The 144,179-nt window shown below is 40.7% G+C and overlaps 2 protein-coding genes, 40 non-coding genes and 2 pseudogenes across 42 annotated transcripts; 3 read left to right on the forward strand and 41 right to left on the reverse strand.

Moving 5' to 3' along the window:
* Window positions 1–2,289, reverse strand: part of LOC139470728 (uncharacterized) — a 3,186-nt pseudogene extending 897 nt beyond the window's left edge.
* Window positions 2,290–32,157: 29,868 nt separating this feature from the next.
* Trnas-aga (transfer RNA serine (anticodon AGA)) lies at window positions 32,158–32,239 on the reverse strand. Its single transcript has one exon. It is a non-coding gene; the product is annotated as a tRNA-Ser (tRNA).
* A 444-nt stretch (window positions 32,240–32,683) lies between these two features.
* On the reverse strand, window positions 32,684–32,765 carry Trnas-aga (transfer RNA serine (anticodon AGA)). Its single transcript has one exon. It is a non-coding gene; the product is annotated as a tRNA-Ser (tRNA).
* Window positions 32,766–33,210: 445 nt separating this feature from the next.
* Trnas-aga (transfer RNA serine (anticodon AGA)) lies at window positions 33,211–33,292 on the reverse strand. Its single transcript has one exon. It is a non-coding gene; the product is annotated as a tRNA-Ser (tRNA).
* Window positions 33,293–48,636: 15,344 nt separating this feature from the next.
* On the reverse strand, window positions 48,637–48,718 carry Trnas-aga (transfer RNA serine (anticodon AGA)). Its single transcript has one exon. It is a non-coding gene; the product is annotated as a tRNA-Ser (tRNA).
* A 662-nt stretch (window positions 48,719–49,380) lies between these two features.
* Window positions 49,381–49,462, reverse strand: Trnas-aga (transfer RNA serine (anticodon AGA)). Its single transcript has one exon. It is a non-coding gene; the product is annotated as a tRNA-Ser (tRNA).
* Window positions 49,463–50,327: 865 nt separating this feature from the next.
* Window positions 50,328–50,409, reverse strand: Trnas-aga (transfer RNA serine (anticodon AGA)). The gene has a single exon. It is a non-coding gene; the product is annotated as a tRNA-Ser (tRNA).
* A 444-nt stretch (window positions 50,410–50,853) lies between these two features.
* Trnas-aga (transfer RNA serine (anticodon AGA)) lies at window positions 50,854–50,935 on the reverse strand. Its single transcript has one exon. It is a non-coding gene; the product is annotated as a tRNA-Ser (tRNA).
* Window positions 50,936–52,043: 1,108 nt separating this feature from the next.
* On the reverse strand, window positions 52,044–52,125 carry Trnas-aga (transfer RNA serine (anticodon AGA)). Its single transcript has one exon. It is a non-coding gene; the product is annotated as a tRNA-Ser (tRNA).
* A 445-nt stretch (window positions 52,126–52,570) lies between these two features.
* Window positions 52,571–52,652, reverse strand: Trnas-aga (transfer RNA serine (anticodon AGA)). Its single transcript has one exon. It is a non-coding gene; the product is annotated as a tRNA-Ser (tRNA).
* Window positions 52,653–53,097: 445 nt separating this feature from the next.
* On the reverse strand, window positions 53,098–53,179 carry Trnas-aga (transfer RNA serine (anticodon AGA)). Its single transcript has one exon. It is a non-coding gene; the product is annotated as a tRNA-Ser (tRNA).
* Window positions 53,180–53,624: 445 nt separating this feature from the next.
* On the reverse strand, window positions 53,625–53,706 carry Trnas-aga (transfer RNA serine (anticodon AGA)). Its single transcript has one exon. It is a non-coding gene; the product is annotated as a tRNA-Ser (tRNA).
* An 883-nt stretch (window positions 53,707–54,589) lies between these two features.
* Window positions 54,590–54,670, reverse strand: Trnas-aga (transfer RNA serine (anticodon AGA)). Its single transcript has one exon. It is a non-coding gene; the product is annotated as a tRNA-Ser (tRNA).
* A 663-nt stretch (window positions 54,671–55,333) lies between these two features.
* Window positions 55,334–55,415, reverse strand: Trnas-aga (transfer RNA serine (anticodon AGA)). The gene has a single exon. It is a non-coding gene; the product is annotated as a tRNA-Ser (tRNA).
* Window positions 55,416–55,857: 442 nt separating this feature from the next.
* Window positions 55,858–55,939, reverse strand: Trnas-aga (transfer RNA serine (anticodon AGA)). Its single transcript has one exon. It is a non-coding gene; the product is annotated as a tRNA-Ser (tRNA).
* A 442-nt stretch (window positions 55,940–56,381) lies between these two features.
* On the reverse strand, window positions 56,382–56,463 carry Trnas-aga (transfer RNA serine (anticodon AGA)). Its single transcript has one exon. It is a non-coding gene; the product is annotated as a tRNA-Ser (tRNA).
* A 663-nt stretch (window positions 56,464–57,126) lies between these two features.
* Window positions 57,127–57,208, reverse strand: Trnas-aga (transfer RNA serine (anticodon AGA)). Its single transcript has one exon. It is a non-coding gene; the product is annotated as a tRNA-Ser (tRNA).
* Window positions 57,209–57,650: 442 nt separating this feature from the next.
* Trnas-aga (transfer RNA serine (anticodon AGA)) lies at window positions 57,651–57,732 on the reverse strand. Its single transcript has one exon. It is a non-coding gene; the product is annotated as a tRNA-Ser (tRNA).
* A 664-nt stretch (window positions 57,733–58,396) lies between these two features.
* On the reverse strand, window positions 58,397–58,478 carry Trnas-aga (transfer RNA serine (anticodon AGA)). Its single transcript has one exon. It is a non-coding gene; the product is annotated as a tRNA-Ser (tRNA).
* Window positions 58,479–59,144: 666 nt separating this feature from the next.
* Window positions 59,145–59,226, reverse strand: Trnas-aga (transfer RNA serine (anticodon AGA)). Its single transcript has one exon. It is a non-coding gene; the product is annotated as a tRNA-Ser (tRNA).
* A 445-nt stretch (window positions 59,227–59,671) lies between these two features.
* Trnas-aga (transfer RNA serine (anticodon AGA)) lies at window positions 59,672–59,753 on the reverse strand. The gene has a single exon. It is a non-coding gene; the product is annotated as a tRNA-Ser (tRNA).
* Window positions 59,754–60,195: 442 nt separating this feature from the next.
* Trnas-aga (transfer RNA serine (anticodon AGA)) lies at window positions 60,196–60,277 on the reverse strand. The gene has a single exon. It is a non-coding gene; the product is annotated as a tRNA-Ser (tRNA).
* A 443-nt stretch (window positions 60,278–60,720) lies between these two features.
* Window positions 60,721–60,802, reverse strand: Trnas-aga (transfer RNA serine (anticodon AGA)). Its single transcript has one exon. It is a non-coding gene; the product is annotated as a tRNA-Ser (tRNA).
* Window positions 60,803–61,226: 424 nt separating this feature from the next.
* On the reverse strand, window positions 61,227–61,308 carry Trnas-aga (transfer RNA serine (anticodon AGA)). Its single transcript has one exon. It is a non-coding gene; the product is annotated as a tRNA-Ser (tRNA).
* A 445-nt stretch (window positions 61,309–61,753) lies between these two features.
* On the reverse strand, window positions 61,754–61,835 carry Trnas-aga (transfer RNA serine (anticodon AGA)). Its single transcript has one exon. It is a non-coding gene; the product is annotated as a tRNA-Ser (tRNA).
* Window positions 61,836–62,362: 527 nt separating this feature from the next.
* Window positions 62,363–62,444, reverse strand: Trnas-aga (transfer RNA serine (anticodon AGA)). Its single transcript has one exon. It is a non-coding gene; the product is annotated as a tRNA-Ser (tRNA).
* Window positions 62,445–62,889: 445 nt separating this feature from the next.
* Window positions 62,890–62,971, reverse strand: Trnas-aga (transfer RNA serine (anticodon AGA)). Its single transcript has one exon. It is a non-coding gene; the product is annotated as a tRNA-Ser (tRNA).
* A 663-nt stretch (window positions 62,972–63,634) lies between these two features.
* On the reverse strand, window positions 63,635–63,716 carry Trnas-aga (transfer RNA serine (anticodon AGA)). The gene has a single exon. It is a non-coding gene; the product is annotated as a tRNA-Ser (tRNA).
* A 445-nt stretch (window positions 63,717–64,161) lies between these two features.
* Window positions 64,162–64,243, reverse strand: Trnas-aga (transfer RNA serine (anticodon AGA)). The gene has a single exon. It is a non-coding gene; the product is annotated as a tRNA-Ser (tRNA).
* Window positions 64,244–65,126: 883 nt separating this feature from the next.
* Trnas-aga (transfer RNA serine (anticodon AGA)) lies at window positions 65,127–65,208 on the reverse strand. The gene has a single exon. It is a non-coding gene; the product is annotated as a tRNA-Ser (tRNA).
* A 666-nt stretch (window positions 65,209–65,874) lies between these two features.
* On the reverse strand, window positions 65,875–65,956 carry Trnas-aga (transfer RNA serine (anticodon AGA)). The gene has a single exon. It is a non-coding gene; the product is annotated as a tRNA-Ser (tRNA).
* A 232-nt stretch (window positions 65,957–66,188) lies between these two features.
* On the reverse strand, window positions 66,189–66,270 carry Trnas-aga (transfer RNA serine (anticodon AGA)). Its single transcript has one exon. It is a non-coding gene; the product is annotated as a tRNA-Ser (tRNA).
* A 445-nt stretch (window positions 66,271–66,715) lies between these two features.
* On the reverse strand, window positions 66,716–66,797 carry Trnas-aga (transfer RNA serine (anticodon AGA)). The gene has a single exon. It is a non-coding gene; the product is annotated as a tRNA-Ser (tRNA).
* A 670-nt stretch (window positions 66,798–67,467) lies between these two features.
* Window positions 67,468–67,549, forward strand: Trnas-aga (transfer RNA serine (anticodon AGA)). Its single transcript has one exon. It is a non-coding gene; the product is annotated as a tRNA-Ser (tRNA).
* Window positions 67,550–68,175: 626 nt separating this feature from the next.
* Trnas-aga (transfer RNA serine (anticodon AGA)) lies at window positions 68,176–68,257 on the reverse strand. The gene has a single exon. It is a non-coding gene; the product is annotated as a tRNA-Ser (tRNA).
* A 663-nt stretch (window positions 68,258–68,920) lies between these two features.
* Trnas-aga (transfer RNA serine (anticodon AGA)) lies at window positions 68,921–69,002 on the reverse strand. Its single transcript has one exon. It is a non-coding gene; the product is annotated as a tRNA-Ser (tRNA).
* A 445-nt stretch (window positions 69,003–69,447) lies between these two features.
* On the reverse strand, window positions 69,448–69,529 carry Trnas-aga (transfer RNA serine (anticodon AGA)). The gene has a single exon. It is a non-coding gene; the product is annotated as a tRNA-Ser (tRNA).
* Window positions 69,530–70,192: 663 nt separating this feature from the next.
* On the reverse strand, window positions 70,193–70,274 carry Trnas-aga (transfer RNA serine (anticodon AGA)). Its single transcript has one exon. It is a non-coding gene; the product is annotated as a tRNA-Ser (tRNA).
* A 663-nt stretch (window positions 70,275–70,937) lies between these two features.
* On the reverse strand, window positions 70,938–71,019 carry Trnas-aga (transfer RNA serine (anticodon AGA)). The gene has a single exon. It is a non-coding gene; the product is annotated as a tRNA-Ser (tRNA).
* Window positions 71,020–76,273: 5,254 nt separating this feature from the next.
* LOC139470823 (PDZ and LIM domain protein 3-like) lies at window positions 76,274–89,941 on the forward strand. Its single transcript, XM_071253123.1, has 4 exons — window positions 76,274–76,485; window positions 79,974–80,125; window positions 85,228–85,466; window positions 86,989–89,941. Exons 1-4 carry the CDS (start codon window positions 76,375–76,377, stop codon window positions 87,081–87,083), a joined length of 597 nt encoding a protein of 198 aa, XP_071109224.1. The 5' UTR covers window positions 76,274–76,374; the 3' UTR covers window positions 87,084–89,941.
* A 20,540-nt stretch (window positions 89,942–110,481) lies between these two features.
* Trnal-uaa (transfer RNA leucine (anticodon UAA)) lies at window positions 110,482–110,563 on the reverse strand. The gene has a single exon. It is a non-coding gene; the product is annotated as a tRNA-Leu (tRNA).
* A 550-nt stretch (window positions 110,564–111,113) lies between these two features.
* Window positions 111,114–113,756, forward strand: LOC139470973 (uncharacterized). Its single transcript, XM_071253292.1, has 3 exons — window positions 111,114–111,171; window positions 111,847–111,975; window positions 112,463–113,756. Exons 1-3 carry the CDS (start codon window positions 111,114–111,116, stop codon window positions 113,734–113,736), a joined length of 1,461 nt encoding a protein of 486 aa, XP_071109393.1. The 3' UTR covers window positions 113,737–113,756.
* Window positions 113,757–114,908: 1,152 nt separating this feature from the next.
* Window positions 114,909–116,972, reverse strand: LOC139470929 (uncharacterized; annotated as a pseudogene).
* Window positions 116,973–134,201: 17,229 nt separating this feature from the next.
* Window positions 134,202–134,283, reverse strand: Trnal-uaa (transfer RNA leucine (anticodon UAA)). Its single transcript has one exon. It is a non-coding gene; the product is annotated as a tRNA-Leu (tRNA).
* Between the last annotated feature and the right edge of the window lie 9,896 nt (window positions 134,284–144,179).

The raw sequence follows: 144,179 nt of genomic DNA on the forward strand, positions 1-144,179 counted from the left end.
TGGCACGACCGCTTTGCAGGCATAGCACAGTTGTCCTATCAGAGACAGTAGTTGTTGTTTGGTACACTTTCTCTTGTGACTGAACTCTTGCACTAACTCCGATATTCTAGCCAACTTGTCCACGGGTAGTCGGGCAGTCACGGTATTCGAATCTAAAATGATACCTAAATATTCCATCTTACAGGCTGGTCCAACGGTTTTATGTGGGAACAAAGGAACTTGCAACTTGTTGAAAGTGGCTGTTAATGTGTTCATAGTAATAGAAGCTTGGTAGTTGGTTCATCAATGGTGAGGAAGTCATCCAGCAAGTGTAAAACGAAATGGACCTTGTAATTGTTTGTGAGGATCCAATCAATGGCTTATGATATGCAATCAAAGATACGAGGGCTAGATCAGCATCCAAACGCTAGGCGCTTGAAGAAGTAATACTGATTGTCCCATCTAAATCCGAACAGTGACCAATAATCTGGGTGAATGGGAATTTGCTTGAAGGCGTCTTTTATATCCACCTTACACATACTCGCGCCAGTTCCCGTATGGCATCATCGATTGTCACGTAGGTTAAAGAGCACATTTCCTTGTCTATCATACCATAAATGCTAATAATGTCATCGTTGTCATGTGGGGCTGAAAGGTCCAGGATCAGTCGTTTTTTATGGCTGTATTTTCCTTCTGCGATGCCCAGGGGGCTGACCCGAAATACATGGTAAGGGGGGACTGAAAAGGGTCCAATAATGTAGCCCCGATCTAATTCTTGACGAACAAGGTGTGTTACGGTATCGGGTTCTTTCCGGGCGCTCAGATTGTTTTAGCACTCCCCGGTAAAATTGGGAACTGTTGCAACGAGAGGGTGAAAACCGTGAGTCAGTCCAACACACATGTATGTGTTACAAAGTTCTGATCAGGACGGCGCCTTAGTCCCTCTTGTATGATGTTGGTATTTAGTGGTGTCAATTCCTCAGCAAATTGTCACTTGTTGATTCCATGTCCCTTATTGGAATTAGTGTTGGATTTTTTGCAAACCAATTTGTTGTGATTCTTCCCGAAACAAGTGGAGCAAACATGCAGAAAGTTGCAGCGAATACGCATGCAGCCACTATCATTGAAATTTTTGCAAACCTCCTGTCCCTGGTACCATATTGTTTGTCGACCATGTGAATCGGTGGAGCTGGTTGCAGTGCTTGTGGAGGTAACTTGTTCGCAGTGTTCGTCAACATGGATGGACATGTCGCGGAGTCATGGCTGATGCTACTGCACAGGTCAAATGACCTACAGCGAAGGCCAGAAGTACAAGTGGTATACATTCTGTTGTCCGGAACGCCCTAGGTGATGTGCGTACCCCTCTCAGCCAGAGCTGCCACACGAGATGCGAATCTCTTGTGGTATTCATAATGTACATATCCTCCATATAAAGTGTGGAGTTGCGCTACTGTACGTTCATGTTGTTCCAACTGTTCTCTCCTATTTGGCCAAGCTTCACAGAAATATCCTTGAATACTTTGAAGGCTCTGCTGAATTCGGCAAAGTTCAATTCCTGGTGGTACGTGGGTCAAGTTTTAACACGTTTGCCTGAACCTGTCTCTTCAGCAAGTCTATATTCACCGGATTCTTGGCATGGTAACAACAGAGAAGCCAAATTTACATATTTACCTTGGTGAATTTTTCGCCTTGTACTTTCGTCAACAAAGGTGACATGGGGCACGGAATCTGACAGAACACATTGCGTTGGACTTGTCTGTGATATAGGCCAGGCAATGTTTTCTCCACTGGGAGCTCCAGGGGAAAGACGTTGGGTGAGGGATGTCATCATATCCCTCATTTCTCGCATGACTCCCATCAATTCCACATTCGCTGACGATAACTGGTTGCTTGCTGTTGTCACTGTTGCCGGAATGCTAGTTCAGCTGTCAGAATTCCCGCTGTTTACATGACTGTACTGGGGAGTAATGTCACAGGAAGGAACAGCATGTACAGACGACAATGAGGAATCGGGGGAGGCATGTTGAACAGCGCTGGCCCCTCCACTGACCGTGTGGTTCTCGTTAAAATTTTCCTTGTACAGTTGTAGGATCCTCTTTCTCCTCACGATGCAGGCACTGTGATACCTAAGGAGCGCAGTCTCTGTCTCAGGTCAGCTGTTGTCTCGTAAGGGACGGCTCTGCCTGTCGCACTCGCTCTGACCTGTGACCCAACATGGCGACTGTTGTCGGAAGTTTCACTTGTTGCGGATGAAACATTTTCGACAGGAACAGCTGTTCTGGTTCTCCTTGACGTGCGTTTCGGTGCCATTGCCGGTGTGTTAGGTACCTTGCTGACATGCAGGAGGTTGTCTGTGCAAGCGGCAGTTGGTCACAATAAAGGTATGGCAATTTTTGTAGCGAGTGTTGTTGTCCTTCTAGCTTTGGGAGAGGAATGGAGAGACACGGGGCTTATGGGTAAATAGGCTCCCGTGCGCATGCGCAGAGGGGGGAATTTGAAACCTTACGAGGGGATAGTTGTAGCGTAACATAAACACGTACATGAGAATGAATTTTATAATACACTGGACATGAATGTAGTAAGTAGAAAACAAAATGCGTTGAATTTGCACAAACCTCAATATTAAATTATCATTTATTTGATAAAAACAATAACTCAAAGTAAGATAACTGGACGATCAACTGGATGTTACATTCCTTATACCACCTGTCGGTCGTGTATGCACCAGAAATAAGATTTAAAAACTATACTAAAATCAATTTTAGACCGCATAGACAATAAAACCAAATAAGATAGGTCTTGGCATCATCTGTTATTAGATGATGGTCGTTAGGAAGGAGAAACATTAAAGTGTTTTATGATACATGAGATTTGAGGACACTGACATGAGCAATATGATTAAGCAACATAAACATGAATAAAAGGGTAAAGAGAAAACGATGGAAACACATTGAAATAGATATAAATAAAACATGTACTAAACATCCTGCCTGTGCATTCATACACACAGAAGCAATATATACACTTGATCATGAAAATAAAGAAACATAAAGCCAGATTTGTGTGAGGTAGAAAAATACAATACAATACGCGGAACCGTACAAGGTATTGAGCCAAAATGTTGTGGAGAGAACACTTGCTGATTGTAGTCATCTCAGTTATCGGTACACGGGAAAAGTCCAAGATGAAGATCAGCTACCTTCAATAACGCGTACGTCCCCCGTTGGAATCGATAGCGGTCTGACATCTCCTGCCCCAAAAAGGGCCAATAGTTTCTCAGATACTCCGCATTAGCTGCGCGGAGTGTTTGCGTAGCTACGCAGAGATTTTTCAAACATTCTGCGTAGTCCCCGCGTAGCTACGCAAAAGTTCTACAAACATTCTGCGTAGTCCCCGTGGACATTTTGCGAAATAAAGTAACATACTTTTGCGCTGTAGTGTACGTGTTGTTACAAGGCCTGATGCTCGGTATTAAGGGGATAAAACAAGAACTGGTCGACTCGGTGCCAGTATACTGTGTCTAAGTTGGGTATAAATGTTTAGAGTGAATAGAGAGTGAGTTCAAATGTCAAGTCACATCAGCAGTATGTTAGCCATATTGCATCAAAAGCATTTGCAAACATTAAATTGATATCCAAATAGATTCCTTTCATCAAAGGACAATAAAGTAACTAGTAAAGTATAACAGAAATACATTTAAAACAGGTTGGAGAAGAATATAATCGTTTTCCATGTACCATCAACAACGACTCAAAACAAAAAAAGGGCTGTGGATAATAGTGGGGCGGTTAAGGCTGGATTTTAGTCACAATTGTGCTCGTTGGATTAAAAGCACCAAACTTAGCACACTTATACATTGAATCATTCTAAACATTTTTGGATATGGATCCACCTCAGCACTGCCACCTGATGGTAGAAAATCCAAGATGGCCGCCAAAATGGTTAAAATCTCTTTTGATGTCAATTTATATTCAATATATCATAATTATTTTTTCAATTTTAGTCATTTATGTAAAATTAATTGCAACAATGTTGTATATAATTCAAATCTAATATGCAGCGCACACTGGTTGCGAAGAAAATCCAAAATGACTTAATCTTCAAAACATGTCAAATGTTGTCCACAATATCAGTATCATTTGTTCATTGCAATCATTTCAATCAAATCTGGCTTTAAATCAATTCCAAGTAATGCTTTACTGAATGTATAAGCTTATGGTACTACAATTCAATCATTTGAAGCAAGATCTGTATTCCGTAAGGCAGATCTGGGGAATATGTTAGACTGCATGAACTTGGTTTAAATTCTGTAACTGAACTTTGAATTTGATATTGGACCAGCACTGAAACATGCCTTTTTGATTCTGAATCATAAAGGCTAACTAACCGAGCAACACTTATCCGCAGACGTGATTTTAGGTTGAAACAAACTTTCAGGGGAACATTTCCTTCTGACTGCCATGAACAGTATGCACCTGCCTCTTTGAAAGCTCTAGTCAGTATGAAATTTGAAGGACCAGGTATAAAAAAGACCAATCCTCAAGCAATCCAAACTATCTTAGAACATCTTGTCTTCAAAACGTGAAATGTCGGTGCATCAGCTCATCAACACAAAGACACCACTGAGACCGAGAAATGCAAATCCCAGTTTACTTGGTATTAAACAAGAAAACGTGATCTTGTTGACACATTTTACAATGTGGGTAATTATGTGCCTCATTTACAAGGACCTTTCACCCAGGATGTAGATAGTGTTCACACAAAGCCTGACCATGAATAAAACGGGTCATATCACATGAAGGAAGTACTGGGAAAACAAGACAAACATATCCTCCAAATCCAATTGCCCGTATGCCAATGTTCTAGAATGTGCCGACTCTGTTGCTTAGATACAGCATTGAATTAATGTGGTAAAAAAGGGTATTGAGCATTTGAATCCTGGTCAGATGCATGTGTTTGCCTTGGATGAACCACTATACACAATTGCTAAAACAATCCAGTGGAACTGTCCTGAACTATATGATGAAGTTCCTTATCATGTTTGGTAGAGTTGCATATTGAAAAAGTTGCTTTCAGGATTCTCAGAAACTGTCTCGAAGGAAGTAGATGGAAAAATGCAATCTGTGCTGCTGGAATTGCCTTTATGTCGACCCGATTATGTTTCTAGGTTTGTCAGCACCACAACCGTGCTCGTGGGTTTCACCGAAGTGGTAAACATCTGAGACCTGCATCACTTCGGGCTTTCCTCCCACATTAAGCTGACACGCCGTGATATAACTGGAATACTGTTAAAAGCGGTGTTAAACCCAACACACTCACTCACTCATTCTAGAGGCCCACGGAATTCAAAGACATTGTCACTATTTCATGCCTTCACCGGTTCATTTGCTTGGGATACGTGTCAAGTATTTCATGAATTCACCAATGCTTTCCCATCATCAGTAGATATCTCTGACAAGACAATGCAGATTCTTGAGCGGTTTGTCGTTCTCACTGGTTTATTTGGAAGGTCAATGAAAGGCAAAATCGCTGTTCATGAAGATCTCAGATACCTGACATTCCACCTTAAAGAAGCAGCTCTAAGATAGCACCAATGCATGTATGGGGACAGGTGCTTGAGTCAGGGGTTGGGAGAGGACGTGCAGTAATATATAGATACCCAAGTGGACAACACTTGGTCAGGCACAAAGAAATGTTAAAAAACTAACACTACACCTGTAAGAAGTCTTGCAAACCTTTGTAAACTTTACACTGTCGGTCTTGAGTACAGTGCTATGTAATACTTTGAAGGAAAGTGTTCACTGTAACTGATTTATAGAACCGTAAACACATATATTGAACCGATATTCCTGGTCCTACTTGAGTAGTAAGTAAGTTGATGTCACAGGTTCATGGCAATAATGTCAATAATATACTGAACAAAAAAAGTTCCTGTGACATTGAATAAGATTTTATGTTTCTTACCAAATCTGAAACAATTTCGGTTTGCAACAGATAAAAGACTCCTGTAAGTGTTCAAGCGGTTTAATTTGCCACACTGACTTCAGATAATGCGTGATTTCATAAAAACCATGAACATGCTAAAACGTCAATTTACAAATCAATAGCGTGTGTGTCCACTCTGGTTGCGATGCAAGCAACACATCTTCGTCTCATGGAATGAACCAGGCGTCGCATAAAGTCCTCTGGGGTATCTGTCCATATCTGCCGGAGCATGTTTCGAAGTTCCTGGAGTGTATGTGGAACACGTGGTTGAAGTCGAAGGCGCCGATCCATCTCATTCCACATGTGCTCGATTGGTGAGAGATCAGGGGAGCGAGCCGGCCAGGGGATGACATTCATGTTGTTTTGCTGAAGAAAATCCGGATCAAGTCGAGCAAGATGAGGCCGGGCGAAAGGTAATGCCTGTGCCATGACGACGCGGAAAAGGGTACAACAACAGGGCCGATGATCTCGTCGCGGTAGCGCTGTCCATTGAGATTTCCCTCTACCACTAATAAAACGGGTCCTCTGTCTTGCTGTAATCCCACCCTTGCTGCCGCCCCCGAACCGATCTTCTTCCATGACACAATGATTGACGTAACGTTCACCTCGACATCGATACACAGGAATCCGTCAATCGCTGTGGCTGAGGTGAAAACGATGGCCAGCGTAGACGCTGTCTGTACCACTCTACGTAGACGTGCTTGACGGTGGTTTCCTGTCAAAATGGGACGTCTGGCGGGTCTTCTGGCGACAATCCCTGCACATCTGAGGCGACGACGTACGGTTTGTGAAGATATTCGTCGAAGGACAGAGATGCTTCTTGCAGTCACTGTTGCTGGCTGGATCGATTTCGTAGGTGTGTTGTTCGAATCCAGTTGTTTTGTCGATTATTGGTTACGCGTGGCCTGCCACTCCGAGGATGGTCTCTGACTGCATTCGTCTGTGGCCAACGTTGCTATAAACACCAAACGGTAATTTTGTGGACGTTAAATTGTCTTGCAGCATCACGTTGACTCCTTCCTGCTTCAAGCATACAAATGGCTCGCAGACGCTCATTTTCGGACAGGCGTGGCATTTCGTAATGTTGAATAATAGCCTAATTTTGTTGTTTTTCTGAGTGGTTGTTGTCAGCACGACGCTAAACAATGCATATGGAATCCCGTTAATGCACATGTTTCTATACCCATTCTTGGGTAGTGATTTGCATAAAAGTCCACTTTTGCATGGAATGCATGCTTTTCTGTAGCAGTTGCGTTTTTTGTGACTTGATTCCAAACATGTACTACAATATTGAAAACCAAACTTAACTTGTTTGAAAAATACACTAAAATATTGGTGTCACGGGAACCTTTGTTGTTGAGTATACTTACACATACATTCCTGTTTTTAAGATATGAATCCATTCCCAGATGAGTGGTTTTGTGGTGATCTAATATAAACTAGGTAGAACATTTCTCAGTAGACCATTTATAAAATAATATGTCAAGAATAGATCATACACAACACATATTAATTGATACAATGTCGTTTAAAAATGTTTCATCATATCAAAATTTATCACCTTGTCCTTAGCCCAAAGATATCAAATGATATCTATATCTGCTGTAGAAATAGACAATTTCTGAAAACTAAAACATATTGGAGGCCATCTTGGATTTTCGTAATCACCAGGGGGCGCTGCATACCAGATTTGAATTATACAAAGAAATGTTGCAATTGATCCTGAAAACGATACTGTGATAAATTGTATGAATTGACCGGATAATCTATATTTAATGAGTATAGATTAAAGTCATTAGAGATTTCAGCCATGCTGGCGGCCATCTTGGATTTTCTACCACCAGGGAGCGCTGCAAACAATATTTGAATTATATTCAGCTCTGCTGCAATTCATACCACATGCATTACTATCGATATATGTATAAAAGGATCAGATAAGTATGATATATTGTGAGTGAGTGAGTGAGTTATTATTTAACGTCACATGGGCAATATTTCAGCCATATCGTGACGAGAAGTTACATTTATGAGACATATATGTAGACTAAATAAAAAACTGTCAACGATGGACTGTAGAATAACTAGAATATCACAGACTTGATTTAAAACTAGTTGAGAATATTAAAAACAGTAAGCATTAATGAACACCACAATATAAAAATGGGCTAGAAATCGTCAGCCACTGAAGGGAGATCACCATACTGGGGACCATGGGGACTTACAGTACTTTTGCTTCCTGCACGGACCCCGGCAGGATTTATATCATCCCTTCAGTCAGTGGCGACAGTGTACCAGTTAAGCCTTAGATTAAAATAACGAATATACTACGTTTAAAAGCCTGGTATGCAGAAAAATACCTCGAATGATATGGGACTTACATACCCTCTTAGGGGGACAATAATTTTACGCTACATCAACCCCCCTCAAGGGTATAGCCACTAACAATCTAAGTTATTAAATTGCACTACCAATTTTTAAAACAATAGAGTTAATACATCAAAATTTATGAACAAGTTCTATTTCTTTTAAAAAACATAATATTTATCGAGAATTAACAGCATTAAAAAGGTCCTTAATTGTTTTAACATTGAAATATTTATCCCTTGTATGGAAAAATCAACACAGTCAAACAGGACATGCTTGACCGTGATTCTTTCATCACAAGGGATACAAAACGGAGGATCCTTACCTTTTAACAAATATTCATGTGTATATCTTGAATGGCCAATACGGCATCGTCGCATAATGACCTCTTCAAATCTGGACTGACAGCAGTAGGTGTAACCGATATGTGGTTTAATTTCATGTAATTTATTGATACCTACTTGGGTGTCCCACTTCTTTTGCATCAGATCACGGATGTAAGATCTAATTACAGGTTTAAAATCAGTGTAGGGGATCAGAAGTGGTGTCACAGATTTGTCGAGTGCTGCCTTTGCAGCAGCATCAGCCATTGTGTTACTAATGATACCAACATGGCTTGGTAACCAACAAAAGACGATGTCATATTGGCCAGTAGCAAGATCATTTATTAATTCGAGAATCTGGATTAAAAGTGGATGTTTGGGTGACATATTTTTAATCGCCCGAAGGCACGAAAGTGAATCAGAAAAAATAATAAATTGTTTATGTTTAGATTGATGACTGATATATTTTAGTGCTGTGAAAATGGCATGTGCTTCTGCTGTAAATATGGAACTGTTATCGGGTAATCGGGAAGATATTGTTCTGGATCCAATGACAGTGGCACTAGCAACTGCGCCACCATCCTTGGATCCATCTGTAAATATAGATTTATAAGTGACGTAACTGTTTTTGGTATTCTTGTTGGTAAATTAATTGGTTAGTATCTGATTTCTTTAGTTTTGTTAAAGTCAGGTCTACCTCTGGCTTTACCATCTGCCAAGGAGGAGATGAGAAAAGTTTAGTAGGAGCTATATCTTGGAGTTTAATATCAGAAGCTGATATTGCAGATTTTATTCTGATTCCGAGTGGTGGAGTGAGTGTTGATTTCTTATTGTAAAGATCTTCGTAGAGAGGATTGAAGATGCATTCAAAAGCTGGATTGGACTGATTAGAATATAATTTAGTGATGTATTGTAAAGATAATTTTAAACGGCGTTGTTTAAGAGAAGGCTCATCTGCTTCAATATAGAGACTGTGAATGGGAGACGTTCTAAAGGCTCCAAGGCAAAGCCTCAGGCCTTAATGATGGATGGTATCGAGTTTTTGTGAATTACTTTTGCAGGCTCCACCATAGATGATGGAGCCATAATCAAGTTATAGTGTGTAGTTACATTCAAACTTTCACCTTCAAAGGACCATTTTTCATTTTTTGCAAGTTTGCAACCATTTTTGAATACAATAATTTACACTATTAACAGTGAGTTTCCATTTATCGCAGTAACTTTCTAAGACATCAATTTGCTTTTGCGAGAAGTCAACAAATAATCCATAAAACTTCCCCCCTGTTTTAGTGATATAGCGCTGTATCAGAGATTGCAATATAAAGACATTATCAACTTTTGAATATCCTTCCCTAAATCCAGCCTGCGATTCAGAAGTTTTATCCATAGTATCGACCGATGACACAAGTCTCTTGTTAAGAATAAAAGTAAATATTTTACTGAACATACACAAGAGAGTTATCCCTCTGTGGTTGTTGACATCATTTGAAGCACTTTCTTTATGAAGCGGAATTAAAATACCAATAGACCATGTTTCCGGGAAGTATCCCTCTTCAAACATCACATTAAATAACAATTCTAGGTATGGGACAAGTAGATCGACCGAATGTATAAATAATTCAGAAATGGTGCCATCTATTCCTGGAGATTTGTTACATTTAAAATGATGGATGATGTTTAAAATTTCGTCTTTTGTTATAGGCATACTGAGAATATCCTCTGTAATATCTTTAGTGACCTCATCATTAGTACAGTCATCTTGTAAAATACTCGGAAAGTCGTCCGACACAGTTGATGTTGATGTCACCAACAAACAAATCTCTAAAATGTGAAAAAAAAGTCAGCAATCTTAATATCATTTTGAACATAATTCTTTAATCACAGACCTGAAATTCTTTGAGATCTTAATGTTATTCTCCATATAATGCCTTTTGTGTTCAAAATATTCATTCCTTTTTTGCCTGCATACAGCATTGTATTTGTTTCTGGTGTAGTTGTAATCCTTCAACGTGTGACTATCCTTGTATTTTCTAAACCTATTCAATGCTCTACATCTTTTACGTTTCAACAGTTCACATTCAGTATCAAACCATTCATTATTGTATATACTTCTTCCAGCTGGCTTCTTCATGTCAATTCCCGCGACACATAATATGTAATACACTCTGTACTTCTATCAATGTCATTTAAAATCATATCAACAGATTTATCAAGTAATTCCTGTTTATGATCGGACAGCATGTTTTCCATAAATAATTCTAACTTTTTAGAGTCCCATTTAAATATAAATGAATTTTGATTGATACCAGTGTTATTTACATTTTCTCATCCTTCACAAGCTTTAAGCTTCAGGGTGAGCGGGAGATGAGATGACATGATTGAATAGAAAAGTCATTGGCAAGCTCAAACACTGCCGCAGATAAAATTATATAATCTATGACGCTTGCCCTATTTTGCCCAATGAATGTATAATCCCCAATTTCACAGTCAGTTCCTGATCTTCCGTTCATGACATGAATGTTGCATAACGGGCACAACTTTAACATAACATTTACCAAAGTTGTTTACATTTTTATGACTTGAGAAACGAAAGGGATTCATATTTGTTAGTTTTTTTGTTTGTTGTTTAACGCCGCACTCAGCAATATTCCAGCTATATGACGGCGGTCTGTAATTAATCGAGTCTGGACCAGACAATCCAGTGATTGATGTCAGGAGCATCGATACACGCAATTGGGATCGTTGACATGTATCAACCAAGTCAGCGAGCCTGACCACCCGATCCCGTTAGTCGCCTTTTACGACAAGCATAGTCACCTTTTACGGCAAGCATGGGTTGCTGAAGACCTATTCTACCTCGGAATCTTCACGGGTCTAAAGGGATTCATAAACACATGCTTATGACATTGTCGTACAATGGACTTTTCTAGACATTTCTATTTTATAAAGTTGACTTGCCGTAATACATGTATTTGAAAATTAACACTCACAATCCTAATTAACTTACATCCTCACAGTAAATATTTAGAATTAACAGTGGCTTTCCAGCGGAGTAAATCGTGTTTTATGGGAACGAACATTGAATGTAATATTTGTTCTTCAACGTCGCACTCAGCTATATGCCAACTACATTTGTATAATGACTGCGGTCTGGACCAGAACATCCATTGATTGATAGCATGAATATGGATATATGCATTTAGGATACGATGACATGTCGCGAGACTGACCACCCGATCCCGTTAGTCGCCTTTCACGGCAAGCATGGGTTGCTGAAGACCTGATCTAACCTGTATCTTCACGGGGCGCATTGAATGTGTACCACCGTAAACACTGGCTGACATTACACGTCGTATCAAAAGGTTACAGGCTCAACTCTATTTATTACCGTTTTGTAACAATATGTTAAGATTCTAAATACAAAGCAATTTGTAAACTATTTTGTCTGAATATCATTATATCTCTTACCTTCTTTTATGTTGAGTTAGTGGCTCCAGCGAACAAAATATTGATTGTTAATTAGTGTTTGCGATTAATGTCACAGGTGTTTCTTGGTCCCCTATGGTGTGTATATCGATATTATCCATTTCCCGTTATGCTTTTCTTAAGACCTTTGCACCTACTCATGGATACAGGTTTGACACATTGATAAATAATGAGAAGAAGAAGAATGGGGCATCCTGTAAAGCCTGTATTTCCACACAACATGCACATTCAACTTGCACATACAAACACAGTCATTTATTATCAATTATTGGACATTTGTGAGGGCATTATATTTGATCGAGGCCAGCTGGTCCAAAAAACATGATCTTGTCCGAACTTTCCTCAATAATTATTATATTAAATAATATGAAAATCAACATTTCAATTTAAGTTTCTAATCTCCAAATTCAACAATAATTGAAGGAAGTGACAGTCTGATGCTGCTTTATAAGCTTTGAGTTTGGCTCTTTGTTTGGCTGAAAATATTTCGTTCATTGGGTCAGTTGGCAATACCGCTTTTGATCGCTGCACGACAGGGCGGGTCCCTGGGCCTAACCGTGTTTTAAAGTAGACCATTTATTATCCATGGATGAAAACACAGATATGATTTGTATAATGTTACAATTATAATTCCGAAGTATGAACATTACTTATTGCCTTTTCTGAAGCATTAGCTATCTCGGTCTGGTACCATTTTGTCATTATCGCAAATTGACTAGATTTCCGCAACGCAATATCATGTAATGACAATTTAAGGTAAGTGAATAATTTGTTTTAAAATTGACGATTAATCGATTACTTCAGTCCATTTTTCAAATCTTGGTACATTATGAAAATGGATATGAAACAGTATCTAGTTTTGAAAAGCCAAATCTAGCAATAGCTCAATTGAAAAGATGTCGCAGCCAAGTGAGATGTTTTTTGAATGCACGTTTACATTTGAATTTGAATTTTACTTTATTGAGTTCACTTCACACGCACGCATGCACGAACACACATATGTTGCTATATAAGTGGTGGTAGTATTGAAGACACGCGAAGTCAATTACATGTATGAGGTGCGAGACACAAATAAATAGCATTTCAGCGCGACAGATGTGAAGTGCACTTTGTTCTCCGGGAACGCACCCGATGACTAACCGGTGATAAAATCTCAATTCAAGTTTGAAAGGACTGGTACGTGTGTTTCATGTTTTTCGAAATTGCTTTATGTCTACAAAGGTCCACAGTACAGCGTACCACTGTACAAAACAACCTTAGGACTACGACTGTCGTAAGTCTAGGTTAGGGTATGGGAGTTTCGGCCACCAAAGCGCTAAGAGCGCTTTGTACAACGGCTACCATTAGCCGTAGGCTACCATTAAGAATAATAATTTGTAAACGAATGACATCTTTCTGGCACAAATTAACATATCAAACTGGTGTGAATAAACTTTCACAGCTGTTATATCAATATCTGTCAATTGATGGGAACAAGACTATTGCATCAACAAATCCCTGGGTTAGATGTGTTATGGATATATTAGACAGTATTGGATTATTCAAATATGATGGCGCTTATCCATGGAAGAGTGCAAGATTTGGATGAAGAAATTTAGGCGAAGCTGCATTATTGATGGTTCGAGAATGGAGCTAACTCCGCTTGTCTAATCGAAAGTTCGAGCTGGACCAACATTCGAAACAAATCCCACCTGTTGCAGAGATTATGTTCTACGTAAATAGTTTGAGGTCATAGGCGTGTATCATGTCCAACACCGACATTTATGATTCGATTGACTGATTGATTCGTAGGTCTGGAATATATAGCCAAAGCTTGCAACCGGAATATTTTTCCAGGACGGGACTATTACATCAAAGACCATAAAGACAATGATCCTCCGACAGCAACACCCGATTGATGATTCGATTGACTGATTGATTCGTAGGTCTGGAATATATAGCCAAAGCTTGCAACCGGAATATTTTTCCAGGACGGGACTATTACATCAAAGACCATAAAGACAATGATCCTCCGACAGTGGAGGTTGGCAGGTAAGTATTAGATGTCCCTGATGTCATTAAACTTCTCGAATGTACAATCTATGGTTGTACAGTTTCCTCAAGGCAATATCAAATATCATATCACTTTTCACTATTGACATGATTTTATTAGAGTTATATTATATGCATGTTCTTTATCTGTATCGTGCAAGGCTAGTATGGTTTTAGCACGTGTTTTATTACAGTTGCAATTCAGAAACACTAACGTAATCATCCTAGCTCTATTGTTACTCTAGCTTGCTGGAGACATTGAGACTAATCCAGGCCCTTCTCAGAACGATTGTCACGAGAAAACTAGTTTTCACCTGAATACAAGAAGCATACGAAATAAACTCGAATATCTCTATGAATAGCTTTCAGATTGTTTGTTTGATCGAGACCCATCTTGATAAATCGTTTGATAACGCTTCCTTAAAGTGGACAAACTTTCATGACCAAATACGTAAGGATAGACATTCTTTAGGCAGGGGTGTAATGTTATATGTTAAGCAAAATTTAGCTTTTAAACGAATGCATGATCTCGAGAATATCTATGACCATAGAATTTGGGTTAATATACACCTTCCTATGAAACCACATATCCAAATAAAAAAAGTGCTCAGAAAACCACTAGCTAAACCTAAAATCCTACACCCCTCTAAAATAATTGACAGATTAATTACAAAACTCCAAACAGGACACACGAACCTAAATAACCACCTAAAACAACTTAAAAGACACACCACAGGCAACTGCCCCCACTGCAAACAACCCGAAACCACAGAACACGCACTCATTCACTGCACCCACTATCAAACACACAGAACCACACTACAAACCACCCTCAATCTAAATAAGGTTCCTACTCTAGATGAAATACTACTCCCTCAAAATAAACTAGAAAACTTCAAGGCCCTAGGCGTATTCCTAATCAAAACAGACCTAATTAAGCGCATCTAAAAATTAATTAATCTACCAATCCAAAATCCAATAAACATACAAACACCCACCTCACCCCGCTCCCTTAGTTCCCTCCTCCACCCACCTCGGCATTTATTCCAAATTTAAAAATTTCAAAAAATCAATATAAGCAACCCCTAAAAGCCCCCTCTTGGGTTGCACACACCACTTTCACCCTTCTCGGAATACACTAAATGCGAAATACGCTGCAGTCGGAAAGCGCACGTTAAATCTTCTATATCAGTCAGTCAGTCAGTCATCAAAGTAAAGACACAGTAAAGACACTGACTTTTCGGTATGGACTCGCGGTACGTAGCTATAATTATCAGTTCATTACATTGCTGAAGATGCATTTTGATTCAAACTCAATTAAATGAGCAAAACTATACGTTTCTGGACAATTGAGATCTGCCTAGATATGCACGTTTCGTTTTATTATTCTGTAATCCATTTTTAGTATTACCCGCTGGCCCGGCCCGGCCCGACTTTTTTTGGCCCGGCTTTTAGGCAATCCCCTATTCATTACTGTCTAGGCAATTTGGACGAAAGCACGAGATCGCGACATTGGTCAAGTGACGCGATCTCGCGTTCTCCAAAATATTTACATATAACTGTATAGGCAACTGACACGAAAACACGAGAACGTGAGAACGCGAGATCCCGACATTGGTCAAGTGTCGCAATCTCGCGTTCTCGCGTTTTTTTCAATGGTTACATATAACGGTTTGAGTGGAACAGCGCTAGCCAATCAGAATTCGCGTAGGGATTGTGATATTTTAATAAACATTTTCCCGCAGTTAATTATGAAAATGTCGAATCGTGTTAAAAATGAGCAAACATGTGTTACTTGCACAACGGATATGAATAATACATAAATAGTAATGATAATAATAATTGCCTACCCAAAAGAAGTTAAAAAAACGAATTGTTCATATGAATATAGTTAATCCCCATGGCCCATCCTCTATATCTCCAGGGCTCGCATTCCGGTAAAACCTATAGTAATCCCTGGATATATTCGCGAGGTTTTCGCGTTATCAAATTACCTAACCATGCCAGGTTAACTATATGTATACTCACATGAAAAAAAGCGGGTATTCTTTAACTTCTTTTGAGTCATATGTCATGTATGGAGACAATTCTCAGAAAGTTTGGAAACATTTGATTTTGCAGGTTCGGATGGGATGGATTTGGAAGACACGTACCCCAATCAACGAAAAATCTTGCAGAATCAAATAACATGAAATGTCCATCACTGGAAACAACAGACATGACAAGAAGTTGCGGAACAATAGGGCAAAAAACGTCAATGGTTACTCAATGATCTGCCCTTTGTGATTGGGCCTATGACCTTGGTTTTTTTCTGGTTTCTGGTGCTCAACTGTCTACATACATATCAAACAATTTGAACAGCATCGCTCTACTCATTATTAAGTTGTTTTTTGTCGCAACAATCGTCGGAACAATAAAAATAACAATAACAACAACAACAATAATAATAAATTTGAAGGCCTTGAAGTTTTCTGGTTTATTTTGTGGGTTTAGTATTGCTTCTAGAGTGAGAGCCTTGTTTAGATTGAGGGTGGTTTGTAATGCGGTTCGATGTGTTAGGTAGTGTGTGCAGTGGATGAGTGCGTGTTCTGGGGTTTCTAGTTGTTTGCAAGTTTATTTGTTGTGTGTTCAATGTTCGACTGCATTTTTATGACAGGTGTTCGTTTATTTATTAAAATTCCACAAATTCATAAATAACATTGAGTTGCTCGCCAGTTGCTCACGTTCTCCACTGATGCTAACTGCCTTGGTTAACTGGAGTCCGGATATAACTCATTACAAACTCTGTTCTTATTATGCTAATCGAGGAAGTGCATTATACCAGATGACAAACTTAGTTTTCCTGTCACACTAATCCTTGTTTACAATGAACGCATGTCAATTGACTAAACAAACATCCTTTTTTATATACTTAAGTAGAAGTATCACGATGGACAGTGCATACAACTGTTTGTCAAACAATATCAAGCAATATTTTAGATTCAGAATCACCATAACATAACAAAAACATATGTGTTAAATTGTATGCATTCATATTTGCCGCTATTCACGATAAATTTATTTTACCGTCATGTTTAAAACTACTCGGAACTACTTGTATGTATAGATCATCTTATTTGTAAACAGTAGGCGAACGTATTATATATCTAACTGTTACACAAGTTTGCTGAAATCTTCTATTTCTTTATTATGTAATATGCTGTCAACATGAATAAATGCCAATTATTTCATAACGCTCCAAATAAACTTATCATAATGAACATAGTTTTAAAGTATATTTTTCACATGCAATAATACTGTCCGGTATTATTAGTAATATTTTCAACATCAACCACGTATTGTGAGAATCCAGTAAGAAGAAATTGAGTGGTAAAAGGGATTGCCTAAAGTCGGGCCGGGCCGGGCCGAGACGGGCCAAAGTGTTACTGGCTAATTACGTCATTATCGGCGATCATACCTACATATAATTGATGAAACATACACACATGACATTAATGAACAATCACCAAACAAAAAAGTGCAACATAAATAAGTAATTCGGAGTAAATCGCTTGAAAACAAGAAAGTGGAGCTGTGTGTAAGCGTCGCTGATCTTGGTAACATGTAAAAGAGCAATCGTTAAACGAAATAAGATTTGAAACGTATCAAATACTTCTAGCTATCGTGATACAAATTTCCATCTGTCGGCATAGCGTTTATATTCATAGGAACGTACTATATATAAGTAAATACTACTTTATAATGTCACTGATCGTCGATTTAAAGCAGACACGTTGGTTAAAGTAGACCTCTTCTCTCTATACTCTCAACAGTCACACAAGTGTTCGGTCCGACTTGGCCCGGGCTGTCAAAATCAACTTAAACCTCACAGATGTATCTTCAAATGTGTTTACATCTATAGATTAGTGTTATATCTACCTATATACCACTTTATAATGTCACAGATGGCTATAATGAAAGAAAACAAGGTACTCAAAGTGAAGCCCTTTTCTCTCTACATTCTCAACATAGTCTCTATCAGAAGTGTTTGGCTTGCGTTGGGTCCCACTTGGCCCGGGCGGTCAAAATCAACTTTAAACATACAGGTGTTTCTTCAAATGTGTTTACATCTATAGATTAATGTTCTATCTACCTATACACCACTTTATAATGTCCAGGTGTATCGCATTTAAAGAAATCTGCGCCGTTAAAGTGAGGCATTTTTACTGTATTTTCTTAAGAAAATCCAAGTCAGAAATGTTCTGTCCGACTTGGCCCGGGCTGTCAAAATCAACATAAACCTAACTGATGTATCATCAAATGGATCCACATATTTCGATTAATATCATATCTACCTAAATACCACTTTATAGTGTCTCAGATCGCTGTACTTAAAGAAAACAAGGTGCTCAAAGTGAAGCCCTTTTCTCTCTACATTCTCAACATAGTCTCTATCAGAAGTGTTTTGCTTGTGTTGGGTCCGACTTGGCCCGGGCCGTCAAAATCAACTTTAAACACACAGATGTATCTTCAAATGTGTTTACATCTATAGATTAGTGTTATATCTACCTATATACCACTTTATAATGTCACGGTACATCGTATTTAAAGAAAACTAGGGGCTCAAAGTGAGGCATTGTTACTGTATTTTCTTAAGAAAATCCAAGTCAGAAGTGTTCGGTCCGACTTGGCCCGGGCTGTCAAAATCAACTTTAAACACACAGATTTATCTTCAAATGTTTTTTACATCTATAGATTAGTGTTATATCAACCTATATACCACTTTATAATGTCACGGTACATCGTATTTAAAGAAAACTAGGGTCTCAAAGTGAAGCATTGTTACAGTATTTTCTTAAGAAAATCCAAGTCAGAAGTGTTCGGTCCGACTTGGCCCGGGCTGTCAAAATCAACTTTAACCTCACAGATGTATCATCAAATGGATCCACATCTTTCGATTAGTATTATATCTACCTAAATACCTCTTTATAGTGTCTCAGATCGCTGTACTTAAAGAAAACAAGGGGCTCAAAGTGAAGCCCTTTTCCCTCTACATTCTCAACATAGTCTCTATCAGAAGTGTTTGGCTTGTGTTTGGTCCCACTTGGCCCGGGCGGTCAAAATCAACTTTAAACATACAGATCTTTCTTCAAATGTGTTTACATCTATTGATTAGTATTATATCTACCTATACACCACTTTATAATGTCCAGGTGTATCGCATTTAAAGAAATCTGCGCCGTTAAAGTGAGGCACTTTTACAGTATTTTCTTAAGAAAATCCAAGTCAGAAATGTTCGGTCATACTTGGCCCGGGCTGTCAAAATCAACTTAAACCTCACAGATGTATCATCAAATGGATTCACATCTTTAGATTAGTATTATATCTACCTAAATACCACTTCATTATGTCACGGTACATCGTATTTAAAGAAAACCAGGGGCTCAAAGTGAGGCATTTTTACTGTATTTTCTTAAGAAAATCCAAGTCAGAAGTGTTCGGTCCGACTTGGCCCGGGCTGTCAAAATCAACTTTAACCTCACAGATGTATCATCAAATGGATCCACATCTTTCGATTAGTATTATATCTACCTAAACACCACTTTATAGTGTCTCAGATCGCTGTACTTAAAAGAAAACAAGGTGCTCAAAGTGAAGCCCTTTTCTCTCTACATTCTCAACATAGTCTCTATCAGAAGTGTTTTGCTTGTGTTGGGTCCGACTTGGTCCGGGCCGTCAAAATCAACTTTAAACACACAGATGTATCTTCAAATGTGTTTACATCTATAGATTAGTGTTATATTTACCTATACACCTCTTTATAATGTCACGGTACATCGTATTTAAAGAAAACAAGGGGCTCAAAGTGAAGCATTTTCACTGTATTTTCTTAAGAGAATCTATGTCAGAAGTGTTCGGTCCGACTTGGCCCGGGCAGTCAAAATCAACATAAACCTAACTGATGTATCATCAAATGGATTCACATCTTTAGATTAGTATTATATCTACCTAAATAACACTTCATTACGTCACGGTACATCGTATTTAAAGAAAACAACGTACTCAAAGTGAAGCATTTTTACTGTATATTCTTAAGAAATTCTATGTCAGAAGTGTTCGCGTAGTTTTGTGCTTAAGTCACTTGGACATTGTTTAGCTTCATAAACTGTTCATAAGAAACATGTCAGACAGCTTTGACATCATTGATGACTTAGTCTTATGAAGTGTGTAAACCTTAGGGGAAATGAGCTCAAGTAAATACAGAAACAGAGGGTCTTAAATTGCCACAGTGTTAGGCCCGAAAGTCTATTTAGGATTTAAATTGTGATTAAGGAAGTAGAGGGTAGAGAGAGAACAAGATAACAAATCTTAAGAAAACCTTCCTGCCAAACAAGTGCTAGTTCGTTCGTATCCGTAATCCGTCACAAACAAGTGCATAGTCTAAACTAGGCTACATATTATTTCTTCAGCCGTTTCAATAATGCAGTGCGCTGTCACAGCATGCTGCGTAGGTCTGTACAGCACAACGTATTTTATTAGTAGTGAGTGAGTGAGTATGGTTTTACGCCGCTTTTAGCAATATTCCAGCAACATCACGGCGGGTATTTTATTAGTAATTGGTCGATCCTTCATAAATCATATTTTTGCCATTCATTTCACATATGCCTCGGTAGAATTGAGGTAGAGGAAGGACTTCTGGTGAGGTAACAAGGTATTCAGATATCCAGAAACTCGTTTATCCGGACAACATTTTAGAAAAAAACAATTGTCCGGATAAGCGAGGTTCGACTGTATAGCGCGTGATACATGACAAAACAGATGTGTTAGGACCTGATTCGCACTTGCTAAAGGGATACCAATGGACCCTGATCATAATACATTGGCTGCTTATTATTATTATTATTATCAGGGCTCCAAGCCGAAAGGCTGTAGAGCCCTATTGAAATCGTTCGATTTATTATTATTATTATTAGGGCTCCAAGCCGAAAGGCTGTAGAGCCCTATTGAAATCGTTCGATTTATTATTATTAGGGCTCCAAGCCGAAAGGCTGTAGAGCCCTATTGAAATCGTTCGATTTATTATTATTATTATTTATTATTATTATTTATTATTCCGCCGATTTTTGTACCACACCTAGCAAAATAACCACTTGCTCGATTATGTTCACATTTTGTGTGTGTATGTGGACCGGTGGGCACTGGTGCCCGCCAAAACCCCAAGGCCGTAGGCCCAAAGGCCAAGGGCAGATAACTAAAAGAACAGAATATTTTGAAGATGTATTTCGCCCTATTGCTCGGCAATCGCTTATCCAATTACGTTGAAACCTAGCATGTATCTGCTGCTTGAGCTGCTTGACATTTTTTGTTCTTTGACTTTGGTCATTGGTCACATGGTTTGGCAGCCATATTGGATTCAAGGTTTTCACATTGTTTTTAGGGTTCCTGTCTTCAAATGGAAACAACTTTGAGTCCACTGCATGAAATGCTTTCAAACTTTCTGATGATTGTCTCCATACATAACACATCAAACCTTCATAGTCGATTTTGGATTATCTTTTTTAGTTACGGTCGTATTGAATTTTGATTTTGATCATATTTTTCAACGAAATTTTACTTTAAAGATCATATCTTGTAAGGTTCTTAACAGAAACTATTGCAAGTTTGCATGAAGTTAGTGTGCCACATGCATCTCATTTATTGTTATTGGTTGTATGCTAAAAGTAACACCGCTTGGTGGTAATATTTGATCAATACTTTGGACACCCCTGGAACACGCCAATTTCGTAGCAGAGATTTCCGGTGACATCTTTAGACAGAGTTGGTACAAGCAAACCCTTTATGGACTCGAACATGTTCGAGGTCGGGAATGGTTTTAGAACACACCTGGACACCCTGGCACACGCCAGTTTCCTTGCGACGATACCCTGCAAGTGGTGCCTACATTTGACGGAGTTGGTTCAAGGAAACCCATTGAGGATTCGAACATGGACGTTTGGGCACAGTGTTACTTGGAGCCCGCCATCGCTGCTTGCAGCTTTAATTATTATTTATTATTCCGCCGATTTTTGTACCACACCTAGCAAAATAACCACTGGGTCGATTATGTTCTAATTTTGTGTGTGTATGTAGACCGTTGGGTACTAGTGCCCGCCAAAAACCCAAGGCCAAGGGCAGAAAACTAAAAGAACAGAATTTTTTAAAGATGTATTTCGCCCTATTGCTCCGCAATGGCTTATCCGATTACTTTGAAACCTAGCATGTATCTGCTGCTTGAGCTGCTTGACATTTTTTGTTCTTTGACTTTGGTCATTGGTCACGTGGTTTGGCAGCCATATTGGATTCAAGGTTTTTACAGTGTCTTTTGGGTACCTGTTTTCAAATGCAAACAGCTTTGAGTCCACTGCATGAAATGCTTTCAAACTTTCTGAGAATGGTCTCCATACAGAACACATCAAACCTTCATAGCCGATTTTGGATATCTTTTTTAGTTACGGTGGTATAGAATTTTGATTTTGATCATATTTTTCAACGAAATTTTGCTTTAAAGATCATATCTTATAAGGTTCTTAACAGAAACTATGGAAAGTTTGCATAAAGTTTTGATACTATATGTACCTAAATTTTTTCTGGGTTGCATACTGAAAGCACCACCGCTTGGTGGTATTATTTGATTTTAGTAAAATGTGAGACTTGAGTACAAATACTAAAGGAAGCGCCTCATAAATCTACCATAAACCCCCATTCACTGGCTTTGCAGATACCCAAACGTTCTCCACAGTCTTCTTCAGTATTATGTGTACTACCCTTGACTATCAGGGTTAGAATTGGCCTTTTTCAACCGATGCTTGTCTCAAGAGGCAACTATGCTTGTCACAGGAGGCGACTAATCGGATCGGGTGGTCAGACTCGCTGACTTGGTTCTTCATTTTTCAATTACCAATTGCTATGGTACCTTATTTTTGACAGCGTTGTCAAAAGCAAACCATTTGCGGATTAGAATATGGAGGTCGGAAATGGGTTAAGTACACTCTGGGAAACTGTGGCACGCGCCAATTTGGTAGCGGTAATGTCCTGAAAACGGTGACTATTTTTTGACGGAGTTGGTACAAGCAAACCATATGCGGATTCGAACATGGTAGTAGTCAAACATGGGTTAAGAACACACTGGGACACATGGGGTGATGTCTCGCAAGCGGTTCCTTACATTTGATGGCGTTGGTACAAACAAACCATTTGAGGATTCGAACAGGGTCGAAGTTGGAAATTGGTTTAAACATCCCGGGACACCCAGGCACATGTCAATTTAGTAGTGGTGATGTCTCACAAGAGTCTTTTACATTTGACGGCGTTGGTACAGGTAAACCCTTTGAGGATTCGAATATATGAACGAGGTGGGAAACAGGTTTTAGCACTTTATCTCAACAATGCGACAGGAACCCGGGGCCCGGAGGAACGCAGAACGATAATCCATTTGATTTGAGCCCAACTGACAAAGAAGTTACAGCCTGTTGAAGAGTCACCAACCCGAAAGGCTGAAGAGTCCCAGTGTTAGCGTTTGATTTAATATTATTATTATTCCGCCGATTTTTGTACCACACCTAGCAAAATAACCACTTGCTCGATTATGTTCACATTTTGTGTGTGTATGTGGACCGGTGGGCACTGGTGCCCGCCAAAATCCCAAGGCCGTAGACCCAAAGGCCAAGGGCAGATAACTAAAAGAACATAATATTTTGAAGATGTATTTCGCCCTATTGCTCGGCAATCGCTTATCCAATTACGTTGAAACCTAGCATGTATCTGCTGCTTGAGCTGCTTGACATTTTTTGTTCTTTGACTTTGGTCATTGGTCACATGGTTTGGCAGCCATATTGGATTCAAGGTTTTCACAGTGTTTTTAGGGTACCTATCTTCAAATGCAAACAACTTTACATCTTTTTCAGTTACGGTCGTATTGAATTTTGATTTTGATCATATTTTTCAACGAAATTTTACTTTAAAGATCATATCTTGTAAGGCTCTTAACAGAAACTATTGCAAGTTTACATGAAGTTAGTGTGCCATATGCATCTCATTTATTGTTATTGGTTGTATGCTAAAAGTAACACCGCTTGGTGGTAATATTTGATCAATACTTGGGACACCCCTGGAACACGGCAATTTCGTAGCGGCGATTTCCGGTGACATCTTTTGACAGAGTTGGTACAAGCAAACCCTTTATGGACTCGAACATGTTCGAGGTCGGGAATGGTTTTAGAACACACCTGGACACCCTGGCACACGCCAATTTCCTTGCGACGATACCCTGCAAGTAGTGCCTACATTTGACGGATTTGGTTCAAGCAAACCCTTTGAGGATTCGAACATGGACGTTTGGGCACAGTGTTACTTGGAGCCCGCCATTACTGCTTGCAGCTTTAATTATTATTCTAATTATTATTATTATTATTATTATTATTATTATTATTATTAAACATATTGTATAGTCCAAAAAGACAAAGGGATTGGGCACAAGTGCAGCACTTATTACCACCTTCTCCCTATATACAGTTATACATAATATTGCATAATGAAAATTAACAATTTACAGTTGAAGCATCACATTGTGGAAACATAGTGCGCAATATAAATTTATATACAGTGCTCATATGAAGGATATGTACAATGTGCTGGAAAGTGAAGACAGTGTGCATCTCATACATATGCTAATATTATACATGTTAGTGTACGTGTTGTTGTATATAGATTTAACAATATTAATGATTAACAGCTTGGAAACAATAATATGCTAGCTACTGAATCTGTTAGTCGTTTCTATTAATTTGTGTACAGACAAGAATATTTTTGTATTCAGGAAAACATCTAAGTTTGGATCACAAAAAAGAATACTATTTAGAGTTTTTTGTTCTCCAAGATTATCGATAGCTGTCAGTAATGTCTCCCTAATATCATCATATAAGGTACATTGGAAGAAGAAATGGAATGAATTTTCACAAGGAGCTCCGCATTTACAGGAAATAGTATCAGATAATTAACACGAAACAGGTTGGAATTTAGTGTGCTACAATTGTGTCTCAATCTAGTGTGCAATATGTTTGTAGATCTCTCACCGCAATTATAGTGGAAGAAGAAGAAGAAGAAGAAAAAATTTTATTTACGTGTCACACACTGTACAACAATGACAATAAAAATACACAAATAGTGTGTACAGCGTGTATTGTGCATAGGTGGTGATGTAGGCTGCTCAGATGCGACAGCTTTAAAATAAGATATTGACGGACTATCCCTGATTCCTGATGATAGATTATTCCATTGGCCTAATGTATCTATAATATAAGACCTTTTAAACGTAGATGTCCGTGCAAATGGAACTACAAAATCATGGCGGTTTCTGAGATTATAACTGACCTTCTGTGACACAGCTGGTGGTATAAGATCAGTTACATATGAAGGACATGGCTTATTTATTATTTTATACATAGTTACAAGTTTGTTGACGTTTCTTCTATACGCTTAGATATATGTATCCACGTCACACACATCTAGAACAAGTACACTTATTTGAATATACTAATATTAATGAATCTTACTGAGCAGTCAGTTAGAGTTTATATCTTTGCGCTTAATCAGCAACATTAAGCCTTTCACGTATATTACAACTTTGTAAGTTAACTTTCCTTTCCAGAAATACCATAGCATGGTGACAGAGATGAACTTCTACCCCAAGAGATGTGTCATTGACTAAAATCTGCTTTGTTAATTTGATTTCAAGTGATAGCCTTCACCTGGAAGGAATTTATATTTGTATTATTTCAATTTTTCTTTTCATATTCTGAATTCACTCTGAATTTTGGGTTTTGAAATAGCATGTCGCAGAAATAACTCCTGTTGGACCCTTAGACTTGCAAGAATACTCTAATCATTTGGCCGAAACATGCCCCATTTGTGCTTCTTGCTTTGTCGGACCAAACCCATACTGTTAAATTTCTCAAAAGCTTTAAAAGGGTTAAAGATATTTTGGGAAGTAAATTTGGTTGATTGGTGACTACCACAGAAGTAGCAAATGGAGTTATGTCCGATGAAATTCTCTGTTTTGACTTGTGCTATTCGTTTCCGTGTTTTTCAGGTTTAACAACTAACTTGCCTTTGCGTGCGTTTGTTCCACCGGTGGTGCAGGATACGCTCACCTCTATGCAAACACCTGTTATCCTCACTGTTTGATAGTAGTTTATACACGTCAGTATGTATAAGTTGTATGTCATCTTAATATATCACTTGTGTTATCCCTGTTTGGGGTGTACTACAAACATAAATTAAAGTTTCTTTTGAGCTATCATGAATATCATAAAATACTTAGCAAGTCTATGCTTATCATTCCCTATACTCCTACCAAAGGCTCTAATTGTGGCTAATTGTTACATATTCTTCACGAATACTGTAAATCATAAAACGTGTAACCAAATTAATGCGAGTTTAGACCGCTGGCTAGACTAACATCTAGTTTCTGAAATGAACATATTTTACAAAAATAAAAACAATTGTTTGATTATATTGATAAAATATATAACTGCAGTAATCTAGTCTTGCCAAATATGATTGACTTGCATCGGCTATTCACGATAAATTTATTTTACCGCCACTGTTTAAAACTACTCTGAACTACTTGTATGTATAGATCATCTTATTTGTAAACAGTAGGCGGACGTATTATATATCTAACAGTTACAAAAGTCTGCTGAAATCTTCTATTTCTTTATTATGTAAAAACTCTGTCAACATGAATAAATGCCAATTATTTCATAACACTCCAAATATAGTTGTCATAATGAACATAGTTTTAAAGTATATTTGTCACATGCAATAATACTGTCCGGTATTATTAGTAAAAATTGTATATTTTTGGATATACCATATATACAAAATTGTATATTTTTGGATATACCATATATACAAATTGTATATTTTGTATATATTGGAATTTTCCCTTGTGATACTTTCACTGGCCACTGACAAAGATTAGCAGTATTAGAATAAGAAACTAAATTAAATCCAGTATGACGTGATGATGTGTAAGCATACAGAAAACTGAGAGAGCCCAACTTACTTCAGTTTCTATACCGTACTTGACTTGCGCTTACCTCCTTTTGCATCCTGCGTATCATTCAACCTGTCGGATCGACTTGTCCCGGGTGGTTAATAATCTTAAACATCACGACTGTAAAACTTACTTACTTACTTACTTACTTACTTACTTACTTACTTACTTACTTACTTTTGAAATTTCACGTGCGCTTTCCGACTGATGCGTATTTCGCACACGGGCCCGGCAAGGCCATTTAATGTGTTTCCGAAAGAGGCGAAAGTGGTCTGTGCAAGCCAAGAGGGGGCTTTAGGGGTTGCTTATATAGAATTTGGGAATTTTGAGATTTCAAATAGATGCCGATGGGGTAGAGGAGGAGAACTAAGGGAGCTGGGTATGGTGGATGTATGTGTGTTTATGTAATTTTGATTTGGTAGATTATAGTGTTTTTAGATGCGTCTTATTAGTTCCGTTTTGATTAAGAATACGCCTAAGGCCTTGAAGTTTTTTAGTTTATTTTGTGGGTTTAGTATTGCTTCTAGAGTGAGAGCCTTGTTTAGATTGAGGGTGGTTTGTAATGCGGTTCGATGTGTTAGGTAGTGTGTGCAGTGGATGAGTGCGTGTTCTGGGGTTTCTAGTTGTTTTCAGTGTGGGCAGTTACCTGTAGTATGTTTTTTAATTTTGTTTCGTTGGTTATTTAGGTTGGTGTGTCCTGTTTGGATTTTAGTGATTACTCTGTCGATTTTTTTTTATGAATGGAGAATTTTTGGTTTGGTTAGTTGTTTGCTGAGTACTTTTTTGATTTGGCTATTTGAGTTTAGATATAGGTTATGCCATTTTTTGGTGATTTTTTCCTTATTTACGCTTTTAATTTCTGATTTTGAGATGGGTAAGTTTAAGCTTATTTCGGGGATTTTGAGGGATAGTTTGGCTGCCTTATCGGTGTTTTCATTACCGTATATTCCTACGTGGGCGGGTATCCACAAGAAGGTTATTTGTTTGCCTGCGTTAGTTAGGTCGTTGGAGCTTTTAAGTATTAGATTTATTAATTTAGGTCGGTTTTGGGTATTTTCGTTTTGGAGGGCTTGCAGTCCACTTATATATATATAAAAGTTGCTAGATATATTGAGAACTTTAATTTATGGCGTCTTTTAACCATCACGACAATAATACTGAGTGGTCCAAGTCAGGTTCAGGAGAAGTGTGTTTTCACAGAACGAGCTGCTCGGAGATGCAGCACGTATTCTCGTGGTATGGCAGATTACAACTGTCTCAGATAATCCTGTTTTCCTAAACACACTCATAGATAATAGAAGCATTAAGCAGGGTTGAGGGAGTGGTTTATCCTGAAATGCAAAGTGTCTCACCTTACCTTCTCCAAGTGTTACCCTGTGAGTATGATCCTTGAAAAAAAACCACGACGGATTAGGTAAAAGCCGCCGGGGGAAAGATGCTATGATACCCCGTGTCTCCATAAAAGGCAAACCTATCAAATTCGAAAAATCTGCAATATTTCTTGGAGTTATCCTTGATCAACACCTCACTTGGCGCAAGCATATAGAATATGTGGAAAACAGATGTCAAAAAGACCTGAACGCATTACGGGCAATTTCAGGCACATCTTGGGGCACATCGAGGGACACTCAGCTGGACCTCTACAAAGCTCTTATCAGATCAAAAATTGACTATGGTTGTGAGGCTTTTCACTCAGCATCAAATACTGTCTTGAGGCGCCTAGACAGAATACAATACAAAGCCCTAATGCTGGCCACAGGTGCAGCGACAGGCACCTCACTAGAAGCACTACAAGTAGAAACGGGAGAACTCCCATTGAAACTAAGAAGAGAGCAGGCAATATTATCGTTCTGGGGACGAACATCAAACCCTTTGGTTAAAAAGATATGGCAAGACAAAAACGCTCGAGATGAAGCCCTAGCTCGAAAAAATCCCTCACTAAAGCCATCTGGGATATTAGTACGTGAACTCATTCGAAGTCACAATTGCGATGACATTCAGCCTCCAGAAAGTCACTACAAAGGGTTACACCCTCCCTGGACTTTACAAACTCCCAAAGTTGACACTCCTAACATCAGAAGTCACTAAAAGAGAAAACCCAACCCTACTACGATCAGTAGCTATCACTAAAATTCAAACTACCTGGGACAGCTGGGCCCATATATATACTGATGGATCCAAGAATCCTATCAACAACAGTGCTGGTTACGGGATCCATATCCATATATAGTTCGCTTGCCTGATGGTCAGTCAGTGTTCACGGCTGAATTGGAGGCAATTCATCATGCACTCAAACTCATACCGGAACTCCCGGAAGCAAAGGCAGTCGTCCTATCAGACTCGCTAAGTGCACTTCAGGCCATCAGTGGGAGAAACTCTAACTCCAGGCCAAACACAGTCAACAATATTTTATACGAATATACAAAACTATCGGACCAAGGGCAACAGGTGGAGCTGTGTTGGATCCCCTCTCACATAGATATTCATGGAAATGAAAAAGCAGACTCACTGGCGAAGCTAGCTCTAGACAAAGCGGATATACAGCCTATTCCCTTTAGTAAACTAGAGATAAAAAGCAAAATCAAAGCCTCCATAGCAAAAAGATGGCAAGCCAAATGGGACGCAAGTAAGATCGGCAGATGGCTATACAAAATTCAACCCAAGGTCCAACAAAAGCCAAACTCATACTCAAATGAAAGGAAAATTGAAACTGCTATCTCACGCCTCAGACTTGGTCACAAAAAGCACTATGACAAGGTTTGTTCATCTTGCAATCAGGCTGAAACCATTGACCACCTGTTACTAGAATGTCAAGACCATGCCCCAGCCCGGGCTAGGTTAAAACAAGAATTGCAGTTAGATCCGCTATCTGTCATAGATCTCCTAAAGCCAAGAGATGCAATAGCGAAGGCCAAACTAACTCTATTTCTCAGAGATGGACAGCTGCTCGAACGTATATAAACAGAGCAGCCAAGAATAAAAATGAAATTATATCAATATAAAAAAATTGAAATTATGTGAACACCGAAATCACAATACAGATATGTAGATATGTGTACCCTTCTCACACACAGGAGTCCCAAAGAGGGACAGGTCAGCCGAAATTGCCTAGGCAGAAGGCGACCTCTTAAACACCTAATGCAACAACAACATAGGTAAAAGCAAGGGATTTTCCGACCAGACACATACCATGAAAAAAGGGCTTCACTTTAAAGAGTATACTTCACTCCAACACATTTGGTGAAATGTTCTTGAGAAGATACAGTGAAAGTGACAGACCAGTTTTCTTTGCGTCATCGTGCGACATTATTAAGTGAGAATGTAGAGGAAAAAGGGCTTAATTTTGAACTCATGGTTTTCTTTAAATGCGATAAAGTGTGACATTATAAAGTGGTACACAGGTAGATATAACACTAATCTATAGATGTAAACACATTTGAAGATAGATCAGTGTGTTTAAAGTTGATTTTGACAGCCCAGGCCAAGTCGGACCCAACACTTCTGACATAGATTTTCTTAAGAAAATACAGTAAAAATGCTTCACTTTGAGCCCCTTGTTTTCTTTAAATACGATGTACCGTTACATTATAAAGTGGTATATAGGTAGATATAACACTAATCCAAAGATGTAAACACATCTGAAGATACATCTGGTGTGTTTAAAGTTGATTTTGACTGCACGGGCCAAGTCGGACCCGACACAAGCAAAACACTTCTGATAGAGACTATGTTGAGAATGTAAAGGGAAAAGGTCTTCACTTTGAGCCCCTTGTTTTCTTTAAATACGATGTACCGTGACATTATAAAGTGGTATATAGGTAGATATAACACTAATCTATAGATGTAAACACATTTGAAGATACATCTGTGTGTTTAAAGTAGATTTTGACAGCCCGGGCCAAGTCGGACCCAACACAAGCAAAACACTTCTGATAGAGACTATGTTGAGAATGTAGAGGGAAAAGGGCTTCACTTTGAGCACCTTGTTTTCTTTAATTACAGCGATCTGAGACACTATAAAGTGGTATATAGGTGGATATGATACTAATCTATAGATGAGAATCCATTTCATGATACATCTGTGAGATTTAAGGTGATTTTGACAGCCCGGGCCAAGTCGGACAGAACACTTCTGACATAGATTTTCTTAAGAAAATACAGTAAAAATGCCTCACTTTAACGGCGCAGATTTCTTTAAATGCGATACACCTGGACATTATAAAGTGGTGTATAGGTAGATAGAACACTAATCTATAGATGTAAACACATTTGAAGATACATCTGTGTGTTTAACGTTGATTTTGACCGCCCGGGCCAAGTCGGACCCAACACAAGCCAAACACTTCTGATGGAGAGAATCAAGACACTGACTTTTCGGTATGACCTCTCGGTATGTAGCTATAATTATCAGTTTATAAGATACATTTTGATTCAAACTCAATTAAATGAGCAAAACTATCCGTTTCTGGACATTTGAGATCTGCCTAGATATGCACGTTTCGTTTTATTATTGTGCAATCCATTTTTAGCATTACCCGCTGGCCCGGCCCGGCCCGACTTTTCTTGGCCCGACTTTTAGGCAATCCCGTGGTAAAATCTATTCATATATACAAAATTGTGTATTTTTGAAAACACCATATATACAAAACTGTATATTTTTTGGATATACCATATATACGAATTGTATATTTTCTATATATTGTAATTTTCCCTTATGCAGGCACTGGAGGGGTTACCCGTGTAAAACGAGGTTGCTGGCATGGCATTCTGGAGGTAGGTGATACGTGCCACACTGTGTATAGCTTGGGTATCTTTCTAGCACCTAAAATGGACAAGGTCTCATATTCCCCACGTACGTGGACCATGATGTCGCAAGTCTGCATGTGGTTAGCGGAAAACAGTTGTAAAATATTGCGTCGTCGGCAGGATTCGAACCTGCGCGGGAAGATCCCAATAGATTTCTAGTCTATCGCCTTAACCACTCGGCCACGACGACTGCTGCTTTGAGTGGGAAACATGCGCCTTGACTAGGCCAACTCAATTCTCCACATGCAAGTAACTTTCAAAAAACACACTGAGTGGATTGTCTTGATCTCAGACTTTGTGGAAACCAAGGGGAACATGTGGTCAAGAGTGTGACTGTACTCGCCCTCCATATTCTTTTGCAATATCTCCTATCCATGCACACCTAATGTTGTAGATTTGTGGTAAATGTTGGGTGTGCTTCCGGCTGAAGACAGCCACAGGCACTGAAGGGGTTACCCGTGTAAAACGAGGTTGCTAGCATGGCATTCTGGAGGTAGGTGATACGTGCCACACTGTGTATAGCTTGGGTATCTTTCTAGCACCTAAAATGGACATGGTCTCATATTCCCCACGTACGTGGACCATGATGTCGCAAGTCTGCATGTGGTTAGCGGAAAACAGTTGTAAACGATTGCGTCGTCGGCAGGATTCGAACCTGCGCGGGAAGATCCCAATAGATTTCTAGTCTATCGCCTTAACCACTCGGCCACAACGACTGCTGTTTTGAGTGGGAAACATGCACCTTGACTAGGCCAACTCAATTCTCCACATGCATTCTCCACTTTCAAAAAAAAACACTGAGTGGATTGTCTTGATCTCAAACTTTGAGGAAACCAAGGGGAACATGTGGTCAAGAGTGTGACTGTACTCGCCCTCCATATTCTTTTGCAAAATCTCCTATCCATGCACACCTAACGTTGTAGATTTGTGGTAAATGTTGGGTGTGCCCCCGGAAAGACAGCCACAAGCACTGAAGGGGTTACCCGTGTAAAACGAGGTTGCTGGCATGGCATTCTGGAGGTAGGTGATACGTGCCACACTGTGTATAGCTTGGATATCTTTCTAGCACCTAAAATGGACAAGGTCTCATATTCCCCACGTACGTGGACCATGATGTCGCAAGTCTGCATGTGGTTAGCGGAAAACAGTTGTAAAAGATTGCGTCGTCGGCAGGATTCGAACCTGCGCGGGAAGATCCCAATAGATTTCTTGTCTATCGCCTTAACCACTCGGCCACGACGACTGCTGCTTTCAGTGGGAAACAGGCGCCTTGACTAGGCCAACTCAATTCTCCACATGCAAGTAACTTTCAAAAAACACACTGAGTAGTATAGGTAATGGGGGTTCTGGACCACTTCCACTGGAGCCGGATTTAAATACCTATACCACCACTACAGGGGGAATATTTTATGCCAAAATGATTATGCGATTCAACGATAGTCATGAGATTAAAATAAATTGACCACCACCTGGAGTCTATGATATAAATTTTAATAGGTAATGGGGGTTCTGGACCACTTCCACTGGAGCAGGATTCATATACTTATACTGCTACTACAGGTAGCATTTTTTATGTGTAAATGACTATGCGATTCAACGATAGTCATGAGATTCAGCTAAATTGACCACCACCTGGAGTCTATGATATAAATTTTTATAGGTAATGATGGTTCTGGACCACTTCCACTCGAGCCAGATTCATATACCTATAGTGCTACTACAGATGGAATTTTTTATGCCAAAATGATTATGCGATTCAATGATAGTCATGAGATGTATTAAACGAAACATCAATATTAATTAATAATGAATAAAATTTACTATAGCCCACGAGGATATTGGAAAGGTGTAGGAGCAATAAAAAAATTAGCCACCGCGGCAAAGGTATCTAAAGATGTGGCCAAGGATTGGTTAAAGAAACAAGCGTTGTGGCAAATATATTTACCGGCACCGCGTTATATACCGAGGAAGAAGTTTGATATTTCTACGACGAATGAAGTTCATCAGGCTGACCTCTTGTTTCTTCCCCACGATAAGGTAAAACGCAAAACGCATAAATACGCTTTAACAGTAGTGGATGTGGCTAGTCAATACAAAGAGGCTGAGCCATTAACCTCGAAAGATTCAACAGAAGTAGCTAATGCACTGAGCCGCATATATAAACGCGGACCGCTAAAATGGCCTAAGCTATTTCAAGTAGATCCCGGTCGCGAGTTTATGGGATCGATAACTAAACTTTTAACAAAGCACAATGTCAAAATCGTCCGTGGTGAAAGAAAGGCCCACCGTAGTCAAGCCATCGTCGAAAGATTTAACCGGACTCTAGCGGAACGTTTGTTTGGCTATCAGTATGGGATCGAAATGAAATCCGAGAGATTGAGATCAACCGAATGGGTGACACGATTATCAGCCGTTGTATCAGCGCTAAATAATGAAGTGACGAGATTAATAGGGAAGAAACCATCCGATGCGATTAAAATGAAATCCTTGACTTCCGAATCTTCAGCACCGAGGAGAGGCAAAGAACAAAAACTTCCGGATAGAGTAAGGGTAAGATATCTATACCAGGCAGGTGAACTCGAAAGAGGCCTACGTCGCGCAACCGATCCCATATGGTCCCTTAAGACGTATAACATTAGTCGATTGGTTATGAAAGAAGGAGAGCCTATTCTTTATTATCTTCAAGATGGACCGGGTAGGGCATTTGTACGAGAAGAGTTGTTCATAGTTCCCGACGGTACGGTATTACCACCATAACCATAAGCATAGGTAGTTACACCATCATTATCAATCCATCTCTTTGTATCTAAGGGGGATAATGATGTCTTGTTCATTCTTAATCCATATATCCTATGATCGTAACTTCTTAAAGAGTTCATCTCGTGTTTGAACGTTCTACCGTTGAATAATGATTCTTTATACTGTTCGTGTTTGATATGCTTTTTTACAACATACTTCTTAACGCCCTTGGCTTTTCTTATCTCTCCATTATCAGACTTTTTTATAGAATACATCTTAGGTCTTAATCCCACATACTCCGCTATAGGGGTCCCAGCACATTCATCCTTCATCTTACCTAACACCTTTTTATTTACTACACTGTGCAGTGGATTATCTTTTGGGTAATCGCTCGTGTCGTACATATCTATTTTTTCTGCCATATCTTTATACACATCCTCGGTTTGTATTTCCATCCACAAAGAATCTGTGTCGGTATATAACACCTCGCATCTATCGCCGTATTGCTTCTTAAGTTCGTTGTAATAAAAGTCATACATTAAGTGTTTTGACAAGTCGAGAATACTCATACCGACGTACACCGGTCTGTTGAATTTTATATTACTCTTCTGCATATGCAACGCGGCTAAGTCGTTATCGAATATCTTGCTTCTGTTAAAAGCCGGACTGGCTATAAGTTTCCTGAGTCTTTCTTCCTCATTAGATCTGACTAATTTAACATCAACATGCTTCCTTAGATTCTCCATAGTTTTACCGAATACCGAGTTATTCATGAGCTTATACAGATTCTTTTCGAAATCGCTGGTGGCTATCTTTCTTAAATCTGTGTTCAACCTTATATAGGGCTCCATCCAAGGGCTTTGATCAAACTTTAGAACTCTGTGTATTTTCTTAAGTTTCATACCTAACGATAGATATAACTGGAGATTTCTGTAGTGAACTATATATTTTGTCTTATCCATCAAATTTGGTACGAGTTTTTCTACGTTAGCTAACCTACTATTACCCATCAAGGACCGTTGATATTCTGACATCCAATCTTTATTTACCATTAATCTTTCGGGAGCTAGCGGATAACTGTTATGATCTTTATGTAAGGAACTTGGATATTCTAGGTCAACTTCTAGTATGTACCCTTTATTCTCATCATTATTATTATTGATATCATTCACATTGACCCATTCAAAACCACCCGTGGGTAAAGGTTGACTCATAGCCCATCCGTACAAATTGTTAGCGTCGAGATATAATTTATGTGTGTCGGGTTTACTCGGATCGTATCCTTCCACTAATTTATTATTAGCCTTGGAATACCTTTTCGCTGCCATCGATATACCCCCTCTTAATCCTTTCACAATAAACAAGTGCATATCGTAATCTGTGAGTAGTTTTAGTTCTACGCCGGTCTTCTTCAACAATGCATCCCATGATAGTCCGGGACTGGAATAGTACCATGCCGGGTCCAAGCCGTATTGTTTTAAACACGTCTTTCTAAATATCTCGAATATATCGGCGAGTAACAGTACATCGGTTTTTAAGTACAGATCGTGATAATCACCTAAATTCTTACAACCTAATTTATCCCAGACCGTCAGAGCGTGTTCATAATCGGCATCTGTTATTCTAGATTCCGTTAAGTTACTATAGAATGATTCGAGGGGTGGTAATTCAGTTTCTTCGAATCTAGACCAATCATCCATATATTCGTAAGGATATACACCTTTTCTCAGCAACAAATGACGAGTTATCTTATCTGTATATTGATTTGTTATAGCGAAGTCATCGGGATTGTTCGCTTTAGCTAAATTGTCCAGGGAAGATAACAGAAACTGTACGGAGTCTATGAATCTAAGCCCATTACTTTGTTATATTCTAGATTTCCCATCCTTGTCCCTATAATGTATAGGTTTAGTCAACGAGAACGATATGTATTTTTCCATATAGTTAGGAATGCACGTTAAGCCGCCGTCAGTCTTTGAGATAGCTTGCATAATGAGATGTGAATCGTATCCTCTAAGGTTGTGAAACACAACGGGGATGGGTATTGTTTGAGCATTCATTTTTAGTTTCAAGTTACACTCGTTATGCGTGGCTCCCCGATAATTACCCGTGACGTGACAATGATCTCTTACGGAATCCCCATCCAGGGGTTTATTACAAACGTGACAACTCGTTGACTTCTTGTGGGCCCTCCAATCATCTATCGTCATACGCATGGGTTTCTTACACGATAATTTTTCCCTGATTATTCTCTCTTCATTTTGTAGATATTCTAGGAACTTTCCCGCTGCATCGGGACCTCTGTAAATCACGGGAGTGTTTGTTTTCCCATCATACCTTACAACTATATATCCAAACCCACAAGGAATATGTTCTTGAGTTTTGTACGTATTATTATCTTGGCTGGTATTTTCTATGGGTTTGATAAGCGCTTCGAAGTCGGCGTAAATTACGTACGGTACTGGCATTTGATTACAATAGTGTTCAAATTTTAATATATTTTTTCCCTCTTTAGGCATATCGATCCTGATAGCATTCTGTCCAACACCTCTACAGTCTTCTTTATGCGCTTCTAATAGATCTTGTCTGCTGTACCCATGCAGGCATCTTTCGCAGAAATATTTCTTTTCCTTATGTTTTGTTTGATCGTATAGCACCCTGTTTAAACTCTTTATCCATGTATAATGATATTTACCATCTTTTTCGATCAGAAATGAATTGATTCTGGGAATATGTTCCGGAGCGGAGCTTATCCTGTGTACAACAATTCCTTTAGAATGTCCGAAAACATTTATAGCTAAATTATTTTGCTTTTCCACCTTATCAATTTGCGATATTGGTGTAGGTTCGTCTATACCATCGAAGTTGAGTCCATCGTTTTGGGGATAGCTAGAAGGTCTATCCGGATGCTTGTCTACGGGGAACAATGCAGATCTTATCATCATTCTTAAACAATCATCGGATTTCTTTTTTACGTTAATTATGGCTTTTTTCTTCTTATAATACGGGGGTAAATCTATATAAGATCCACCTTTGAAGGGCATATAATTTGCTATATCTAAATATAAACTATCGATTTTATCCACACCCCAACCCGAACCTCTATTAGTCCAGCGTTCTAAAGTTTCCTGTATCCTCTGAATTGATGTATCTAATGATGCGTCTATAGTATCGGATTCGGTTATAACTTCTTGATTGCTTCGGAAATATGGTTTGGTATATTCGACACTATCGTCTGCGTTACTTTTACTCAATGACATTTTAATCGTCAGCTGGTATTTTATACTTTGTAAATCATCTAATTCCTCGTTAATTTTACTCGATATGATGGGCTTAATATCGTTAACATCCATGTTGGAATTAATATCCATCTTCCAACCTCTTAGATATTTACCAACGCCGGCAGATGTGGGTACAAATATTAATTCTTGTTGTTGTTGATTATTATCATCCTCGTCTTGTTCTTGTTGATTATTATCTAGTAAAGCGATCAATTTAGCTCTTCTCATTCGAGAATAACCTCTCAGCCCACTGTTTCTCGCTCGAACTTTGAGTTCTCTAACAGTCTGTGGTCTGTTGTATTCCAAACCGAGTAAGGTAATCAATTCAGCTTTTCTCAAACAAGAATATCCACGTAGACCACGTTGCTTTGCCATAGCCTTCAACTCTCTGACAAAAACCATAGTGGTTGAATGGTATATGCAAAATGAAACAAATGTCTAATTGGTTGTTTTCATATATCTAAATACGTATTCTCCCCAACCTATTCCTCTCATTGATGTAATCTCTCTTCCTAGCATAAATAATCCTGATTCCTGACCCTATCAGCACCGTGTTTCTTACATAAACAATAACGACCTTTGACCCCTATCCCGCATTCAGAACACGTATAGTTTATGTGTCCACGCTTGATGTAATAATTGTGTATACCGCAGTAAATTTCAACACAGCGGCGGTTACATAGAGTCGTCTTCCCCATGAGTGTAAACTTGCAGTTATTCATGGTATATACATCTATCATATCATTTGTCTAAATGCAAATCACATCTACACTATTGTATAGCTGAAAATCAATAGAGCAGATAACCCCATAATAACAAATGCGACCTCTCGGTCTTTCTGAGCCTCTGAGGGTGTATAAAACTGACTCATTGTTGGTCTAGGTATTGGGTCGAGTTTTTTCCCATAAACGAGGAAGTATTCGTGCATGGCGGATTCGACATCCTTAAACGTTTGAATTGAATGTCCTTCTTTAATCAGTTTTTCATGAATAAAGTCTAATCTCTTCATTCTCTGCTGCGTATATTGTAACTGGGCTGCTTGGTATTGTTCTAAAGCTTTATTATGTCGTTTACGCTCCTCTTCAACTTCTTTAGCGTTTGATTCCCTCATACTGGAAAATAAATAATTACTCCCCGAAAAAGCTAGAGCATTAACAACAGCTCCACCGACCATCATCGCAATTGATGCCATATGAATATAAATATTCAAATGTTTAATTACTTCATTATGTCTTCCGGGATAAGTCCTTGTTTGATGAGCATATCCTACGTTGCCATAGCTAATCCAATATCCAGAACCATCATACCTATATCAAATCCATTAAAATCTAGCTTGGGAGGTGTGGCTTTAGCCATACGAGCATAGCCAATGGCCAAGCCGGTGATCATCGCTGAATGATACGTCGCGTTTACCAACATTTTACCGTCTGTAACTGGAGTAGTCATGCTTCTTATAGCATTATATGAGGACTTACCTCTAATTGAACTTGTTGTTGCATAGGGGGTGACGTTTTCTCTTCTCCGGTCTTATAAAAGAACCATACAGCCGCTATACCAGCAACTCCTACTAGTGCCCATGTTTTAATCGGATTTGAATTATTTATTAATTTTGCTTTGCGCGCCAGCCCTCCCTTTTTTCCTGCAGCTATTTTTTGGGGGTTCTTAGTAACTCTGGGTTGTTTTTTTGTTTGTGGTGCATCCTCATTCACATGTGGTTCCGTTTCCGCAATCTGTTGTGTCTGTTGTGGTGTCACCTGTTGTGTTTCCGCAATCTGTTGAGTCTCCATTTATATTATTTAGTGGGCACTTATGTTTAAATTGACAATACCTAGCCGTTATTAAAGCTGTGGTGAATGGAGCTAAGAACATTCCGAATCTATGATAAAACTCACAGCTCACTGAGCTTATAGCGTGTTCGATGAATGGGTCTTTCTCTAGAGATTCGCATAAATACATGCGATGTTCTGCCGGGATGGGGAGAAACGTACTAGCTACGACTGTGTATAGTTGTAATATAGACGACCCTATCGTTTTAGTCATGGTAGCTCCCAGTCTAGACTCGTAACGCGCGTACAGTTTTTTAATCTCCTCGTCGGTCATGTTATCAATTTTTTCGATGGTATAATTTTCTCCCAAATATTGGGAACATTTTCCACCGGCTACCAAAGCCGCGAGTCTTTCTCTAAGTTTATCTGCATGTTGATGTGTATGTTGATCAGGCTCAGATTCTTTGAGCATTTGTTCGATGAGTTTGTCGCATTCCATAATGTAATACCTAAGGAGATATTTAAGTCTAACATAATATAATATGACATATCCAATACACCCCGTAATAATGAACTGTTGCGAAAGAATGATGATTTCGAACCACATTTTATGTAATATTAACCGCTAATGTTCAATTTGCTACATTTTGCTACATTTTGCTATATTTTTGCTACATTTTTGCTACATTTTGCTAAGCAATTGCATAAGCAGCTGGTTGATCGGTTTTTAATACGAGTTTACAGTGCTTCGTTGCTGCTAACACTTTTCTGACTTTGTCACGTTCACCCTTGGTATAAATGACATCATTTTCGCGTAAACATTCCTCGAATGAATCTCGATCTTTGCAATGAAACAGCGCTACCCATTTGGTCTGCTCTCTGAGATCTTTCAGGACAGAGTTGTATTTTTGAGTAAGTACCCAAACGCTATGTTGAGTATGACGTCCGGAGAATGCTAAATACGAAAGCATATCTTTCTTTTTTGTTAGTTCTTTACTCGCGCTGCAGTTGTCTATTACGAAAAGGGTTGATTCTCCTTTGTATTTTTCGTGACATACTCGGAGACAGTCTTGTAAACGATCGCCCGGATCGACTCTGTGTACCCCGTCATCATTCATTACCCAATCTCTCGATAAGTATGTTTTATTAACGCTTATAGTCGTGCACAGAATAATAATATGATCGAAAACGTCCCGATAATGACTTTCTAAAATATCTAGAATAAAAGCTGTTTTTCCACAGCCCATTTGCCCGCATATGATAGCGCAGTGAGGATCTTTAGGTAAAAGATTATCAATAGATTGCTTGCACGAATCTCCCATTCTGTATATTAAGTTGCGCATCCATAATCACGTATAAATATATGTTTAATTTACCAGCTGATTCCCCGAGCTTCGTTATCTGTATGGTGACACCCTCGCTAGCATTTTCTATTCTCCTCCCACTGCCGTGTGATTGGTCATCGTCCGTTGTTCGCATGTCGAGCCATAAAGCGTACTTCGAGGTGAGGTATTCACCCATCGATACACTCCCGAGAGACAGATCTTTCACAACTGCGTTAACTTCCGGAGAACGTTTTATAGAAGGAAGTTTTTTAATCTCATCCCACTGGTGATACGCTAGCATTCCTTGGCTGTATAGTTGATTAGGAACGCCCTCGATAGTCAATTCTACTTTTGTAATCTTGGGATTGTAGAACTTCTCGGTATTTCTTTTAAACGCATCGGAGGGGTCCTCGAACAACATTAAAATACCCTTCAACGACCTCGTGGGGACGTTTAGATTGATATTCCACATCGTATCTTTTTTGTCCCTCGTGATCTTTCGATGTCGCAGCACGCGATCGTACAAAATGGCTAAACTTCCCGAATACTGGTTACGAATTTGTCTTGCTAATTCGGGATCCGTTATCATATCGTACTCCAGCGAGATATTGTCAATGGAATAGCTAGCATCTTCAGCGGATCTGATTACTCTACCGTAGTCGTTAAAAGTGAGTTCGTGTTCTAACCTATCGCCTAGGGATGCTTGATAAAAAGGCATGTGGGAATCTAGTAATTCAAAGTCTAGGGGAATATAGAATCGGTTACCTAATGCGTCGGCAACGGCCTGATCTTTTACGACAGTACCATCACCACTAGAAGCATCTACGCGCAGTCTCAATGTGTTCTTATTACAAATACCTTGGTACTGTAAGTTTTCCCGCTCTTTATCCGTTCTCCAGAGATCCATGTAACAATAGTATACATCGCTATCGTCGATACTCAAAACCTCATTACCGCTAATTTTAATAGCGATTTTCTTAACGATAGCACGACCTAAGTTCTGAACCGGCTCCCTGTTAACGTCGGTACAATTCAAAACAATCGTAAATGCTAGTCGGACAGTTCCCGGAACTAACACATCGTGTGCACCGAGATTAGGAAAGCGAACCAGAAGCGTTTGATTCTGATCGATGGTACTAGGGTTATTAGTTATAGTTACAGACTGACGAATTGCTTTGACCCCTAATGGATCTCGAAGTCTACGTTGTGGGTTTAACTTGCGTCCGTATTGTGAAGACATTGTTATATTGAAAACATGTACCCTATGTTTAATATAAAAATGACTAATTTTGAACATAATGACTTTGATCTAAGTACCTTTGGTGACTTTGATAACCCAATCGAAGATACTGACTTTGGTGGCACAAATCTTAACGATGAACTTTTACAATCAACTGTCAATGATTATTACGATGCCTTAAAAGAAGATAAAAATTATGTTAACCCAATAGGCCGTGACTATTCAAAGTTTACGATAGATAGTAAAGGAATATTGCGACTGAGTGGCGCTCCGGATATTGATCTTATGCATTCTCGTACTCGTAAGCCCCTAGCCTTGTCTACGATAGCAGCTAAAAAAGGCATCGGCTTTGTTCGTGATGAGGGGGTTCAAATTATTAAAAGTGACAGAATTTCTCTTACTAAGATATTCTTACCGTATAATATACATTTGATAAGGTTGATGTATACTATCAAAACATTTAAGCAAGACCAATTAAAGACTATTATATATTCGTGATATACACTATGAGTTTATATCCAGCGCTCGATGAAAAGATGGAAACTGTTGATGGATTTCGATTACATCAAATAAGCGACATAAAACATCGAATAGAAAAGGATAGGGAGTTGAGACTTGGATTGTATAAAAAGTATCGCAGAGCCGTGAATGCTCTGGACGGAGTTGACACCGCTCTTGTAGTGGCTGGCATGGGACTCGGTGTAGCCGGTGTCAGTTTACTATCAACTATAATCGCCGCGCCTATCGTGCTCGGCATGGAAATAGGTGCCGGAGTCTCGGGACTGACAGGAATAGCGATAAAATTCATTTCTCGTAGGTTGCAAAAGAAAGCATTAAAACACGATAGTATTCGGATACTCGCCGAAGCAAAGTTGAACAGCATTGAGGATCATATTTCGACAGCAATGGCCGATTGTAAGATATCCGAGGATGAGTTTCGTTTAGTGCTGTCGGAACTCTCAAAATACAATGAAATGAAGCAGGAGATTCGATCAAAATCTCGTAAGACCAGTGGTATTAGCGAAGACGATAAAAAAAAAGTTCATAGAACAGGGGAGGCAACAAGCGCGTCAATTATTCCGTGCCAAAACCAAAGAACTGGAAATCGACAAACATAAAGCTCGAGAGAAAACAAAACACGAACAGGCTGGCGATGAATTCAGTAGACGCCGCGTTGCTGAAAGATTGCGTAACCTAGAAGAGGAAAGATTGGCCCGCCTCGAAGCAGCTTCCAGTAATAGAAAGGCACTTCGTTCACAAATCAGTCGTATTCGAGAAACTATCGATCAAGTCCTCAACGATGACACTACACTGGCCGATAAAATTAAAACATTGTTCAGAGAACAGGGAATAACAATTGCCAGTATTTTAACCGCGTTGGGATTTATTATATCGACTTTGACTCTCTCGTTAACAGGTGGTACAGGTGGAGGCGGATCACCGCCTAACGATAAAAACGGTACAAAAGAGTGGATAAAAAAGCATTTAAAAGCATTAGGTTCAGCACTGGGAAAGCTAGCTGAGAAAGCCGCGGCCGCACTTCCCGGTATAATTGGGAGTGTTGTTTCCTGGCTATTGAATTTATTAGCTAAGACCACCACTTGGCTTAGTCAAAACTTGTGGGGGTTGATCGTAGCAATTGCAGGGTTGTTGTACGTATTCGCTAAAGACTATTTAACCAAATCATGAGTAAGCCAACCGAGACTCCACCCACTACCAGCGCTGTTTTTTCATCGATATGTTGTTGATTTGTAACCGCAATATGCGGTGACACTTGTGCATCAGTAGATGGTTGAGCGATAGTTGGTGTTTGTGGCTTGACTATTCCCTTTTCGCCCGTGATCGTTTGCGTTATTAATTCGACGTTCATATCTGAATTTATACCTGGTTTTTGTTGATCGGTAGCGATAACAATTTTATTATTATAGCCTATCACTTGACCGATCTTAAGTTCCATATTACTCGGAGACATGTATAGTCCCGGTGCATAAACGTAGTCCACTTTGGATTGAGCGTACTGTAATGCATCTTGAAAACGCTTTATAGACGATGGTATGTCAACTGGTGAATTAATGGCGTCCTCCACGTTTGCGACAAACTGTTTTTGCGCATCGAACGCCGTCCCAGTACCGATAATGGACGTTCGTGTTTGCGATTGTGCACCGAGAATTGCCCATACATAAGTTCTTATTGATTCATTAACTCTTTCAAATCCTGGGTTAGTAAAATTATTTTCCGTTTTATCATTAAGAAATTCATTCCAAGCGTCTGTTGTATCGTTTGGATGCACAAACTTTGTTATAATATAAGGAATGCCACTCTCAAAGTTCATACGATCTGCTCTAAACTGTTTATCCGAGAGAGCAAATCTTGAAGGGATCACACCCTCTTTAATTAAATAATCGCTTTTATCTTTAATAGTTCTTTGTCCAGAGTACGGAATACCTAGACCATGGCTAGGTCCTTTAATGCGCCAATCTTTACTCGTAGAAACATTAAATTCATTACAAATACGTTCGAAGGCCCTCTTATCATAAATATTATTGGCGTGATTCCATGCTGGATCCAGCAGTAATGGAGCATTAATTTCTTTAAGTATACGTCTAATCTGATAGTACACGTGAAATAATATAACAGACTTATATAGTTTAAATCCTGGGGCATTAACAGATACGCCACATCCCGTTGTGGCACACCATATGGCAAAGTTTAACTGATTCTGCCAAAATTGCATCGGATTGTGAAACCAATCGTTCACCATTTTATCATTAGTTGCCGTGAAACTGTATTTTTCAAAGATATCGTGGAATTTAACGAAAAATTCAGCACCAGAGGCAGTTACTATAATCGATTGATTAGTAATGTATCTCGATTTCATATTTAAGTTATGATATAGTATCATTGTATATTTAATATGTATGTTACACTCCCGGGAATAACAAATGGCCAGTCTATTGAACTGCTTCAAACTATCGATAACTCGGATGGACAACTCGAAGTAGCTCTATGCGATGTAACGTATTACCCACGGTGGACCAATATAAATGCTACGAGAGGAAATAATGAGATGTTTATATTAGATGAAAACGACTACAATGTTGTTGACAAATACATTATTATACCTGATGGGTATTACAGTGTATGCTCACTCAATGATGAATTTTTTAAGCCTAATGGAGCTAGTCTCGCACAAAATGAAGCGAATGGGAAAATAAAATTAAGCGCTGGAAAAAAGGGTGTAAAGCTTTACAGTAACTTAGCATACACACTTGGATGGAGAGGACAAGTAGCAGTAATCAATACATCAGATCAGGGACTCTATTTACCCGATTTAGCTCCCTATAAAGAGTTGTACATCCATCTTGATCAAATAAGCATGACGGATAATATTCAAATCCAAAGTCCTTCAACTCTGCTGAGATCTATTCCAGTGAAAAATGAAAAATACAATAGTGGCAGAACGGAATCTTTCTCAACATTACAATATAAAAAATTAAAGCGGGGTATTATTTCAGACCTCAAAATTTCTGTATTAGATGTAAAACACCAACCTGTACATATAGGATACTTAAGTGTAACACTCCATATTATAAATAATGGTTGATGCATCAGGCCCTGGAACGATAAGACAATGTAATACAATTGCGCTTTCCGATCTCGGAGACACAGAAGGATTCGGTAAACCCGGTACCAATGGTAAGTTATACGCTTTACACTTACACGATAATGTATACAAGCGGAAAGAAGTTACATTCACGGGTAATCTAGAAGATTTAAGCGATGCCGACGTTAGTAGACTCCTTAAAACCACTCCGTACAATATTATTTACAACAGTGAGAATAAATGGACTATGGTCGAAGCAAACATCAAGTGGCTGCTGAATATCGCCATTACCCCACCTTATCCGATGATGGGTAAGGGACATAATTTAACTAAGATAATAAATAGTGGCATCGTACTCGCGGCCTATATCCCGTCAAAACGAAAAAGTGTTTTAGTCACTCCCCTGCCAGAAAAACCAGGTCATATGTTATATAGTCGTCCGGCAATCCAAAATGTTAGTTTAAATTTGGTTACAGAATTCGATGATATTAAAGTTAACTTGAGTGCAATACCTAATATTTCTACGCTTATTATTGAAGTCTTGTTCGGAGATGCACCGGTAGATGACTTCGAAATATTACCAGGTCTATCGATTAAATGGCTCAAGAAACACGAGCGTCAACGTTGCAGTATTATTCATGTCGGTGCATCACCCGTTACAACCCTCGAGGGGGTTCAAATTATTAAAAGTGACAGAATTTCTCTTACTAAGATATTCTTACCGTATAATATACATTTGATAAGGTTGATGTATACTATCAAAACATTTAAGCAAGACCAATTAAAGACTATTATATATTCGTGATATACACTATGAGTTTATATCCAGCGCTCGATGAAAAGATGGAAACTGTTGATGGATTTCGATTACATCAAATAAGCGACATAAAACATCGAATAGAAAAGGATAGGGAGTTGAGACTTGGATTGTATAAAAAGTATCGCAGAGACGTGAATGCTCTGGACGGAGTTGACACCGCTCTTGTAGTGGCTGGCATGGGACTCGGTGTAGCCGGTGTCAGTTTACTATCAACTATAATCGCCGCGCCTATCGTGCTCGGCATGGAAATAGGTGCCGGAGTCTCGGGACTGACAGGAATAGCGATAAAATTCATTTCTCGTAGGTTGCAAAAGAAAGCATTAAAACACGATAGTATTCGGATACTCGCCGAAGCAAAGTTGAACAGCATTGAGGATCATATTTCGACAGCAATGGCCGATTGTAAGATATCCGAGGATGAGTTTCGTTTAGTGCTGTCGGAACTCTCAAAATACAATGAAATGAAGCAGGAGATTCGATCAAAATCTCGTAAGACCAGTGGTATTAGCGAAGACGATAAAAAAAAGTTCATAGAACAGGGGAGGCAACAAGCGCGTCAATTATTCCGTGCCAAAACCAAAGAACTGGTTGGAGATTAAAAATAAATTGCTTACTATCGTGTGATTACATTTAGACAAATGCTTACATAAATATATAATAATGGAAAAAACTATTAAATGGAGAGAATTACCACAAGGTTTTTATTATATCAGTGATGTCAAACCAACCAAATACGGTAATCAATTGTTTCTTATCAATTTACAAAAAGAGTGTAGTTATATAGTCTGGTCTCCTAGTAAAATGAACGAAGAACTTAATAAAAATGTTGAATATCGCTTTATCGATAAAAATAATGAAGAATATTTTTATTACCAGTTAGACTCATCTAAAGCAATGATTGGCCCCAGGTATTGGTGAGCTAGAGTCAATTTAGCTGAATCTCATGACTATCGTTGAATCGCATAGTCATTTACACATAAAAAATGCTACCTGTAGTCGCAGTATAGGTATATAAATCCGGTTCCAGTGGAAGTGAGCCAAAACCCCCATTACCTATTAAAATTTATATCATAGACTCCAGGTGGTGGTCAATTTAGTTTAATCTCATGACTATCGTTGAATCGCATAATCATTTTGGCATAAAATATTCCCCCTGTAGTGGTGGTATAGGTATATAAATCCGGCTCCAGTGGAACTGGTCCAGAACCCCCATTGTCTATACTACTCACTGAGTGGATTGTCTTGATCTCACACTTTGAGGAAACCAAGGGGAACATGTGGTCAAGAGTGTGACTGTACTCGCCCTCAATATTCTTTTGCAAAATCTCCTATCCATGCACACCTAACATTGTAGATTTGTGGTAAATGTTGGGTGTGCCCCCGGAAAGACAGCCACAAGCACTGAAGGGGTTACCCGTGTAAAACGAGGTTGCTGGCATGGCATTCTGGAGGTAGGTGATACGTGCCACACTGTGTATAGCTTGGGTATCTTTCTAGCACCTAAAATGGACATGGTCTCATATTCCCCACGTACGTGGACCATGATGTCGCAAGTCTGCATGTGGTTAGCGGAAAACAGTTGCAAAAGATTGCGTCGTCGGCAGGATTCCAACCACAGGCACTGAAGGGGTTACCCGTATAAAACGAGGTTGCTGGCATGGCATTCTCGACGTAGGTGATACGTGCCACACTGTGTATAGCTTGGATACCTTTCTAGCACCTAAAATGGACAAGGTCTCATATTCCCCACGTACGTGGACCATGATGTCGCAAGTCTGCATGTGGTTAGCGGAAAACAGTTGTAAAAGATTGCGTCGTCGGCAGGATTCGAACCTGCGCGGGAAGATCCCAATAGATTTCTAGTCTATCGCCTTAACCACTCGGCCACGACGACTGCTGCTTTGAGAGGGAAACAGGCGCCTTGACTAGGCCAACTCAATTCTCCACATGCAAGTAACTTTCAAAAAACACACTGAGTGGATTGTCTTGATCTCACACTTTGAGGAAACCAAGGGGAACATGTGGTCAAGAGTGTGACTGTACTCGCCCTCCATATTCTTTTGCAAAATCTCCTATCCATGCACACCTAACGTTGTAGATTTGTGGTAAATGTTGGGTGTGCCCCCGGAAAGACAGCCACAAGCACTGAAGGGGTTACCCGTGTAAAACGAGGTTGCTGGCATGGCATTCTGGAGGTAGGTGATACGTGCCACACTGTGTATAGCTTGGATATCTTTCTAGCACCTAAAATGGACATGGTCTCATATTCCCCACGTACGTGGACCATGATGTCGCAAGTCTGCATGTGGTTAGCGGAAAACAGTTGTAAAAGATTGCGTCGTCGGCAGGATTCCAACCACAGGCACTGAAGGGGTTACCCGTGTAAAACGAGGTTGCTGGCATGGCATTCTGGAGGTAGGTGATACGTGCCACACTGTGTATAGCTTGGGTATCTTTCTAGCACCTAAAATGGACAAGGTCTCATATTCCCCACGTACGTTGACCATGATGTCGCAAGTCTGCATGTGGTTAGCGGAAAACAGTTGTAAAAGATTGCGTCGTCGGCAGGATTCGAACCTGCGCGGGAAGATCCCAATAGATTTCTAGTCTATCGCCTTAACCACTCGGCCACGACGACTGCTGCTTTGAGTGGGAAACATGCACCTTGACTAGGCCAACTCAATTCTCCACATGCTTTCTCCACTTTCAAAAAAACACACTGAGTGGATTGTCTTGATCTCACACTTTGAGGAAACCAAGGGGAACATGTGGTCAAGAGTGTGACTGTACTCGCCCTCCATATTCTTTTGCAAAATCTCCTATCCATGCACACCTAACGTTGTAGATTTGTGGTAAATGTTGGGTGTGCCCCCGGAAAGACAGCCACAAGCACTGAAGGGGTTACCCGTGTAAAACGAGGTTGCTGGCATGGCATTCTGGAGGTAGGTGATACGTGCCACACTGTGTATAGCTTGGGTATCTTTCTAGCACCTAAAATGGACAAGGTCTCATATTCCCCACGTACGTGGACCATGATGTCGCAAGTCTGCATGTGGTTAGCGGAAAACAGTTGTAAAAGATTGCGTCGTCGGCAGGATTCCAACCACAGGCACTGAAGGGGTTTCCCGTGTAAAACACACTGAGTGGATTGTCTTGATCTCACACTTTGAGGAAACCAAGGGGAACATGTGGTCAAGAGTGTGACTGTACTCGCCCTCCATATTCTTTTGCAAAATTTCCTATCCATGCACACCTAACGTTGTAGATTTGTGGTACATTTTGGGTGTGCCCCCGGAAAGACAGCCACAAGCACTGAAGGGGTTACCCGTGTAAAACGAGGTTGCTGGCATGGCATTCTGGAGGTAGGTGATACGTGCCACACTGTGTATAGCTTGGGTATCTTTCTAGCACCTAAAATGGACAAAGTCTCATATTCCCCACGTACGTGGACCATGATGTCGCAAGTCTGCATGTGGTTAGCGGAAAACAGTTGTAAAAGATTGCGTCGTCGGCAGGATTCGAACCTGCGCGGGAAGATCCCAATAGATTTCTAGTCTATCGCCTTAACCACTCGGCCACGACGACTGCTGCTTTGAGTGGGAAACATGCACCTTGACTAGGCCAACTCAATTCTCCACATGCTTTCTCCACTTTCAAAAAAACACACTGAGTGGATTGTCTTGATCTCACACTTTGAGGAAACCAAGGGAACATGTGGTCAAGAGTGTGACTGTACTCGCCCTCCATATTCTTTTGCAAAATCTCCTATCCATGCACACCTAACGTTGTAGATTTGTGGTAAATGTTGGGTGTGCCCCCGGAAAGACAGCCACAAGCACTGAAGGGGTTACCCGTGTAAAACGAGGTTGCTGGCATGGCATTCTGGAGGTAGGTGATACGTGCCACACTGTGTATAGCTTGGGTATCTTTCTAGCACCTAAAATGGACAAGGTCTCATATTCCCCACGTACGTTGACCATGATGTCGCAAGTCTGCATGTGGTTAGCGGAAAACAGTTGTTAAAGATTGCGTCGTCGGCAGGATTCGAACCTGCGCGGGAAGATCCCAATAGATTTCTAGTCTATCGCCTTAACCACTCGGCCACGACGACTGCTGCTTTGAGAGGGAAACAGGCGCCTTGACTAGGCCAACTCAATTCTCCACATGCAAGTAACTTTCAAAAAACACACTGGGTGGATTGTCTTGATCTCACACTTTGAGGAAACCAAGGGTAACATGTGGTCAAGTGTGTGACTGTACTCGCCCTCCATATTCTTTTACAAAATTTCCTATCCATGCACACCTAACGTTGTAGATTTGTGGTACATTTTGGGTGTGCCCCCGGAAAGACAGCCACAAGCACTGAAGGGGTTACCCGTGTAAAACGAGGTTGCTGGCATGGCATTCTGGAGGTAGGTGATACGTGCCACACTGTGTATAGCTTGGGTATCTTTCTAGCACCTAAAATGGACAAGGTCTCATATTCCCCACGTACGTGGACCATGATGTCGCAAGGCTGCATGTGGTTAGAGGAAAACAATTGTAAAAGATTGCGTCGTCGGCAGGATTCCAACAACAGGCACTGAAGGGGTTACCCGTGTAAAACGAGGTTGCTGGCATGGCATTCTGGAGGTAGGTGATACGTGGCACACTGTGTATAGCTTGGGTATCTTTCTAGCACCTAAAATGGACAAGGTCTCATATTCCCCACGTACGTGGACCATGATGTCGCAAGTCTGCATGTCTATCGCCTTAACCACTCGGCCACGACGACTGCTGCTTTGAGTGGGAAACATGCACCTTGACTAGGCCAACTCAATTCTCCACATGCTTTCTCCACTTTCAAAAAAACACACTGAGTGGATTGTCTTGATCTCACACTTTGAGGAAACCAAGGGGAACATGTGGTCAAGAGTGTGACTGTACTCGCCCTCCATATTCTTTTGCAAAATCTCCTATCCATGCACACCTAACGTTGTAGATTTGTGGTAAATGTTGGGTGTGCCCCCGGAAAGACAGCCACAAGCACTGAAGGGGTTGCCCGTGTAAAACGAGGTTGCTGGCATGGAATTCTGGAGGTAGGTGATACGTGCCACACTGTGTATAGCTTGGGTATCTTTCTAGCACCTAAAATGGACAAGGTCTCATATTCCCCACGTACGTGGACCATGATGTCGCAAGTCTGCATGTGGTTAGCGGAAAACAGTTGTAAAAGATTGCGTCGTCGGCAGGATTCGAACCTGCGCGGGAAGATCCCAATAGATTTCTAGTCTATCGCCTTAACCACTCGGCCACGACGACTGCTGCTTTGAGTGGGAAACATGCACCTTGACTAGGCCAACTCAATTCTCCACATGCTTTCTCCACTTTCAAAAAAACACACTGAGTGGATTGTCTTGATCTCACACTTTGAGGAAACCAAGGGGAACATGTGGTCAAGAGTGTGACTGTACTCGCCCTCCATATTCTTTTTCAAAATCTCCTATCCATGCACACCTAACGTTGTAGATTTGTGGTAAATGTTGGGTGTGCCCCCGGAAAGACAGCCACAAGCACTGAAGGGGTTACCCGTGTAAAACGAGGTTGCTGGCATGAAATTCTGGAGGTAGGTGATACGTGCCACACTGTGTATAGCTTGGGTATCTTTCTAGCACCTAAAATGGACAAGGTCTCATATTCCCCACGTACGTGGACCATGATGTCGCAAGTCTGCATGTGGTTAGCGGAAAACAGTTGTTAAAGATTGCGTCGTCGGCAGGATTTGAACCTGCGCGGGAAGATCCCAATAGATTTCTAGTCTATCGCCTTAACCACTCGGCCACGACGACTGCTGCTTTGAGTGGGAAACATGCACCTTGACTAGGCCAACTCAATTCTCCACATGCTTTCTCCACTTTCAAAAAAACACACTGAGTGGATTGTCTTGATCTCACACTTTGAGGAAACCAAGGGGAACATGTGGTCAAGAGTGTGACTGTATTTGCCCTCCATATTCTTTTGCAAAATCTCCTATCCATGCACACCTAACGTTGTAGATTTGTGGTAAATGTTGGGTGTGCCCCCGGAAAGACAGCCACAAGCACTGAAGGGGTTACCCGTGTAAAACGAGGTTGCTGGCATGGCATTCTGGAGGTAGGTGATACGTGCCACACTGTGTATAGCTTGGGTATCTTTCTAGCACCTAAAATGGACATGGTCTCATATTCCCCACGTACGTGGACCATGATGTCGCAAGTCTGCATGTGGTTAGCGGAAAACAGTTGTAAAAGATTGCGTCGTCGGCAGGATTCGAACCTGCGCGGGAAGATCCCAATAGATTTCTAGTCTATCGCCTTAACCACTCGGCCACGACGACTGCTGCTTTGAGTGGGAAACATGCACCTTGACTAGGCCAACTCAATTCTCCACATGCTTTCTCCACTTTCAAAAAAACACACTGAGTGGATTGTCTTGATCTCACACTTTGAGGAAACCAAGGGGAACATGTGGTCAAGAGTGTGACTGTACTCGCCCTCCATATTCTTTTGCAAAATCTCCTATCCATGCACACCTAACGTTGTAGATTTGTGGTAAATGTTGGGTGTGCCCCCGGAAAGACAGCCACAAGCACTGAAGGGGTTACCCGTGTAAAACGAGGTTGCTGGCATGGCATTCTGGAGGTAGGTGATACGTGCCACACTGTGTATAGCTTGGGTATCTTTCTAGCACCTAAAATGGACAAGGTCTCATATTCCCCACGTACGTGGACCATGATGTCGCAAGTCTGCATGTGGTTAGCGGAAAACAGTTGTAAAAGATTGCGTCGTCGGCAGGATTCGAACCTGCGCGGGAAGATCCCAATAGATTTCTAGTCTATCGCCTTAACCACTCGGCCACGACGACTGCTGCTTTGAGAGGGAAACAGGCGCCTTGACTAGGCCAACTCAATTCTCCACATGCAAATAACTTTCAAAAAACACACTGAGTGGATTGTCTTGATCTCACACTTTGAGGAAACCAAGGGGAACATGTGGTCAAGAGTGTGACTGTACTCGCCCTCCATATTCTTTTGCAAAATCTCCTATCCATGCACACCTAACGTTGTAGATTTGTGGTAAATGTTGGGTGTGCCCCCGGAAAGACAGCCACAAGCACTGAAGGGGTTACCCGTGTAAACATGCAAGTAACTTTCAAAAAACACACTGAGTGGATTGTCTTGATCTCACACTTTGAGGAACCCAAGGGGAACATGTGGTCAAGAGTGTGACTGTACTCGCCCTCCATATTCTTTTGCAAAATCTCCTATCCATGCACACCTAACGTTGTAGATTTGTGGTAAATGTTGGGTGTGCCCCCGGAAAGACAGCCACAAGCACTGAAGGGGTTACCCGTGTAAAACGAGGTTGCTGGCATGGCATTCTGGAGATAGGTGATACGTGCCACACTGTGTATAGCTTGGGTATCTTTCTAGCACCTAAAATGGACATGGTCTCATATTCCCCACATACGTGGACCATGATGTCGCAAGTCTGCATGTGGTTCGCGGAAAACAGTTGTAAAAGATTGCGTCGTCGGCAGGATTCCAACCACAGGCACTGAAGGGGTTACCCGTATAAAACGAGGTTGCTGGCATGGCATTCTGGAGGTAGGTGATACGTGCCACACTGTGTATAGCTTGGGTATCTTTCTAGCACCTAAAATGGACAAGGTCTCATATTCCCCACGTACGTGGACCATGATGTCGCAAGTCTGCATGTGGTTAGCGGAAAACAGTTGTAAAAGGTTGCGTCGTCGGCAGGATTCAACCTGCGCGGGAAGATCCCAATAGATTTCTAGTCTATCGCCTTAACCACTCGGCCACGACGACTGCTGCTTTGAAAGGGAAACAGGCGCCTTGACTAGGCCAACTCAATTCTCCACATGCAAGTAACTTTCAAAAAACACACTGAGTGGATTGTCTTGATCTCACACTTTGAGGAAACCAAGGGGAACATGTGGTCAAGAGTGTGACTGTACTCGCCCTCCATATTCTTTTGCAAAATCTCCTATCCATGCACACCTAACGTTGTAGATTTGTGGTAAATGTTGGGTGTGCCCCCGGAAAGACAGCCACAAGCACTGAAGGGGTTACCCGTGTAAACATGCAAGTAACTTTCAAAAAACACACTGAGTGGATTGTCTTGATCTCACACTTTGAGGAAACCAAGGGGAACATGTGGTCAAGAGTGTGACTGTACTCGCCCTCCATATTCTTTTGCAAAATCTCCTATCCATGCACACCTAACGTTGTAGATTTGTGGTAAATGTTGGGTGTGCCCCCGGAAAGACAGCCACAAGCACTGAAGGGGTTACCCGTGTAAAACGAGGTTGCTGGCATGGCATTCTGGAGGTAGGTGATACGTGCCACACTGTGTATAGCTTGGGTATCTTTCTAGCACCTAAAATGGACAAGGTCTCATATTCCCCACGTACGTGGACCATGATGTCGCAAGTCTGCATGTGGTTAGCGGAAAACAGTTGTAAAAGGTTGCGTCGTCGGCAGGATTCGAACCTGCGCGGGAAGATCCCAATAGATTTCTAGTCTATCGCCTTAACCACTCGGCCACGACGACTGCTGCTTTGAGAGGGAAACAGGCGCCTTGACTAGGCCAACTCAATTCTCCACATGCAAGTAACTTTCAAAAAACACACTGAGTGGATTGTCTTGATCTCACACTTTGAGGAAACCAAGGGGAACATGTGGTCAAGAGTGTGACTGTACTCGCCCTCCATATTCTTTTGCAAAATCTCCTATCCATGCACACCTAACGTTGTAGATTTGTGGTAAATGTTGGGTGTGCCCCCGGAAAGACAGCCACAAGCACTGAAGGGGTTACCCGTGTAAAACGAGGTTGCTGGCATGGCATTCTGGAGGTAGGTGATACGTGCCACACTGTGTATAGCTTGGGTATCTTTCTAGCACCTAAAATGGACAAGGTCTCATATTCCCCACGTACGTGGACCATGATGTCGCAAGTCTGCATGTGGTTAGCGGAAAACAGTTGTAAAAGATTGCGTCGTCGGCAGGATTCGAACCTGCGCGGGAAGATCCCAATAGATTTCTAGTCTATCGCCTTAACCACTCGGCCACGACGACTGCTGCTTTGAGAGGGAAACAGGCGCCTTGACTAGGCCAACTCAATTCTCCACATGCAAGTAACTTTCAAAAAACACACTGAGTGGATTGTCTTGATCTCACACTTTGAGGAAACCAAGGGGAACATGTGGTCAAGAGTGTGACTGTACTCGCCCTCCATATTCTTTTGCAAAATCTCCTATCCATGCACACCTAACGTTGTAGATTTGTGGTAAATGTTGGGTGTGCCCCCGGAAAGACAGCCACAAGCACTGAAGGGGTTACCCGTGTAAAACGAGGTTGCTGGCATGGCATTCTGGAGGTAGGTGATACGTGCCACACTGTGTATAGCTTGGGTATCTTTCTAGCACCTAAAATGGACAAGGTCTCATATTCCCCACGTACGTGGACCATGATGTCGCAAGTCTGCATGTGGTTAGCGGAAAACAGTTGTAAAAGGTTGCGTCGTCGGCAGGATTCGAACCTGCGCGGGAAGATCCCAATAGATTTCTAGTCTATCGCCTTAACCACTCGGCCACGACGACTGCTGCTTTGAGAGGGAAACAGGCGCCTTGACTAGGCCAACTCAATTCTCCACATGCAAGTAACTTTCAAAAAACACACTGAGTGGATTGTCTTGATCTCACACTTTGAGGAAACCAAGGGGAACATGTGGTCAAGAGTGTGACTGTACTCGCCCTCAATATTCTTTTGCAAAATCTCCTATCCATGCACACCTAACGTTGTAGATTTGTGGTAAATGTTGGGTGTGCCCCCGGAAAGACAGCCACAAGCACTGAAGGGGTTACCCGTGTAAACATGCAAGTAACTTTCAAAAAACACACTGAGTGGATTGTCTTGATCTCACACTTTGAGGAAACCAAGGGGAACATGTGGTCAAGAGTGTGACTGTACTCGCCCTCCATATTCTTTTGCAAAATCTCCTATCCATGCACACCTAACGTTGTAGATTTGTGGTAAATGTTGGGTGTGCCCCCGGAAAGACAGCCACAAGCACTGAAGGGGTTACCCGTGTAAAACGAGGTTGCTGGCATGGCATTCTGGAGGTAGGTGATACGTGCCACACTGTGTATAGCTTGGGTATCTTTCTAGCACCTAAAATGGACAAGGTCTCATATTCCCCACGTACGTGGACCATGATGTCGCAAGTCTGCATGTGGTTAGCGGAAAACAGTTGTAAAAGATTGCGTCGTCGGCAGGATTCGAACCTGCGCGGGAAGATCCCAATAGATTTCTAGTCTATCGCCTTAACCACTCGGCCACGACGACTGCTGCTTTGAGAGGGAAACAGGCGCCTTGACTAGGCCAACTCAATTCTCCACATGCAAGTAACTTTCAAAAAACACACTGAGTGGATTGTCTTGATCTCACACTTTGAGGAAACCAAGGGGAACATGTGGTCAAGAGTGTGACTGTACTCGCCCTCCATATTCTTTTGCAAAATCTCCTATCCATGCACACCTAACGTTGTAGATTTGTGGTAAATGTTGGGTGTGCCCCCGGAAAGACAGCCACAAGCACTGAAGGGGTTACCCGTGTAAAACGAGGTTGCTGGCATGGCATTCTGGAGGTAGGTGATACGTGCCACACTGTGTATAGCTTGGGTATCTTTCTAGCACCTAAAATGGACAAGGTCTCATATTCCCCACGTACGTGGACCATGATGTCGCAAGTCTGCATGTGGTTAGCGGAAAACAGTTGTAAAAGGTTGCGTCGTCGGCAGGATTCGAACCTGCGCGGGAAGATCCCAATAGATTTCTAGTCTATCGCCTTAACCACTCGGCCACGACGACTGCTGCTTTGAGAGGGAAACAGGCGCCTTGACTAGGCCAACTCAATTCTCCACATGCAAGTAACTTTCAAAAAACACACTGAGTGGATTGTCTTGATCTCACACTTTGAGGAAACCAAGGGGAACATGTGGTCAAGAGTGTGACTGTACTCGCCCTCAATATTCTTTTGCAAAATCTCCTATCCATGCACACCTAACGTTGTAGATTTGTGGTAAATGTTGGGTGTGCCCCCGGAAAGACAGCCACAAGCACTGAAGGGGTTACCCGTGTAAACATGCAAGTAACTTTCAAAAAACACACTGAGTGGATTGTCTTGATCTCACACTTTGAGGAAACCAAGGGGAACATGTGGTCAAGAGTGTGACTGTACTCGCCCTCCATATTCTTTTGCAAAATCTCCTATCCATGCACACCTAACGTTGTAGATTTGTGGTAAATGTTGGGTGTGCCCCCGGAAAGACAGCCACAAGCACTGAAGGGGTTACCCGTGTAAAACGAGGTTGCTGGCATGGCATTCTGGAGGTAGGTGATACGTGCCACACTGTGTATAGCTTGGGTATCTTTCTAGCACCTAAAATGGACAAGGTCTCATATTCCCCACGTACGTGGACCCATGATGTCGCAAGTCTGCATGTGGTTAGCGGAAAACAGTTGTAAAAGATTGCGTCGTCGGCAGGATTCGAACCTGCGCGGGAAGATCCCAATAGATTTCTAGTCTATCGCCTTAACCACTCGGCCACGACGACTGCTGCTTTGAGAGGGAAACAGGCGCCTTGACTAGGCCAACTCAATTCTCCACATGCTTTCTCCACTTTCAAAAAAACACACTGAGTGGATTGTCTTGATCTCACACTTTGAGGAAACCAAGGGGAACATGTGGTCAAGAGTGTGACTGTACTCGCCCTCCATATTCTTTTGCAAAATCTCCTATCCATGCACACCTAACGTTGTAGATTTGTGGTAAATGTTGGGTGTGCCCCCGGAAAGACAGCCACAAGCACTGAAGGGGTTACCCGTGTAAACATGCAAGTAACTTTCAAAAAACACACTGAGTGGATTGTCTTGATCTCACACTTTGAGGAAACCAAGGGGAACATGTGGTCAAGAGTGTGACTGTACTCGCCCTCCATATTCTTTTGCAAAATCTCCTATCCATGCACACCTAACGTTGTAGATTTGTGGTAAATGTTGGGTGTGCCCCCGGAAAGACAGCCACAAGCACTGAAGGGGTTACCCGTGTAAAACGAGGTTGCTGGCATGGCATTCTGGAGGTAGGTGATACGTGCCACACTGTGTATAGCTTGGGTATCTTTCTAGCACCTAAAATGGACAAGGTCTCATATTCCCCACGTACGTGGACCATGATGTCGCAAGTCTGCATGTGGTTAGCGGAAAACAGTTGTAAAAGATTGCGTCGTCGGCAGGATTCGAACCTGCGCGGGAAGATCCCAATAGATTTCTAGTCTATCGCCTTAACCACTCGGCCACGACGACTGCTGCTTTGAGTGGGAAACATGCACCTTGACTAGGCCAACTCAATTCTCCACATGCTTTCTCCACTTTCAAAAAAACACACTGAGTGGATTGTCTTGATCTCACACTTTGAGGAAACCAAGGGGAACATGTGGTCAAGAGTGTGACTGTACTCGCCCTCCATATTCTTTTGCAAAATCTCCTATCCATGCACACCTAACGTTGTAGATTTGTGGTAAATGTTGGGTGTGCCCCCGGAAAGACAGCCACAAGCACTGAAGGGGTTACCCGTGTAAAACGAGGTTGCTGGCATGGCATTCTGGAGGTAGGTGATACGTGCCACACTGTGTATAGCTTGGGTATCTTTCTAGCACCTAAAATGGACAAGGTCTCATATTCCCCACGTACGTGGACCATGATGTCGCAAGTCTGCATGTGGTTAGCGGAAAACAGTTGTAAAAGATTGCGTCGTCGGCAGGATTCGAACCTGCGCGGGAAGATCCCAATAGATTTCTAGTCTATCGCCTTAACCACTCGGCCACGACGACTGCTGCTTTGAGAGGGAAACAGGCGCCTTGACTAGGCCAACTCAATTCTCCACATGCAAGTAACTTTCAAAAAACACACTGAGTGGATTGTCTTGATCTCACACTTTGAGGAAACCAAGGGGAACATGTGGTCAAGAGTGTGACTGTACTCGCCCTCCATATTCTTTTGCAAAATCTCCTATCCATGCACACCTAACGTTGTAGATTTGTGGTAAATGTTGGGTGTGCCCCCGGAAAGACAGCCACAAGCACTGAAGGGGTTACCCGTGTAAAACGAGGTTGCTGGCATGGCATTCTGGAGGTAGGTGATACGTGCCACACTGTGTATAGCTTGGGTATCTTTCTAGCACCTAAAATGGACAAGGTCTCATATTCCCCACGTACGTGGACCATGATGTCGCAAGTCTGCATGTGGTTAGCGGAAAACAGTTGTAAAAGGTTGCGTCGTCGGCAGGATTCGAACCTGCGCGGGAAGATCCCAATAGATTTCTAGTCTATCGCCTTAACCACTCGGCCACGACGACTGCTGCTTTGAGAGGGAAACAGGCGCCTTGACTAGGCCAACTCAATTCTCCACATGCAAGTAACTTTCAAAAAACACACTGAGTGGATTGTCTTGATCTCACACTTTGAGGAAACCAAGGGGAACATGTGGTCAAGAGTGTGACTGTACTCGCCCTCCATATTCTTTTGCAAAATCTCCTATCCATGCACACCTAACGTTGTAGATTTGTGGTAAATGTTGGGTGTGCCCCCGGAAAGACAGCCACAAGCACTGAAGGGGTTACCCGTGTAAAACGAGGTTGCTGGCATGGCATTCTGGAGGTAGGTGATACGTGCCACACTGTGTATAGCTTGGGTATCTTTCTAGCACCTAAAATGGACAAGGTCTCATATTCCCCACGTACGTGGACCCATGATGTCGCAAGTCTGCATGTGGTTAGCGGAAAACAGTTGTAAAAGATTGCGTCGTCGGCAGGATTCGAACCTGCGCGGGAAGATCCCAATAGATTTCTAGTCTATCGCCTTAACCACTCGGCCACGACGACTGCTGCTTTGAGAGGGAAACAGGCGCCTTGACTAGGCCAACTCAATTCTCCACATGCTTTCTCCACTTTCAAAAAAACACACTGAGTGGATTGTCTTGATCTCACACTTTGAGGAAACCAAGGGGAACATGTGGTCAAGAGTGTGACTGTACTCGCCCTCAATATTCTTTTGCAAAATCTCCTATCCATGCACACCTAACGTTGTAGATTTGTGGTAAATGTTGGGTGTGCCCCCGGAAAGACAGCCACAAGCACTGAAGGGGTTACCCGTGTAAACATCATTTTAGGTGATACGTGCCACACTGTGTATAGCTTGGGTATCTTTCTAGCACCTAAAATGGACAAGGTCTCATATTCCCCACGTACGTGGACCATGATGTCGCAAGTCTGCATGTGGTTAGCGGAAAACAGTTGTAAAAGATTGCGTCGTCGGCAGGATTCGAACCTGCGCGGGAAGATCCCAATAGATTTCTAGTCTATCGCCTTAACCACTCGGCCACGACGACTGCTGCTTTGAGTGGGAAACATGCACCTTGACTAGGCCAACTCAATTCTCCACATGCTTTCTCCACTTTCAAAAAAACACACTGAGTGGATTGTCTTGATCTCACACTTTGAGGAAACCAAGGGGAACATGTGGTCAAGAGTGTGACTGTACTCGCCATCCATATTCTTTTGCAAAATCTCCTATCCATGCACACCTAACGTTGTAGATTTGTGGTAAATGTTGGGTGTGCCCCCGGAAAGACAGCCACAAGCACTGAAGGGGTTACCCGTGTAAAACGAGGTTGCTGGCATGGCATTCTGGAGGTAGGTGATACGTGCCACACTGTGTATAGCTTGGGTATCTTTCTAGCACCTAAAATGGACAAGGTCTCATATTCCCCACGTACGTGGACCATGATGTCGCAAGTCTGCATGTGGTTAGCGGAAAACAGTTGTAAAAGGTTGCGTCGTCGGCAGGATTCGAACCTGCGCGGGAAGATCCCAATAGATTTCTAGTCTATCGCCTTAACCACTCGGCCACGACGACTGCTGCTTTGAGAGGGAAACAGGCGCCTTGACTAGGCCAACTCCTATCCATGCACACCTAACGTTGTAGATTTGTGGTAAATGTTGGGTGTGCCCCCGGAAAGACAGCCACAAGCACTGAAGGGGTTACCTGTGTAAAACGAGGTTGCTGGCATGGCATTCTGGAGGTAGGTGATACGTGCCACACTGTGTATAGCTTGGGTATCTTTCTAGCACCTAAAATGGACATGGTCTCATATTCCCCACATACGTGGACCATGATGTCGCAAGTCTGCATGTGGTTAGCGGAAAACAGTTGTAAAAGATTGCGTCGTCGGCAGGATTCCAACCACAGGCACTGAAGGGGTTACCCGTGTAAAACGAGGTTGCTGACATGGCATTCTGGAGGTAGGTGATACGTGCCACACTGTGTATAGCTTGGGTATCTTTCTAGCACCTAAAATGGACAAGGTCTCATATTCCCCACGTACGTGGACCATGATGTCGCAAGTCTGCATGTGGTTAGCGGAAAACAGTTGTAAAAGATTGCGTCGTCGGCAGGATTCGAACCTGCGCGGGAAGATCCCAATAGATTTCTAGTCTATCGCCTTAACCACTCGGCCACGACGACTGCTGCTTTGAGAGGGAAACAGGCGCCTTGACTAGGCCAACTCAATTCTCCACATGCTTTCTCCACTTTCAAAAAAACACACTGAGTGGATTGTCTTGATCTCACACTTTGAGGAAACCAAGGGGAACATGTGGTCAAGAGTGTGACTGTACTCGCCCTCCATATTCTTTTGCAAAATCTCCTATCCATGCACACCTAACGTTGTAGATTTGTGGTAAATGTTGGGTGTGCCCCCGGAAAGACAGCCACAAGCACTGAAGGGGTTACCCGTGTAAAACGAGGTTGCTGGCATGGCATTCTGGAGGTAGGTGATACGTGCCACACTGTGTATAGCTTGGGTATCTTTCTAGCACCTAAAATGGACAAGGTCTCATATTCCCCACGTACGTGGACCATGATGTCGCAAGTCTGCATGTGGTTAGCGGAAAACAGTTGTAAAAGATTGCGTCGTCGGCAGGATTCGAACCTGCGCGGGAAGATCCCAATAGATTTCTAGTCTATCGCCTTAACCACTCGGCCACGACGACTGCTGCTTTGAGAGGGAAACAGGCGCCTTGACTAGGCCAACTCAATTCTCCACATGCAAGTAACTTTCAAAAAACACACTGAGTGGATTGTCTTGATCTCACACTTTGAGGAAACCAAGGGGAACATGTGGTCAAGAGTGTGACTGTACTCGCCCTCAATATTCTTTTGCAAAATCTCCTATCCATGCACACCTAACGTTGTAGATTTGTGGTAAATGTTGGGTGTGCCCCCGGAAAGACAGCCACAAGCACTGAAGGGGTTACCCGTGTAAACATGCAAGTAACTTTCAAAAAACACACTGAGTGGATTGTCTTGATCTCACACTTTGAGGAAACCAAGGGGAACATGTGGTCAAGAGTGTGACTGTACTCGCCCTCCATATTCTTTTGCAAAATCTCCTATCCATGCACACCTAACGTTGTAGATTTGTGGTAAATGTTGGGTGTGCCCCCGGAAAGACAGCCACAAGCACTGAAGGGGTTACCCGTGTAAAACGAGGTTGCTGGCATGGCATTCTGGAGGTAGGTGATACGTGCCACACTGTGTATAGCTTGGGTATCTTTCTAGCACCTAAAATGGACAAGGTCTCATATTCCCCACGTACGTGGACCATGATGTCGCAAGTCTGCATGTGGTTAGCGGAAAACAGTTGTAAAAGATTGCGTCGTCGGCAGGATTCGAACCTGCGCGGGAAGATCCCAATAGATTTCTAGTCTATCGCCTTAACCACTCGGCCACGACGACTGCTGCTTTGAGTGGGAAACATGCACCTTGACTAGGCCAACTCAATTCTCCACATGCTTTCTCCACTTTCAAAAAAACACACTGAGTGGATTGTCTTGATCTCACACTTTGAGGAAACCAAGGGGAACATGTGGTCAAGAGTGTGACTGTACTCGCCATCCATATTCTTTTGCAAAATCTCCTATCCATGCACACCTAACGTTGTAGATTTGTGGTAAATGTTGGGTGTGCCCCCGGAAAGACAGCCACAAGCACTGAAGGGGTTACCCGTGTAAAACGAGGTTGCTGGCATGGCATTCTGGAGGTAGGTGATACGTGCCACACTGTGTATAGCTTGGGTATCTTTCTAGCACCTAAAATGGACAAGGTCTCATATTCCCCACGTACGTGGACCATGATGTCGCAAGTCTGCATGTGGTTAGCGGAAAACAGTTGTAAAAGGTTGCGTCGTCGGCAGGATTCGAACCTGCGCGGGAAGATCCCAATAGATTTCTAGTCTATCGCCTTAACCACTCGGCCACGACGACTGCTGCTTTGAGAGGGAAACAGGCGCCTTGACTAGGCCAACTCAATTCTCCACATGCAAGTAACTTTCAAAAAACACACTGAGTGGATTGTCTTGATCTCACACTTTGAGGAAACCAAGGGGAACATGTGGTCAAGAGTGTGACTGTACTCGCCCTCAATATTCTTTTGCAAAATCTCCTATCCATGCACACCTAACGTTGTAGATTTGTGGTAAATGTTGGGTGTGCCCCCGGAAAGACAGCCACAAGCACTGAAGGGGTTACCCGTGTAAACATGCAAGTAACTTTCAAAAAACACACTGAGTGGATTGTCTTGATCTCACACTTTGAGGAAACCAAGGGGAACATGTGGTCAAGAGTGTGACTGTACTCGCCCTCCATATTCTTTTGCAAAATCTCCTATCCATGCACACCTAACGTTGTAGATTTGTGGTAAATGTTGGGTGTGCCCCCGGAAAGACAGCCACAAGCACTGAAGGGGTTACCTGTGTAAAACGAGGTTGCTGGCATGGCATTCTGGAGGTAGGTGATACGTGCCACACTGTGTATAGCTTGGGTATCTTTCTAGCACCTAAAATGGACATGGTCTCATATTCCCCACATACGTGGACCATGATGTCGCAAGTCTGCATGTGGTTAGCGGAAAACAGTTGTAAAAGATTGCGTCGTCGGCAGGATTCCAACCACAGGCACTGAAGGGGTTACCCGTGTAAAACGAGGTTGCTGGCATGGCATTCTGGAGGTAGGTGATACGTGCCACACTGTGTATAGCTTGGGTATCTTTCTAGCACCTAAAATGGACAAGGTCTCATATTCCCCACGTACGTGGACCATGATGTCGCAAGTCTGCATGTGGTTAGCGGAAAACAGTTGTAAAAGATTGCGTCGTCGGCAGGATTCGAACCTGCGCGGGAAGATCCCAATAGATTTCTAGTCTATCGCCTTAACCACTCGGCCACGACGACTGCTGCTTTGAGAGGGAAACAGGCGCCTTGACTAGGCCAACTCAATTCTCCACATGCTTTCTCCACTTTCAAAAAAACACACTGAGTGGATTGTCTTGATCTCACACTTTGAGGAAACCAAGGGGAACATGTGGTCAAGAGTGTGACTGTACTCGCCCTCAATATTCTTTTGCAAAATCTCCTATCCATGCACACCTAACGTTGTAGATTTGTGGTAAATGTTGGGTGTGCCCCCGGAAAGACAGCCACAAGCACTGAAGGGGTTACCCGTGTAAACATGCAAGTAACTTTCAAAAAACACACTGAGTGGATTGTCTTGATCTCACACTTTGAGGAAACCAAGGGGAACATGTGGTCAAGAGTGTGACTGTACTCGCCCTCCATATTCTTTTGCAAAATCTCCTATCCATGCACACCTAACGTTGTAGATTTGTGGTAAATGTTGGGTGTGCCCCCGGAAAGACAGCCACAAGCACTGAAGGGGTTACCCGTGTAAAACGAGGTTGCTGGCATGGCATTCTGGAGGTAGGTGATACGTGCCACACTGTGTATAGCTTGGGTATCTTTCTAGCACCTAAAATGGACAAGGTCTCATATTCCCCACGTACGTGGACCATGATGTCGCAAGTCTGCATGTGGTTAGCGGAAAACAGTTGTAAAAGATTGCGTCGTCGGCAGGATTCGAACCTGCGCGGGAAGATCCCAATAGATTTCTAGTCTATCGCCTTAACCACTCGGCCACGACGACTGCTGCTTTGAGAGGGAAACAGGCGCCTTGACTAGGCCAACTCAATTCTCCACATGCAAGTAACTTTCAAAAAACACACTGAGTGGATTGTCTTGATCTCACACTTTGAGGAAACCAAGGGGAACATGTGGTCAAGAGTGTGACTGTACTCGCCCTCTCATATTCCCCACGTACGTGGACCATGATGTCGCAAGTCTGCATGTGGTTAGCGGAAAACAGTTGTAAAAGATTGCGTCGTCGGCAGGATTCGAACCTGCGCGGGAAGATCCCAATAGATTTCTAGTCTATCGCCTTAACCACTCGGCCACGACGACTGCTGCTTTGAGTGGGAAACATGCACCTTGACTAGGCCAACTCAATTCTCCACATGCTTTCTCCACTTTCAAAAAAACACACTGAGTGGATTGTCTTGATCTCACACTTTGAGGAAACCAAGGGGAACATGTGGTCAAGAGTGTGACTGTACTCGCCCTCCATATTCTTTTGCAAAATCTCCTATCCATGCACACCTAACGTTGTAGATTTGTGGTAAATGTTGGGTGTGCCCCCGGAAAGACAGCCACAAGCACTGAAGGGGTTACCCGTGTAAAACGAGGTTGCTGGCATGGCATTCTGGAGGTAGGTGATACGTGCCACACTGTGTATAGCTTGGGTATCTTTCTAGCACCTAAAATGGACAAGGTCTCATATTCCCCACGTACGTGGACCATGATGTCGCAAGTCTGCATGTGGTTAGCGGAAAACAGTTGTAAAAGATTGCGTCGTCGGCAGGATTCGAACCTGCGCGGGAAGATCCCAATAGATTTCTAGTCTATCGCCTTAACCACTCGGCCACGACGACTGCTGCTTTGAGAGGGAAACAGGCGCCTTGACTAGGCCAACTCAATTCTCCACATGCAAGTAACTTTCAAAAAACACACTGAGTGGATTGTCTTGATCTCACACTTTGAGGAAACCAAGGGGAACATGTGGTCAAGAGTGTGACTGTACTCGCCCTCCATATTCTTTTGCAAAATCTCCTATCCATGCACACCTAACGTTGTAGATTTGTGGTAAATGTTGGGTGTGCCCCCGGAAAGACAGCCACAAGCACTGAAGGGGTTACCCGTGTAAACATGCAAGTAACTTTCAAAAAACACACTGAGTGGATTGTCTTGATCTCACACTTTGAGGAAACCAAGGGGAACATGTGGTCAAGAGTGTGACTGTACTCGCCCTCCATATTCTTTTGCAAAATCTCCTATCCATGCACACCTAACGTTGTAGATTTGTGGTAAATGTTGGGTGTGCCCCCGGAAAGACAGCCACAAGCACTGAAGGGGTTACCCGTGTAAAACGAGGTTGCTGGCATGGCATTCTGGAGGTAGGTGATACGTGCCACACTGTGTATAGCTTGGATACCTTTTTAGCACCTAAAATGGACAAGGTCTCATATTCCCCACGTACGTGGACCATGATGTCGCAAGTTGAGTTGGCCTAGTCAAGGCGCCTGTTTCCCTCTCAAAGCAGCAGTCGTCGTGGCCGAGTGGTTAAGGCGATAGACTAGAAATCTATTGGGATCTTCCCGCGCAGGTTCGAATCCTGCCGACGACGCAATCTTTTACAACTGTTTTCCGCTAACCACATGCAGACTTGCGACATCATGGTCCACGTACGTGGGGAATATGAGACCTTGTCCATTTTAGGTGCTAGAAAGATACCCAAGCTATACACAGTGTGGCACGTATCACCTACCTCCAGAATGCCATGCCAGCAACCTCGTTTTACACGGGTAACCCCTTCAGTGCTTGTGGCTGTCTTTCCGGGGGCACACCCAACATTTACCACAAATCTACAACGTTAGGTGTGCATGGATAGGAGATTTTGCAAAAGAATATGGAGGGCGAGTACAGTCACACTCTTGACCACATGTTCCCCTTGGTTTCCTCAAAGTGTGAGATCTTTTGCAAAATCTCCTATCCATGCACACCTAACGTTGTAGATTTGTGGTAAATGTTGGGTGTGCCCCCGGAAAGACAGCCACAAGCACTGAAGGGGTTACCCGTGTAAAACGAGGTTGCTGGCATGGCATTCTGGAGGTAGGTGATACGTGCCACACTGTGTATAGCTTGGGTATCTTTCTAGCACCTAAAATGGACAAGGTCTCATATTCCCCACGTACGTGGACCATGATGTCGCAAGTCTGCATGTGGTTAGCGGAAAACAGTTGTAAAAGATTGCGTCGTCGGCAGGATTCGAACCTGCGCGGGAAGATCCCAATAGATTTCTAGTCTATCGCCTTAACCACTCGGCCACGACGACTGCTGCTTTGAGAGGGAAACAGGCGCCTTGACTAGGCCAACTCAATTCTCCACATGCAAGTAACTTTCAAAAAACACACTGAGTGGATTGTCTTGATCTCACACTTTGAGGAAACCAAGGGGAACATGTGGTCAAGAGTGTGACTGTACTCGCCCTCCATATTCTTTTGCAAAATCTCCTATCCATGCACACCTAACGTTGTAGATTTGTGGTAAATGTTGGGTGTGCCCCCGGAAAGACAGCCACAAGCACTGAAGGGGTTACCCGTGTAAACATGCAAGTAACTTTCAAAAAACACACTGAGTGGATTGTCTTGATCTCACACTTTGAGGAAACCAAGGGGAACATGTGGTCAAGAGTGTGACTGTACTCGCCCTCCATATTCTTTTGCAAAATCTCCTATCCATGCACACCTAACGTTGTAGATTTGTGGTAAATGTTGGGTGTGCCCCCGGAAAGACAGCCACAAGCACTGAAGGGGTTACCCGTGTAAAACGAGGTTGCTGGCATGGCATTCTGGAGGTAGGTGATACGTGCCACACTGTGTATAGCTTGGATACCTTTTTAGCACCTAAAATGGACAAGGTCTCATATTCCCCACGTACGTGGACCATGATGTCGCAAGTCTGCATGTGGTTAGCGGAAAACAGTTGTAAAAGGTTGCGTCGTCGGCAGGATTCGAACCTGCGCGGGAAGATCCCAATTGTTTTCTACTCTATCGCCTTAACCACTCGGCCACGACGACTGCTGCTTTGAGTGGGAAACATGCACCTTGACTAGGCCAACTCAATTCTCCACATGCTTTCTCCACTTTCAAAAAAACACACTGAGTGGATTGTCTTGATCTCACACTTTGAGGAAACCAAGGGGAACATGTGGTCAAGAGTGTGACTGTACTCGCCCTCCATATTCTTTTGCAAAATCTCCTATCCATGCACACCTAACGTTGTAGATTTGTGGTAAATGTTGGGTGTGCCCCCGGAAAGACAGCCACAAGCACTGAAGGGGTTACCCGTGTAAAACGAGGTTGCTGGCATGGCATTCTGGAGGTAGGTGATACGTGCCACACTGTGTATAGCTTGGGTATCTTTCTAGCACCTAAAATGGACAAGGTCTCATATTCCCCACGTACGTGGACCATGATGTCGCAAGTCTGCATGTGGTTAGCGGAAAACAGTTGTAAAAGATTGCGTCGTCGGCAGGATTCGAACCTGCGCGGGAAGATCCCAATAGATTTCTAGTCTATCGCCTTAACCACTCGGCCACGACGACTGCTGCTTTGAGAGGGAAACAGGCGCCTTGACTAGGCCAACTCAATTCTCCACATGCAAGTAACTTTCAAAAAACACACTGAGTGGATTGTCTTGATCTCACACTTTGAGGAAACCAAGGGGAACATGTGGTCAAGAGTGTGACTGTACTCGCCCTCAATATTCTTTTGCAAAATCTCCTATCCATGCACACCTAACGTTGTAGATTTGTGGTAAATGTTGTGTGTGCCCCCGGAAAGACAGCCACAAGCACTGAAGGGGTTACCCGTGTAAACATGCAAGTAACTTTCAAAAAACACACTGAGTGGATTGTCTTGATCTCACACTTTGAGGAAACCAAGGGGAACATGTGGTCAAGAGTGTGACTGTACTCGCCCTCCATATTCTTTTGCAAAATCTCCTATCCATGCACACCTAACGTTGTAGATTTGTGGTAAATGTTGGGTTTGCCCCCGGAAAGACAGCCACAAGCACTGAAGGGGTTACCCGTGTAAAACGAGGTTGCTGGCATGGCATTCTGGAGGTAGGTGATACGTGCCACACTGTGTATAGCTTGGGTATCTTTCTAGCACCTAAAATGGACAAGGTCTCATATTCCCCACGTACGTGGACCATGATGTCGCAAGTCTGCATGTGGTTAGCGGAAAACAGTTGTAAAAGATTGCGTCGTCGGCAGGATTCGAACCTGCGCGGGAAGATCCCAATAGAGTTCTAGTCTATCGCCTTAACCACTCGGCCACGACGACTGCTGCTTTGAGAGGGAAACAGGCGCCTTGACTAGGCCAACTCAATTCTCCACATGCAAGTAACTTTCAAAAAACACACTGAGTGGATTGTCTTGATCTCACACTTTGAGGAAACCAAGGGGAACATGTGGTCAAGAGTGTGACTGTACTCGCCCTCCATATTCTTTTGCAAAATCTCCTATCCATGCACACCTAACGTTGTAGATTTGTGGTAAATGTTGGGTGTGCCCCCGGAAAGACAGCCACAAGCACTGAAGGGGTTACCCGTGTAAACATGCAAGTAACTTTCAAAAAACACACTGAGTGGATTGTCTTGATCTCACACTTTGAGGAAACCAAGGGGAACATGTGGTCAAGAGTGTGACTGTACTCGCCCTCCATATTCTTTTGCAAAATCTCCTATCCATGCACACCTAACGTTGTAGATTTGTGGTAAATGTTGGGTGTGCCCCCGGAAAGACAGCCACAAGCACTGAAGGGGTTACCCGTGTAAAACGAGGTTGCTGGCATGGCATTCTGGAGGTAGGTGATACGTGCCACACTGTGTATAGCTTGGGTATCTTTCTAGCACCTAAAATGGACAAGGTCTCATATTCCCCACGTACGTGGACCATGATGTCGCAAGTCTGCATGTGGTTAGCGGAAAACAGTTGTAAAAGATTGCGTCGTCGGCAGGATTCGAACCTGCGCGGGAAGATCCCAATAGATTTCTAGTCTATCGCCTTAACCACTCGGCCACGACGACCGCTGAGTAAAGTTGCTTTTAATTTGGTAGTCTACTTATTGCTACTAGTGGCTGAAGGAAAAAAATGGAAAGTTGGTTTCCATATGTGTTTCATGTAATTTTGGTGTAATATGAGAAACTGTAAAGGTGGAAGTATACTTGAATAAGATCGCTTGTTTGTTTTTCAGGCTTGTAAATCTTCCAAGCGGGGAGAGAGCTCTAATTTAGGGACCGGGCAGTTTATATATTTTTAGATTTGACAGTCAAGTGTAAAGGGATTGTGTGAAGGTTAAAAAAAGATATTTTTAACCTTGGAAGAGATGTCTATATTTACGGAGGAGAATTATTCCTCGTGGAACAAAGAAGGAGAAATCCGTGGTATTGGATCACTGCTTACATCTGTCTTAAACGACCGGTCCCTAGAACGATTGCCCACTCTCCTACCCAGAATTCCTTGCGACCGGCGGGCAGCATTTGCTGAATCACCACTGCTCTGTATGTGGTTGATTGCAGGATGACAGGGCCTTAAATATATATACCGGGGTTATAGTATCCTTGTATATAGTACTGTGATACCGGTTGTCATCACATATGATAATGTTTGAATATTATATGATTTTACTGAGATTGAGTCTAGAGATCTAGTTATATATACGTAGATTACTGTTGATAAATATTTCAACCTGTGACCACAAGTCCTTGACGTCACGTTTCACATTCATAATAAATACGGGATAAATCTTCTCGAGATCTCTACAGCATTTACAGAATGTGAAAATATCATCAACTAAGTTCACCACGAGTAATTCTATCTTTGTGTAGATTGTTCAGTAAATAAATCTATTTTGAAAATCCAGTAGCTTACTAGCTTAAATCTGTAGATTTAGTATGAAAAAACATCTTTCCAATTAATAGGAAAGTGGAAAATACCATTCCAGTATTCTAATACTATAATGTTTCTGTCACTCTTGATTAATTTGTCATAAAAAATCTTGGATCCCTAGCTTTTTATGTGAGAGAATGTCAGAAAAAGAATTGTAGATGCTAAGTTGACTTCAATTTAATTATCTGTTTGCAGCGTTAGAAATTGGCACTAGTCCTATAGTCCTTGTCAAAGTGCCCAATGGTAAAGGTATCATAAGGACTAGTAGAAATTTGTCCTTTTTAAGGGTTTTGCTATATGTTATCATTATATGGACTAGTGGACGAAAACTGTTAGTTTCTAACCCTGTGTTTGTAATGACAATTTTCCAAGCTTTAGCTTTTGATAGTCCAAACTTGTTCCTTATATTTTGTATCTGCTCTTAAAATCTTCAAAATTTGTACTACCATTTTTATAAGAAACATCTCTTAAGTGGACTCCATGATGAATGTTATGCTTCATAATGTATAAGCATTCAAAATGATGATTTAACCAGAGTGGTTGAACCATGATTTGTTCTCCATCATGATGTATATGACCATTATCAAACTCATGTTTCTATAAAATATGCCCCATGCAGTCATAAGGATTGTCCATATGAGATAAGCAGTCAACCATATTAGAGCTAATTAAGAATATGTGAATGATATGTTATTGCTACCTGTATTCTTTAAAAGATTCAATGTCAATCATTCTAAGACCGCCATCACTATATGCTGGAGTCATGTCTTTTCTTGTTATCTTATCCTTTTTTTTCATTCCAAATGAAATACAAAAACTTGATTTCATGAATAAACGTTCTTGGCAGGTTAGGTAGTGCAGAGAAAATATGTACTGGAGTAGAGACAGCCAATTTTTTTATAACTGTGATTTTCCCTATTGGGGTTAAATTTCTTCTACGCCAGTTGGCAAGTATTCTGTATATTATATTTAATCATTTCTTTGTATTTATTGATCACACTTCTTCTTTTAAAGAAGGGTTTAGTTTAATACCTAAGATTTAAAAATCTTCTTTGTGCAAGTCTAATTTTAAATCATTAACTAAAGTTATATTATTTCTCGACATTGCACCTATACAGATTGCTTTTGTCCTATCTACATTCATTATAAAAGGCCAGACATCTTTAAGAAGTTGTTTAATGTTTCTATGGCAGAATTTAGACTATTTTGAGATCCATCCGGAAAGATTTGAGTATCGTCACCATATTGCCCTAATTTGTGTTCTAGGTTTTTTAGTGTAATGCAGGGTTAGATATGCTATCATAGTCCTTGCCAAAGTGCCCAATGGTAAAGGTATCATAAGGACTAGTAGAAATTTGCCCTTTTTAAGGGTTTTGCTATATGTTATTATTATAAGAACTAGTGGAAACAGTTAGTTTCTAACACTGTAATGCCCTTTATGTTAGAATTATCCCTGATCATTATTCTTAGTATTTTGACTACAAATAGGAATAGGTAGAGATACAGGGTCTCCTTGTCTACATCCCCTTTCTAACATAAAAAAGTATGAACGACCACAGATGCTGATGTATTATCAGTAAAAACATTCATCTATTTAATGGGTTTTTTTCTTTAAAAAACAGTGTTTTTCTTATACTTGTTCAATAAATTGTTTTGAGACTGTGTGAAAAGACTTTTCAAAATCAGTTGATAACAGGAGGCGTGGAATTCTTAATACGTTATATAACACATGCCTGTGTTCATTTATATAGACATCAGGTTATGTGTGGAACAGCGAGACGTGGCTGTGTTAAACAGGGTGGTCGTTAACTGATAGAGTTGTCTCCCATTTATTACGAAGAAGGGGATTTAAAATCTCATTAATCACACTTCCTCCAGTGAATACAGTGAACGGTACGAGTAAAATATTTCTAATTGAGCATACGCATACCTTTTTGTCATAGTTTTCCAGTTTAACTAGTGTGGGCTTGAAATTAAATGACTAATAAAGGTGGTAGAGTATCAAAAGTAGCAACAACCCATGCTTGCCGTAAAAGGCGACTAACGGGATGGGTGGTCAGGCTCGCTGACTTGGTTGATGCCTGTCATCGATTCCAATTGCGTGGATCGATGCCCATGATGTCAATCACTGAAATGTCTGGTCCAGACTCTATTATTTACAGACCGTCGTCATATAGCTGGAATATTGCTGAGTGCGGCGTTCAACAACCAACCAACAACCAACAACAATTAAAAGTAGCAACTGATTTCTAACATCCGACAAATTTGGACATTCCACCAATTTTCATCACGGATTTGAATTTCTAGACAATGTACATTTTCCCGTTCCAACTACCAGTTTGAATAGTTGACCTGTGATTAGCGCGTTATTAACACAAATACGGAGGTTCGATGGTAATAATAGTAACTATGGTTCCAATGAAAGTATCTCCTTCCACATATTGACCGCCTCCGCCCGGAGAGCGGAAGGTCCGGGGTTCGATCCCCGACCGCGTCATACCAAAAGACGTTAAAAGATGGTACTTGTTGTTACCCTGTCTGGCGCTCGGCATTAAGGGGCTAAAACAAGGACTGGTCGGCTCGGAGTCAGTATACTGTGTCTGAGTGGGGTACTCATGTTAAACTGCGGCATGGTATCTCAGTGAGCTAGCACTATAAATCGGCATCAGTCCGGACTAGTACAAGCAGCCACACAAACACACACATGTACATGCACGTCGCTATATAAGTGCAATAATCTTGGACGCGACGTTAAACACCATTTCACCTCACCTCACCTTCCACATATTATAACAATGTGCTTGTACTAGTCCGGACTAATGCTGATTTTGTAGTGCTAGCCCACTGAGATACCATGCCGCAGTTTAACATGAATACCCCACTCAACCACAGTGTACTGACTAAAGCCGACTAGTCCTTGTTTTATCCCCTTAATGCCGAGCACCCGTGAAGATCCGGGGTAGAATACCCATGCTTGCCGTAAAAAGTGACTATGCTTGTCGTAAGAGGCGACTAAAGGGATCGGGTTGTCAGGCTCGCTGATTTGTTGATGCATGTCATCGTATCCCAATTACGTGGGTCGATGCTCATGATGTCAATCACTGGATTGTCTGGTGCAGACTCGATTATTTACAGACAGCCGTCATATAGCTGGCATGATGCTGAGTGCGGCGTTAAACAACAAACATAATGCCCAGCGCCAGGCCGGATAATCTTTCGTAGTCTTTTGGAATCGAACCATCGTCCGTCCGCTCTCCGCGTGTTTGTTGTTTAATGACACACTTAGCAATATATGATAGCTATATACGACGGCGACCTGTAAATAATCCAGTCTGGATCAGACAATCCTGTGATTGATATTGTGAGCAACGATCCACGCCATCGGGGTAAAATGACACGAAATCAACAGTCACCCAACCGGTCCGTTTAGTAGCCTCTTAATTACGACCAGCATGGGTTGTTGGGGACCACTAATTATTCTAACCGGAATCCTCAAGGGGCCATTATTACATAATATGTTACTATGCTAAATAATACTTCAGCAATGTAATGTAGATTCACTGACGAACTAATGTCTGCGTGCTCCGGGATGATTCGTGTGTTTAGTTCGAAATCATATGTTGGAGGTAGGGGATGGTGTTCACGGCAACGACTAGGGCCAGGTGAGGTTTATTGCTTGCCTCCGAATCTCCTTGGGGAAATAATGCAATATTATCCTATATGTAACAGTCGATGAGTTAAATGTGACGAATTAAAACAGAAACTCTTCGAAACAAATGATCGAACTGAAATCAAACAGATTTACATTCTTCATTCATACACTGAACAGAAACGTGAGGGAGGAAACATGAATATTTTGGAGAATATATATTTACGAAATTATGTGCTCGGTCTTCTACGAAATAATAACCCACACACCCCACCCCACCCCACCCCACCCCACCCCATGCACACACAAATGTTCTTGATCCCTGTAAGTAATTTTAAGTTTTGTTAATATTTATTTTTTAAACGTGAATTAATTAACTCCATATATCATAATTTTAGTCATTTAGTATAAGTTCTTTTCACTCAGATTTCCTGCAGAAATTAATGAAAAGTACATTGTACCCAAGCTTTTGGAAATATCCCACGACCATACAAACATCAAGCAATGAAGCATGACGATATGGAGTTATTCACTGATGGCCAAAACCTGCCCCCGCAGGCTCCTTAAACTATAAATGCGTTCACTATAATTTCGACAATCGTGAATGCAAACCACTGTACTTTAGTATTCCTGTTGAGTAGTTCTGAACAAGTAATTCATTGTAATCCCATATGTGGGACGGGTGCACCTCAAGGCTACACCTATCCGGAGCGTGCTTTCCAACACTGGCCCCTATAACAGCAATGCAGTGCATGTAGGTCGGTAAACACTACCTACACAGACGCTAGGCAAGCACGAGCTCCACGGCCTTCACGAGCGGTAGCAGACGATAGGTAACATCAAAATGGCGTCCGGCGATGTAACTGTTAGTCTTCGCAGATTTGACACAAGTCAGCCATGGGGTTTCAAGCTACAGGGAGGGACCGAATACGGCCTACCTCTTTTCATCGCCCAGGTTGGTATTTAACTTCATCCCATGCCGGGAGTGCGTGATAGAAGTTTTTTGAGTGAGTCAGGCATGGGTCCCGTTGTGATAAACCACAGAGGTGAGAGAGAGACGGTGTAAAAGCTGACAGTTCTAATCTAATACATTCACATCCGACACTTTTCGTTATATATAGTGTTCTATTTTGGTTAGAGTGTTTTAAATTAGTGGAATTCTCGACACTTAAATGAATGCGTATGGACAATTGGCAAATGCGAAACATTCGTTTTGAGTTAATTGTAAAGCAACATAAAAACATACAAGCATGTTGAGCTGTTTCTGCGTTTCTCGGAATGTTCTCAACGATTCCTTCATAGATGGTTCTTTAACATGCAAGATACCGCGTTTAACACTATATGTTTTAATACTTATTAATTCGCCAGAAATGTTTCGGTATTTGGTAAAATATCACTTTTTCATGTATCTTTATAATGAGAAGGATTAGTCACTAAATCTACGTTTGCATCGTTGTGTAATGGGTGATTCGGCGCACCTGTTGGGAGGTCCGGTTCAGGTTACAAAACAAAACCAGCTGATTGAGAAAACATTACACCATATTCACTATTTATGGATTGAAACAAAGCCAAGGTCACGTCAAAGCAATATTTTAGCTTATAAACATACACAGTTATTTTCTCCGTTACATACTTTTTCTTATTTGGTATCATTGATGATCTTCGTATTGTTTATGGACGTTATAGGAATTAATTCAGTATCATCACAGCTTTTGAGCATGAATTAATGGCTTATACTTTATATATGTGAGGGTCTTTTTAAGTACTAAATGAGTAATTTATTTTAAAGCCGATGCAGTGTTAATAACTGCGAATATGTTTGTATAATACAATCTAACGTATTGGTTAATCGGCTGATGGCGAAACGGATCCGTTAATTAACAGATAATATACTTTCTCTCTCTAGTCCCACGTAAATGTAACTTAATGTTTAAACTGAACTTAATAAGAGATTTCTCCTTTATGTATCTAGCTTCGTCCTCCCCGTGAGTAAATAATGTTCGCTGTGAGTTGCTCCTCTTCCGCACTGCCGCTGCACTCGCGTACCTTCTAGACCCATATATAGAAAGGAATGCACGCTCGCGCCAAACACATCGTTCGGGTTACCTTGACCACGTGATACGTGGGAAGTAGAGCTCCGCGCAGCGGTAGCTTGGTGCCTATAACTTTTGATCTGGAGTGTAGCGCGCCCTGTAATGGAGCTTTGGAGCATGCACACTATGTTTCGAGTTTATGCCTTGATACACTTAATTGTTTACACGCATATTTTGATAGCAGTCTCATTCGACTAAGATATTTTACTCCGATTCGATACTTATCTTCACGCAGAGGTGCCGTGTCAGAGTGAAAGATATGGTTTAATTAATTAATATCTAACTTTAAATAGGAGATAAACATACTGTGTTTTCAGTGTACCTGAAGATTTAACCGCGCTTTAGTGAATTTGGAACCGAGCTCTCGCGGCCAATTGATGAATTAATTGCAGAGAATATTTTTTAATAGTCACCGAGACAGAATTAGCACAGAAATATTAAAAACAAAATTCTTTGGTGTTCAGAAAAGTCTGGATATAACGAACGTCAAGACACGACGGAAATCAGTCCGTCATATCCCGAGTACGTTACTCCCCAATTCGTGTTGATAATTTTATGTTGACTTGCCTGTTGCCAGTCGTATAAGGCACCGCAATTCGCTGCGCAGAGTTGCGTCCCTTTGGGCACGCCAGAAACCTATGATTGTGGATTCGAATCCCGGCACACCCCGGTTATGTTTCTAGGTTTGTCAGCACCATACCCGTGCTCGTGGGTTTCACCGAAGTGGTAAACGTCTGAGACCTGCATCACTTCGGGATTTCCTCCCACATTAAGCTGACACGCCGATATAACTGGAATACTGTTAAGAGCGGCGTAAAAAATAAGAAAGAAAGATTTGCCTGTTGATTGATTACAGACACAGTAAATGACTTATAATTACTTTCCGCGAGAGGTCAACGCTAAACTTAGTTACTTACGAAAACGTCAAGTCAGGTGTAAGATATTTGATTTATAACATCTTTGAATGACCTATGTTTTGAGTTTGACCTCGTAGCGTCACAACACTGGTATCTGCACTCGTGACTAGCTTCGCTTTTTTTCTTATAACCAGAAACCAAAACATCAAAGTATGTATACTATTTAACTTTAAATGCCCTTGATTTAAACTTTTGTCTCATCAATTTCAAGGTATTAATACGTTTCATTTATATCTGTTAATCACGCAATAATCACTGTTGTGCATATCATGGCAAAAGATAATTACCCTCTTAATAATCGGGTCTGGAACAGATAATGCAGTGATTAAGATCATGGGGGGATAACAAAATTAATTAATAATAAGTAAATAAATAAAAATAAATTTACATATAATGTAAAAAATATATGATTTATTAATGATATTTTCCTACATGTCACGACGTTTCACTAACAGACAAAAGGTCATGGCAAAAGGAGAAGACTCGGTGACTTGGTTAATTGCGTGTCATCGTTCCCCAACATCTTCCCGAGGCAAGAGAGTTAACTGACTTTAAAAGTCCAGTTTACACCCTTGCCGAACTAGGCTGGAATTACTGGGCTCGATCGTATAGCGCCACCAGTGGCTATTACCAGTCATGTCCTTTCTATGCCTCTCCTATTGACCTGTCAGATTCAACCTATCGTATCACTTGCATTTACTTCAAACAAAACGGTGGTGCCCAGTCAAGACGATCTGGTTGATAATCAAGATATATATTGTGATAAAACGAGTCTTACATCGCGAAGTGCATCAAATCACGTGAGCACCTTGATTAAAAGCATGAAAAGATTTAGAAAATATCTGTTGACAACGAGTTAGCGGTGCACATGTTTTGCAAATCCTGCAGTCGACAGAAATCTGCATGACACTTTACGAACCGGATTTCGATTTCAGTGCGCGATTTTGATTGGACTATGCATAGACTCGTTAGTCCAGCCAAAATGTAACTCCATAATACCAGCCTAGTTCGGCAAGGGTGGAAACTGGACTTTTATAGTCAGTTAACTCCCTTGCCTCGGGAAGATGTTCCCCAACGGCATGGAACGGAATTGTATTTACAGACCATCCAGGGTAGGTATGCAATTTTGGGGGAATATTTACACTACCTCTGTTTCAAATTGTGCAATACACATTACTTTGTCACGTGCGCCATCATCTTATACTAAAGTGAACCCCGTTATTACGGACATCGTTCTTTCCGGACGATTACGATATCTAAATATAAACAAAGGACATTACTCCGTATCCATGATTCCTTAACCCGGACATTTGTTAATCCGAGTGAGTGAGGTAAGATTTAACGTCACATCGGCAGTATTTCAGCCATATCGTGACGATGTTAATCCGAACTGTTCTGTCCGTATTAACGAAATTTCACTCTACGTTTACCAGGTGTCCCCCAAGAGTATCGCTGGAACCGCCGGGCTGCAGAATGGAGATGGGATCGTGAGGATCGGGGATGCGTGTGCAAATGGCTGGTCTCACGAAAAAGCCAAAGCCGAACTTATCCGGGCTGGCAACGATGTTGATCTCACAGTGAAGAGGTAATATGGCGGGTACCCGGTGGGGTGGTTAAGTTTCCTTTTGTTTCGTAACACGTAGTCATAAGGATTCCACATGATGTTTATAACCCCTTACCCCCAAAGCCCGACAGTGGACTGTTTAGATGACCACTCTTTGTATTAATGGGATATCAGCGTTAGAAATTGGCACTAGTCCTGTTGTCCTTACCAAACTGCCCGATAGTAAAGGTATCCTAAGGACTAGTAGAAATTGGCCCATTTTAAGGGTTTGGCTATATGTTATCATTATAAGGACTAGTCGACAAAAACTGTTAGTTTCTAACCCTGGATATACGTTTACCATATTTTCTCTGATTCATCACCAACAAAAGAACGCGAATACTGTACATGTTGGTTAATATTTGAAAAATTACTCATATTCAAGAGATATCAGATTGGTTCGATACACCATCGAACATACTCTTATGTTGTTTGAACCGACGCTCATGAACGCATCACATATGAGCCCAAAGATACATGACTCCCGATACACCATGTGACTCGTGCATGATTCGCGTATAAACTTTGGAAATCATGTGATAAGAATAAAGACAATGTGGTAACACTAAACTGATTGTTAGTGTTGTCATTAGGTTGTAGGCTCGCTGACTTGGTTGATGCATGTCATCAATCCCAATTGCGTGCGATGTTTATGATATTAACCACTGGATTGTCTGGTCCAGACTCGATTATTTACAGACCGCCGTCATATAGCTGGAAAATTGCTGAGTGCGGCGTTAAACAACAAACTAACCAACCAACCAACATTGGAAAAACATCTTCTAAACGTACATACCTCTCTATGTATTTCTATGGTTATCATGTCTTTTGGCGGTGAGTATATATGCTGTTTTGTCACGATCCAGCCCACGATCCTACGGAAGCCTTTTAGGGCCATTTGTTTTTTTATATTGTTTTCGATATTATCTTGAAATTTCAAGATACTAAGTTGAAATTTCAAGATAGAGAAGTTGAAATTTCAGGATACTATCTTGAATTTCAAGATACTAAGTGGAAATTTCAAGATACTAAGTGGAATTTCAAGATGGAGAAGTGGAAATTTCAAGACACTATCTTGAAATTTCAGGATACTAAGTTGAAATTTCAAGATACTAAGTTGAAATTTCAAGATACTAAGTTGAAATTTCAAGACAGTATCTTAAAATTTCAAGATACTAAGTTGAAATTTCAAGATACTAAGTTGAAATTTCAAGATAATAAGTTTTTAACATCATAAGATGTAAAAATACGTTTGAAGTGAATAAACTTGAAATATCAACTTAGTATCTTGAAATTTCAACTTCTCTATCTTGAAATTTCAACTTAGTATCTTGAAATTTCCACTTAGTATCTTGAAATTTCAACTTAGTTTCTTGAAATTTCAAGATAGTATTTTGAAATTTCAAGATACTATCCTGAAATTTCAAGATACTATCTTGAAATCTCAACTTCTCTATCTTAGTATCTTGAAATTTCAAGATAGTATCGAAAAAAAACCAAAAAAACTAAATGGCCCTAAAAGGCTTCCGTACGATCCAGAACCCAGGGATTGATATTCTTCAAAACTGACCGTAGTTCTGATCATGATACACAAATCCCATAAAATCATAATTGCATTTTTAAATGCTTAAGATAAACAATATAATCTTGTTTCATAAGTTTTTATTATTCTGAAGAATATACTTATAGGTTCATTTTAATCAAAATGCCCGAAAAGTGACTCATCCTTATCGCTAAAGTGATATATATATATAAGAACCACGCTGCCGGTCTGCCCCAGATCTCGTTCACTTAGAGGGGAAGGCACTTGTCTAGGCTGTGTCTATCGTTGCGTGCCACACTCACACAACAACTCGTTTTGCAAATGGACTCCACTGACGGACGGTAGGTTGTGCAGATGTGACGTTTTCAAAGCACTGAATTGTTGCAGCATCTGGGACATGAAGTCCATTTGCAATTTATTGGATGCTTAACGAAACGCTTTGTGGAAAACATTTGGTTATCAACTTTTACGCATCAGAATATAGTATGCTAGGTTGTAACGTGCGTGCATGCACACGCCTACTATTATAATTATATGTACGGGAGACTAGTCCAGACTAGACAAGTGTCATATGAAATATAGGAAATTATATATTCTGGAGACTAATCTAGGTCGTCATAATGTTGTAAATAATTTTATATGTGAGACAAGGCAAGATAGAAATATAATGTCGATTATGTACATGTATATAGAAAAGTTATCAGGCGATTGTGTTTTAGGGTGGTGAATATCCTGTATTAGGAATAAACATTGTCATCAGCTCGCCAAGGCTCCTGAATATTATTCCCAATGCAGGTTATTTACAAATCCCGAGCGTGTGTTTCTTAGCTTCTATAACGGACATTTTTTCTCTCTCAGAAACTGTGGAATGTGCGCATTAACATATAACGTAACAAACTCAGTGATTAGTCATTTAGACGGCGACAAAACAGTACTCGTAAAATAGCGCCATCTGACACTTGTTTCATAGACAGTGGCTGAACTACCAAATTGGCAAAATTTATAATTTTTAAAGCATAAAAATAACTTTGTCAGTGATCGTCTTTCGCGGTAGTCCACCCGCTGAATTAAGTTATATATAAGTGATTACCCTTCATCACTGGAATGTCTGGTCCAGACTCGATTATTTACAGACCGCCGTCATATAGCTGGAATATTGCTGAGCGAGGCGTTAAACAACAAACAAACAAAACAAAAAACATCAGAGAAAAGCTACTAAGTCCTTGCGACGTCACGTATGTTTTGTCCGTCTGGTCAAGTTATATGTCTTAACGTTTCAAGCAAAAACAAAGCAAAATTTCGGAATTATGTCGGCGAAATCCAGCTTCTTGAAGTCGGGAAAAGACGCAAATGAAGAAAGCTTCGGGGGTCTGCAAACACAGGTGTGGAAACTGATATGCCATCCGCCCTCGCTAAATTGCTTCGTTTTACTTTGTATCTACGCGAAGAAGTTATAAAAGCTACATAATTACATACACCTGGACAAAATTAAGCACCACCGGATTGAAACACATATTTTTAAAAGTTCAACAACCATCCGTGCACTGTCATGACAGTTGACACACGTGTTGCACGTGCAAATCACACATTGTAAGCCATATATTGGTGCACGCAAAACTTCATGTGGTCGATTTATGCCGTTGGTGCACAGAGGGTCAAACGCACGTTTCATCTCAAGTCATTTTACAGTCAGTACATTATATTTTCGCGTTGACACCCTACATACCCAGGTATGGCGCTAAGTACATATACATATCGTCTTGGTCGTCAGTATTGTGCATGTCTTTGTTTGTTTGTTGTTTAACAATTGTTTACCTGAAAAGAACACGAGAACATGTGGTCAAAATAGGGAATTGGATCGGGCATCATTTTATACAACCCAAGTGAGAATTGTTTGATAGGCATTACTTAGAAGTTGACGGATGACTATGTAGACACAATTTATGGATAACAGCTTCTTTTAAACTGTAAAGGCGATATTTTGGTACAGTTCCTTATACGTTTCCTTGCTTGACAAACGGTATAAGGATCTATACCGAAAAAAACTGTGTCTACTTAGTAACCCAAGTGAGATATGTTCGTTTGTTATTTAACGCCGCACTCAGCAATATTCAAGCTATATGACAACAGTTTGTAAATAATCGAATCCGGACCAGACAATCCAGTGATTGTCAGGATCCAGGATACGATGACATGCATGAACCAAGTCTGCGAGCCTGACCACCAGATCCCGCTAGTCGCCTCTTACGACAAGCTTGGGTTGCTGAAGACCAGTTCTAACCCGGAATCTTCACGGGACTTGTGCATGTGTGGCAACTGATAACAGGGAACGCGGAATCCTGTTGATTTCTTTTCAAAATCATATTGGTATATTCATACCATCCACATATATCATTTGCCACTGTACTGAAACAAGTGGTATATATAAATAATACATGTCCATAATTGCTTGGTGCTGTGGCGAGAAGAAGTTTAGTAATAATTGATGTAACTATGTTCTTATGGGTTTTTTTAGTTGTATTTCAACATTTAATTTCGTTATTTACGGAAGGATAGGAGAGATAACCCCGTTGACCTTACCGATGATGCTGTACCGATGAGAGTTACTTCCCTTGGGGAAATAAAATTTATGATGGCGTCGAACAAAGAAAGTCGCCTAGATTCGTCCCGTGGTATTGAAACTATTGATAATAATTTTGCGCCCCCCAGACGGGCAAAAACGCCACAGTGCGCACGCATTAATTGATGCAAAAACCTATGATCTCAAAACATATATATTTTCACTTTAGATAGAGACGTAGCTATACATGTTATGTGTAAGGCCAGGTTCTCACAGTGTCGATTATGGCTCCCGTTTGAGATCAGACAGCCTACGACACGAAAAGTGAAAAAGTCGGATACTATCCTCAATGATCTGGAATGTCCTATCATTGTCTGAACGCAGTCGTGTACGTTCGTAACAGAGTCCTACGGATTGGGAAAGGTCCAGGTCGGCCAAGCACTCCCGACAGTATGGTGCGTCCCGTAACATTCGATTTTGTCAAGTCGGATTACAATCGTGACAATGTTCGTGACAGATTCTGCTGTGTCGGATTAAAATCGTAACAATGTCCTGTGTTGTTTGGACTGTGTCCTCTGTATCGGGACGCTGTCGATCCTGATGAGCTTGCATGAATTGTTCATTGTCGTGTCTTGTCGATTGAGTCCAGGTTGCGTCCAGATCTTGCCGAATGCGAACCGTCTTTGTCGGTTCACTGTCCGGTCACTGTCTGATCTCTGTCGGATCGCATTCGGGAGATTCGTTGCGCTGTCGGGACAGATTCGGTCGTTTTTTTTTACCATGCGGAAGATACACAAATCGGATCAGATTCGGCTTGAGAACGGGAAAATCGGGAAGAATTCGGCTGGAAACGGCTGACTCGGGACGCTTCCTGAACAATATCTGATTGTTTGTGAATTTCCCGCCATTGTCCAAATGCCAGTTCTTTGAACTGAATATAAACAAAAAACACATTTATTTAAAACCCCGTTGTTTATTCAGAGGTGCTGTGAACACGGCTGACCCAGCAGTGAGGGCCGCAGGACAGCAGGCAGCGTCCCCCAGGGTGGAGCTGGACGAGGGGAGCATCAACCCCCACATGAACGAGGGGTCCGCCTACAGGGACGTCAAGCCCAAGACATACCAGATCCTGGAACAACAGTTGTCAGGAAGCACGCCCCCTCCTTCCGCCCTGGGGCGAGGCAAGGGGCGGCAGGCCGGAGGAGGGGGTGGCGGTGCGGGTAGGTGTACATCCCGATTCAGTGTCAGATTTGCTCATACGACTGAGATTGATTTGGTCGAACCAATAAATATGATAAACACACTAATGTGGAAACTATTGATATAACTTTTAACACTCTTTGGTGTACATTTGTACAGTTCATAAAAAGAATGGGCGGTCTATCACTTCCAATGTTTAAAGAACATAACTTGCTTTACTTAAATGGCTTTAACTATAAAATACCATTCTACCTAAATTTGGAAATTAATCGATTCTGATTGGTCAGTCTAATTGGTCACGGGTGGCCCAGTCGTCTAAGGCGCCGCGATTCGCTGTGCAGAGTTGCGTTCCTTGGGCACACCAGAAACCTAAGATTGTGGGTTCGAATCCCGGTTCGCCCGATTATGTTTCTAGGTTTGTCAGCACCATACCCCTGCTCTCGGGTTTCACCGAAGTGGTAAACGTCAGAGACCTGCATCATTTCGGGCTTTCCTCCCACATTAAGCTGACACTCCGTGATATACCTGGAATGCTCTTTAAAGCGGGGTTAAACCCAACTCACTCACTAATTCAGAAAAGAAAAGGTAACACTGTAAGCCATGTGGTTTTAAGAAGCAGCCATTTGCACTCACAAATTTGGGCCCAACCATTTTACAATCTGGGTGGGTGGCCCCGGCAGGAGATAAATTGTCATTTTAGTTTTCTGGGTTTAAGCAGTCATAAAAAAGGTAGGGGCAAATGTGTTGTAAATGCCAAATCAAATGCATGTCCACACATTTCCATAGATTTAAATACAAACCAATGACATATAATGACACCAACAGCCAAAATGAAGTATGGAGTATTATGCTCTATCAGCCAAGTCTGTACCCCTCACTGCAAATTGTTTGTAAGGCTAAAGTAATTTTGAGTGTCTGAAGGCAATGAAATTATTAAGTCTGACCGCCCTATCCCAATCTTAGGTAGTTGTTTCGACAAGTCATCATCAGTATCATCGCTGAACCTACACTAACCCATTCCTGTGGTTCTTGTGATCGCAAATTACCGGTGCTTGATTTTCATTATCATTTTAACCGACCAGTCTAACGTGGACATAAGGGAAAGAGTAAGGGAGATAACTCGACTTAGCTAGAAACCAAAGCCACCGCTTAATAATGGATATGAAGGCATCCTTTCCATTAAAATGAATTTGGAGGGCTTTCTTTTGCATGTCAGTTTTTCGATGTTGGAATTTCTCACAAACTCGATCATAATTAATGGATGGGTCTGGACATGCCAACATTGAGGCTTGTTTGTGACTCGCATTCTGATTGGTACGTTTGACCTATTAGCGTAGCCAATCAAATTGGCAAATTGAAATCAAGGGCCAGTAATTTTCGATTGCGAGAACCAGGGCAATGGATTACCCAAATGTTAGCCATGGTGATAGAGAGGATGTTGACAAGTCCCAGAATCCCCTCAGGATGCAAATGTTATCATGTAATCTTCATGTTTTTTGCACCCTAAAGCAAGAAATATAATTGGAGCTCATTACATTCCAGGACCGTCCTCCATTTTTGATCGGAAGAAGCAGGAGAGGTCTGGCTACCTCCAAGCCCAGGGCAAGTCGATTCAGAAGGCTTATGGTGAACAATAAATAGCAAAACATGTGATATGTAGACATCAATGGCGGAAGTGTTTTCTTGGAATCGGGGCGGTTCTATTGCGGTTCTGAAGAAATCGTTCCACTTTGAGGACTTCTGTGGTGCAATTCTCCACAAGGGATTACCATGACAATAACTTTTATATTCCCTGCATAATGATGGAACTATATTATGTCGGATGTTGAGTAATGGTTCCATTTATCTCCCCCCCCCCCCCCCCGCCCCCCTCCAACAACCCTGCTAGCCTACCCCCACCCCACTCCCTAGGGTAACGTGTACACCTTCCCTATTTAGAATCTCAATGCATATCTAACCATTGTCCATGTAATGCGCACATCAATGTAGAGGTCTTGCAGGGAGTCTATATCTTTCCTATATTCTTCCTGGCTCTTAGAAGGAGTTAAAAGTTTGATGTTAAATTAAAAAAATACGCCCTGAAGATCAGGAGCGGGGTATCAAACTTTCAAACTGCTCCCTCAATAATATAGTCATATTTGATTGTTTATATCATAGGGAAGGGGACACACTTCTACCTTGTTATTCGAGAACAGTAACGTGATCTGTGCCGTAGCTATTTAAAGCATTTGCTTGTCAAGCTAAAGACCAAATCTGATGCCATACATGGATGTACACAATATTGCTAAAGCAACGTAACATCATGGTCATTTACTCACTCAAAAATTCAAAAGACTTTATAGCTTGAACACGACGCAAGGGAATATCTCTTGAGAGTCCATTCTCAAATATATCCTTTATTGTCCATGGTAAAGTATCTCCACCTTATGATAAACAAACAGCATTAGGATTTGGCACTAGTCCTATAGTCCTTGCCAAACTACCCAGTCGTTAAGGTATCATAAGGACTTGTAAATTGTCGTTTTTAAGGGTTTTGCTATATGTTATCATTATAAGGATAAGTGGACTAAAGATGTTGGTTTCTACAGCTGAAAAAATCCTGGAGCCATTTGGTACGATAGATTTATTTAGAGCGGACATGAATTGCACGGTGCTTAAAATAACCAACCAATCAATTTACTCTCATGAGCGAGAGAAATTCTGTGCTGAGATGCTGATAAGAGAGATGGAGATAGTGACGTTACTTCAAGCTATGATGAATGGGTACAGGGTATATATTGTAACCGACCCGTGAAGACCCGGGGTAGAATAGGTCTTCAGCAACCCATGCTTGCCGTAAAAGGCGACTATGCTAGTCATAAGAGGCGACTAACTGAGTTGGTTGATGCATGTCATCGATGCCAATTGCGTGGATCGATGTTCATGATGTCAATCACTGGATTGTCTGGTCCAGACTAGATTATTTACAGACCGCCGTCATATAGCTGGAATACTGCTGAGTGAAGCGTTAAACAACAAACAAACAACATTTATTGTAACCGATTGGAAATATAGTGCGCTGGATAATCGCGGATGAATATTTGGTGGCAGGATAATAGTGCCAGATTAGGCTCCAGGACGAGTCTCTGTGTGGGGGGTCCACACAGAAAGCGGTTATCACTGAAAATGTCACTTCATTGACGCTTCATTACAATAAATCCATCACCCATCCCACCACGCAACCTGCTTTATTTTATAGTTAGCACCACTCCCCAAATAGTTTGAATAATGAATTTCCTTGTTTGATATGTGTGGTTGGTTGTTGTGTTCTGCAATTACAGATTATTCAAATATATTTACAAATATAAGCCTGTTATGATACAGTCAGCCCCCGATATAACACAGAGGGACACAGGGAACAGTGGAGTATCACCAGGGAATTCCCATAATATGTATAAAGTGACATTAAAAAGTTGTTCGGTTATTAGAACCTAAACCACAAACAGAAAGTAACATTTGATGGTTTGAAGTTATTTTAATTTACTTTATTAATTAATTTTATAAATGATAATTAATTAAATGCATTCTATATATTCTGTGATTACAACAAACACCTTGTTATGTGAGAAGTAAATCCATTCACATGTTATCGTAAAGATATCAGTCAATTGAACAAATTATTAAAGAAGTGTGGTATACGTTTTATATAGACCTGATATACCAAGCCCAATCCTGATCTCTCTAGTGTGATAATTAACATGACAGTTTGGGGGATAATGTAACATGACAGTTTGGGGGGATAATGTAACATGACACTTGGGGGGAATAATGAACTTTGGAATAAACTGATTGGAGGTTTCCTTGGAGTTTGTAATATCCGGAGTTGACTGGAATTTTTTTAAATGTTGTATTACATGAATATGTTGACTATTCATATATTTTATAAAAATGGCGTGCCTATAAAATATTAGGTCATTAAACTTAAACAGTCCTGGAGCAGTTTAAGTCTAGGATAGAGCATTGTAAGTCTCAGGTTGTGATGTACAATAATATGTTTGAATATCACTTCTCTTTTTCTTGTTAATAACTGTCTTGAACAAACATGTACATATGAATTCAATATACAATGGAAAGGGTTTATTTAAACATGAACATTTTAAACAAAATAATGCAAATAATTTACACATATTTATTTTTTGCAGTAAATTGCAAGTGAATGTGAAGCTGTCTTGTCTACCAATCATGCAAAATCCAGTTTGGCAAAATCTACTAATATCAATTAATAAAAATTGCCATTCTCCGAGGATACTGGCCGCCATATGGAACTAACCAGAATGTAAATACATGTAATACATCCCACGTTGAAACTACTCCACGAAGCCCTGGGTTTTGCATGGTGCACATACCTATGTTGCTTGTTTCTTTTACACCTATAGTGTTCATCTCTCTGGAATTAATTCCAGGTTCTGGCTATGTTCTTGAAATCTTTTCATGCAATAAAAATCCTTATCAGCTATTACCGTGTCTTTATATATCGGATCAATATTTCTCGGACTGTCGGCATGGATTGTTGCTCACAATATCAATCACTGGATTGTCTGGTCCAGACTTGGTAATTTTAAGGCCACAGTCATATAGCTGGAATATTGCCGAGTGCAGCAGTAAACAACACATACACCTATTACTAAGACTGTGTTCATCATAGGTAGGCTTGTGAACCGAAGTGATGGAGGGTCTTAGACGTTAACCATTTACAAACTTACAAACTGGTCCAGGAAGTTGGCCAAGGAGGGGTTACTGGAGCGGGAGCTCAATACTGTGAATATGGTAGTTTGAACATTGCCTGAATGCATCATAAAGCAACAAGCAAACAAACTGACACCTCACAATTCAACACTTCACAAAACATTAGTGGACACAGGTGGCCCATTTGTCTAAGGCACTGCAACTGCCAATGCAGAGTGCCTTGGGCAGCCAGAAACCTATGATTGTGGGTTCAAATCCTGGTTCGCCTCAATTATGTTTCTAGGTTTGTCAGCACCATACCCGTGCTCGTGGGTTTCAACAAAGTGGTAAACGTCTATGACCTGCATCACTTCGGGCTTTCCTCCCACATCAAGCTGACACATGTGATATAACTGGAATACTGTTAAAAGCAGCATTAAACCCAACTCACTCACTCACTCTCAAAGCAAAAGACAAGTTTGACAAGAAAACTCTGTAAGATATGTACAGAGCATTTGTTGTAGCTTCTGTGGTGAACTAACAGTGTACTGCAAGGTTATAACTGGTAATGGCTGCACTAACAGCACCTCGTGATATACCTCTGGATATCCATGCAAACACAGCGCAACAACACTCATACACGATCATCTTTTGTTTCCTATTCTTGAAATACAGACACTCAAGGCCTTTACAGCAATTCTAGCAGATTGTCAAATACCTACAAAAACAGCTTCAACTATATAAAAGACTAGTGAATCTCCTTGATATTCTGCATCGTTATGGCAAATTAGAAGCATATTGCACAGACAGAAGTCTTTCAAAGAGATACAAATTGATACAAGTCCATGACCAGCAGATCCTTGTGTGACAAAGAGAGGCAACTCTGCACAGCAAATTGCAGACTCAGATCACAAAGCTAGTTATGCATACAATAGGGCTTTGCAAACTTTTTTTCTGCAGTCATATGTGGAACTGACAGTTTTCCAATAATAACCAACAGCCTAAAGTGACCCAATTGACTGATTACAAGCTAAAGCCACAGTCTATGGTAATATATACGTGACCCACGGGGATTCCGGGTAAAAATATAGGTCTCCAGCAACCTTCGCTGTTCGTAAGAGGCGACTAAATGGATCGCAGTCCTCATGACTTGCGTGTCATCATATCCCAATTGCATGGATCAATGCTCATGATGATTGGAATGAACGGTTATGCAAGCCTGGCGGAAGAACGGATGGTAATAAATTACATACGTATAGATTGTTTAAAGATGGGTATGGGTGTGAATGTTATGCAAGTATGTATATGTCTCGTTCTTACCGCTCTGCCTTCTCCAAATTTAGATCAGGTACTGCTCCTCTAAAGTTGGAAACAGGCAGATATACGAACATGAAAGAGTGTGTCATGTATTGCTAGATTGCCCTGGGTATGATGATTTGCGTTAAAGTTTATACGAAAAGGTCAGTTTTAGCACGGACCTATATAACAAGTCCGGGGTTTTAGCTATCCCAACTTTTTAGAGTTATGTAATACTGATAAACTTATTTTACTTTGTAAATATTATGTTTATTTTAAAGCCAAAACCTGCTTTTCAATCAGTCTCCAACGAAGAAAAATTAGTTTATATGGTGAGTGAGTGGTTTTAAGCCGCTTTTAGCATTATTCAAGAAATATCACGGCGGGGTACACCAGAAATGGGCTTCATAGATTGTACCCATGTCGAGATTCGAACCCGGATCTTCAGCGTGACGATCGAACGCTTTAACAACTAGGCTACCCGACCGCCCAAGTTTACATGGCTTGTGACGGGTAGTATATTTTTTATACCCCTTTTACACAAATATATTTGTGCTGTTTATACTGTGATATATTATAAAACTCTCATAACCGTTAACGTATTTCTTCTGACTTGACGATGTGATTGAGCTTCCGGTGACTAACTCAGCGTTCACTTTCAGCTGCTTTTCTCTGAACGTCCTCATTTTGTCCCCGGGCACGTGCTTATGACTTGGCTGGGGTTTCGGGAGTAACCATTTGTACTTGGAGGGGAGTGGGGATATTTTATAAAATTATTATCTTGCCCCCGTTATAATAACAAAACGATCTTATCTCGTTGGCAGTATTATTGAAAGATCAAGGTGACAAATTGCATGTAAGTGTGTGTGTTGGAAAAAGTAATTTAGCTCCTAAACATTAATAAAATGCAGATCTCAAACCAATCAAACTTCCACTCCCTCCACCCCTTGATATTAAATGGTTGCTTCCCTAATGACGTACCTTAGCGCATGGACATCAGCGCAACTGTATCGTTGTCGTTTACCGCTTTGCACATAATTCTCCGGCGGCAACTATGTTCTCCATCTTTCAGTCACTTGGTTTGACCCGCAGGTCGGGTCCCATGCAGGGACCCAGGTACCAGAGGCACCACAGATACCACCAGTGACTACAGGCCGGGAACCAAACGCCGTAATCGAGGATGTCGTCCACATCGTCAACACCTTTTGCCACCCCGAATGACGACCATACCAGTAGCAACTAGACGGGCAGCAGTGGCACGTCATCGACCGGGTGGCGAGGCCAATGAATGTGAGTAGACACCATAGTTTTTATTAACATCTTCAATACATTCAACCCGTTCCACAAGTTTTATACATGCCTACTGGTTTTATACATGCCTACTGGTTTTATACATGCCTACTCGTTCTATACATGACTACTTGCTTTATACATGCCTACTAGTTCTATACATGCCTACTGATTTTACACATGCCCGCTGGTTTTACACATGCCTACTGGTTCTATCCATGCCCACTGGTTCTATACATGCCTACAGGTTCTATACATGCCTACTGGCTCTAAAAATGCCTGCAGGGGCGGTGTAGCCTAGTGGTTAAAGCGTTCGCTCGTCACGCCGAAGACCCAGGTTCGATTCCTGACATGGGTACAATGTGTAAAGTCCATTTCTGGTGTCCCCTGCCGTGATATTGCCGGAATATTGCTGAAAGTGGCGTTAAACCATACTCACCCTATACATGCCTACTTTGTCTTCCTCCTATGTGTCATGAGTATATTATGGTTGTATCTTTTTCAAAATTGTGTGGGTGAGTGAGAAGGGTTTTTACACTGATTTCAGCACTGGGGGCAACCCTATATCAACATGTGGAACCGAACATCTAACAGCTTATTAGGTGACCACTTTAGCCACCAGGCTAACCTGACGCCTATCAGAGATTGTTTCCCAACTTCATCTGGCAGGAATCTTTTTAATTGTATTAATTCCCATTTAATTTTTTTTTTTTTTTCAAGAAATAAAATTATTAAATAAATTTTAAAACAAATGTATTGTAATTGATAAATGATCTTTATAGACTTGGTAGAAGGGAATAAGTTAACGTATTCGACATAATAAGCGCCCACGGTGTCTTTGCTAATATATTGGCTTGTGAACAATCCCAATTAGCACCCCTTCCCATTGATCAATGTACACAAGACTTATTTATTCTTGTATAATACACACTCGTGTGTTATATGCACCCTTAATTATGAGCAATTAAATTCTAGAACAATATACCTGTCCTATATAATTATTTCTGGCTGTCAGCATAAACCACCAAATTTACAATCTTTCAACTTTCACAAAAATAATATTCTAATAAGAGCCCCCTATTTCTAATTTTGAGTGTGTCCTGGGCGCTTATTACATTGAATACGGTAACTTAGATTGTTAGTGGCTGTACCCTTTATGGGGGTTGAGGTAATGTAAAATGATTGTCCCCCAGAGAGGCTATGTAAGACCACGTCATTGGAAGCATTTTTTTCTGCCACATTTTTAATCGTAGAATATGTGTTCATTTCACTTTGGCTAAATTTGACATAAATTTGACAATAATCGCAAACAACAGAAGGGATGATGTAAATCGGGGTGGGGTCAATGCAGGTAGCAAAGGTACTGTAAGTCCCCATGGACCCTAGGAGGATGCTCTACAACAGCTGCTGGCGATCTATAGACCTCTTTTATTATGTATTGGTACATATAGTGATATTTTTTTATAGTTTTATGCTAGTTTTAAATATTAATCTGTGATATTCTAGTTATTTTTCTGTCTATCTATGACAGGTTTTTATTTAATTTAAATATATTTATTCTTAACGTATAACTTCTCGTCACGATATGGCTGAAATATTGCCAATGTGATGTTAAATAATAAATATTAACTCACTCACTCACTGTATCCCAACTGTGTAGATTGATGCCCATGATGTCAGTCACTGGATTGTCTGGTCCAGACTCTTTTTATCTGCTAACCCCTGTCATATATCTGGAATATTGCTGATTGTGGCGTTAAACAACAGACAAAGAGGTGGTCATCCAGAACAGACTTCCACCCATGTGCCCCCTTCAAAAGTTACATATGTATGCATTGCTGCTCAATCCTTTTAATTATATATATTTTGAGGGGTGGATACAGGCAGAAATCTTACCGAACCGCCTACTGAAGAAGGAAAACGGGCGACTGAAGGCAAATTTAAGTCAGATACAAGATGTCCACAGCAGCGACAATATCTACATCAGCAGCGCAACATCTACAGCAACGGCAACATCAACAGATTCAGCGACAGTGATGGCAGTAATGGCAGCCACTTCAGTCACGCTGGTGTGCCAGATGGTGCCATCTGTGAGTATGCAACATTCAACTAGTTAATATTATTGGCAGTTTGACCCGTGAAGATCCAGGTTAGAATATATCTTAACCAACCCATGTTTGCCGTAACAGGTGACTATGCTTCTCGTAAGAGGCGACTAACGGGATCAGGTTGTCAGTCTCGCTGACTTGGTTGATGCATATCATCGTATCTGAAATGCATGGATTGATGCTCATGATGTCAGTCACTGGATTTATTTCGCTACAGACCACTGTCATATAGCTGGAATATAGCTGAGAGTGTCATTAAACAAACAAAGAAACAAATAACTCCAATGTGCTGTCATCCGTTCATGAAATAACCGATGTCTGACAATAGTATGTTAGGCTGCGCCATTGTCTCATACGGGGGAATGGGTGGCCCAGTCATCCAAGGCGCCGCAATTCGATCTCAATTCGCTGTGCAGAGTTCCTTAGGCACACCATAATGTGTGTTCGAATCCCGGTTCGCCACGATTTTGTTTCAAGGTTCTCAGTGCTATGCTTGTGGGTTTCACTAAAGTGGTAAATGTCTGAGACCTGATAACGCTGTTTTTTTGTTGCATGTTGTCACAGTTTTAGTTCTAACGTTTGGAAAGGGAGGTAATCAACACATCCACCAAATCTATGCTGGAAAGCCTGGTGGTTAAACTGCTGGCTTGTCACACAACATGTGTTATGTTATCCATGCTTTGAGCCCAAATTGTGTCCCCCACCCTGTTTTTGATGGAGTAATCCTATACAGGCACAACACCCCACCCCACTCACTCGATCACCCCAGCCGTGAAGATTCCGGGGAAAAATAGGTCTTCAGCAACCCATGCTTGCCGTAAAAGGTGACTATGCTTGTCGTAAAAGGCGACTAACGGGATCGGGTGGTCAGGCTCTCTGACTTGGTTGATGCATGTCATCGATCCCAATTGCGAGGATCGATGTTCATGATATTTATCACTGGGTTGTCTGGTCCAGACTGAATTATTTACAGACCTCCGTCATATAGCTGAGATATTGCTGAGTGCGACGTTAAACAAAAAACCAACCAACCAACCAACCAACCACACGATCACCCACATTTTGCCCAGTGAAAATCCAGGCCAGAATTGGTCTTCTGCATCCCATGCCTGTAGAAAGAAGGATCAGATGGTCAGACTCACTGACTTTGTTGATGCATGTCATGGTATTCCAATAGCGGAGATCAGTTCTAAGGATGTCACTAACTGGATTGCCTGGTCCAGACCTGATTATCCACAGATCACTGCCAAATATTTGGAATATTGCTGAGTTGGGCGTTAAATAACAGACAAAAAACCTGCCAAATTGCCCAATATGGCTACTACTTCTTCTGCATGAGTGAGTGAGAATGTTTTTTTGCCGCGTTTAGCAATATTCTGGCAATATCACACCGGTGGAGACCGGAAAATGGGCTTCACACATTGTACCCGTGTGCAATTGAACCTGGTCTTTGGCGTGATGAGCCGACGTTTTGTCCACTAGGCTACCACCCCGCCCCACAATAACTACTACATGATCTCGATGACGCAGCGCAAAATAGGTAACCCAGTGCCTTATTCTTGTCGAGTAAAACATGAACAGGCCACAATGTGTGAATGTGGCCGCATTGATCAATCTACCATCCTATCGACCACTGTCACTGACCACTGACAGCTTGTCAGACAAATGTCAGCTGTTACATTGCTGACTAAGGCGTTCTGCGACATTCACTCCTTCATGTGTCTACATGCAATGGTAACTCGGCCTCCTTCAGACATCCCAGATACCTTTGAGTGTGTGTTCGAATTCTGGTTCGCACAGATTGTTTCTAGATTAATCAGCACCATACCCTTGCTCACCAAAGTGGGAAAGTTTGAGACCTGCATCACTGCTGGCTTTCCTCGAACATCAAGCTGTTCTCTGTCCACAAAGAAAATACCTCAACATTTTTATCATGAATAAACTTAAATACGATTCCTGACATGGGTACAATGTGTAAAGTCCATTTCTGGTGTCCCCTGCCGTGATATTGCCGGAATATTGCTGAAAGCGGCGTAAAACCATACTCACCCTATACATGCCTACTTTGTCTTCCTCCTATGTGTCATGAGTATTTTATGGTTGTATCTTTTTCAAAATTGTGTGGGTGAGTGAGAAGGGTTTTTACACTGGTTTCAGCACGGGGGGCAACCCTGTATCAACATGTGGAACCGAACATTTAACAGCTTATTAGGTGACCACTTTAGCCACCAGGCCAACCTGACGCCTATCAGAGATTGTTTCCCAACTTCATCTGGCAGGAATCTTTTTAATTGTATTAATTCCCATTTAATTTTTTTTTTTTTTAAAGAAATAGAATTATTAAATAAATTTTAAAACAAATGTATTGTAATTAATAAATGATCTTTATAGACTTGGTAGAAGGGAATAAGTTACCGTATTCGACATAATAAGCGCCCACGGTGTCTTTGCTAATATATTGGATTGTGAACAATCCCAATTAGCACCCCTTCCCATTGATCAATGTACACAAGACTTATTTATTCTTGTATAATACACAATCGTGTGTTATATGCACCCTAAATTATGAGCAATTAAATTCTAGAACAATATACCTGTCCTATATAATTATTTCTGGCTGTCAGCATAAACCACCATATTTACAATCTTTCAACTTTCACAAAAATAATATTCTAATAAGAGCCCCCTATTTCTAATTTTGAGTGCGCCCTGGGCGCTTATTACGTTGAATACGGTAACTTAGATTGTTAGTGGCTGTACCCTTTATGGGGGTTGAGGTAATGTAAAATGATTGTCCCCCAGAGAGGCTATGTAAGACCACGTCATTGGAAGCATTTTTTTCTGCCACATTTTTAATCGTAGAATATGCGTTCATTTCACTTTGGCTAAATTGGACATAAATTTGACAATAATCACAAACAACGGAAGGGATGATGTAAATCGGGGTGGGGTCCATGCAGATCTATAGACCTCTTTTATTATTTATTGGTACATATAGTGATATTTTTTTATGGTTGTATGCTAGTTTTAAATATTTACCTGTGATATTCTAGTTTTTTTTCTGTCTATCGATGACAGGTTTTTATTTATTTTAAATATATGTATTCTTAACGTATAACTTCTCGTGACGATATGGCTGAAATATTGCCAATGTGATGTTAAATAATAAATATTAACTCACTCACTGTATCCCAAATGGGAAGATTGATGCCCATGATGTCAGTCACTGGATTGTCTGGTCCAGACTCTTTTTATCTGCTTACCCCTGTCATATATCTGGAACATTGCTGATTGTGGCGTTAAACAACTAAGAGGTGGTCATCCAGGACAGACTTCCACCCGTATGCCCCCTTCAAAGGTTTCATATGTATGCATTGCTGCTCAAACCTTTTAATTATATATATTTTTGAGGGGTGGATACAGGCAGAAATCTTACCGAACCGCCTACTGAAGAAGGAAAACGGGCGACTGAAGGCAAATTTAAGTCAGATACAAGATGTCCACAGCAGCGACAATATCTACATCAGCAGCGCAACATCTACAGCAACGGCAACATCAACAGATTCAGCGACAGTGATGGCAGTAATGGCAGCGACATCAGCGACTTCAGTCACACTGGTGTGCCAGATGGTGCCATCTGTGAGTATGCAACATTCAACTAGTTAATATTATTGGCAGTTTGACCCGTGAAGATCCAGGTTAGAATATATCTTAAGCAACCCATGTTTGCCGTAACAGGTGACTATGCTTCTCGTAAGAGGCGACTAACGGGATCAGGTTGTCAGTCTAGCTGACTTGGTGGATGCATATCATCGTATCTGAAATGCATGGATTGATGCTCATGATGTCAGTCACTGGATTTATTTCGCTACAGACCACTGTCATATAGCTGGAATATAGCTGAGAGTGTCATTAAACAAACAAAGAAACAAATAACTCCAATGTGCTGTCATCCGTTCATGAAATAATCTGATGTCTGACAATAGTATGTTAGGCTGCGCCATTGTCTCATACGGGGGAATGGGTGGCCTTGTCATCCAAGGCGCCGCAATTCGATCACAATTTTCTGTGCAGAGTCAACACGCAGGCATGCCATAATGTGTGTTCGAATCCCGATTCGCCACGATTTTGTTTCAAGGTTCTCAGTGCTATGCTTGTGGGTTTCACCAAAGTGGTAAATGTCTGAGACCTGATAACGCTGTTTTTTTGTTGCATGTTGTCACAGTTTTAGTTCTAACGTTTGGAAAGGGAGGTAATCAACACATCCACCAAATCTATGCTGGAAAGCCTGGTGGTTAAACTGCTGGCTTGTCACACAACATGTGTTATGTAATCCATGCTTTGAGCCCAATTGTGTCCCCCACTCTGTTATTGGTGGAGTAATCCTATACAGGCACAAGACCCCACCCCACTCACTCGATCACCCCAACTGTGAAGATTCCGGGGAAAAATAGGTCTTCAGCAACCCATGTTTGCCGTAAAAGGCAACTATGCTTGTCGTACGAGATGACTAACGGGATCGGGTGGTCAGGCTCGCTGACTTGGTTGATGCAATTGCGAGGATCGATGTTCATGATATTAATCACTGGGTTGTCTGGTCCAGACTAAATTATTTACATGCCTCCGTCATATAGCTGGGATATTGCTGAGTGCAGCGTTAAACAACAAACCAACCAACCAACCAACCGCTCTATCACCCACATTTTGCCCAAATCCAGGCCAGAATTGGTCTTCTGCATCCCATGCCTGTAGAAAGAGGGATCAGATGGTCAGACTCACTGACTTTGTTGATGCATGTCATGGTATTCCAATTGCGGAGATCAGTTCTAAGGATGTCAGTAACTGGATTGCCTGGTCCAGACCTGATTATCTACAGATCACTACCAAATAGTTGGAATATTGCTGAGTTGGGCGTTAAATAACAGACAAAAAAACTGCCAAATTGCCCAATATGGCTACTACTTCTTCTGTATGAGTGAGTGAGAATGTTTTTTTGCCCCTTTGAGCAATATTCTGGCAATATCACAGCGGTGGAGACACTACGGTTATATGTTATGAGGGGTGTTTCATGTTTTATGGCTCCTACTCCTACTTGAAACACCCGCTAACACCTTCTAGCTGAACGATGATTTGGTTGTATTCAGAATCATCTTTTCGGGTAGTTTTGGGAGAGCGTCTTTTGTCAGGGAATTGTTTGAATGACTTTGAAACAGGAAATCCTTTCTTGTTGAGCGTGTCAGATCTCACTGGTATGTCTGAAGAAGTATCATATCATATTACAGTACATTTGGTTGAATAGCCAACTCAACAAAATATTTTGGATAGTATTCTTGATACTAGGAGTTAAAGGTGGATATTCCTAATCATGTGCGGTGCAGTGGTAGGATGTTGGCAGTATCAGTCTACCACCAGGATGGATGTTGAACAGAACTAAGTGACAAGGTAAGTTTAAACTTATTTGATGGTTTTGAAAGTATGAGGTTCACTTATGACCGACTGTTCCAAACAACTTTCTCAAGACATTCGGAACTCCCAGCCTTTCTTTTCCTTTATGGAACACCCCTGTGTGAAATTCAATTCTAATATTTGTTTCTGATGTGTATGAAATGACATCTGATCACATCTGGATGTGTACAGGTAGTCTTGCCTAAGCTGGAGACAGCACCCATCTGCCACACTTGTCTGCCACACCTGTCGGGACCGCCTCCGTGGTCTGGTGGTAGAGCGTCCGCCCGGAGAGCGGAAGGTCCGGGGTTCAATCCCCGGCCGCGTCATACCAAAAGACGTTAAAAGATGGTACTTGTTGTTATCCTGTCTGGCGCTCGGCATTAAGGGGTTAAAGCAAGGAATGGTCGGCTTGGAGTCAGTATACTGTGTCTGAGTGGGATATTCATGTTAAACTGCGGCATGGTATCTCAGTGGGAGAGCACTATAATACTGGTATTAGTCCGGACACACAGACACACACACACATACACACACGCACACACATGCATGCACATTGCTATATAAGTGCAATTATCTTGGACTTGACGTTAAACCCAATTTCACCTCACCTCACCACACCTGTCGGCCACACCCATGTCTACCACACACATCAGTGAGTATATGAAGGCTCGGGTGCTGCAGTTAGCTGGTTACTTTATATGCACAATGAAGACATGAAACATCTAGAGACGCCACTATATTGCACTACAGCCTTAGATAATATAGCTGCAAACAGCTCAGGCTCATTGTCAAGCTCATTGTCAGGCTCAATGATTTCTCATAGCAATAAGTCATTTAGTTGACTCCACTTTATAAATACAGTGCACATGTGTATGATATAGTGTAATTAAGAATTTGCTATTTCACTGGTCCGTTTTCATGAAATTGTTTATAGAGTGCTGACGTCATTTTCATCAACATCAAACACATCTCAGGAGGATCATAAGGGACACTTTCTTGTCAATAGAATCCAACAAGTGACCAAGCTAGAGGCTGCGTCAATGTGACTTGAAGGCGATTTGTTGATGGAGGTATGAGAAAATGGATGTTGACATTTGGCACGTCCTCAGGGATAATGGGGCTTGGTGCATTGTCTAACAATAACAACAAATGTCGGTCACTTCTTGTCAAAGAAATTGAAGCAATTAGGAAAGAAAGGACCTGTGAAGATCCTGGGTAGAATAGGTCTTCAGCAACCCATGCTTGCGTAAAAGGCAACAATGCTTGTCGTAACAGGCGACTAACTGGATCGGGTGGTCAGGCTCGCTGACTTGGTTGATGCCTGTCATTGATCCCAATTGCGTGGATCGATGCTCATGATGTTAATCACAGGATTGTCTGGTTAGTACGGAAATCTGTTCCAAGAAAATCATGGCATCATGAAAAAAAAGGTTGCAGTGTCGAAAGAGACACCTTACATGATTATATTTAACATCAGATTTCTATCCAATCATCAGTCAGGAAGTTAAGTGTATGTTAAGCAAATGCCATGACAGGTGAAAATGTAAATTTATTGATGTTTCACTGGTTCGTTTTGAGGTACATTCGTCTTTTCAACAACTAAATATGTTCGTTTCGGTGCTGGTCCCCTTTGATAAGCACCCGAAAGGAAGATGAGCATTTAGACCTGTGTGTTCCAGCTACACACAACCTGTTAACTGGTCATTGCTAGGGGAGGTTACTCTATTTGACCCATGTCACGAGCTAGGTTGCGCTCATATCCCGCCCCTTGGACAGCCATATTCAACAGGTGAGGACACGTGAGACAGAAATGGATGTAATACGATAAATATTTTAGGCTTTCACTTTTTTCTGTGTATCTGTGTTTACAAAATGATATTGTGGGTTACATATTCAATGGATTTGATGTTCATATTGATGAATTGTGGGATATATTGTACCTTTTGAAAAGTAGGTGCATCTCTTGCGACACATCACATGGCTAGGAGTTTGTGGGATTTGCAACAATCATCTCATGATATCTTTCGTGCTACTAATTTGTCAGTGGTGATATACAGACATACTGTAATGAATTTAAGTACGAGGGCATTCAAGATTGAGCCATCATAACGGTATAGCGAGACAGCGGTAGCTGTTGGTAATTGAGCTGTTGGTAGTGGGCGAATCTGCGCCCAGTAAACTGCATTGTTGACAATTTAAACATACAGTTAACTACGGTTATAACGAACACGCTTATAACGAACTGACGGATATAACAAACTTACTTTTTTGTCCCGACTATTTGCTGAAGTTATGCATATAACGAACCACGGCTACAACGAACTAAAATTAGTGGTCCCTTTGAGTTCGTTATAACCGTAGTTTACTGTATGTATTATAAATTTATATATTCCGATTTGTCAGTGTCAACCTTGACAGTTGAATTGTTAGTAGAGTTAAAGAAACCTTGTTTTGACCTGAATTTAAGGTTCAGTTACAGTAATTAATGGTTTCTATTTAGGCCATACTAACTACGTTGGACAGTTTACGAGGAATGAGATGAATTGGGTACAAACAAGGAGGTGAGGGAAATGGGATTTGACGTCCAAGATTATTGCACTTATGTAGCGAAGTACATGCACATGTGTGTGTGTGTGTGGCTGCTTGTACTAGTCCGGACTGATGCCGATTTATAGTGCTAGCTCACTGAGATACCATGGCGCAGTTTAACATGAATACCCCACTCAGACACAGTATACTGACTCCGAGCCGACCAGTCCTTGTTTTAGCCCCTTTATGCCAAGCTCCAGACAGGGTAACAAGTGCCATCTTTTAACGTCTTAAAATAGCTTAATTCGCGTGTGTGACAGGTTATGGAAGTGAAGTACAGATACTTCGTGAGGTAACATTAAATGGTCATCCCAAGCGAACGCAAAGCAAGTCTAGCAGGATATATTTCTACCAGTCCTTGTTTTAGCCCCTTGACGCTTAGCACCAGGCAGGGTAACAACAAGTACCATCTTTTAACGTGAATTTAACAAACTCCAGACCTTTTGCTCTCCAGGCAGAGGCTCTACCACTAGACCACGGAGGCGATCGTACACACAAGGAAGCAGTGAAAGTATGTGTCCCTTCTAACCTGATCGGTAGGTCGATTTGTTTATGGTGCAGTATGATGGTCCATGTCTCTATGTTAGGTGCTTATCAATGCAAGACAGGAAGGTGAAATAATAAAAAAGCAACAAAATAATTGTCTTAAATACATTATTGAAAAGCTCCATATTTGCCACTGCATATGATAAATACTGATACATAGTGTGCTTTTTGTAAGAGGCAACTAACAGGATCGGGGGGTTAGACTCGCTGACTTGGTTGATGCATGTCATCGATCTCAATTGCCGTTTGATGCTCATGATGTCAATCACTGGATTGTCTGGTCCAGAATCGATTATTTATAGACTGCCTCCATATAGCAGTAATATTGCTGAGTACGGCGTTAAACACCAAACAAACAAACAAACACTTCCACAGTATAAGATAGTTTAGTGTGTACTGTGAAGGGAATATTTTCAACAGATAATGTGATAAAATGTTCATGTCAGTGATAGTAAGTCCCTTTATTGATCATGTTGATGGAATTGTTCTTTTGACTGGGGGAGGGGGATTATATGTTGAACAAGTTAAATCATGTTGAGCGTTTTTTGGTAATTTATGTATTACGATGAATGTTGCTTGACAACACAGTATTTGGCAGAATGAAACAAAGAAGCTTCACATTAAGAAATAAAAATTGGACAATTTACATATGGTCAACTTCAGGTAAACTGGTTAGACTTCAATTATCATTATCATGTTGGAGCATATTTTGTTGTTAGACCGCAGCAGTTTACACCCTAGTAAACTATGTTTAAAACGAACATGCTTTTAAAGAACTGACGGGTAAACGAACATCTTGTTTGGTCCCGACCATTCGTTATATATATATATATATGCTGTACATTATAAGTTGTAGCAGGATCACGAGGGGTACATGGGCCTTTATGCGCCCCGCATTAGGGTTTATACCACGACCTGGCTAACTGACATGTTTTAATATGACATTGTAAAATAATTCAAATAAATTCCAAATTGATAGAAAACAGCTGCTCGAGCTGAGGTTCATGTGTCATTTTACACCCATTGGCTCGGAAACAGCATGCAGCTTTTTGCTTTGAAGCAGGTAGAAGAGATTTATTCTGCCTCTACAAAATGACCCATTTCTGGTGTCTCCCGCTGTGATATTGCTGGAATATTTCTAAAAGCGGCGTAAAACAATACTCACTCACTCACTCACTCACTCACTGTACGAAATGCACGTGCAGCCTGTAGTGCTTGTGATTTATTCCCCCGCTGAGAAATTTATTACCCTCTGAGACGGGCAGACATGGAGGTATGATTTTGCTTTTAAAGAACTGTGGTTGTTATGAACTAAAATTAGTGGTCCCTATGAGTTCATAGTTTACTGTAGTTGATATTATTTTGACTATTAATTTATATTTACCTCTTCGTGAGGTCCCATTATCATGCTGGGGAATATTTTGCTGTTAGACCGCAACAGTTTACACCTTTGATAAGCAGTAGTTATTACTTACTTGATGCAACTGTGGCTTAAAAACCTTGTCACGAATAAATGTCTTTAGACATTAAATTTTCACCAGGTTAGAAAACTTTGGATTCACAAATATTTAAATTCAAGATTCGCGTTCGCTCGTCACGCCGAAGACCCTGGTTCAATTCCTGACACGGGTACAATGTGTGAAGCCCATTTCTGGTGTCCCCCGCCGTGATATTGCTGGAATATTGCTAAAAGTGGCGTAAAACCATACTCATTCTAACTGTGACGTAACTAAGGCATTTGCCAAGGCCTGCTAAATACAATGTTTATTCCTAATACAGGATATTTACCATCCCCAAACACACTCCCGTGATAACCTCTATGTATTTACCTGACAGCTCATTACAACAAGCTGGATGTTTAAGTTGGAGATCTGACCTATTCTGTAACATTTTTAATCTTCGATCTATCAATTTCTAGATTTTAAAGTGGTTAACTTAATTGGTAACAAAATAAATGTGTCGTTATTTTCTTAAATAATATTAGCCAGACATATTGGTTTATTATACACCCTTCACATTTAACATATATGTTGCAATTCAACTCATTGCTGACGTCAAAAAGATATATCTGAATTGACTGCTACAGTAGAATTCAATGTACTCAAAAATAAATAACAGGATTGATTTCAATCTCATTAAAATCAGACCATAGTTCACGCTACCGCTAAATAAAGATCTGAAGACATCCCATTAGCGGTCAAGTCAGAACAACCTTTCATCCGACCAATCAGAGCATCGCTTACCAGATTATGAAAGTGACAGTCGGAATGTGATTTCTAATCATGCAACCTCGAAAACTTTATTCCCAACGATAGTGACGGGTTTAACAACTGAATCCATACAATCTATTAGCCTTTCCAGAATGTTCTTTTGTTCAGGTTTCAAATTTGTAATCGAGAATTTGTCAAAATATGTTTCGCAGTGCAGTTGCCAATTTGAAATTAGTGCCGTAAAGCACGAGAAAGCTGCCTTCTGACTGGTCATTCCATTGGTCGGTCAAAGTTCGCGCAAGGTCGGTCTGACGTGACCTGTAATGGGATGTCATCAGATCTTTGTTTAGCGGTAGCGAGAACTAAGATCTGATATAAATGAGATTGGTTCGATTTCAATATGTGATGGGTGTTTCAAATCAACTGTTTTATCTATTACAAAACACATTGAAAAATCTGCCCTTGTATTCCTGCAAACTAAAATAATGCTTTAAACTTTGTTAATTCTCCTGTAGAAGAAAAACATTGTTTGAATTTTAGAATTTATAGCAACAGTTGAATTCAATGCACACTCTAAAATACATAATAAGAGAATTAATTCAAGGAGTTCATTATCAATATGTCAGACATCCTAACATATAATAAAAACTAATATGGAGAAAGATCCTTGGTGATACATAGAGGTTATCATATACATAGTGTTTATTCATAATACAGGATATTTACCATCCCTAAACACACAACCGTGATAACCTCTTTATCATATAATGTCACTCTTCGATTCTGTGCTTGAAAATCGCTTCCCCTCACTCACAAACATTACCTAAACAGTGCGAGTTTTGCGAGTTTTCCTGGAATGCACGCATTAATATTTATTACGTCACAGGGTAAGTGATGTGTCAGTCGGACAGTGACAGTAGCCAATATAGTCCCAACTGAAATCTGTTTCTTATACAGTTGCAAAGCAACATATATGCTAAACAACAATTGTTTTTACTTGCCTTTCGCGGCAATCCATCGGTCTGTCCGCTAGAGTAACTGCCCTTTGTCAAAGGGAGCTAATCTAACCCTAGTCTATGAGACGTCACGGCCACGTTCAGACGTTGTTGACAGTTGGCCTGTTCTGTCATAACGTTAAGAAGTTCAGTCAGGTGTACACACAGCGCCAAAACGAAACAAGGTAACAATTCAAACTTATTTCGGCCAAATCCCACTATTTTAATTTGTAGAAAAGGTTTCAAGCCACAGAGGTCTACAAGCATAGATATGGCTACTGATCCCGCCTGGCTAGGTTTAGTGCCCTCGCAAAATTGTTTCGAAATTTATATCTCCAAAGTTGCCAAAACTTATAAAATGCCTTAGTTACGTTGCAGTTCGATACTGATTTTCACTATATAAGACTATTTTTTTTATAATTGTAGCAATTATCCCTGTAGTTAATCCAGATTCATGATGGTTAAATCTGACTCGATCGCCGATTGACAAGAGCGATGCCATGTTTGTTTATAAACACTGAAAGTAGTCCCTACTTGACCTTTGATATTTGCATCTCTATCCGCATATGACCCCAGCGGATATCGTTTTTATCCTTTGGCTTTATCCTGCCGAGAAATCTACCCATTATATGATAAATTGGAATTATCTGTCCATGTATATCCTACAACCTAAAATACGGCTGTATTCTTTAACTAACATGATTAAGTTTCAGGAAGACTTGCTTGTCTTCATTTTTCAGAATCGATGGTTACAGTTGAATTCAATGCATGGACACAATTAATTATGTAAGTACAGCATGTCTTTATGTTATTAGAAAATACAGATTGTTTACTGGCTGCTGTCATGGCTTCAATTTTGCAGAGTTGTTGACAATACCAATCACTGGATTGTCTGGCCTAGATTTGATTATTTAATGGCTGCCTTCACATGGCTGCAATATTGCTGTGTTTGGCATTAAACAATAGGAACAATACAGGAGGCTGAATCTTCAAGATTTGTAATTGTTCCTCGATGACATGGATGGTTGATCACAATACCAATCACTGGATTGTTGGCCCAGATTATTGAATGGCTGACATCACATGGCTGGAAATTTGACTTATAATGTAAGACTGTTACAGTAGAAGGCTGAGGTAAACCTTGTGTTGTGTTAATATGAACTCTTGAAGTGGTTGGAGATGAACGATGGATCATAAATTTCAGAATCAACTCAATGCACACTCTAAAATACACAATAATAGAATGAAATGAAATTGTTCACTGTCAAGTGAGTGTTGTTTTACGCCGCATTTAACAATATTCCAGGTCTATCACAGCAGGGGACTTCAGAAATGGGCTTCGCATATTGCACCCTTGAAGGGAATTGAACCCATACTGTGAAGAACAAACGCTTTAAACAGTAGGCTACCCTACTGCCCATGTTGTCGTAAAAGGCGACTAACGGGATCGGGTGGTCAGGCTCGCTGACTTTGTTGATGCATGTCATCGATCCCAATTGCGTGGATCGATGCTGATGATATTAATCACTGGATTGTCTGGTCCAGACACGATTATTTACAGACCGCCGTCATATAGCTGGAATATTGCGGAGTGCGGCGTTAAACAAAAAACCAACCAACAACCTACTGTCCATGTTTTTTCACATCCTAACCGGTTGTTAAAAATAATATGGAGACAAATGCATGGTGTCAGTGATCTCCTTCATCCTCACATATTTCAGCTTCAGAAAGACTTTGTCTTTGAATTAAATGCATCCTCTTACACCACTTTTAGCAATATTCCAGCAATATCACAGCAGGGGACATAAGAAATGGGCTTCACACATTGTACCCATGTGGAGAATCCAACCCGGATCTTTGGCATGAGGAATGAACGCTTTAACCTCCCGGCTACCCTACCACCCCTGCACTCTCTAAAATACACAATAACAGAATTAAATAAAAGTGTTCACTGTCAAGGGTGTGTGATTTTCTGGTCCATACTTTATTTACAGGCTGCCATCATATAGCTGCAGTATTGCTGAGTGGCATAATATGTTTTGTTTTGTTTGTTGATTAACGCCGCACTCAGCAATATTCCAGCTATATGACAGCTGTCTCTGATTGATATCATGAGCATCGATCCTCGCAATTGGGATAAGATGACATGCTGATATCAACCAAGTCACTTCCTACATTTTGGAGTGTGTTTGAATATTTAAGTGGCTGCCATCATCTAGCAGCAATATTGCAGACTGCAGAGTATGGCATAACACAATGAAACAGGATGCTGAATGTTGAAGTGGGAGATTTGACCTATAATGTAAGATTGTTACAGTAGAGGCTGAAGAAAACTGTTGTGTCAATGTGTTCTATTGATCTCAATGTGATGGGAAATTAATGATGGATCGAACACGTATATAGAAAGGATAAGCAGCCTTCTCTTATTGTCTGCTCTGATGTGAGACGCGCTAATTGTCACAGCAGGGGGTCATCGGTCGGCCGGCCGGCCTATGCGTGCAAGGCATCTTGGGTAATTCACTATCGCTAGACAACAGAGAGAAGACATAGAGAGAAACTATTGACATTTTTAATATGTCCAAAATAAAATTAAAAATGAATTCTCATCCCTTTCATTCATCTCCCATGTTGTCTTCATATATTTTAGGTTTAGTCCCAATATTATCACCCAAGAAAACATTTTCAATAAAAGCTCCCCTATGTTTGTAAACATTTGGATGATAAACAGTAAATTAATAACATTGTGGCCTTGATTAAGCATAATAAAACCCTGAGAATGTTGTCATTTGTCCTTATTTTTATGAATAATTTTCAGAGTAAATATCACACACACACACACCCACACACACGCACTGAAAATATGCATTAGTACTCTCACCTTTCAAATCGCATCGTTTGTGTTTTTGGACTACATGACCCCTGAACCCTGATACGGACAAATACTGTTTCATGCATATTGGACACTGGTAGCCGTACGTCTTTGGTGTAGGTTTCGCCGAGGTGTCCGTCTCTGTCTTCGGTCGTTTGGAAGAATTACTTTCGTCCTCAGACCATGAATCAGAGCTGAAATCTAATTCATACTCCGTCCATTCACACAACATTTCTGATAAATCAACATCGGAATCGTCCCAATACAAATAATCTGACATCGTGTTCGCAGCGTAATTGAAATAAGAATGACTGACAAACACATAGTAGGCATATATAACAGTCGTGTTTTTATTACATACGTGATAAAAACGGCAATACATCTGCGGAACATGTGAAATGTACATGCACATGGCGTTCTCGTGTAGTAAAATTCTGACACGCGCTATTATCCGGAAGTTTGGGTAACTAAGGAAGTCGTTAAAGTAGGCATTGCGCAAGCGCCAGATGACCAACGTTCAACCACTCTCGCCTCACGGCAGGGGGTCTTTCACATGTGTTGTCCATCGGCTTGGCCCGATTGCGCGGCGCACATCGCTGCAGGCTTTCCTATCCTTTGTATATACGTCCGTGATAAAACACACTGAGTGGATTGTCTTGATCTCAGACTTTGTGGAAACCAAGGGGAACATGTGGTCAAGAGTGTGACTGTAGTCGCCCTCCATATTCTTTTGCAATATCTCCTATCCATGCACACCTAACGTTGTAGATTTGTGGTAAATGTTGGGTGTGCTCCCGGAAAGACAGCCACAGGCACCCGTGTAAACGAGGTTGCTGGCATGGCATTCTCGGGGTAGATAATAAGTGCCACACTGTATAGCTTGGGTATCTTTCTAGCACAAGGTCTCATATTCCCCACGTACGTTGACCATGATGTCGCAAGTCTGCATGTGGTTAGCGGAAAACAGTTGTAAAAGAATGCGCCACCGGCAGGATTCGAACCTGCGCGGGTAGAACCCAATAGATTTTAAGTCTATCGCCTTAACCACTCGGCCACGGCGGCTTCCTGATTTAATTGGGATAATTTATTTGGTAGTCTACTTACTAGGGGCTGAAAGAAAAAAGTCGATAGTTGGTTTCCATATGCAGGTCCGGGTTACCCCGAAAACGAGCTATGATAGATGAAATGAGGGGTAGACTGCAGTATTTGGGTCCCCACTTCGGAAGGAACGTTTTTACGTGTTTGCGGAAGTTGTCGAATGAAAAACGTTCCACGCATGCGCAGTTCGTTATTTACGGTCGAAGCGAGAGGATTTGTTGGCCGCCATTTTTCTACCGAACGCTGTCTGCAGTTCAGTATTTTCTTACACAGACAACACACGGGGGGTACAAGGGGGGTTTGTCCCCCCTTGTCGAAATATTAAAGTAAAAATTGGGGTTACACACCCCTTTTTTCAAATAAATCGCACGACGGTAAGTTCATTCTGTTACTTGAACAATAGAGGGCTCCGAGCGTTTTCCGATTACCCACAATGCATCGCCGGCGGCCATGACGATAGGCTGTTTTGTAAACACGCTCGGGTTGTTAATGGTCAGTCATCCAACACGTGAAAATGCCGACTACTTGCGCTATTGTCAATTGTCATAACCGATCTGGTAGAGACCAAAAGAACTTTTATCGGCAACAATGCAGTTTACCGGGCGCAGCCCAAGCTCTACCATCCGCTCAATTACCGCGCTATAGTGCCATCGCTGTCTCGTTATACCGTTACCGTGCCTCACGCTCTGGTGTCTCTCGCTTCACGATCCAACACCCGTTTTCGATCTTAGGGAAACTTACACATCTTTACAATCAAACACCCCTTTTCGGTCTTAGGGAAACTTACACGTCTTTACGATCCAACACCCGTTTATCGGTCTTAGGGAAACTTACACGTCTCTACGATCCAACACCCGTTTTCGGTCATTAGGATTAGCCTGCTTTGGGCAAGGGTGAGCCATAAATTCTTACCTTCACAAGCGTTAATCCTTTTAATCCCATTGGTCGGTCATGCTGACAAAAACAATTGCGGGTGTGGTTTCAAGAAAAGATGAATGGGAGCGCGGACCGTGACGTCATACGCATGCGCAATTCATTGTTTACTGATTACGCGTGCATGTCAATGGGGATTCTAATGACCCGTTGAACGAGCACTGATTACTTGTGATAGCGCCTGTGGTCAAGTGGTAGAGCGTCGGCTAATTAACGCATTAATTAGAAGAACCGGTGAGCCGGCGAAGCGCGTTCGAGCCCCGACAGCGCTGAATTGGATCTGAAAAAGTGCGCCCGGTAAAGTGCACGACTCCCCTTTTATCGGATCCCAAAGGTAATTTGTCATCAAGGCGAGGACACACAGAGGAAAAGCGAGCGGCGGAGACGGTTGGCGGCTATCAACAGGTCCGATATGAAAACGTGTTCCGACCACTTCCTTTCGGGTATGATTTTTTTATTTCACAGTTTAGTTTAAAATGGTGTAAGATTTTGTCAGAGAGAAGTAAACACCTCACGTGTGTATTACTGCTATCGTAGTAATCACTGGCCGAAGTAAATAATGGCTTTAGTTGACCAGTGATATATCTCAGCAGGAGGGGTGTATATCTATACATATACAGTCCATGCACATGCATTTCTCTCTCATGCAGATGATAGGTTGGTAGATGGCATGTAGATTGCAATGACCTGATGACACTCCTCCAGTCATTCCACTAATTTATGCATATTTCCGGAGAGTTGATTTTTTAACTCTGCATATATATATTATATGTATGTATATGTTAATGTTATATAAAAATATTTATATATATATATATGTATCCATCCTGCTTTATCCTAATTTATATACATATTTCCGGAGAGTTGAAATTTTAACTTTTGATTTTTTAACTTTTGCATATATATATTCATCATGCTTTTTAATTTCAGGTAAACCACATTTGTATGATGAAACAAATCCAGACTATGTACCGAGCTTCAACCTGGGGTACGATTCTGTGAAATTACCAGAGGTATCAGCTGTCAGGCATGAACGATTGCAGAAGAGGAAAGAATCAATAAAAGCTACTGAAGCTGCAATGAGCCTTTTGGAATTAAATGCATCATTTGCTTTCCATACAGGCGCAGGTGTGTGTGGACCTCTGCCGGAGACTGACTGTGTTGATACAAATACAGAAATATCTGACACAGAGAAGTTAAAATTTGCAAATATAAAAAATTTGGAATTGAAGGATGAAAATGGGAATCTTCGGGAGGAAAATGAGTGTTTGAAAAATATTGTGCATAAAATGAAGGCTAACATGCCTGAAGATTTTGAAAATGACAATGACAAAGTGAAGTATTACACCGGTTTGCCTAGCTTTCTTACCCTCATGTTACTGTTTAACCTCATTTCCCCTGAAATGAGTGAAAACAAGAATTCATCACTGAACAGATTTCAGAAACTGAATATTACACTTATGCGGCTTCGACTTAACCTACCGATTACAGATCTCAGTTACAGATTTGGTGTGTCAAGGGCAACAGTGTCAAAGACATTTTTGGAAACTTTAAACATGATGTACCGGTCACTCCAGTTTTTAGTGAGATGGCCAGACAGAGATGAACTGCATGAAACAATGCCAATGGTTTTCAGAAAGTATTTTGGTCGAGGTATAACATGCATTATTGACTGTTTTGAAATTTTCATTGACAGGCCTTCTAACATGACGGCAAGAGCTCAGACATGGTCAAACGACAAGCACCACAATACAGCTAAATACTTGATAGGGATCACACCTCAGGGGGCAGTTAGCTTCATATCTGAAGGCTGGGGCGGAAGAGTGAGTGATAAACACGTAACAGCTAACTCTAAATTCCTTGATAACCTAATTAATGGTGATGTGATACTGGCTGACAGAGGATTTGAAATTCAGGATTTAGTGGCTCTTGTTGGAGCAAAAGTCAAATATCCTGCATTCATGAGAGGAAAGCAACAGCTTAGTGCGACTGAAGTGGAGTACACGAGAAAAATAGCTAATGTTCGCATTCATGTGGAACGTGTTATAGGAACTGTTCGACAGAAATTTATGATTCTTGGTGCAACATGTCCAATCGACTATCTTATAACAAAATCTACTGATGATTGTCCAATCTTAGACGAAATTGTGTTTGTGTGTTGTGCTCTCACAAATTTATGCCCCTCGGTTGTACCATTTGACTAAGGATTGTCAATGTAAACAGATTTTACAGAGGAATTAAATGGTTTGATGATATTTCTAGATTGTTTTATTTAGTGCATGATATGTACTTATAAAAAAAAACATGTCTGCAGTTTATTGTCATAGCAACTGATTTACTGCACCCATTGTCTGAAGAACATTTAATTGCAAAGGCTCATTACCCTGCAGCCATGACATCTATATGCCGTGAAACACTTAATTGCTGTTATTTATAAGATGCTAATCCTAGCTGTTATTTATAAGATGCTAATCCTATTTGTCAATCCCCATTGTTGTGTACATCGACATCTGCCATCCTGAACAAGATCTGCAAGTATGTCAATGATGAATTACTGTTTACATTTATATTTATTACTTACAAAATGTCAGATGACCTTGGCTATATAAGCCTTGGTCCAGAGAGATTGAGAAGAAAAAAGAACGGTCTTACCCTTAGCCTAGATAGGGTTAGGCTGGGTGCTCCAGGGCACCTACACCACTACCACTATGTGCTGACCTGGCACATAGTGTCTTTGGTATGTATATATCTACATGTTTAAGGTAAAACTGTATATACCGCAAGCCATCGTCTCCAAGTTGTCACTTCCTACAGGAACCATACGGCGGTCCCTCGCATATACGAGTATGCAAATTATTCATTAATCAACGTCGTTGTTATTATACCAAACTAAAATATTTAAGCGTGGATAACCCAAGCTGCACTGACGAGCCCTGGGAGGGCGAAACATGTTTGATAAGGGAAAATGTCTAATAATAGCATAAACATAAACTACTATGAATTTTGTTATGAAGTATTTGTGTTACTCTGCACATTCAATAAAAATGGTCAAGAATGTGATTCTATCTTATGAACATGTTTCGCCTTCCCAAGGCTCATCAGTGCAGCTTGGGTTTCCCATCAAATAACTTTGTTGAGAAAACTGCAGACGTGTTTGGGGGTTGGTTGTTTACAAATCTAGAGGAATTTTTTATATAAAAAAAAAATTCCCATATAAAAAATTCCCTGAGTTCTTTTTCACACAAATTTACAAATGTTCAAACACCAAGGACGAGAGAAGCAAATGTCTCAATGATTTTATTTCTTCAAAGTTTTCAGAAAATTTAGCTCCTGGCAGTCAGGACAAAACCACTCAGCCACTGGTGTCTTCTTCAGCTTCATACAAGTCAAATGGAACCACTCGAATGGTTGGTTGGGGCAGTCAGTAGAATCACAGGCTATCATCCGCCCATGTTTTGCTCCACCACATATACAATACAGACTTAGGTTTTCATCAGTAGTTTCCAAATTTCCAACAGGGCCATGGTGACTTGAGGATCTAACTGTTTCTGTATTTACTGATGCAGTAGAGCTGGATGCTTGGAGAACCTTTTCACCTTTTTTCAGGGTTTTACCTTGTTTCCTTGATTTCCTAGTGGATTTCACCTCCTTCATAGTATTGGGTCTGTCAGTGTTTGAAGTGCTGGCTGTCAATTCCTTCATCACTGTCCTTGAACTGTAGTGTTTAGAAACAAGTTCTGGCATGACCACAGTGGCAAAGAATCTAGCCGACTTGTCAACAATGTCACTCCAAGTTTCAGGACATGGTTCAATATGGTTCAATCCTTTCCACGAACATATCTTCACGGGTCCACATAATAAAGTCACAATAATCAGCATCTGAAAGATATAGCTGTGTTTGGATTTGGTAAAAATAATCATGTTTTCTTCTCAGCTGAAAACCACTGGCAGTGTTTTCCAAACAGCATCCTTTCCCAGCTCGAACATTCTCATCCCGCATGCAAAAGGAACACTTTATCTCCAGACATCCTCTCCCACAGCAATGACATTCAACCAAACCATCAGGTGAAGCTCCCATATGCAGATACGCTGACTTGAGGAAAAGACCACAGGTTTCAGACTTCCAGTTTGTATGGTTTGGAGCAGTCTCTCCCTGATACTTGTTCCGTGCTGTTTCCTCATGTTTGCAACCCCATTCAGTTGCTGCACTGGAGAACTTGCATTCCGTCGGATAGCAAATTGATTTCCGTAAACTCATTGATGGATTCTCACATGATGTTGAACAGACCGCTTTAACTCTTGATGCTGTTATTCTACCAGTTCTCATTCGATGCCAAAGCTTAGAATCTGCTTGATCTCTAGTTTCGCTTTCAACATTATAAGCTTCATCTTCTGTTACTGCAATTTTTGGTAACAAGGACTGACAGTGCTCGAGAATATGTTCACAGTCCATACCCACACACTTGTCATCAAACAGTTCAGTCAATACCAATGGATTTTTGGCTTGAAGGCTTTTTGGGATGTAAGCTGTGTTATATTCTCTGTTCACAGACAAACAGGAAGGCATGTCAGGTTTGATGGCGTTGAAGAAAAGGTCTATTCTTGATTTATTTATTTCAGTTGGTTTCTTTACAGATGTCCTTTCATGGCTGGCAATTTTCAGATCTAAGTTTTCCAGTGTTTGAACTTGGCTAATTTTCTTATCAAGTTGTTTTTTTCGGAGTTTTAGATGATGTAAAGTCAATTCCAAGAAGAGGGGAATAGTTGACTGAAGTGCGTGACGTCGGCAACATCCAGTATGCAGGGGCTTGTGTCACTGTACTGGCTTCTCTTAGTCTAACTGTGGCTTCAATGTAGAATAGCACAGAAGCAACATGAGAACAACTTTCTCCAAGTCCAGCTTTGCAATCACAATGTGCAGAAATTATTTTAGACTGGTCATCAATAATTATCCATGGATGGAGACTGGGATCTGATAACTTTTGCGAATGCATGACTCTTGCTTTTATCACCTTCCTCGGATTTTCACTTGCACTGTAGATGTAAACACCAACATCCCTCACCCACCCACAGATAAAACGATCGTAAGCATCTAAACTCTTGTAATTTTGAAAGTCTTTCAGCGTGTAGAAGGGACTGGGATGGAAAATCAGATAATTTACCAGGTCCGGGTAAGTCAGTTCGGGAAACAAGCTGTGATCTCTACTCCATTCTTTTTCATCAATCTGGTAAGGGTCCTGTTTACCGATAAATGCAATCTTTTCCAAATACCTTGCATGTGCTTGTTTGTTTAAGGACTCCACATACTTCTCCATGACGTACGATATCTTGATAGTCACCAAAAACAGTTGCTCAAAGCATTCACAGTGCGTTTTCAACAATATTTGCTTGGATTAGATAATGGCAGCCGATAGCAGACAGTAACGCGAGCCTACCAACATGTCGCGCCGCACAGGCTTGTGGGTAATGTTACTATATTTAGCCCAAAGGACGGAGCCCTCTATATATTTTGTTGGACGGACAGCACAGCGGGGTTCAAGGCAGGTACAACCCCACCTTTATATTTTGAAAGAAAAATACAGGGGGTAAAGGGGAAGGATCCCCCTTTTTCAAATAAATCGCACTATGGTATAACTTCATTCATTAAAGCATGTGAATTTTCATAGGAAAATGATCATCGATAGATACTTTCTCATTCAAACAAATCATTTGAAATGTTGAATTCGTTTTGACTGTCATATAGATTCTAGGACCTAAGTCTGTGGATCCATCTAGACCTAGTTCAATTTCTTTTTCTGCTTCTTTTTCATCTTTTTCTTAAACGATCATTTTGCTTCCTAAGTTTAATAGATGTAAACACGGCCGCTGAACTTAGAAACTGATCAATTGAACAACTGAAATATTTCTTTTCTGATAATGTTTTGAACAAAATAATTGTCATACATTCCCGCATTCGCCCCATACCTATGCAAAGATGTCTTCACTGTATGCCAAGTCGACTCTGTTTTAATTGTACAAGCCACACTTTATGAATTTACAAGTAATGAGCGAAGTTGCTTTCGTAGTAACGAGTCCATATAAGGAAAGTCACATGATCAGACACGTGACGTCTTACGTCATTTATGTCCCGCCCACAAACAACAACAAGTTGACAGTACAATAATTCGGTTTCACTTTCTATCGAAAAACTCTCGTCCCCACAGGAGCGGAGGTTTAGTCCATACATTTCACGTCCATTTCATTTTTGGGGTCCTTTTTCCTAAAAATTGCCTCCTAATGGATATCGACATATTGGCTCAGTCGCGGCTCTGGGTCACGGAAGTATACAAAAATCTCCGCGCTCAATGGCCTCGAGCGCTCTGATTGGTAAATATCCCCATGTGCGTTTGTTATGGTTGGAGCGCGGACCAATCACAGCACTCGACGCCACTGAGCACGGAGATTTTATTTCCGTGACCCACAGCCGCGACTTAGCCAATGTCGATAAAATCGCCCGATATAGGTAATAAATTGCCAAAAATAAAGTTTTGTGGCATGCAGGCCGTGTTTGGAGGGAGGTGTGGAGGTATTGTGAACATGACATGCACACATTTCCATTTAATTTAAACGATACAGCCGATTTCAACTTCGGCCAAGATGGCGAGTGACGTACCTTGTCTATTTATATATATGGGTCCAGTGTTTCTGTTATATCACTATCCTGCTTCAGGGGCCAGTGGCACCTACATATAATAGCGACTGTCGAGGTGTAATAAACGTCCAAATACACAAACAATTCACTAAATACAAAAAATAAACCCACAAAACGATGAAATTTACAATCCAAACTTACTGCAAGCACACATTGGTAGCCGACATCTGCAATGGGTTACTGCGCATGACCGTGTGTCTGGTGGGGTGCAGGCTAAAACGGCACCTCAGCAAAACGTCACCGATTTCTCTGGCGAAAACGGCTCATAGTAAGACATATGAGATAAATGAGATATATTAGATTAGATATATGTTACTATCTATTTCTATTACAGTTCTTTTTTATTTTACAATACATTAAATATGTATTATACCTGCAATACAATTTCTTGACATTTCCGCCAGACTGCCCTAGTCAGGTGGAACAGGCATCCACGGATGCGGGCTTCTGGTAGGGTCTTACTAATAACTTTCCACGCAGCCTGTTCAAAGTCCAGTATTATCGTCTTGACTTGAGGATCGTTGGGAAGTAGATCTAAAAGCTTCTTCAAGACTTTGACGTAGTCCGATGTTCGACGCCTTGACATAATAACAAACACAAGAGGCATCAACTTGGAGTAGGGGGCTAATTTCTTATTTGTTTTATTTCACAATTAGTTGTGTTTGTAAGAGACGATGTGAGTTTAATTTCTATTATTTTTCTTTAAAGCATGTTATGTTTTCACAATAAGTTGAGTTGCGTATAAGCTAAGTTGGATTATAGTTGGAGTAGAGGCTACTATCTAATGTAAACTTGTTTTAACATCTCACAATTATTGGCGCTTGCAAGTTACAATGTAAGTTTAATATCATTTATTTGACCAAGTTATAAAAAAAAAATAAGGTGCCGTTTTCGCCCGGTGACGTTTTGCTGAGGTGCCGTTTTCGCTATAACCCTGTCTGGTGAGATATCGTATTTTCCGCAAAACAAATAAATAATAGTCGATAACAACAAATTCTTGTCCTGGATTGTCCTTGTATCAATCATGTTGAATTCTCACTTGGTCGCACAGACTTGCGTCCACAAAACATCAGGAAATGCAAAAAAAATCAAAGTTGCAGTCATACAAATATGTGTGACGCCATTTTGTCCGTAAATTAGTGAAATTGTAAAGTTATCGTTTGTATATAATGTCGGAAAATGCATATTAATGAAAAAACTATTTATAAGTTAGGAATAAAATCTCATCCCTAAAATCTGTGGTTTATTACCTACATGCTCATATAAATTGTAATGTGTAACAATAACCCTCTGGCTGCCACCTAAAAATAACCTGTGTACTATCGCTGTGCCGAGTTTTTTTGCGAGTGACGTTGTGGAAACTGCACACCTTCGTCTAAAAACGACGTAACTTAACAACGGTAAAACCCACAATTTTCAAATTTCACACTATAACAGTACAACCATTTCCCTAACAGTCTATGTAAATATTGTAAAGCATTAACGTGATTACCAGTAGTTTATAGGTCGGCAAACGTATTGAATATGCGATTTTTTACAAAATGTCCATGGCGGCTGTTTTGTTGACATTGCGCACTGAATACTTTGTGCGTCTTGTCAGGTTGTAAATCTCCACCAATGTAAAAATCAAAAACATTTTGCGAAAGCCCGTTTGTTTCCCGATTACCGTGTTGAAAATAAAACATCTCCGTGTAAAATCGTCCGCGAAATCGTCGATTAAGAATTTGTTCAAATATGTGTGACGCCATTTTGTCCGTAAATTAGTGAAATTGTAACGTTATCGTTTGCATATCATGTCGGAAAATGCATATTAATGAAAAAACTATTTATAAGTTAGGAATAAAATCTTATCCCTAAAATCTGTGGTTTATAACCTACATGCTGATATAAATTGTAATGTGTAACTTTAACTATGAAATTAAAAATTACGTACTTTTAGAAAGAAGAGAACGAAACCGCATTTCAAAATAAAACTTATACGCGGTGTTGTGTTTTCTTCATTTACAATAAATGATTTTTCTTTTCGGCCATTATTCATTTTTTTAGTAAGAAAATCATACTATGTAATCTGCAAAGAACATGCCCTTATGCATGGCATATTTTTACTTACCTTGCACCGAAAGGTATTTCTCACGGCTCATGTAAATCGGTTCACTGAAAATAGTCCTACCGGACGATGGCGGACATGTCCATTTGCACGTCGACGAAATTTGCATACAGACGATTGAACGAGTTAGTCTCGTGTCTTTATGAATCCTTAATAACGTTGTTTTATTTTCATTTTTAACTAATAACGATTATACAAACACAAAGCAATAAAAAAATTCACATGAAGCAGAAACAATACGAAAATGCCTTTTGTGTTGTCGACCGTGTTCAGCGGTGTTTGGGATTTACTATAACATCTTTGACAGCAACCGAGATAGTAAGTACATTTGAACAGCATAGCTTAGTGTTCTAGTGATGGTCTGAAATCTGTCGTAATTTGGAGATGATAAACGCATTGATTCATCAAAGATTCAAACGTTGCGATCTGGTCATATTTTCCCGATTTCCATCTCCGTCCCTGCTTACATCATCAGCCACTGAGTGACCATCAAGCAGTATTAAAGACATGGATCCACTGATCACAAACCCAAGGGAACTGTATTAGCTAACATTTATTACAGTCAGTTGGATGTATATGTGATTTTTGTCATGAAATGTTCAAAGTATAATCAAAATTGATCTCGATAATTAATCTTTCTTTCCGGAACTTTTTAACGTATTATTTCCATGGCGATGTGGTAGACTAGCTGTTGTGAATACCATTATCCGAAGTATATTTCAACGGACATTTAATACAAATCAAACTAGATCTATGTATAACTGGTAATGTTTGACGAATTTGTAAAAAAGGTAATCTATGAAGAATTTGTAAAAAAAAAAAAAAGAGGCACAGGTTACCTGCCGGAAAAAAACGGACATCATTTCAGATTAGCGCAAGCCGTAACAAATACGTTCACGGCTTGCTGTCTTCTCTCACGTCCGCGCTTGCTCGTGGCATTTACCGCTAAAATTTATGGATTACATTATGTCAGTTGAGCGAACTTTATCAGAATACGTTACGGCAAAGACGTGGCACTTGTCCAATAGTCCTTGCCAAACTGACCAATAGTTATGGTGTAATACGGACAAGAAGAAATTTTCAATTTTTAAGGGTTTATCATGATAAGGACTAGACATGCTAGAAGTAAAAAGTTTCTTTAGTTGTGTAGATGTATGTAAGTCATAGGTTATGATAACATTGGAGAATTGATTTATATATATATCAATTAATAATTAAAAAGTATGCTTACAAATGCATACATGAATAATCTGTGAACATTTTTGAATATTTTGATAATATTCCAGAGGAACAACAACACTTTTATAAGCCACTTTCTTATGGCTGTAATTGGAAAGACTTAGAAAATTATTTCTTATTCCAAGGTCCTTACTGTTATACTTACTGTCCTTAATGTCCTTTATTTAATATTTTGAAAAGTATCATCAGTAACAAATCTTGTAACTGTTTAAATGAGATATATAAGACAAATGTACAAATCTCTCAATATATATACATATTTAATGACAGTATTTACATGTGAATAATATATAAACTATGATAGTATGAACAATAAAGTTTAAAAAAAGTGCTGCATCTTTGCTGGAATACTGCTGAAAGCGGCATTAATCATACTCACTCTATTTACATGAAGTACATAATTGTGAACAAAAGATCAATAATCCATATACAATGAATCGCCACGAATTAACTGGAATATTGCAAATGTGGCGTTGAATCATACTCACGCACCAACATGTCCTTTAATATATACACAGATCCATTTTCTATTTTCAGTAAGTATATATATATATATCATTAATATAATTTAATCGCTACAGACCACTGTCATATAGCTGGAATATAGCTGGGAGTGTCATTAAACAAAGAAACAAATAACTCCAATGTGCTGTCATCCGTTCATGAAATAATCTGATGTCTGACAATAGTATGTTAGGCTGCGCCATTGTCTCATACGGGGGAATGGGTGGCCTTGTCATCCAAGGCGCCGCAATTCGATCACAATTCGCTGTGCAGAGTTCCTTAGGCACACCATAATGTGTGTTCGAATCCCGGTTCGCCACGATTTTGTTTCAAGGTTCTCCGTCCTATGCTTGTGGGTTTCACTAAAGTGGTAAATGTCTGAGACCTGATAACGCTGTTTTATTCTTGCATGTTGTCACAGTTCTAGTTCTAACGTTTGGAAAGGGAGGTAATCAACACATCCACCAAATCTGTGCTGGAAAGCCTTGTGGTTAAACTGCTGGCTTGTCACACAACATGTGTTATGTTATCCATGCTTTGAGCCCAAATTGTGTCCCCCACCCTGTTATTGGTGGAGTAATCCTATACAGGCACAACACCCCACCCCACTCACTCGATCACCCCAGCCGTGAAGATTCCGGGGAAAAATAGGTCTTCAGCCACCCATGCTTGCCGTAAAAGGTGACTATGCTTGTCGTAAAAGGCGACTAACGGGATCGGGTGGTCAGGCTCTCTGACTTGGTTGATGCATGTCATCGATCCCAATTGCGAGGATCGATGTTCATGATATTTATCACTGGGTTGTCTGGTCCAGACTAAATTATTTACAGACCGCCGTCATATAGCTGAGATATTGCTGAGTGCGGCGTTAAACAACAAACCAACCAACCAACCAACCACTCAATCACCCACATTTTGCCCAGTGAAAATCCAGGCCAGAATTGGTCTTGTGCAATCCATGCCTGTAGAAAGAGGGATCAGATGGTCAGACTCACTGACTTTGTTGATGCATGTCATGGTATTCCAATTGCGGAGATCAGTTCTAAGGATGTCAGTAACTGGATTGCCTGGTCCAGACCTGATTATCTACAGATCACTGCCAAATAGTTGGAATATTGCTGAGTTGGGCGTTAAATAACAGACAAAAAAACTGCCAAATTGCCCAATATGGCTACTACTTCTTCTGTATGAGTGAGTGAGAATGTTTTTTTGCCCCTTTTAGCAATATTCTGGCAATATCACAGCGGTGGAGACCGGAAAATGGGCTTCACACATTGTACCCCTGCGTGCAATTGAACCTGGTCTTCGGCGTGATGAGCCGACGTTTTGTCCACTAGGCTACCACCCCGCCCCACAATAACTACTACATGATCTCGATGACGCAGCGCAAAATAGGTAACCCAGTGCCTTATTCTTGTCGAGTAAAACATGAACAGGCCACAATGTGTGAATGTGGCCGCATTGATCATTCTACCATCCTATCGACCACTGTCACTGACCACTGACAGCTTGTCAGACAAATGTCAGCTGTTACATTGCTGACTAAGGCGTTCTGCGACATTCACTCCCTCATGTGTCTACATGCAATGGTAACTCGGCCTCCTTCAGACATTCCAGATACCTTTGAGTGTGTGTTCGAATTCTGGTTCGCCCAGATTGTTTCTAGATTAATCAGCACTATACCCTTGCTCACCAAAGTGGGAAAGTTTGAGACCTGCATCACTGCTGGCTTTCCTCGAACATCAAGCTGTTCTCTGTCCACAAAAAAAATACCTCAACATTTTTATCATGAATAAACTTAAATACTGTTTGGCTCTGAGGTAAAATCATTCACTCTATATACAGAGTTCCAGAAGTACTCTGCCCACTAACAAATACATCGAAATAGTTTATTGTTGATTGTACTGTGTGAATCTCCATTTTTATACTATCTCTTCGAAAAAAGGTTTGATTTTATATGAGATTAGTGTGTGAAGAGTGTCTTTCTCAATTTAGACATTTTCAAACAATAACCTGTTGATGACATACTACTGGGAACAATGAACCTGTGGAGTTCTGCAGGATTTATAAACATATCAAATAGTAAACTCTGAATGTACGTTGAGTGATACGGTAATTCTTTGGTAATTCTTTGAAGAGCCTCTTTGTTTGAAATATGCTGAAATATGCTCATAATTGTGAAGCAGTCATTTAAAATTTTCCTTTTAGTTTTATAATTTTGAAGATTTACAGACAAGATTTATGTTTCTAAAGTTGGTGTTGATTCTTGAAGAAGTAGAAAAGTGTGTATGTAGGTCAATGGAAAAAAATCCATCTTGGTTCTACATGTGTTAACGAATATCTCCTTACCACTTCAGGTGTCATAACGAGGGACCAGGACGCATGCATCAGGAAAAGGTGGCGATAGGTCACCAGCCCCACTCGCCAGCTTCAGTTGCCGTCCATCGTCTGTTGATACAAGCCTAAGCCTCAGCCTCCGCCTCCAGCTTTCATTGGTCTCACCGTCAACAGTCAAGCAGTGAAAGAGTAATTCCTCCTTCACCATCAGCGACCATGTCAACCTGGTGTTACCTCTAGATGCAGTAAGCAAAACTTAAGATACAAAGAAATCATTTATATTATAAGAACTACTTGTTTAGTGCAAACATGTTGCCCGTCATATTGAATCAAGATTTAATTTCTGCTCTATATCACACTTTAACAGCTGTTATATTGGTGCATGCATTCCCGATACTTGTCCGTCAACTATCAACAACTTCAAAAAGGGCCTTACATATGTGAGTTGATCATCGTGTTTGTTTATAAGTCATGGAAATTAACAAAACACTATTTCTTCTTCAGGTGTGGCCAATTACACTGCTTCATGTGCAGGAATTGACACCCTCTGTTACACTCCAAATCCATGTATCCTATAACTAACGTATACAAAGTGGTACTGAAATCAACTCATATCCAGCATGACTGGACTGTTAAAGACAGTTAACTCCCTTGTCTCAGGAAGATGAATACATTGTCCTATCACTAACATATACAAAGTGGTTTTGAAATCAACTCATATCCAGCATGATGCAAAGATTACAACTGAACATACTGGTGTTATCAGTATCTGGTTTTGTGTGTAACAATCATCCACTTCCAAGTGCCGGATGGTGTCTGTGTGTACTTCCTGACGACTCGGCAGCTTTGAGGTGTTGAGGGGTGTTTCATGTTTCATGGCTCCTACTCCTACTTGAAACACCCGCTAACACCTTCTAGCTGAACGATGATTTGGTTATATTCAGAAGCATCTTTTGGGGTAGTTTTTGGAGAGCGTCTTTTGTCAGGGAATTGTTTGAATGACTTTGAAACAGGAAATCCTTTCTTGTTGAGCGTGTCTGATCTCAATGGTATGTCTGAAGAAGTATCATATCATATTACGGTAAATTTGGTTGAATAGCCAACTCAACGAAATATTTCGGATAGTATTCTTGATACTCGGAGTTAAAGGTGGATATTCCTAATCATGTACGGTGCAGTGGTAGGATGTTGGCAGTATCAGTCTACCACCAGGATGGATGTTGAACAGAACTAAGTGACAAGGTAAGTTTAAACTTATTTGATGGTTTTGAAAGTATGAGGTTCACTTATGACCGACTGTTCCAAACAACTTTCTCAAGACATTCGGAACTCCCAGCCTTTCTTTTCCTTTATGGAACACCCCTGTGTGAAATTCAATTCTAATATATTTGTTTCTGGTGTGTATGAAATGACAGTTGATCACATCTGGATGTGTACAGGTAGTCTTGCCTAAGCTGGAGACTGCACCCATCTGCCACACTTGTCTGCCACACCTGTCGGGACCACCTCCGTGGTCTGGTGGTAGAGCGTCCGCCCGGAGAGCGGAAGTTCCAGGGTTCAATCCCCGGCCGCGTCATACCAAAAGACGTTAAAAGATGGTACTTGTTGTTATCCTGTCTGGCGCTCGGCATTAAGGGGTTAAAGCAAGGAATGATCGGCTTGGAGTCAGTATACTGTGTCTGAGTGGGATATTCATGTTAAACTGCGGCATGGTATCTCAGTGGGAGAGCACTATAATACTGGTATTAGTCCGGACACACAGACACACACACACATACACACATAGTGCAATTATCTTGGACTTGACGTTAAACCCAATTTCACCTCACCTCACCACACCTGTCGGCCACACCCATGTCTACCACACACATCGGTGAGTATATGAAGGCTCGGGCGCTGCAGTTAGCTGGTTACTTTATATGCACAATGAAGACATGAAACATCTAGAGATGCCACTACATTGCACTACAGCCTTAGATAATATAGCTGCAAACAGCTCAGGCTCATTGTCAGGCTCATTGTCAGGCTCATTGTCAGGCTCAATGATTTCTCATAGCAATAAGTCATTTAGTTGACTCCACATTATAAATACAGTGCACATGTGTATGATATAGTGTAATTAAGAATTTGCTATTTCACTGGTCCGTTTTCACGAAATTGTTTATAGAGTGCTGACGTCATTTTCATCAACATCAAACACATCTCAGGAGGATCATGGGGGACACTTTCTTGTCAATAGAATCTAGCAAGTGACCAAGCTAGAGTCTGCGTCAATGCGACTTGAAGGCGATTTGTTGATGGAGGTACGAGAAAATGGATGTTGACATTTGGCACGTCCTCAGGGATAATGTGGCTTGGTGCATTGTCTAACAATAACAACACATGTCGGTCACTTCTTGTCAAAGAAATTGAAGCAATTAGGAAAGAAAGGACCTGTGAAGATCCTGGGTAGAATAGGTCTTCAGCAACCCATGCTTGCGTAAAAGGCAACAATGCTTGTCGTAACAGGCGACTAACTGGATCGGGTGGTCAGGCTCGCTGACTTGGTTGATGCCTGTCATTGATCCCAATTGCGTGGATCGATGCTCATGATGTTAATCACTGGATTGTCTGGTTAGTACGGAAATCCATTCCAAGAAAATCATGGCATCATGAAAAAAAAGGTTGCAGTGTCGAAAGAAACTCCTTACATGATTATATTTAACATCAGATTTCTATCCAATCATCAGTCAGGAAGTTAAGTGTATGTTAAGCAAATGCCATGACAGGTGAAAATGTAAATTTATTGATGTTTCACTGGTTCGTTTTGAGGTACATTCGTCTTTTCAACAACTAAATATGTTCGTTTCGGTGCTGGTCCGAAAGGAAGATGAGCATTTAGACCTGTGTGTTCCAGCTACACACAACCTGTTAACTGGTCATTGGTAGGGGAGGTTACTCTATTTGACCCATGTCACGAGCTAGGTTGCGCTCATATCCCGCCCCTTGGACAGCCATATTCAACAGGTGAGGACACGTGAGACAGAAATGGATGTAATACGATATATATTTTAGGCTTTCACTTTTTTCTGTGTATCTGTGTTTACAAAATGATATTGTGGGTTACATATTCAATGGATTTGATGTTCATATTGATGAATTGTGGGATATATTGTACCTTTTGAAAAGTAGGTGCATCTTTTGCTACAAATCACATGGCTGGGAGTTTGTGGGATTTGCAACAATCATCTCAAATCTTTCGTGCTACTAATTTGTCAGTCGTGATATACAGACATACTGTAATGAATTTAAGTGCGAGGGCATTCAAGATAGAGCCATCATAACGGTATAGCGAGACAGCGGTAGCTGTTGGTAATAGAGCTGTTGGTAGTGGGTAGTGGAATCTGCGCCCAGTAAACCCCATTGTTGACAATTTAAACATACAGTTAACTACGGTTATAACGAACACGCTTATAACGAACTGACGGATATAACGAACTTTTTTGTCCCGACTATTTGCTGTAGTTATGCATATAACGATCGAACCACGGCTACAACGAACTAAAATTAGTGATCCCTTTTAGTTCGTTATAACCGTAGTTTACTGTATGTATTATAAATTTATATATTCCGATTTGTCAGTGTCAACTTTGACAGTTGAATTGTCAGTAAAGTTAAAGAAACCTTGTTTTGACCTGAATTTAAGGTTCAGTTACAGTAATTATTGGTTTCTATTTAGGCCATACTAACTACGTTGGACAGTTTATGAGGAATGAGATGAATTGGGTACAAACAAGGAGGTGAGGGAAATGGGATTTGACGTCCAAGATTATTGCACTTATGTAGCGAAGTGCATGCACATGTGTGTGTGTGTGTGGCTGCTTGTACTAGTCCGGATTGATGCCGATTTATAGTGCCAGCTCACTGAGATACCATGTCGCAGTTTAACATGAATACCCACTCAGACACAGTGTACTGACTCCGAGCTAACCAGTCCTTGTTTTAACCCCTTGACGCTTAGCACCAGGCAGGGTAACAACAAGTACCATCTTTTAACGTGAATTTAACAAACTCCAGACCTTTCGCTCTCCAGGCAGAGGCTCTACCACTAGACCACGGAGGCGATCGTACACAAAAGGAAGCAGTTATCAAACCTAATACTGTGAAAGTATGTGTCCCTTCTAACCTGATTGGTAGGTCCATTTGTTCATGGTGCAGTATGATGGTCCATGTCTATATGTTAGGTGCTCATCATGCAAGACAGGAAGGTGAAATAATAAAAAAGCAATGAAATAATTGTCTTAAATACATTATTGAAAAGCTCCATATTTGCCACTGCATATGATAAATACTGATACATACTGTGCTTGTTGTAAGAGGCAACTAACAGGAACGGGTGGTTAGACTCGCTGACTTGGTTGATGCATGTCATCGATCTCCGAATTGCCGTTCGATGCTCATGATGTCAATCACTGGATTGTCTGGTCCAGAATCGATTATTTATAGACTGCCTCCATATAGCAGTGATATTGCTGAGTGCGGCGTTAAACACCAAACAAACAAACAAACAAACAAACACTTCCACAGTATAAGATAGTTTAGTGTGTACTGTGAAGGGAATATTTTCAACAGATAATGTGATTAAATGTCCATGTCAGTGATAGTAAGTCCCTTTATTGATCATGTTGATGGAATTGATTTTTTACTGGGGGAGGGGGATTATATTTTGAACAAATTAAATAATGTTGAGTGGTCTTTGGTAATTTATGTATTACGTTGAATGTTGCTTGACAACACAGTATTTGGCAGAATGAAACAAAGAAGCTTCACATTAAGAAATAAAAATTGGACAATTTACATATGGTCAACTTCAGGTAAACTGGTTAGACTTCAATTATCATTATCATGTTGGAGCATATTTTGTTGTTAGTCTGCAGCAGTTTACACCCTAGTAAACTATATTTATAACGAACATGCTTATAAAGAACTGACGGGTAAACGAACATCGTGTTTGGTCCCAACTATTTGTTATATATATGCTGTATATTATAAGTTGTAGCAGGATCACGAGGGGTACATGGGCTTTTATGCGTCCCGCATTAGGGTTTATACCACGACCTGGCTAACTGACATGTTTTTATATGACATTGTAAAATAATTCAAATAAATTCCAAATTGATAGAAAACAGCTGCTCGAGCTGAGGTTCATGTGCTCGAGCTGAGGTTCATGTGTCATGTTACATCCATTGGCTCAGAAAGAGCATGGAGCTTTTTGCTTTGAAGCAGGTAGAAGAGATTTATTCTGCCTCTACGAAATGACCCATTTCTGGTGTCCCCCGCTGTGATATTGCTGGAATATTTCTAAAAGCGGCGTAAAACAATACTCACTCACTCTACGAAATGCACGTGCAGCCTGTAGTGCTTGTGGCAGGGTATTAAAGATTGTCAACAATGCTTAAAAACCTTTTCACGAATAAATGTCTTTAGACATTAAATTTTCACCAGGTTAGAAAACTTTGGATCTACAAATATTTAAATTCAAGATTCGCGTTCGCTCGTCACGCCGAAGACCTGGGTTCAATTCCCGACATGGGTACAATGTGTGAAGCACATTTCTGGTGTCCCCCGCCGTGATATTGCTGGTATATTGCTAAAAGCGCCGTAAAACAACACTCACTCATTCTAACTGTGACGTAACTAAGGCATTTGCCAAGGCCTGCTAAATACAATGTTTATCTCTAATAAAGGATATTTACCATCCCCAAACACACTCCCGTGATAACCTCTATGTATTTACCTGACAGCTCATTACAACAAGCTGGATGTTTAAGTTGGAGATCTGACCTATTCTGTAACATTTTTAATCTTCGATCTATCAATTTCTAGATTTTAAAGTGGTTAACTTAATTGGTAACAAAATAAATGTGTCGTTATTTTCTTAAATAATATTAGCCAGACATATTGGTTTATTATACACCCTTCACATTTAACATATGTGTTGCAATTCAACTCATTGCTGACGTCAAAAAGATATATCTGAACTGCCTGCTCCAGTAGAATTCAATGTACTCAAAAATAAATAACAGGATTGATTTCAATCTCATTAAAATCAGACCATAGTTCACGCTACCGCTAAATAAAGATCTGAAGACATCCCATTAGCGGTCAAGTCAGAACAACCTTTCATCCGACCAATCAGAGCATCGCTTACCAGATTATGAAAGTGACAGTCGGAATGTGATTTCTAATCATGCAACCTCGAAAACTTTATTCCCAACGATAGTAACGGGTTAAACAACTGAATCCATACAATCTATTAGCCTTTCCAGAATGTTCTTTTGTTCAGGTTTCAAATTTGTAATCGAGAATTTGTCAAAATATGTTTCGCAGCGTAGTTGCCAATTTGAAATTAGTGCCGTAAAGCACGAGAAAGCTGCCTTCTGACTGGTCATTCCATTGGTCGGTCAAAGTTCGCGCAAGGTCGGTCTGATGTGACCTGTAATGGGATGTCCTCAGCTCTTTGTTTAGCGGTAGCAAGATGGGTGATGGGTGTTTCAAACCAACTGTTTTATCTATAACAAAACACATTGAAAAATCTGCCCTTGTGTTCCTGCAAACTAAAATAATGCTTTAAACTTTGTTAATTCTCCTGTAGAAGAAAAACATTGTTTGAATTTTAGAATTTATAGCAACAGTTGAATTCAATGCACACTCTAAAATACATAATAAGAGAATTAATTCAAGGAGCTCATTATCAATATGTCAGACATCCTAACATATAATAAAAACTAATATGAAGAAAGATCCTTGGTGATACATAGAGGTTATCATATACATAGTGTTTATTCATAATACAGGATATTTACCATCCCTAAACACACAAGCGTGATAACCTCTTTATCATATAATGTCACTCTTCGATTCTGTGCTTGAAAATCGCTTCCCCTCACTCACAAACATTATCTAAACATTGCGAGTTTTGCGAGTTTTCCTGGAATGCACGCATTAATATTTATTACGTCACAGGGTCACAGCGCCAAAACGAAAAACAAGGTAACAATTCAAACTTATTTCGGCCAAATCCCACTATTTTAATTTGTAGAAAAGGTTTCAAGCCACAGAGGTCTACAAGCATAGATATGGCTACTGATCCCGCCTGGCTAGGTTTATTGCCCTCGCAAAATTGTTTCGAAATTTATATCTCCAAAGTTGCCAAAACTTATAAAATGCCTTAGTTACGTTGCAGTTCGATACTGATTTTCACTATATAAGACTATTTTTTTGATAATTGTAGCAATTATCCCTGTAGTTAATCCAGATTCATGATGGTTAATTCTGACTCGATCGCCGATTGACAAGCGATGCCATGTTTGTTTATAAACACTGAAAGTAGTCCCTACTTGACCTTTGATATTTGCATCTCTATCCGCATATGACCCCAGCGGATATCGTTTTTATCCTTTGGCTTTATCCTGCCGAGAAACCTACCCATTATATGATAAATTGGAATTATCTGTCCATGTATATCCTACAACCTAAAATACGGCTGTATTCTTTAACTAACATGATTAAGTTTCAGGAAGACTTGCTTGTCTTCATTTTTAGAATCGATGGTTACAGTTGAATTCAATGCATGGACACTATTATGTAAGTACAGCATGTCTTTATGTTATTAGAAAATACAGATTGTTTACTGGCTGCTGTCATGGCTTCAATTTTGCAGAGTTGTTGACAATACCAATCACTGGATTGTCTGGCCGAGATTTGATTATTTAATGGCTGCCATCACATGGCTGCAATATTGCTGTGTTTGGCATTAAACAATAGGAACAATACAGGAGGCTGAATCTTCAAGATTTGTAATTGTTCCTCGATGACATGGATGGTTGATCACAATACCAATCACTGGATTGTTGGCCCAGATTATTAAATGGCTGACATCACATGGCTGGAAATTTGACTTATAATGTAAGATTGTTACAGTAGAAGGCTGAGGTAAACCTTGTGTTGTGTTAATATGAACTCTTGAAGTGGTTGGAGATGAACGATGGATCATAAATTTCAGAATCAACTCAATGCACACTCTAAAATACACAATAATAGAATGAAATGAAATTGTTCACTGTCAAGTGAGTGTTGTTTTACGCCGCATTTAACAATATTCCAGGTCTATCACAGCAGGGGACTTCAGAAATGGGCTTCGCATATTGCACCCTTGAAGGGAATTGAACCCATTTTATGAAGAACAAATGCTTTAAACAGTAGGCTACCCTACTGCCCATGTTGTGAAGAACAAACGCTTTAAACAGTAGGCTACCCTACTGCCCATGTTGTCTTAAAAGGCGACTAACGGGATCGGGTGGTCAGGCTCGCTGACTTTGTTGATGCATGTCATCGATCCCAATTGCGTGGATCGATGCTCATGATATTAATCACTGGATTGTCTGGTCCAGACACGATTATTTACAGACCGCCGTCATATAGCTGGAATATTGCGGAGTGCGGCGTTAAACAAAAAACCAACCAACCACCTACTGTCCATGTTTTTTCACATCCTAACCGGTTGTTAAAAATAATATGGAGACAAATGCATGGTGTCAGTGATCTCCTTCATCCTCACATATTTCAGCTTCAGGAAGACTTTGTCTTTGAATTAAATCCATCCTCTTACACCACTTTTAGCAATATTCCAGCAATATCACAGCAGGGGACATAAGAAATGGGTTTCACACATTGTACCCATGTGGAGAATCAAACCCGGATCTTTGGCATGAGGAATGAACGCTTTAACCTCCCGGCTACCCTACCACCCCTGCACTCTCTAAAATACACAATAACAGAATTAAATAAAAGTGTTCACTGTCAAGGGTGTGTGATTTTCTGGTCCATACTTTATTTACAGGCTGCCATCATATAGCTGCAGTATTGGTAGCCGTACGTCTTTGGTGTAGGTTTTGCCGAGGTGTCCGTCTCTGTCTTCGGTCGTTTGGAAGAATTACTTTCCTCCTCAGACCATGAATCAGAGCTGAAATCTAATTCATACTCCGTCCATTCACCCAACATTTCCGATAAATCAACATCGGAATCGTCCCAATACAAATATTCTGACATCGTGTTCGCAGCGTAATTGAAATAAGAATGACTGACAAACACATAGTAGGCATATATAACAGTCGTGTTTTTATTACATACGTGATAAAATCGGCAATACATCTGCGGAACATGTGAAATGTACATGCACATGGCGTTCTCGTGTAGTAAAATTCTGACACGCGCTATTATCCGGAAGTTTGGGTAACTAAGGAAGTCGTTAAAGTAGGCATTGCGCAAGCGCCAGATGACCAACGTTCTACCACTCTCGCCTCACGGCAGGGGGTCTTTCACATGTATTGTCCATCGGCTTGACCTGATTGCGCGGCGCACATCGCTGAAGGCTTTCCTATCCTTTGTATATACGTCCGTGATAAAACACACTGAGTGGATTGTCTTAATCTCAGACTTTGTGGAAACCAAGGGGAACATGTGGTCAAGAGAGTGACTGTAGTCGCCCTCCATATTCTTTTGCAATATCTCCTATCCATGCACACCTAACGTTGTAGATTTGTGGTAAATGTTGGGTGTGCTCCCGGAAAGACAGCCACAGGCACCCGTGTAAAACGAGGTTGCTGGCATGGCATTCTCGGGGTAGATAATAAGTGCCACACTGTATAGCTTGGGTATCTTTCTAGCACAAGGTCTCATATTCCCAACGTACGTTGACCATGATGTCGCAAGTCTGCATGTGGTTAGCGGAAAACAGTTGTAAAAGAATGCGCCCCCGGCAGGATTCGAACCTGCGCGGGTAGAACCCAATAGATTTTAAGTCTATCGCCTTAACCACTCGGCCACAGGGGCGTCTTCAGTACACGGAGATAATTCATTTGGTAGTCTACTTACTAGGGGCTGAAAGAAAAAAGTCGATAGTTGGTTTCCATATGCAGGTCCGGGTTACCCCGAAAACGAGCTATGATAGATGAAATGAGCTACATTACCATAGATCATTCGGTCTATTGCAAGGGTGAATCGATCAAAACAAGGGAGTGTGCCTTTAATGCAAAGCGGTTGTCAGGCATGAGTTCGACTGACAAATGAAAATTCATATTATGCACAGACGAAAACCCACGCACCTACATATAATAGCGACTGTCGAGGTGTAATAAACATACAAATACACAAACAATTCACTAAATACAAAAATAAACCCACAAAACGCTGAAATTTACCATCAAAACTTACAGGAAGCACACATTGGTACCCGACATCTGCAATGGGTTACTGCGCATGACCGTATGTCTGGTGGGGTGCAGGCTAAAACGGCACCTCAGCAAAACGTCACCGATTGCTCTGGCGAAAACGGCTCGTAGTAAGACATATGAGATAAATGAGATATATTAGATTAGATATATGTTACTATCTATTTCTATTACAGTTCTTTTTTATTTTACAATACATTAAATATATATTATACCTGCAATACAATTTCTTGACATTTCCGCCAGACTGCCCGAGTCAGGTGGAACAGGCATCCACGGATGCGGGCTTCTGGTAGGGTCTTACTAATAACTTTCCACGCAGCCTGTTCAAAGTCCAGTATCTAATGTAAACTTGTTTTAACATCTCACAATTATTGGCGCTTGCAAGTTACAATGTAAGTTTAATATCATTTATTTGACCAAGTTATAAAAAAAAAAATAAGGTGCCGTTTTCGCTCGAGTCGAGGTGCCGTTTTCGCCCGGTGACGTTTTCGCTATAACCCTGTCTGGTGAGATATCGTATTTTCCGCAAAACAAATAAATAATAGTCGACAACAACAAATTCTTGTCCTGGATTGTCCTTGTATCAATCATGTTGAATTCTCACTTGGTCGCACAGACTTGCGTCCACAAAACATCAGGAAATGCAAAAAAATCAAAGTTGCAGTCATACAAATATGTGTGACGCCGTTTTGTCCGTAAATTAGTGAAATTGTAAAGTTATCGTTTGCATATGATGTCGGAAAATGCATATTAATGAAAAAACTGTTTATAAGTTAGGAATAAAATCTTATCCCTAAAATCTGTGGTTTATTACCTACATGCTGATATAAATTGTAATGTGTAACTTTAACTATGAAATTTAAAATTACGTACTTTTGGAAAGAAGAGAACGAAACCGCATTTCAAAATAAAACATACGCGCTGTTGTGTTTTCTTCATTGCAATAAATGATTTTTCTTTTCGGCCATTATTCATTTTTTTAGTAAGAAAATCATACTATGTAATCTGCAAAGAACATGCCCTTATGCATGGCATATTTTCACTTATCTTGCACCGAAAGGTATTCCTCACGGCTCATGTAAACAGTTCACTGAAAATACTCCTACCGGACGATGGCGGACATGTCCATTTGCACGTCGACGAAATTTGCATACAGACGATTGAACGAGTGAGTCTCGTATCTTTATGAATCCTTAATAACGTTGTTTTATTTTCATTTTTAACTAATAACGATTATACAAACACAAAACAATAAAAAAAATTCACATGAAGCAGAAACAATACGAAAATGCCTTTTGTGTTGTCGACCGTGTTCAGCGGTGTTTGGGATTTACTATAACATCTTTGACAGCAACTGAGATAGTAAGTACATTTGAACATCATTCTGTAAGCATAGCTTAGTGTTCTAGTGATGGTCTGGAATCAGTCGTAATTTGGAGATGATAAACGCATTGATTCATCAAAGATTCAAACGTTGCGATCTGGTCATATTTTCCCGATTTCCATCTCCGTCCCTGCTTACATCAGCGGCTACTGAGTGACCATCAAGCAGTATTAAAGACATGGATCCACTGATCACAAACCCAAAGGAACTGTATTAGCTAACATTTTTACAGTCAGTTGGATGTATATGTGATTTTTGTCATGAAATGTTCAAAGTATAATCAAAATTGATCTCGATAATTAATCTTTCTTTCGGGAACTTTTTAACGTATGATTGCCATGGCAATGTGGTAGACTAGCTGTTGTGAATACCATTATCCGAAGTATATTTCAACGGACATTTAATACAAATCAAACTAGATCTATGTATAACTGTACTAGTCCGGAATGATGCCGTTTTATAGTGCCAGCTCACTGAGATACCATGTCGCAGTTTAACATGAATACCCACTCAGACACAATGTACTGACTCCGAGCCGACCAGTCCTTGTTTTAGCCCCTTGACGCTTAGCACCAGGCAGGCTAACAACAAGTACCATCTTTTAATGTGAATTGGTATGATGCGGCCGGGGATCGAACTCCAGACCTTTCACTCTCCAGGCAGAGGCTCTACCACTAGACCACGGAGGCGATCGTACACACAAGGAAGCAGTTATCAAACCTAATACTATGAAAGTATGTGTCCCTCCTAACCTGATTGGTAGGTCCATTTGTTTATGGTGCAGTATGATGGTCAATGTCTATATGTTAGGTGCTTATCATTCAAGACATGACGGTGAAATAATAAAAAAGCAACGAAATAATTGTCTTAAATACATTATTGAAAAGCTCCATATTTGCCACTGCATATGATAAATACTGATACATAGTGTGCTTGTTGTAAGAGGCAACTAACAGGATCGGGGGGTTAGACTCGCTGACTTGGTTGATGCATGTCATCAATCTCAATTGCTGTTCGATGCTCATGATGTCAATCACTGGATTGTCTGGTCAAGACTCGATTATTTATAGACTGCCTCCATATAGCAGTAATATTGCTGAGTGCGGCGTTAAACACCAAACAAACAAACAAACACTTCCACTGTATAAGATAGTTTAGTGTGTACTGTGAAGGGAATATTTTCAACAGATAATGTGATTAAATGTTCATGTCAGTGATAGTAAGTCCCTTTATTGATCATGTTGATGGAATTGATTTTTTACTGGGGGAGGGGGATTATATTTTGAACAAATTAAATAATGTTGAGCGTTTTTTGGTAATTTATGTATTATGATGAATGTTGCTTGACAACACAGTATTTGGCAGAATGGAACAAAGAAGCTTCACGTTAAGAAATAAAAATTGGACAATTTACATATGGTCAACTTCAGGTAAACTGGTTAGACTTCAATTATCATTATCATGTTGGAGCATATTTTGTTGTTAGTCTGCAGCAGTTTACACCCTAGTAAACTATATTTATAACGAACATGCTTATAAAGAACTGACGGGTAAACGAACATCTTGTTTGGTCCCAACCATTTGTTATATATATGCTGTATATTATAAGTTGTAGCAGGATCACGAGGGGTACATGGGCTTTTATACGTCCCGCATTAGGGTTTATACCACGACCTGGCTAACTGACGTTTTAATATGACATTGTAAAATAATTCAAATAAATTCCAAACAGCTGCTAGATTGAGCTGAGGTTCATGTGTCATGTGACATCCACTGGCTCGGAAAAAGCATGCAGCTTTTTGCTTTGAAGCACCCAGAAGAGATTTATTCTGCCTCTACGAAATGACCCATTTCTGGTGTCCCCCGCTGTGATATTGCTGGAATATTTCTAAAAGCGGCGTAAAACAATACTCGCTCGCTCGCTCGCTCACTCACTCACTCACTCACCCACCCACCCATTCACTCACTCACTCACTCTACGAAATGCACGTGCAGCCTGTAGTGCTTGTGGCGGGGTATAAAAGATTTATTCCCGCGCTGAGAAATTTATTACCCTCCAAGACGGGCAGACATGGAGGTATGATTTTGCTTTTAAAGAACTGTGGTTGTAATGAACTAAAATTAATGGTCCCTGTGAGTTCATAGTTTATTGTAGGTGATATTATTTTGTGGTGAGGTCCCATTATCATTCTGGGGCATATTTTGCTGTTAGACCGCAACAGTTTACACCTTTGATAAGCAGTAGTTATTACTTACTTGATGCAACTGTGGCTTAAGAACCTTGTCACAAATAAATGTCTTTAGACATTAAATTTTCACCAGGTTAGAAAACTTTGGATTCACAAATATTTAAATTCAAGATTCGCGTTCGCTCGTCACGCCGAAGACCCGGGTTCGATTCCCGACATGGGTACAATGTGTGAAGCACATTTCTGGTGTCCCCCGCCGTGATATTGCTGGAATATTGCTAAAAGCGGCGTAAAACCACACTCACTCATTCTAACTGTGACGTAACTAAGGCATTTGCCAAGGCCTGCTAAATACAGTGTTTATATCTAATACAGGATATTTACCATCCCCAAACACACTCGTGTGATAACCTCTATGTATTTCCCTTACAACTCATTACAACAGGCTGGATGTTTACGTTGGAGATCTGACCTATTCTGTAACATTTTTAATCTTCGATCTATCAATTTCTAGATTTTAAAGTGGTTAACTTAATTGGTAACAAAATAAATGTGTTGTTATTTTCTTATTATATTAGCCAGACATATTGGTTTATTATACACCCTTCACATTTAACATATTTGTTGCAATTCAACTCACTGCTGACGTCAAAAAGATATATCTGAATTGACTGCTACAGTAGAATTCATTGTACTCAAAAATAAATAACAGGTTCGATTTCAATCTCATTAAAATCAGACCATAGTTCACGCTACCGCTAAATAAAGATCTGAAGACATCCCATTAGCGGTCAAGTCAGAACAACCTTTCATCCGACCAATCAGAGCATCGCTTACCAGATTATGAAAGTGACAATCAGAATGTGATTTCTAATCATGCAACCTCGAAAACTTTATTCCCAACGATAGTAATGGGTTTTTACGACTGAATCCATACAATGTAGACCATCTATTAGCCTTTCCAGAAAGTTCTTTAGTTCAGGTTTCATATTTGTAATCGAGAATTTGTCAAAATATCAAAGTTCGCGCAAGGTCGGTCTGATGTGACCTGTAATGGGATGTCTTCAGATGTTTGTTTAGCGGTAGCGAGAACTAAGATCTGATTTTAATGAGATTGGTTCGATTTCAATGTGTGATGTGTGTTTCAAACCAACTGTTTTATCTATGACAAAACACATTAGAAAAATCTGCCCTTGTGTTCCTGCAAACTAAAATAATGCTTTAAACTTTGTTAATTCTCCTGTTGAAAAAAAACATTGTTTGAATTTTAGAATTTATAGCAACAGTTGGATTCAATGCACACTCTAAAATACATAATAACAGAATTAAATCAAGGAGTTCATTATCAATATGTCAGACATCCTAACATATAATAAAAACTAATATGAAGAAAGATCCTTGTTGATACATAGAGGTTATCATATACATAGTGCTTATTCATAATACAGGATATTTACCATCCCTAAACACACAAGCGTGATAACCTCTTTATCATATAATGTCATTCTTCGATTCTGTGCTTGAAAATCGCTTCCCCTCACTCACAAACATTACCTAAACATTGCGAGTAATATTTATTACGTCACAGGGTAAGTGATGTGTCAGTCGGACAGTGACAGTAGCCAATATAGTTCCAACTGAAATCTGTTTCTTATACAGTTGCAAAGCAACATATATGCAAAACGACAATTGTTTTTACTTGCCTTTCGCGGCAATCCATCGGTCTGTCCGCTAGAGTAACTGCCCTTTGTCAAAGGGAGCTACTCTTACCCCAGTCTATGAGACGTCACGGCCATGTTCAGACGTTGTTGACAGTTGGCCTGTTCTGTCATAACGTTAAGAAGTTCAGTCAGGTGTACACACAGCGCCAAAACGAAAAACAAGGTAACAATTCATACATATTTCGGCCAAATCCCACTATTTTAATTTGTAGAAAAGGTTTCAAGCCGCAGAGGTCTACAAGCACAGATATGGCTACTGATCCCGCTTGGCTAGGTTTAGTGCCCTCGCAAAATTGTTTCGAAATTTATATCTCCAAAGTTGCCAAAACTTATAAAATGCCTTAGTTACGTTGCAGTTCGATACTGATTTTCACTATATAAGACTATTTTTTTTATAATTGTAGCAATTATCCCTGTAGTTTATCCAGATTCATGATGGTTAATTCTGACTCGATCGCCCGATTGACAAGTGCGACGCCATGTTTGTTTATAAACACTGAAAGTAGTCCCTACTTGACCTTTGATATTTGCATCTCTATCCGCATATGACCCCAACGGATATCGTTTTTATCCGTTGGCTTTATCCTGCCGAGAAACCTACCCATTATATGATAAATTGGAATTATCTGTCCATGTATATCCTACAACCTAAAATACTTCTGTATTCTTTAACTAACATGATTAAGCTTCAGGAAGACTTGCTTGTCTTCATTTTTCAGAATCGATGGTTACAGTTGAATTCAATGCATGGACACAATTAATTATGTAAGTACAGCATGTCTTTATGTTATTAGAAAATATAGATTGTTTACTGGCTGCTGTCATGGCTTCAATTTTGCAGAGTTGTTGACAATACCAATCACTGGATTGTCTGGCCGAGATTTGATTATTTAATGGCTGCCATCACATGGCTGCAATATTGCTGTGTTTGGCATTAAACAATAGGAACAATACAGGAGGCTGAATCTTCAAGATTTGTAATTGTTCCTCGATGACATGGATGGTTGATCACAATACCAATCACTGGATTGTTGGCCCAGATTATTAAATGGCTGACATCACATGGCTGGAAATTTGACTTATAATGTAAGATTGTTACAGTAGAAGGCTGAAGTAAACCTTGTGTTGTGTTAATATGAACTCTTGAAGTGGTTGGAGATGAACGATGGATCATAAATTTCAGAATCAACTCAATGCACACTCTAAAATACACAATAACAGAATGAAATGAAATTGTTCACTGTCAAGTGAGTGTTGTTTTAAGCCGCATTTAACAATATTCCAGGACTATCACAGCAGGGGACTTCAGAAATGGGCTTCGCATATTGTACCTGTGTAGGGAATTGAACCCATATTGTGAAGAACAAACGCTTTAAACAGTAGGCTACCCTACTGCCCGTGTTGTGAAGAACAAACACTTTAAGCGGTAGTCTACCCTAATGCCCATGTTGTGAAGAACAAGCGCTTTAAACAGTAGGCTACCCTAATGCCCTTGTTGTGAAGAACAAACGCTTTAAACAGTAGGCTACCCTTATGCCCATGTTGTGAAATCAAACGCTTTAAACAGTAGGCTACCCTAATGCCCATGTTGTGAAGAACAAACGCTTTAAACAGTAGGCTACCCTTATGCCCATGTTGTGAAATCAAACGCTTTAAACAGTAGGCTACCCTAATGCCCTTGTTGTGAAGAACAAACGCTTTAAACAGTAGGCTACCCTTATGCCCATGTTGTGAAATCAAACGCTTTAAACAGTAGGCTACCCTAATGCCCATGTTGTGAAGAACAAACGCTTTAAACAGTAGGCTACCCTTATGCCCATGTTGTCGTAAAAGGCGACTAATGGGATCAGGTGGTCAGGCTCGCTGACTTTGTTGATGCATATCATCGATCCCAATTGCGTGGATCGATGCTCATGATATTAATCACTGGATTGTCTGGTCCAGACTCGATTATTTACAGACCGCCATCATATAGCTGGAATATTGGTGAGTGCGGCGTTAAACAAAAAAACAACCAACCACCTACTGTCCATGTTTTTTCACATCCTAACCGGTTGTTAAAAATAATATGGAGACAAATGCATGGTGTCAGTGATCTCCTTCATCCTATACATATTTCCGCTTCAGGAAGACTTTGTCTTTGAATTCAATGCATCCTCTTACACCACTTTTAGCAATATTCCAGCGATATCACAGCAGGGGACATAAGAAATGGGCTTCACACATTGTACCCATGTGGAGAATCCAACCCGGATCTTTGGCATGAGGAGTGAACGCTTTAACCACTAGGCTACCCTACCACCCCTGCACTCTCTGAAATACACAATAACAGAATTAAATAAATGTGTTCACTTTCAAGGGTGTGTGATTTTCTGGTCCATACTTTATTTACAGGCTGCCATCATATAGCTGCAGTATTGCTGAGTGGCATTATTTGTTTTGTTTTGTTTGTTGATTAACGCCGCACTCAGCAATATTCCAGCTATATGACAGCGGTCTGTAAATAATCAAACCTGGACCAGACAATCCGGTGATTGATATCATGAGCATCGATCCTCGCAATTGGGATCGATGATATGCATCAACCAAGTCAATTTCTACATTTTGGAGTGTGTTTGAATATTTAAGTGGCTGCAATCATCTAGCAGCAATATTGCAGAGTAACAGGAAACAGGATGCTGAATGTTGAAGTGGGAGATTTGACCTATATTATAAGATTGTTACAGTAGAGGCTGAAGAAAACTGTGTTGTGTCAATGTGTTCTACTGATCTTAATGTGGTAGGAGATTAATGATGGATCAGTTGTTACAGTTGAACTCAATGCACACTACAAAATACACAATAACAGTTTATGAATGTGTTCACTTTCAAATATCTTGCTTTTATTAAAATAATGTGTTAATCTGGTTTAATTACAGGCCACTATCATATGATTTAAACAATAAAAAAGGAATGGGATTGGGAACAGGTTCAATCTATTTAAACACCTCTCCCTACAAATGACTTTTAACAATTAACGAGAGTAAACTGTACATAAATAACAAATTTAGATTAATTGTACCTACATGATATCCAAGTCACACACAAATACACATATACATATATCGGTACATAAACTAACAGCATACCAGCATATCACACATACAAACAACTATTTGATCGATGTAATCGTAAAGAAGACATATTCAGATTTTAAATCTTATATTTTGCAATGAACAAATGGACAGATTGTACAATAGCAAGGTTAGTAACAGTAGATGTTGTAGCATTTCCATATAATACTGAATCCATGTCGTATCCCTTTATATAGTAGTACACATTGTTCCGAAGATTACAGTAGTTGCGACATGAAAAGAAATAATGTGTAGGATCCTCATAATGATATCCACAGGAGCAGGTAGTAGAATCATTAATATGTCTGATATTTGTGTGCATTTAATTCTCTGCATCCTAATCTGAGACGGCAATGGATAATTTGACGGGTACCATAGTCTAAGTTAAAGCTAAATATTTTAGGATTTTTTGTCATGGTGATACATTTAGTGAAGTCATTTACAGTATATTTTGACTGAACATTATCCTGTAATTCATTCCACATTCGCACTGTGTTGGGTAAAAATGATTTCTGGTAGTTAACTGTTCTAGCATTTACAGTCAGTTGCTGTGAAGAACCTCTTAAAATGTTACGTGCACCCATTAGGAGGCATTAGGAGGAACAACATCACATAGATATTCAGGGGCCAACTTGTTAACCATTTTGTAAAATGTTTTTAATTTATGAGATTGCCGTCTTTTGGATAAGGGTGTAAGGTTAGTTTCGGAGTATAGAGACTCGTGACTGGTACCACGAGTAACTCCACATATTGTTCTCAGTGCGTCTAAATTTAGCCTTTCCAATACCAACGTTTGTTCTTGAGAACAGTTATCCCATACTTGGTCACAATAGTTGAATATGGGTAAAATAAAGGATAAATATATGTTCTGTAACGTTTTTCTGTACAGGCGGTATTTGAAAGTTCTATAGCAGTTAATCATTGGGCTTATTTATCTACTATATTATCTATATGATTTGACCAGTAGCCATCTTGCTATAAAATTAGACCTAGGACTCTATCATACATGCATGCAATATTGAGTCTGGCTTTAAACAACAAACATTGACCTCGACTCACAGAATAAAACATAATTTTGTCCATTTGAA

This window comes from Haliotis cracherodii, unplaced genomic scaffold (assembly GCF_022045235.1).
Source record: "Haliotis cracherodii isolate W230 unplaced genomic scaffold, xgHalCrac1.p SCAF_21, whole genome shotgun sequence".
In the NCBI taxonomy this organism is placed as follows: domain Eukaryota; kingdom Metazoa; phylum Mollusca; class Gastropoda; order Lepetellida; family Haliotidae; genus Haliotis; species Haliotis cracherodii.

What these genes read in the sequence shown, in the direction of transcription:
- LOC139470973 (XM_071253292.1), top strand. Translation starts at nt 111,114, where the DNA reads ATGCCGACTACTTGCGCTATTGTCAATTGTCATAACCGATCTGGTAGA. An exon ending in ATCTGGTAGAGACCAAAAGA is followed by an intron (nt 111,172 to 111,846) that starts ACTTTTATCGGC and finishes GTGCACGACTCC; the next exon opens with CCTTTTATCGGATCCCAAAG. An exon ending in TTCCGACCACTTCCTTTCGG is followed by an intron (nt 111,976 to 112,462) that starts GTATGATTTTTT and finishes TTTTAATTTCAG; the next exon opens with GTAAACCACATTTGTATGAT.
- LOC139470823 (XM_071253123.1), top strand. Translation starts at nt 76,375, where the DNA reads ATGGCGTCCGGCGATGTAACTGTTAGTCTTCGCAGATTTGACACAAGT. An exon ending in TACCTCTTTTCATCGCCCAG is followed by an intron (nt 76,486 to 79,973) that starts GTTGGTATTTAA and finishes TACGTTTACCAG; the next exon opens with GTGTCCCCCAAGAGTATCGC. An exon ending in GTTGATCTCACAGTGAAGAG is followed by an intron (nt 80,126 to 85,227) that starts GTAATATGGCGG and finishes TTGTTTATTCAG; the next exon opens with AGGTGCTGTGAACACGGCTG.